Source organism: Tasmannia lanceolata, unplaced genomic scaffold (genome assembly GCF_043159265.1).
Source record: "Tasmannia lanceolata isolate RefF3 unplaced genomic scaffold, GAP_Taslan_0.1 ptg000015l, whole genome shotgun sequence".
In the NCBI taxonomy this organism is placed as follows: domain Eukaryota; kingdom Viridiplantae; phylum Streptophyta; class Magnoliopsida; order Canellales; family Winteraceae; genus Tasmannia; species Tasmannia lanceolata.
Genome location: NW_027518692.1, coordinates 41,880,855 through 42,023,694, shown reverse-complemented (window position 1 = coordinate 42,023,694; position 142,840 = coordinate 41,880,855). Strand labels below are relative to the sequence as shown.

Sequence of the window (142,840 nt, the reverse complement as noted above, 5' to 3'; positions counted from 1 at the left end):
GATTAGTTGTGATTGCCTTATAAAGTGACAGATCTAAAAGTATCTTTTGGGGAAGAATGTGTCTAGGTAAGATATTTTTTAAAAAAATGGAGAGAGAATGGTTGGCTTGACTCCTTAATAAGGTAAGAAAGGATTTTTTTATATTGATTTTAACATAAGAATAGTGTTGAGTTAAAAAAGGAAAGACCTTTGTAAACATAGGGTATACGTTCAACATATTTTTTTTATATGTTTAAAATTTGTACGCTAACGTCATGTTTGGCCACCGTACAAAATATCCCATGGAATATTTGTGGCGTCCGTTCTGAGAAATAGTTAGAAAAGGAGTTAACTGAGTTAATACCGGTAAGGAGAGGAAGAGCTGGAGCTGATGGCTTTCAGTCGAGTGTCGACGCGGTCGTTCGAAACCGGGAAGGATGCACCTCTGGTGTACCAGCTGTCGTGCCCACGGTAAACGCTGGGTAGCAAAGTGCGGAGAGTTGAGAAATGTGTGGGACATCTAGAGACTTGCCCTGCTTGGTTGCTTGAAGTTGTATGGGAGATTAGTAGATGAAGTGGTCAGAGGGCAGAAGACAAGTATGAAAGATTGGGAGAAGAAATGCGGAAGATTGGTATGGTGGTGTTTGGTTACACAGTAATCCGCGAGAAGATTAGCATAAGATGTAGGGTGCCATTACCAAAATGAAGGGTGGAAGAGAGAGAAAGGGAGAAAAGAAAATAAGACAATAACTTCTTTAGAAGTTGTCTAGTGGTCAAAGGTCTAAATGACAACCAAACATCTCCGGCACGTCCACCTAAGATAAATGCAATAATGATGTTTAGAAGTTGTCTAGTGGTCAAAAGTATAAATGACAACCAAATATGCTTTGGGAAGATCTTTGGAAGATCTCGAGCACTTGAAACTCCTATAATCCCCCCAGAATGAGCAACCAAACACAACATAAAAGGTGGGAGTGGGGAGAGCGTGAAAAGCTCCTAAAACGAGGAAAACATAAAAATATGATTATGAACCGACTCAATTATCTACGCACTTTCCACACAGTTGTGCCCTGAGTATTATCGGGAATAAATTTTCATGGTTGCCAAACATGGCCAAAATGTTTATATTTGCCTATCTTTGTTAATAGTTATACGTAAAATGTGGCAAAGATGTAAACACATGAATAAACGGAAGTCTCCATTTCAAATGAATAATGATATGGTAACCGATTTTGGGATCAAGAGTGGAACCGAACAAATAGTCTCTCAACACATTAGAAATCTTACCCTTGATTTTTGGTTTTTTCCCATGAAAATGGCAAACTACCCCTCCCATGCCATGTAAATTTTTTGTGGCTCTTTATCCTTGTATCTATCATTGCTCATGTAAATTTCTCTATAGCTACTAAAATACCGATGTAATTTTTTATGGCTAATTAAATACCTTACATTCTGAATCTCGACTCTAAATATTTTGTCATGAAAGCATGCATTTTTTGTATGAATGGTGTTCGCACATTGCCCTCGTTGTGTTGTCGTTGATTTATAATTAGAAAACTTCGGTGGCCCCAAGGTTATTTAAATCATTGTGAATTTAAAATTTTCTTTAAATGTGAAGTGCGTTTAAATGAATTTTTTCATGGCCATTCAATATTTGATATATTTAATTTTATCTTTAAATTAATGGCATAGTTAATGGCTTCCAAAAACATTCCATCTGCAAATAAAGATTAAATAAAGAAGAGAAGTGATATTTTCACCCCATTTTTTTCCTTGGGCCACGCCCCTTCTAATGTAAAAAGAGTAGTCCTAAATGCACTAGCAGGGGTGTGGCCAAGGACGAATTGGCGTGAAAATATCATTTCCCATTAAAAAAAAATGAGACCTAGTAGGGAACATGTTCTGTAAAAAAAGAAAAAAGAAAAAGGGTTTGTGTTATGGTAATGGAAATGCTTTTTTGGGTACAGCCTATTTATGTTGTTACCTGCCCAATGGACAATTTGGTTTGTCCTATGGAGTGGGCCGTACAGTACCATATGAAAGCAGAGGACTACCTCTCGGATCTCTACAGACTTCTATAGTGCCTCTTGAAAAGAGTTCCATAAGACCTGAACCCTCACTGATTTGTTAACCCGCTCCGCTGCTAATACTAGGATTTTCTCTCTGCGCCCCATCAACATGAAGTATGAGCTCACTAGCCTTTTACCCAGCATTTGTGAGACTTCTTAGAACGAACACAGGTATGACCAATATTAAAGACCAAGACGAAACATAGTACCATACTCGAATCTACATCTCCCCAATCTTAATGATTTTTCCGACTTGGTGGTGGAAAGGGGAATAAAGCATGACTGCGAACTACACTAAGGTTCATATAAACTTTGTTAGCAGGGAAAACAATTGATGAAAGCGCATGCATAAGGGAAGGAGAAAGAAAAAAAGGAAAAGGAAATGTTAACCTAGCCCTCCTCCTTGTAAACCTAGATCGGAGCCTCGGAGGGCTAGGTTCATCTCTCTCTCTCTCTCACTGTTTTTTCATTTTTTTTATGAGGAAGCTGGGTTACGCAAGACCCCACCAGATATATTAAAGGCTAGGTTCTACACAAGCACTCTTACTCCCTCCTTTTCATGTGCGTGTGGAAAGACAAATTCCCCAATTGATTCCCTCGCAATCCATCCTTTTGCTTTGCGTGTAAAAGGCATATTCGCTCCTTGGGAGCTGCTAGAAACCATAGTTCAGAACCCGATGGTGAAGCTTGGCAAAAAGTCAAAAACAAAAAAAAAAGAAGAGACCCGCGCCCTCTTTTTGTTTGATGCTTATGCTTTTGTGCCATCTGTGACCTCGATCGTTGTTTATGTGAGTGTGTTTGTTATCTCTTCTTAGTTAGCCCGGGTTTGGGCATGTATTTTGCAGCTTAATTGTATCACTCTTTTCTATCTATTTCTGGTTGGGGTCCGCCTAACCCCAAATTACCCATCAAAAAAAAAAAAAAAAAAAAAAAAAAAAAAAAAAGGCATATTCGCTCGCAAACACCCCCGCAGCCCTCCTATTTACTGCCACCGTAAAAGGCAAATTCCCAAAATCTCATCTGCGTGTAAAATACAAATTCTCAAATTCCTCCTCTCCGATCGCCCATAGAAAGCTTACAAAAAGGGGAAGGTTGTTCTCGAGTGAAGTGAGAGTCGCGTTTTTTGCAAAAAAATAAAATTTGATGATGGATTACGTAATGGAGGCAGCTTCGGGACCTCATTTCTCAGGCCTCCGTCTCGACTCCCTTCTCGCCTCCCACTCCCCCACTCCTTGGATGAACCACATCTCCGGGTCAGGCGCTGATGATTCTTCCTCTTCTCCCAACCCTCATCAAAACGAAGCCTCCAAACAACCTTTCGTCATCGGTATAACCCTAACCCTAACCCTACCCTCTCTTTTGTATTTTACATCATTGTAGATGTGGGTTTTTTTTTTTTGTTTAATCATCTACTCTTCCTAATGCGGGTCGGGGACTCGGGTGCTTAAGAGGGAAGAAGAAGACAAATAGGATTCAAGAACACAACAAGAGAGGAAGAACCAAAATGGGAGCAGTGCACAACCCAATTGATATTCCATCAATTACATAAGTTTATCAACATCCAAAATCCCCCCTAAAGATGGATTCTAACCCTTTAAATAAAAGAAAACTAAAGAAAATTTGTTCAACTTCTCCACTAGCTAACTTAGGGAACTCACTAACTTTGACTGTTTTGGGAACCCACAGACATAGTCCACTAAAACTGCCGTAACTTTCTAACCACTTGGCCAAATTTCGAGCACAAATACTTGTTGGAAAGATCTCAACGAGACCTACCACTTTGTAGTTTACCATTTTGCATGATTCTGCCATTTAATAGCCCAAAAACTTGGTTGAAAATCGGTCAGAAGCTTTAATGCTGGTATGCACCTTGGAATTCCACCAAAGCCACCTAAGCATGACGTGGCTGCCATGTTGGCACTGTGTCACTTCCCAACTATATGGGTTTCTCTCCTTTTTAATTGAGCAGATTTTTTTTTAAATTTTTGTTGTTTTTGTTAATGTTTATAGGAGTTTCGGGGGGTACTGCATCAGGGAAGACAACAGTATGCGACATGATCATTCAGCAACTTCACGATCACCGAGTCGTTCTTGTCAATCAGGTATATTATATTAATCTTTCCTTTTATTAAATAGTTAATATTAGACTAGTAAGTTTTTTCTTACGATGTTTCTTTGATGGGATCTGCTAGCAATTTTGCGGAAAGCCATTTCTTTTATATATTATTTTGGTAATATCCATATTTAAGTAGGTGTGTCAAAGAGATCTACACAAAATTACAAGTTTTTTGTTTCTTGCTTTTTGTTTCTTTTTTGGATTTTGCTTATCTATATAATGCGATGACATGAGGAAGGACAAAGATTTTTGGAATGTTATCTATGAAGAGAGCCTTGGCTCTTTCACTTGGTTCAAGGAGATTGACTCCTTCAGGTGTTATATTGGAGTTTTTCTTGTTTTAGTTGCTCTTTGTGTGATCTCCATCTTGTGTTACTGCTCGACGGCCCCTGCATCAATTATGGCGTTATCTTCATTTCTCAACTTTTAATTTGGTAATCTAATGGGCATGTTTTGTATTATCTTCTGAAAAAACTTAGAGAACAACTGAGCAGAGCATTTGATATTCTTCCTGGCAGATTGAGCGTGTCAGTTGGCTGTCTTGCACTAAATTTGGCAATTGTATCTGTTTTTTATGATTCTTGAATTTAACTTAATTATGGACTACAATTTTATTAAATTCTCATATTTGCGTATGGAAAAAAATCCTGTCAAATGTTTATGTACTGAAATAAATTAAATAATGGAAGCGTGTTTGGTAATTCTATGCATTGTCGTCGTTAGGGACATGAGTTTGTGCCTGTCTCTTCAGTTCATCTGTTTGGTATTAAGTCAGTTAATCTCTGTATTTCATGATTAAAAAGAATGCCGTTGGATGTAATTCAATGGTTTGCTTGGAAAACTTCATCTAGAGTTACTCGATTGCCTCTCACAAGTAGCGTTTTTTTTTTAAATGCTCACCCTAACAGGCTTATGGTCAACGAGGCCAAAAATGTCACACATCCCTAAGTTCTACATTTCCACCGATGTTTTGAAAATTAGAATCAAATTGTAAACCATATCAAGGGTTGACTCGTATCAGATTATAAATTGTACAATTCATTCATATATATATATATATATATCTAAAAATATAAAAGCTATAGAAATAAACTAAAGAATACTAAAATAACCAAGTATTTGACGGTGTGGCAAAATCGTCTTACTGGATATTTATCAAGATCATTGCAACGGTCATTTCTTGGGCTAGAAGCCTTCCTCTGTTTCATTTTGTCTCAGCGTATGATCTATGGGAAGGTTGGCAGATTATTTGCAAGGAGGGGGTTAGCAAAGTCAAAATTAATCAATCCTGGCTCCCTCCTCCAGATGGGATGTTAAAAATGAATTTCGATGGATCATCTCTTGGCAATCCTGGTGATGCAGGGATTGGGGGTTTATGCAGAGATTCCAAGGGGGATGTTCTCTGGGCTTTCTCGGGCCCCATTGGAGTGGCAGACTCTAATGAAGCGGAAGTGAGAGCAGTTCATTGTGGGATTAAGTTTTTGGATAATTCTGTGTTAGATAAGGTGATAGTGGAAGGGGACTCCTCTAATGTTGTTCACCGGCTTCTGGGTGCGGCTTCTCCTCCGTGGCGGTTTCTATCTTTCTTCGAGGAAATTGATGATATAGTTCTTGACTCGTCTATAATGTTTAAGCATGTGAGGAGATCTGCTCATTCAGATGCTGACTCCCTAGCAAGGTATGGTGTTTTTAGGTCTAGTCTGGAGCGGTTTGATTATCTCCCACCTTGATTTTGTATTTTCTTTTCTTTCTCTTTCTGTAATTTGTTTTGAACCATCTCGGTTCGCCTTTTAATATATTCTCATTTTATCGTCTAAAAAAAAAAGTATACTAAAATAGCCAATTATTCATTTTCCATCCAAATAGAACAATTTAACTAGAAACCACCATGATTAGCTATTCAATATCATAATACGAATTATTTGCTAATAAACTTGTCATATACCAATGATCTATTTCCCATCCAAACACATGCATCTTGTAAAAATAATAAAAGGCACAATATCATGTCAATTCTTAAAGTCTCAAACATCAAATGGCAACTGTCAATTATAAAAAAAATGGTAAGCCGTCGAGAGGGTTTTCAAAGGCTTTTAATGCCCTAAGGAGATGTGTTCATTTCGAAGAAACACCCATTTCCTTCTATACAAAACTTAATTAGGACAAATCTCATGAATCATACGATTTATGATCTAATAATAAGTTTCAATCTGTTAGAAATGGATTCTCCACTAGGGAGCTCCTCATGTATATGATGTATATATAGGCCCCAAACAGGGCAACAATGTACAAAGACTACAATACCCTCTAATATGGAGGTAATGCCTAAACTACCCTTGTTATTCAACATAAAATTGCATGATTCACACAAATTAAGATTCAATAATGGGTTTCATATAAAAATCCATTATATTTGATTTTAATAGTAAGATTTGAATCGTAAATCCTAAGATTTTCAAAACAATGTTTCCCACTATTTAAAAAAATGTTCTTCATTTGCCTGAGTCCGTCTTACTGACCTAGTTATCTTCCATATTCATAAGTGCCACCTCAACGATTGCATATAACGATCTAATCAAAAGAATTCGGGTTGCTCAAGCATTTCTAAGCGGGCGCGAGTGCAAAAGTGAGTGCTGGGCTCACCTGCATCATATATGGTAAATGATGCAAGGTGCTGCTGAAGGCATTTGAAGGGAAGTTATGTCATTTTTCCACCCAGTAAAACTCATTCACGTGGCTCATCAAATCCTGCTTAGAAAGTCCCGACGGAAGGGCATCAGATACACATCCATTCCTGGTTGCCTGGATGTTATTTTACGTTTTGTTCTATTTCTATTTTCAGTTGCCGTCATTGGTTTTGTGTTTTCTCTCATCACTTTAGTATCATTTTACATGTACAACTCTGCAATTGTCATTGTCAGCTTGCAACAATTTAATGATCTTGTATATATGATGTTTACATCTCATACCATTTTCTTTGCACATAATTCTGAAACTAATTTGATTCTAATTCTGATATATTTCTCCAAACCACTGAGGTTTGGGGGTTCAATGATTTGTGCACGGGCCATGTGCTCCAAATTTAACTTTGATGATAAATCGATAAATAAATAGAGCCCCTCTTTACTTCTGAATAAGTTATTCATTTCTATGATATCGTAAATCATGTTCTCCTAGTTATTAATTATTTAAGATTAAGTTTCTTCTTCCCCTTCAAATTCACCTTGTGATAAAGCTTCTCATACATATATTTTGTTACATGGTAATTTTATAGGATTCATTCTACCGTGGATTGACTGCCGACGAATCTGAACGTGTCCATGAGTACAATTTTGATCATCCAGGTAATTCATATTAGCATACACGAGTACTTTTAGTTTGCATTAGAATTATTTTATAACAGGGAAGAAAATATTGTTCATGTATTGAATAGATAATTAAATCATAAAAGAAGCTGGAAGGAGGTTAGTTTCACCATCAAAAAATGGTTCTTTTTCTTTTTTTCTATTAGCGTAGAATACATCCCCCCCCCCCTCTCTCAGTTTTAAGCCTGTTTCACAAGGATGATGAGGAGCTTCAAATTGATGAAAATTCCGCCACCACATTGGGGCACACCTTATTTTTGATGTCAACAGTTGTATGGATGATGTTGGCATCTTGACTCATGTATGACAATTTCCAAAATTATGTGGAGAGGAATGAGTTGTTTTTTCTTCTAAATGAAAAAACATAAAAAAAAACTCAATAATGGAATTGCTAGTAGTTTCAAATCTTGAATTTATGTTTGCAAGTGTTTATGTGGATGAAATGGAAAGTATTTGAGTTGTTTTTGGACCTTAGTTTGCCCCAGCTGATCTAAATTATTTGGAAGGAGTTACAATGGGGAAAATAGGAGATATTTCTCAAGAAAAAAAAAAGAAGGGGAAAATAGGAGATAATTAACATAGATGCACTAGTTCAAAGTGGAGTGTTTAAAATGTCATATTTAGTGTACACGGTAGTTTTGAAAAGTGGTAGTATTATTTCATGATTCAAGGGTAAATTTGTTATTTCTTATAATTTGTGTTGGAAAATTAAGACAATTATTATATAGGTTGGAATAAGTCTGTCACTTATCAAACCAATGTTTAAAACACTACAAGTCAATTGTCCATTTGCCCAAGTTGACTCCCTTTTTACCCTTTTTTTTTAATGGCTCCTTTGTACCTTAGATAAGTCCTCATCCGTGTTATTCCCTACCAAGTCTATCAAATTCAAAACTCCTTGACTTTCCCAATTTAATGAAAATTGGACTGAGTCAACCCTCCTTTACATTGGCCGAGTTCTCGGCCGAATTTTTAAACGTTGTATCAAACAATTCTTTTTCTTCTTTTATTCCATGGAGTATCAGTCAGAATTCTTTCTACTTGGTTTTTTTTACTTATTGCGATTTTAATTTTAGATTCTATTATAGAATTTCTTGAAGCTGTTATGTAAGAAACATATAGTGCTTGGGAGACAATACCCCCACACTCCATTGTTTTGATATTGACACTCCTCTGTTTATGTTAAGCTTCTCTAATTGGCTGTTGATAGCCTTTTGTGAATTGCAATAACCATTGAAAAAAGTGTAATAAAGAGAGAAATACCGATACCAAAATTAGGTGGATATAATCTACCATAATTTTTTTATTCTTAGTGATTGAACAATAGGCTCATAAACTATTTTATGTCCATTTTAATTTTATATATATATAGGGGAAAGTGATTGTGAGCGGCCCCTCATATAAGCTTATATGAGGTGACTGCTAAAAACATGGTGGGCCCACATTTTTGGGGTGATCCGAGCCGGTCATTTGATAGGCCCTGACGTAGATAGGGGGTGCCCAAAAATCAGCTCCATAGGATCATCCCAACCCTACTAACTGTGGGATTGAAAGAGGGGGAAATGGGTGGGTATAAATTTGCCCACTTACCCGTCCATTTTCCCCTCTTTCACCTTCACAGTACGAAGGGTTGGGATGATCCTATGGAGCTGATTTTTTGGGCACCCCTTATCTACGTCAGGGCCTATCAAATGACCGGTTCGGATCACCCCAAAAATGTGTGCCCACCATGTTTTTAGCGGTCACCTCATATGAGCTTATATGAGGGGCCGCTCACAATCACTTTCCCCATATATATATATATATATATATATATATATATATCAATTCATGACTTTACTTTTACATTGTATAAAGGCTTTTAAGATTGTTTCTCTTTCTACATATTTCTTACTCCTTAAAAATGCGGAAGTTCGAGCCATCCACCAAGGAATTTAATTTCTGCGAAGTGTACACATGAGTAAGGTGGTGGTAGAAGGGGACTCTCTCAATGTCATAAGGTGGCTAAGAGATTCTCATTTGGTACCTTGGAGATATGCAGCTCTATTCGATGAGATTCAGGACATGATTGGAACCTCTTCGATATCTTTCAATCATATCAGGCGGACAACAAACGGAGAGGCGGACAAGCTTTCTCGAGAGGGGGTACATAGGGAGAGAGTAGAGCTTTTCGATTTTCTCCCTCCATAGCTGCTAGCGTTTTTGTCTTTATTTCTTCTCTATTTTTTGGCTCTATTTGCCCTTTCCTTTGTATCCTTTCGGGACCTCCTCCATCTTCAATTTTTTAATGAATTGATCCTTACCATTCAAAATAAATAAATAAATGCTTTTAAGATTGTTTCTCTTTCTACATATTTCTTACTCAAAAAATGCTTTTAAGACACCTAGTAGTTTCTTTGCAGATGCATTTGACACCGAACAACTTCTAGAGTGTATTGAGAAGCTCAAATGCGGGCAATCTGTCAATGTTCCTATTTACGATTTTAAGAACCATAGACGATGTTCTGAAAGTTTTCGGAAGGTACAATTCTATGAATATGCATTTTTTTAATCAATCTGACCATGAAATAAATTTCATTGTGCTTCTGTGCCACACGAAAGGTTAAAAAAAGAATCTTGTTTGTCATTCTGGTTTATTCATCCGTTAATCATGTATTATTTGTATGTAGAATGTACTTTTTTTGAGGTCATGTAAAGGAAAGAATTCATATGTTGAATACTTGAGACGTAGAATTAATGAAACCATCTAGATCTGTTAATTACAGAAGACATGAAAACTTTCAATGAATAATGTTGAGAACAGATTTCTTGATGAAACTATGGAAGAACATTGAGATTAAATTCCTCTCTTTAAAATAAGTTGACTAATGTAGCGGGAGCATACACTTCTAGTTTTTAATGTTTTACATACTATGAACAAAAAATGACCCAGGTTTATCCATCAAGAGGTACCATACTAGGCCTTACAGATTAAGACAAGCATGAAACATCCAACTCTTCTCCTTATGGAGTGATCTTTGCTCTATGGTAATGTACACCTCTGCAAGTTCTAGTATCTTAAAGGGAGATTGCGTTTCGATGCCTTGGAGGAGGAGATTGCGTTTCTAGGCTTTTGATCTTTTGCAAAGACGACTCTTCTGGTAAGTCATTGAACCAGGCCTTACAGAGTAAGACATAAGCATGAAACATAAAATGAATTATCCATATGGAGAGATCTTTGCTCTACGGTATTGTAAACCAATGTTACTGGGGTCGCCCTCCCACCTTCTGACCGGTGATCCATGGTCGCATGACCCCAAACGTGGGTTGTTTGCAACCCGTATCGTCCAAAATGGCTACCCGTGTGACCCGCGGGAAAGGAGAGATGCATAGAGAGAGGTCAAACTTGAACCATCAAAGTTAAGTTTCAGCAGCCCAAGGCCGGAAGACCACCGGGTATAACTAGCTCGGTGAGACTCTGAGGGATCTCCGGCTTCAAATGTACATGTCAAAATTTGGGGCCAAGGTGGAGTCATCTCTATTTTTTTCGAGTAAGATCTCTGCTAGAGCACCATTGAATCATCTTGCGGACTGCGCGGAGAGTATCTAGCAGAGAAACCATGGGAAAAAAGGTAACATCGCTACAAGGCCATGAAGCAGAGAGAAAGTCAGTGCATCACTTATTCCAACATGCAATTATTCAATTAATTTGTCCTATGAAGCTTTGCCCAAACACAATGACTGTAATCAGAAGGAGCTGATGGCCGATGGGCAAGCTTGGGTTGAGAGGTTGCACTGGGCTACAAGGGCCCAGGGGAGGGCTCGCAAGGCTCGACCTTGGTCCAAGCATGTCGTCCCAGGCGGCAAAGAATCCAGCCCCAAGCCCAAGGTGTCCTTGTTAGGCCCAAGCCTAGGATGTCTTCATGCTGTAGCACTGAAAAGCTCCTCGATTTTCGGTTGTCTTGAACAACTAAAGTAGCTGAGAATCCTGTAAAAATATTTGGTGGCTCGGCAGTTTCTAGAGCTAAGAAGGAAAGAGAGGTCACGTCTTCTTGATTATCTCCCCAGGGCTCATCTCCGATGCTTCTGCTGACAACAGGTAGAAAGGGGTTTGAATTTGAAATAGGTCTGCATCGGGTCATCCCTGTACATTGCGCTTTGGTGATGCGATATCAACAACTCTGTTGCGATCATCCCTCTCACGAATCCTTGGTGGGCTCTCTAGGGTCAATTGGTCGTTTGAGGGGCAAATGACGACGGACCATGGGTGTACGACCTCCGGAGAAGGTACCCTCCTCAGCTCCTCCTAGCTGGGTTGACTGCTGATTGCTGAGGGTTGCCGTTGGCTCTGCCTTGGCTGGTTGGACCGGCCTTCGGCCTCCTAAGAGTCTCGACTCGACTCTCGAGGCTGTGACCGTGAGAGGAGCAAATCTTCCATGGAGGACGCTCGACTCGCAACCACCCAAAACGTCTCAGAAGCGACGGTCACTGGACTCGTTAGTGCAAATTCTAACAATGACCATGATAGCACTATTGATGTAAGGCAATGAACTACCGTCTACCCGAGCTGCCGAGCCTACTGCCGGCCTCCCTGAAACTGTTAGTGTGCAAGGCATGCGGCGAAACTCTTGTGAGTTCCTACCAATCAACCTGAAGCATCTTTGAGCATCTTTGATTCCAGAGGACAAGGTCATTGAAAGGGGATCTTGGTTTGTTCTTCCAAGTTTCAATCAACTCTTCCAGGTTTTACTCGTCTGGAGGGGTGATTAATACTTCAAAGTTATCCATATGACGAAGATTGATGATCTCGTCAATGGCACTAGTACAGGACAACCACACTTTAAGAATCTGGATCGTCCCAGTCCAGTGGTACGCCATCTTTCCCCATATTCCGTGATTGAAATCCGGGGTAGGTTGTAGACTAAGCGTTCATATTCCTTCATCCAGCAAGAGGAGTCGAGTAAGTGGCTGGTGTTGGTCCTATTTACTTTTGACAGGATCAACAATCTAATTTTGAGGCAAGGAACCAACCGGCCCGGACATGGTCTTCCGCTTGGAGTGGCCAGAAAGCAGAAGAGGTGCCATGGGAAGGTTTTCCGAATCTCCCCACATCTCCAACAAGCTGTGTGGTGTTTGAAGTTGATGTACTTGCATTTATGACACCGCCGATCTCCCAAGTTCATGTCCCTTTGTTCCTTCTCAGCCTTCTCATATCTCCATGCCTCCTTGATTTGAACAACGCCCCATCACCAATCTTCTTTATCTATAATCTCTTCCTCCCATTCAGACTCTCCCCCAAAACTTCCTCAACTGAGGTTGAGACTATCAGTGGAGCCTTCCGGATTGCTTTTCCTTCTCCCATCTCTCTCCACCGCCATCATAGTCCTAACCCAAATACAATGCGTTGTGGGATTTCTAAGCCTTTTGCTCATTTGAACTTGCCTCAACCCCTCTATCTTCCGTACACCTTAGCGTACTATTTGATTGATAACCAGTGCTTGTTAATTATCTACTGACTCATCCACTTATTCAGTGAGTCATTGGTTGCGACTCTTTAAGGTCACTATTTGATTGATAACTAGTGCTTATTAATTATCTACTGACTCATCCTCTTATTCAGTGAGTGATTGGTTGTGACTCTTTAAGTACCTTGCCCAATGTTACAAAGTTCTAGTAGAGAGTTACTAGATCTCATGAGTCAAACGCTCTCTCACACACACACACACACGCACACACACACACACACACACATATATATATATATATATATTTTTTAAATAATTATGAAGACTCACATGTTAATGCATGTAATCTTCATCTTTATCAAATAATGCCAAAAAACCTATGATTTGTGGACACTTAACACAAGTGTCACGTGTCGACACAGCAAACCCCCAAAATTTAGAAACGGGGACACTGCTAAAGTAGAAAGTACATATAATCATAATTTGTTGATATGGATTTGTGTGTCGAGTTTTGACATGGATATAAGTTATCTGACACGGCAACATCTTAAAATCTAGAAATGGTGACATGTATATACACATAGAATTATTGATTATTATACAAATACGTGTCCACACACCCACATTAATTCTAACACTCCAAGGAATTCACTTAAAAGTGTCCAAAGGAGTGTCGACATGTGTGGACATGTATGCCATGTCGGATACGGCAGGACATGTGTGCCATGTCGGATACGGCAGGACACGTGTGCCATGTCGGACACTGCAGGACGCGTGTGTCGGCAATAAATTCAAAGTGTCTGGTAAATCATAGCAAAAAACTTACGACGTTTTAATATATTGAAAAGAAATATCATATTGTTATTTTTCTTATCAACTAGGGCTTGCAAGGTCCCTCAAAACTTTACAGAACTCCAACATATCTGTAAGTTTTGGTTCATGTGATGCAATGATTTAACTCTGAGAATTGAGAACTGAGTTTTATTTTGCCCCTGCCTGAATGGAAGCTGCATTGACACAATTTTCTTCAAATTTTGTGTCTCCTTTTTTCTAAAGACTAAATTCATGCCAACAAATTGGGTAAAGTCTTTCAGATTCTAATTTTTTTGAACATCCAACGATGCTTGCATTTTTTTTTCTATGAACAATTATGCTTGCATAGTCTCTCAGGAGTCATGCATTTTGTTAATTTTCCCCGGACCAATGCATCTGGCCATTGACTTTGCTCTTAAATTTGATTTTAAAAGCAAATGGTGTAAAAATTAAACTTTGTATGATATTTGAAAAGTTATTGTTTTTTAGTTTAAACATTTATATTTTCTAGAAATCTTTGTATAAGGCAATGAAAAAGCTCTTTAATCTTACCCATGTACCCGTTGACAGGTTAATGCATCTGACGTCATTATTTTGGAGGGCATTCTAGTTTTCCATGACCATCGAATCCGAAATTTGATGAACATGAAGATCTTTGTTGACACAGGTCTTGTTCTTATCTTTATCTTGTTCATTCTAGACTGTAATCATCGTGGTTTCATATGAAAAATGTAACTTTGACATTATGGTTCATATAACTTGCATTTATTCAGTTATAAGTTATATGAACCATAATGCCAAAGTTACATTATGGTTCATATAACTTGCATGTTTTCTATGTTTGTGGTGTTTACAGGATGTAATATATGGCATCTCAATAGAAATCCATTTATGTCGACATATGTTCCTTAGTGTATGATCCTTTACTTATTCCCTGCTAATCGTTCCACGTTGTGGTGTTTGAGGGATCTAATATATGGCATCTGAGCCGAAATCCATTTATGTGGACTAAATGTTCTCCTATTGTAGGATCCTTTACTTATTACCCGCTAATCGCTCCATTTTGTGGCTCCTTTTCTCGGTATGAGGTTTTGTGAGTGCAGAGAGGAAAGCATTGATGTCATTCTTTTCTTGATGATACATGTGTACTAAGGCAGTATTTATGTTATTTACTGAGGTTTCATGAGCTCCACATCGGAAATCATGTGCATGATGGATATTTATTCTCTAACAAGTCTGAAGGGCTGCATTACTTTACAAGTATCTAGTTTGTTAATTCGGTATAATGTGAAGACTGTTTGGCAAAGGAAGTTGGTGGATCAAGATCTTGTTTTTACTGGTGCTCATGGGAGAATTGGGCGTGGGGTGGGGGGGCGTTCTTTGTATTTTGAATCTAATGTTATTTGGTGAGTGGTCCTATTAGTTTTCTAAATGGTGTATCTTTGGCTCTTTTGGAAAGGTAATAGTCATCAGGTCAGGTTTTTCTTTCTTCTGGCCTTAAGTTGGAGTAGCTCGTTGGGCCATCTCAATGATGGAGAGAGGAGTCAGTTTTCATTTAAAAAAAGATATTAGTCATTTAGGTTTGATTATCGATTGCTTCCTCTTAGTTGTACGGGAATACCTCTAGATATTTGACTGTCATTTCCAGCCCACTGATCTGACGGTTGAGATCGTTCAATTAGAGGGTCTTTTGACTGGAATGCACAAGATGTAAAAGAAAGTGAAGCTTTGTTGGGAATTTCAATTTTAATGGACATGCAATATAATTCTATTTGCCTTTCCTGTAAAGGTTATATTTTCCCTTTTTCCTCTAAAAACTTTTCACCTCCCACAAAAAATTGGAAGGATTGTGAATATGAACACTAATAGCCATTTTTTTTTAATGATAACACTAATAGCCAATTTTTTACAAAATACAGTGGATCATTTGCGCAACTGACATATGTTGATTATTGATCATTGTGCCCTTTGTATTGGGGCAAGTGAATCAATGAATCACATGTTTTATGTTTATCCGTTGCAGATTGGCCAGGAAAGTGTGGCGTAGAATCTTGGGTAGGTTTGGTCTGGCTTGGGTACTCTCAGCCTCACTCATAGACCTCTTGGAGTGTTGGTCTGTTGTCCACTTGTCCCCTGTAAAAAAAGGAAAGATCCTTTGGGAGGGAGCCTTGCTAGCCACGATATGGGTTTTATGGAAGGTGGGAAATGTTATTGTATTTAGAGGTCTGGTGAAAAATGTTCACTTATTATTTTTGAAAGTGATACCTTTCACTATTTCTTGGGTGAGGACCATACCTCGTTTTAGGTTTGTCTCCGCATTCAATCTTTGGAATGGGTGGAAGGAGATTTGATTCAGTTCAGAGTAGGGGATATTGATATCGCAGGAATGGGTTCTGCCTGATCCAGACTGGTTGAAGTTTACCTTTGATTGATCTAGTCTGGGGAATCGAAGGCTAGTAAGAATTGGCGGTTTGCTTTGAGATGAGAGCGGAGTAACGAGATGGGCTTTCTCGCCCCATAGGGATCACTGATTCCAATGAGGCTGAGATTAGAGCGGTTCATCGGGGTACTACACTATTGGAGAGAGGCATCGTGGATAAAGTGATTGTGGAAGGAGACTCCTTCAACGTTATAAGACTGCTCAAGGGGTCTCATGCCTTTCTCTAGAGATTTGCTCCTTTGATGAGTTGTAAGATGGAGTGGAAGGGTCCAATATTTCCTTCCATCATGTTATGCCGATAGGCTTGCTAGAGCAGAGGTATCAAGGAGAGCTTAGTGATGTTTGATTGTCTCCCTCATTGAGTTCTTTTGTTTTTTCTACCTTCTTGAAGATCTTCTCTATTGTTTGGTTATGTCACCTATTTATTTTCCTTTTCCTTCCTGTATTGACCATCTCGGTCGCCGGTTTTCCCCTCATCAATAAAATTTCATGCCATTCAAAAAAAGAAAAAGGAAAAACTAGTAGCCAATTATTATCCAGCAAATAGGATATCTGCCAGAAGCTTTGCATATGATAAACTTATTTTGTCGCTTTATCTTATTCAATTCTTTTATGCATGTGCCTTTTGTCCTTATTAGCTTCATTTCTTATTTTATCTAGATGCTGATGTGAGGCTTGCTAGAAGAATAAGGCGGGACACAGTTGAGAGGGGTAGAGATATAAACTCAGTCCTTGAACAAGTAAGTAGAGTGATGATAGAAGGTTGTTTTTTTTTAACTTATCCTGCAAATTGATTGATTATGATGCATTTTGATCAACCAAGTCACAAATTATTCTTTTTATGTTCCCTTTACCTTGGCAATTCTTGTATGCGTACAAGTCAATCCATCAATAGTGGGCGACATCAACCATTTGGATACTGACATCAGAACTATGGTCATATGGTAACTGCTAGGCCTGCAACTTGGGTCGGTTCGGGTTGAGTTTTTGCTAAAACATGGATTTGAATCAACCCTAACCCAACCCGATTTTACGGTAAAAACTCAACCCGAATTCCAAAAAATCAACCCGAGTTGCACCCTTAATAACTGCGAGGTGGTTTATGCTCAGTCTATTATTTTCTGCCCTATTTATGTTCTATAGGTAGTTTTGGGGACTATTTTATGCTATGATCTCCAATGATAGAGTATTTAAAATTGTTGTTGGATATGCTCCATTAATCATCTTGAACTGATTCTTGTTTTAGTAGATACCTGTATCCATGTCCGATTATCATAAGATTAGATCTATGGCTATGGTTTTGCATTGGTACCATCTTGAGATGAAGAGGGATTTTGTGCAAAGTAGGCATATTTCTTTTGCTCTTGATAACTAAAGAAATACCCAACATATGCAACGATTTACATACGTCCTTTTAAAAAGCTTTTTGACAATTAATATTTTAGTTATGCAAATTGGTTTGACTATTTTGAGAGAGAGAGAGAGAGAGAGAGAGAGAGAGAGAGAGAGAGAGAGAGTTTTAAATTTCCACCAAACCAACAAGAAACTCAACTCAACTAAGCCTTTGTCCCAAACTAGTTGGGGTCGGCTAATGAATCCTTTAGAAAATTTTCAAGAAGAAGGTGAAAGGATCTACCTGGTTCAAAATGACTAAATTACCAATATTGAAAGGATCTACCAAACCAACATGAAACGTATTTACTAAATTTTTAGACATGCGCAACAGCGCGTCACTAGGTGTTCGATGTTGTTAAACCATTACAGGTGGTATTTTACAAGATTTTCACTGAAATTTCCATTCGAACCCGAAATGTTTCTATTTCCATCATGACCAAAACACATACTGAAACGAGAGAGAGAGAGAGAGAGAGAGAGAGAGAGAGAGAGAGAGAGAGAGAGAGAGAGAGAGAGAGAGAGAGAGAGAGATCTATTTAGTGTATTTTTTTCCAGCGTTGTTGTTCCCCCATTGGTTAGCATCACTCGTAATAGGAAGACTGGGTATGTTTTTTCTTTGTGGAAGTTACCAAATAATCAAACGCTGGCAAGTTGTCTCCATATTTTAAGTTTGAAAAATATGTACATTGTTTAATGTACTAGAGGATTAATTTAAAATGTTTTGTGAGTATTCAAAAATGCAACTTCCAAGCGTCTTTAGCCTTTATTGGATACCGTACTTCGTAATTATTTTATTTACTTGCAGTATGCAAAGTTTGTGAAGCCTGCTTTTGATGATTTTGTTCTGCCATCAAAGAAATACGCCGATGTAATCATTCCGCGAGGAGGCGATAACCACGTTGCGATTGATTTAATTGTTCAACATATCCATACAAAACTTGGTCAGCATGACCTGTGCAAAATCTATCCCAATGTATATGTCATTCAATCAACATTCCAGGTATCCATTTTTGTCTTTTCTGAATCTCTTGTATGGTGACTTCATTTCTTAGTATATTTACTGCGTTAATTCTGGAACCTTTGTAAGCAGATACGGGGGATGCATACACTAATTCGCGACCGGGAAATAACAAAGCATGACTTTGTCTTTTATTCAGATCGGCTTATTCGACTGGTACGCTGCCATCCTACTCTCTTTTTTCCAAATTCAGGTGCAAAAGTTGATTGTATACTCACGTGTCTGGGAATATCTTGTTGGGAATATCACTGACACGATTGCTTGCATTGACACGTTTATCAACTTGACAGGTTGTGGAGCATGGCCTTGGCCATTTGCCATTCACCGAGAAGCAAGTGATCACTCCTACAGGTAGGATAAAGATTTTTTTTTTGAATGATGGACCCTAGCAAATCCCATTTAAGAAATATATTTTTTATGTCAAAAAAAATATTTTAAGTGCATTTCTGTGTATCTAGATTTATATTTAAATATCATATATTTTGGCATACAATTGTAACCTTTCTTGATTATGATATATGCTTTAGTTTATTTTTCATCTCCTGGAGTGGTTACAAGTTTGAAGGTTTTAACATTATTTATGTGGTACACACTCATCTGCGTGTCCCCACTTTAGAATAAATGTAAATCTCTCTTGTTTCTTCTTGTTTTTTTTTTAAAAGATTAATGTACGGAAAAATGATCTACAAATCTGTCATTATCTACACTCATGAGATTGCATTATGGCAACATTTGTAATTGCCAAATACTACTTTACTGATTTCTTCATAACAAGGAATCTAGGTTTAACGACTTGCGTTACTTGTTGCCATTATGTAAATTCCACAATTCCTTGAAATTGTGTTGTTTTTCTTGTCCAGGGTCAGTGTATACAGGAGTGGACTTCTGCAAGAAATTGTGTGGTGTATCCATTATTCGAAGGTAAGCCTCAAAGCGGGTATTGGAGTAGGATCTTAATTGTGGTTACATTTAATGTATGGAATTTAAAATTAGCTTTCTTTACTGATAATCGTAGCTTCTTTTTATTTTCTACCATTTCTATGTGACCTTTCTAATACTCATCAATTTCATTCTCATTAGTATTATTCTAACCTTAAGTTCTTAATGCTTTAGCTCCAATGTGATATTTCCTTAGGGTCTGTTCAGTTGACATCTTTGTCATGGAAATGAAATGGAAACACCTAGATTTTTCTGTCAAAGCACATTGACTGGGTGTTTTGTTGCCATCTCGAGAGTTTTTTTGTTTTTCGGAAATACTTAGATGGAATCCTTGTCGGCTAGGTTGGCCTTTTGATTCCGTCTCTTTTTTCCTTTGCCCAATGATGGAAAAAGTCATCTTTTTTTCGATTTCTCCTTTTCATCGGCCTAACCTCGATCTTGCCTATCTCCATTGCCTCCATCTCCCCCGCACCTCTCTCTCTCTCCGTTGCCACCTCTAACCTTAAGTTCTTAACGCTTTAGCTCCAATGTTTCTTGCCTTAGGCTTTGTTCTGCTGCCATCTTTGTCATGGAAAGGAAATGGAAATACCTAGATTTTTCTGTCAAAATGCATTGAAAAGGTATTTTTGTTGATATCCCGAGATTTTTTTTTTCCGGAAATGCTTAGCTGGAATCCTTGCAGACTGAGTTGGCAGACCGATTCCGTCTCTCTTTTCCTTTACTTAGCACAAAAAATATCATCCTTTTTTTTTTAATTTTTCCTTTTCGGCGACCTAATCCCAACCTCGTCTATCTCCATCGCCTCCATCTTGCACTCTCCTCTCTCGCCCAAGTTGTCAGCATATGGTGGACCCCCGTGCGTTCTCTCTCTCTCTCTCTCTCTCTCTCTCTCTCTCTCTCTCTCTCTCACACACACACACACACACACACACACACACACACACACACACACACATGCACGCACGCACTGCTGCCTCTCTATCTCTCTCTCCCGCTGTCGTTCTATCTCCTGTCTTCTCTCTCCTCTCTCCTTATTGTTCACTGCCACCGCCGCCTGCCCTCTCCTCTGTCTCCCCTCTCTTTGTTCCTTCCTCGTTTTTTTCTTCGTTCCATACAACAGAACACCCATTTGTGGTTTTCTTTTCTTTTCATTTCTTTTTTTCCATGTCATTTCTTCGAGGTTTCCACTCACATTGGGCATTTCCCTATGCAGCACAACTCTATACAACAGTGTATTTGTTGTGTCTGTATGTGCTGTTTTTAGTTTGTTTTCACATGTTTGGGCAAAACATTCCGAAACATAATGGTTTTTTGCTCATTGCTTCAGTTGCTTCCATATGTTTTGGTCAAAACATTCACATATGCATTTGGGAAGTTCATTTTATGCATGAAAATGAGTCCTAGGTTGGAAAACTCCTCTTCCACCATTTCTCTTCAGACCTACTTGTAGTCTAGCAATTGTAGTGCTGAAAATAATAAAAAGAAAAATAATCATGTGATTGAAGAAGGTGGTTCATGCATTGGAGCATGTATCAAGAAATCAAACTCTTTTTTAATGGTATCGATTTTATTAAAGAAAGCCTGAAGAGGTCGTAGATCGGAATCGAGATGGTCAATATAAAGCAAAGTTGAACATGATAAATAAGCAAGAGAAATACAGGTCAATAAGCTCCAACGAAAGTTGGTTGACCCCTGATCGGGTGAGCTTGGCTGACCCTTATTCAGGTGAGCTGGTCGTCCTCCCTTTTTTTGCCGATTTCTAAGCATGGTGAAATGATATTGGGCGGCCCTCAATTCTTTCAAAAAATTCTTCAATCACGTTTGCGCATCTCCAATGAAACAGCATTGCCTTTTTTATCCAATTAATGTTATTCTTTGAACCCCTTTCCACAATGATGCGATCAAGGTCGTTTGTCTGCAACAAGTAGATGCCTGCTAAAATGGCTTGTACCTCAACAAAAGTAGCATCCGAATGCCCATGTGGTCTCGAAAAGGCCCACTTGGTATTGCCACTAAGCTCGTGAAGAAGACCCACCCGAGCAAGGATTCCCCAAACTGGAACCATCAAAGTTTAGCCCGAGAGAGAGAGAGGGAGGGAGGTTCTTCTGATATCTTTAACTACAAATATCTTGAAGTTAAGGAGGACACTAGCTCATTGGATCATCAAGAATAGAATGTGATGCTAGCAGCTGTGAACCCCTTTGAAGATTCCTTCGAAGATTTGGTTGTTTCTTTATTTTCATACGCACCACAGGACTGGTAGTATCATAAAACTCCGGAGGGCTTGTCCCCTTCTTGACCAATGGGCCAAAAACCAACAATCGAAAAGGTCATTGAGATGCACTGGCACAGTCCATGAGATTGAACGTTTGGAACACAAAAGACCAAATCGCCCAAGTACACCTGCAATGGATAAACAAATGATCTACGGTTTCTCCCTCCCCTAAAAATCGAACTTTCCATTAGCGACCCGTTTTTTTGTCTTATTGACGGTATGCTTTTAGATTAGTAGGCATTGTACCTAGTAATTTTTGTGAATATCATATATCCATAGGTTTGGCACCAAATCACTGAATCTGTGATGTAATTAGTGGTCGATTAGTAAGAGATTAGAAGTTTTTAAATTTTTTAGTAATTTTTATGTTTTTTTTTATCATAGTATGTTTTTTGTTTTTTGCTTTTTTGAGTTGAGTTGAGTATGTTAGAACATCTATAGGCATGGGTTGGGCATTCAATCCATGCCTCTATGACATTGATTAGGGGCCTACTCGTAATATTCATTTTTTTCTTATAGTCATCTATAGGCATGGGTTTGACATTCAATCCATGCCTCTATGACATTGATTAGGGGCCTAATAGCAACGTTGATTCTTTTCTTATTGTGTATTTAATGTGTTTCTATTTTTTATTTTTAAATAATATGTAACATCATCCTAGAAATTTGCCTTATGTACTAAATCCATGTCTTTATTATCTCAATTATTTGCCCCTTAGCAATCCTTTAATTACTTTTAGTTGTTGTAAGTATTTTATTCCTCTTTCTTTAATTATATGTTAAAACCTCATTGATGCTTGAATTTGGCACTAGATCATAAGATACTCATCTCCCCGTTTAAAAAATAGTTGTGATTTATGATTCATGGGGATATTAGATTGATATCTTTTGGTCTTTAGATGGACTTCTATGATCATTTGTCATTGGGCAATGAGAACTGTTTTACCCCCTCCATTACATGAAGTGGTGCGACGTTTCCCTTTTTTTTATATCATGGCCGCTAATAAGTATTTCGTTCTCTTATATGTTTAGAAGGAAGCAGATCCCACGGCCATTCGATTGCCAAATTTTTTGGGCATCAATATATATGTGTATGTGTGTATGTATGTATTTATAGATATGGGATTGGGAGGGCATAGACCTTCAATCTTAGAAATGATAGATTCAGTGGTCATTAGCTTCTTTTTTCATCACGCTTTTCAAAACTGCTTTTCTCCATAAAGAGAAAATGTGCTTGCCGTAAACGTAAGTTGTTCCAAATTAAGTTTTTGATGTCATTATCTACACTATTCCCATTTCCTTGTTGCCTCCCTTAAGGAACAAAGTTTCCTACTATTTCCCACAACATTTCTTGTTTGTACTTCCCAGACATTGATCACCCACTCTACATGACCACTGATCTGACTCCCTCCTTCATACCAAAAATCAAAAGAAATGAGATCTGAAGTCTCAGAATGCAAGGCAGCGATCATGACTATCTCACCATTTAACACTATTACCGCCCATGGCTTTGAAGATGAAATGCATAAATTTTGGATCGCTCATTTTAAGGAAGAAGAAAACCTAAATGAGACGAAGAAAAGAACATCCTACGAGGGTTGAAACATGGGTTGGGTTTTATCCGACCCGCATCAACCTGACCCGAAAAAGATCATAGGCCGGGTCTAGGAATCTCGGGTTTTAAAAAAAAAATAAACTGACCCTACCTGACCCGAGTTGCAACTTCAGCTTTTTTGCTTTTCACTTGCATCTTACGAGCATCTGAATTAACCATTATCAGTCAATGCAACAACAATAATTTCCTGGGTCCTAGACTCCTAGCGCTTCTTAACGCAAGCAGATTTTATACTGAAGATTAAACATCATTTTAATGTGGGCATGGTGCATGTACTTACATGCCTTTATGAGTTTTGATTTTTTATCATATGTGGGAGTTCTTTGGAGAAAAAACCGTTTACCAAGATGTTTTCCAAATATATAAGTTTAACTATTGGATTGGAATAGATCATGCACCAAATTCGATCATTGGAACATAAAATATGGTTGCATGTATTGCGAATGTAGAAAAACTCGACCCGATCCAACCCGATAAACTATCTTGGGTGGTCGGGGTTAGGAATCTTGGGCTTTTTTTAAAGAACTAACCCGCCCGACCCGAGTTGCAATCCTACATCCTACAATGAAATCAAAGATCATCTAATTTCATGATCTCAAAATTATGAGCTTTGGAGAACATCTATAACCAACACTGTTGTTACTTTTCCAAAAAAAAAAAAAACCAACCCTGTTGAGTATCAGATGGTCTTGGTATGATTAAAACGTAAATCTATCTTTTGAAACTTGTACTGTTAAAATGCTAATCCAACTCTATGGAAGCAAAAATAGACTCACTAATCTTTTAAAGGAAAGTAGAAGAATGCTGGTCTGATTCTTCCTTTTCCATGGGTAGTTAGTTCCAAGAAATTTGTGAATCTAGAGGAGGAAAAAACTTCTTCAGTATGTTTGAAGTGCTCTAATGATCAAATCTCCATGTTTTGAAGTCTAATCTTCACCGAGATTTGAATTGAAGGTGGCTAAGAGGGTACATGGAGTGGTGGATGATTGGGATTTGGACTACTAGTCTCTGAAAAAAGCTCTTGACCCTTAGAGGTAGACTGAGCTAGCAGATATGGTGGGAACTGTAAACAACAATGTTTCCAAGTTGATTTAAAGTGGTAAGGCGTCAAGTGCAGGAATAATATAGACTGCACGTGAGAAGAACAAGAAATAAATGTTAAACTACCAGTGACTCGAAAAGCTTAAGCTGTTGGAGAAGGCGTTATTTATTATTTTATACTTTAACACTCCCCCTCACATGCGGCCTCTCCTTCTTTGGGTTGGCCTACATGTGGCACATGTGGCCCCCACTTTTGGGTTGACCATTGCATGTGGATTTTTAACATCAAGGAGGTTTGAACTCAGGACCTTTGCTCTGATACCATGTGAAACAACCAGTTACTCCAAAAGCGTAAGCTGTTGGAGAAGACATTATTTAATCTTTTGTATTTTAATACTTCCCCTCACATGCGGCCCCTCTTTCTCTGGGTTGGCCTGCACGTGGCACATGTGGGCCCCAATTTTCGGGTTGACCATTGCATGTGGATTTTTGTCATCAAGGATGTTTGAACTCAGGACCTTTTGCTCTTATACCATCTTAAACTACCAGTGACTCCAAAAGCTTAAGCTGTTGGAGAAGGCGTTATTTATTCTTTTGTACTTTAACAATAAAAAAGGAGCTCTCCCATTAAGCACTGGCATTCAACCTATCCCTGTGTCAGGAAGCTTGAAGATGAAGGGGAAAACAGATGGAGGTAAGAAGATTTCAAACTCAGGAAGCTGCAGGAGAGAAAAAGGTTTGGAATCAAGGAGGGGTGGTATGATAGGAGTGTGTGGAAAGCTCCAGAAGAGAGCAGATCACAATGTCCTACTGTTTTAGAGTTTTACCTTAGACTGTTGGTTGGGCCTTTTCCGGCTATAAGCCTATAAGCTGCTCTGTTACAATTTTCTGATTGTTATCGACGAAATCCCTGCCAGATTTTTAAATTATGTAGCTCTACCTGATTTTGACCTTTTCAAAGAAGTCGGGATTATCACTAATACACTATTTTAGACAAACTGATTAATTGCATGCTAGACTCCATCATAAGCATCATCTTTGAAGTTCACAGAATCACAAATATACATATTTTATCTTTTCTACACTAAGAGCATGTCTTTTTGATATGGTAAGAGAAGTAAAAATTATACCATTAAAAAAAAAAGGTAAAATTATCTTTTGTCCGTTACAGTGGTGAAAGCATGGAGAATGCATTACGTGCTTGTTGTAAAGGAATAAAAATTGGGAAAATCCTAATCCACCGTGATGGCGACAATGGGAAGCAGGTGAGCTCTCCATTAAGACTCTATGCTGTGGTTTCTTGAATAATTGAGGGGTGATTGCAATTAACGTATCATGTCAAATTTATGTGGTACTGCATACAGCTCATATACGAGAGATTGCCTCAAGATATTTCAGAAAGGCATGTCCTTCTTCTCGACCCAGTTCTTGCTACAGGTAACTGTTTCTTTTTCCTTTTCTTTTTAAATTTTTTTTTATGACATAGGGTATCCCCACGCCATTTTAGGGCAGGACTGATCCCTACAGGTAATTTTTTTTTTTTTTTCATGTCTTAAATTGGAGTGTGATGCAATAACATCACGATCATTGATTATGTAGCTATATCATTTCTAAAATTGTTTAAGCATATAAATTATGGGGTAATGAAAATGAACTGAAATTCTGTTTAATATACTTCCATATTGTAAAAATTGTAGGGATCTATAATATTTATAGAAGCAAATTATAGGAAGTCATTTTTCTTCATCATCGATAAGCATGTATGTACTAGTCCGGATTGATATTTGTTTATTTAATGGTATTTTATTATTTGTCTCGTACTTTGCAATCTCCAGACAGCGTTTTGGTGTCTCTAACTTGAATTTTCTTCTGAAAACACTTGTAGTAGGAAGTTTGTTTATTGAATATGGATTATAGTGATTGTTACTTCCGACCCTTGCAGAAAAAATAATATGAAATCTATCAATTTTAGTCATGATACGGGATAAAAGGCTACGTTTCTGCAGCCATTTTTTACATATTTGCCAAAATCATAGGAAATCCAATACGCTGAAACCTCCTGTTGATGGATGGAGGGTATTCTTCAAATAGGTAGGTAGAATGGAGCTTCAGAGTAAAATATAAGGCGGAAGTATGCTGGAAAAAAATGCTAGAGATTTAGATGCCTTCGTGTTAACATATTAATATCAGTAATGAGTTGACTTGATAAACAAAACTAATTCCCTAATCTAGACCCAAGATAAAATGTGGCTTCCAAACCGAATACAGTTGCCAGGATCAAACAGGGATAGTTTCAGGGGATCCCATTGCCTCTGCAAATATGAGCAAACAAGTTTGATTGCCACTACCCAAGCATAGTTTTAAATTTCGGCTGACATCCGAAATTTCGGCCGAAATATTTCGGTTTCAAAATTTCACCGAAATCCGACCGAATGTTTTCACCCTTATTTACAAAATTTCTACTGAAATGTTAAAGATTTCCACCAAAATTACTGAATTTTCCACCGAAATGGCCGAAAGCTTATACATTTCGATGGAAATTTTTGTCAAATTTTTACATGATTTCAGCCGAAATTGCCACCGAAAGTGTCCGAATCCGAATCCGACACCAAAACCGACATTTAAAACCTTGAACCCAAGTTGGCCATCTGCCTTTTTTCGTTGTCACCATGAGTATCTTTGGGCATCAGTTGAATAAACATTGAAACCTGTCTGTTGATGGAATTCTATATTTTATATCTAATGATGTTGAGCAAAAGTTGTCATGTTGTTAAAATAACACAAACACTATATGTATTGCTCCATTTGGGGGTTGAGCCATTGTTACCAGGGTGGGAAACAAATTCGGGAAGCAAAATATGAAACGGGAAAAACGAGGATAAAATAGAGGAGAAATAATAGAAAATCGTATGAGAAACGTCTTAGGAAACACATTAAAAATGTTTCAGTAACTATAGAGAAACGTCAATGAAAAATGCACATGAAACACAAAGAAAATATGAAATATATGGTTTTGTAGATTTAAAATTTGTTAATTTTAGATATCTATTTGAATATTTGTTCTTTTTATTTTTTATTACAGTATTTGCTATTGTTTTCTTTTTCTTTGTAACTATTCCACAATTTGTTGATGTGTTTTCTTTTTTGCAAAATGATTTTCACAAGTTTCCCACACGTTTCCCACTTGTGTCATATACATTTTCTACTAGTTTTCCATACGTTTCTCACTTTTTCTCACTCGTGCAGCACATGTTTCACATAAGTTTCTCATATGTTTCCCATGCATTTCGGAAATGTTTCCCCATTTTTCATCACATTTCGGAGACATTTCCGAAACGTGTTTTAGGGGAAACCAGTTTTCCACCTGCCACAGGAGTTTTCAGCTACTATGGTTGAGCCCCTGATGAAGCACAAACCCATAGCTTCTCTAAGCTAGAAATTGGAGAATTGTGGACCTTGAGGAAAGTAAAGCGAAAGGCTCTATTTTTAATTATTTTTTATTTGAATTTTTGGAATTCTAGAGAACCCCGATTTGAAAACAGTGGAGATTGTTTGAAAGTTCCAAAGTTCCTACTGGGAATTTGGAGGTCAGTACTCAATATGTAGTATAGCTTCCTTGATCAATGCATCGGAAAAGTGGTTTCCTTTTCCATTTTCTTCGAATAAGTGGATTTGGGTGAAGGTCCCTCATGGTTATTTGTAGTTAAATCTTGATTTCTAACTCCTCTTGCTTCTGACATCTTTATCTTTCCTTTAGCTAAGGTGGTGTGGTGGCCAAGTTCCTCATGTGGAAGTCTTTTGTTGATTTGCGCTTGCTCGGAAATTTAAAACTTGTCGCATGATTCAAAAAAGAATTTAGGGGGGAGGCGATTTACCACTTTTTTCTTCATTATACTGTGGCCTATTGAACTTTGTCAGCCATCCTCATTGATGTGTCAGCCATCATCAATTTCTTTGATGTGCCTTGCATGTTTCCAATTTATGGTTGTGAGCAATGTTTTGAAAATCGAATCGTATATCATAATAGAGTCGAATCACATCGGATTGTGAATTGTATCATAAATCATAAGATTCACTCACGCGCACTCGTGTGTGCATATATATTAAAAATATTAAAAAACAAATAAAATAATTAAATTACTTTTAGTCATTTTTCATCCAAATTCAATAATTTAAATAGAAACTACCATGATTAGTTATTTAATATCATAATACGAATTTAGTGAAGAAGAAAGTTGCAGCATGTTGCTTCTCTTTTCATCGTCAATAAATGTAATCGCATAGAAAGAAAGAGGGAAGTCCAAAGACAAATGCCATTGCTTCTCCTTTATATTTTAGTTTGTTCTGAAATGATTTATGTGCCGATATTTCATTCAAAGTTGTGCCTTTAAACACATGCTATAATAGAATTCATATAAACCCTGATCGATTTATCTAGGTAACTCTGCGAACCAAGCCATCGAACTTCTTATACAGAAAGGCGTTCCAGAAAGCCATATAATTTTCCTCAACCTCATCTCGGTGAGTAAAACTCGGCTATTAATTACACTCCATTGTTTGAATCTAAGTACCTCATTTGCTTCCCTTTTACTGATTTAGGCGCCGGAGGGAATTCAGTGTGTTTGCAAACGGCATCCATCCTTGAAAATTGTTACTTCAGAGATTGACATTGCATTAAACGCGGAGTACCGTGTGATACCTGGGATGGGAGAGTTTGGTGATCGCTACTTTGGCACAGATGACTGAGGAAGATGGACGGTGTGTGTGCATTCATGCTCTGGTTTACAGTTTCTTGATTGTGATTATGTAAACCACAAACGGAAACAGATTTGAGCCTAAATTTATAAGGCAAAATTTAGTAAGCAGTTTAGATGCAGTCTTCTCAAATGAAGAATGTGTTTTGAGAACAATTCTGAAATAGCCATTTTCTTTCTATTTCTTATAGGCCACTGTTATAAAGGGTTGAACAAAACAAAGGCCCTTTCTCCTCACAATTAGTGAATTTAGGCAAAAAGGAAGACTTTCCAAATGCAATGTGGAACCAGATGGCCCAATGTAAATGTGGCACACGTACGGTGAATGGGACTTTTGGCCTAAAGGGCTACCACCAGACTATAATGGGCCTTGTTCTCATGATGGAGTAAAAGGGTGAAGCCCTTTTTGTCGATGGTTGTCGCCAAAAGAAGTACCCACTGTAGTAGGAATTTCTAGTTAACAAGGGCCTAGTGGGTTTCCAGATCTTTTCCTAAACAGCTAAAACATTTTATCTAGTAGAATTTCTAGTTAAGTTACTCATGGAAGTCAAGTATTTGAAGGCACGGTTCAAATCTCAGAAGAGTGCCACTTTGTGCAATTTGAAAGCATTTGATTTTTCAGGGACATGTTCTGTCGATTGAAAAGAAGAAGAAGAGAAAATTAGGGAAAGGATGTAAGAGAACGGGGTTGGGTTTATATTTCCATGCATATATTTATTTAGGTGCTTCAATCCATATTAGCAGTAAGCTGACATAAGTGAAGTTCCTTATATAATGAATTATTTGGAAGGGAATGTGCTCGTGTGGAGCACCATTGGAAAGGATATTGACTCACTTTGGAACCTTTTGAAGCTTCACATATATGTTTCACTTAAATTTAGAGAAAAGGCAAATGAAATTATCCTCAAGCAGTGAACCTCTCTCTCTCTCTCTCTCTCTCTCTCTCTCTCTCTTAAAAATAAAATAAGGCTCCTGATATTGCTGCTACTATGTTTTGATAATTGCACTAACTCGTCTTGTCATATTTAAACAACTCATGAGAGCCTTTGGAAACTGTAATATTGCTAAATGTTTTTGTTGATGTTGATTTATAGATACGCCCTACGACTCTGCGAGGCGTATGAGAAGCCTCATGTAGGTTACCCCAAATCAATGACCTTGTAAAGTTTTCAATAAATGTGAAAAAGAGATGTCATGTAAAGTTTTCCTAATAAAGTTTTTTCTCATTTAGGGCCCACATATATTGTAACAAGTTATAGGGAAGTGATATGTCCACCCTTTTTTTCATGGGAACTTTTTTATAAAGAAAAGGGGCGCATTTATCATTTTCCTCATATAATTTAACATTTTGATTAAGGGTGTCAATTTTGGCTCGGGCTCGGAAGCTCGCTCTAGCTCGGCTCGAATCCTTAACGAGCCGAGCCAGAGTTAGGCCAGGCTCGGCTCGGCTCGTTAAGGATTTAATATATTTAAATATATATATTATATATTAATATATACACTAAAAGGGTTGTCCAGGGAGTGAAAGGGGGAGACAAAATATGTCACTTCTTTTTTGGGACCCCGTTTGTTACTTGGACCACCCCCGTTGTGTAAAAAGAGTAGTCAAATTACACTAGATAGGGCTGTCCAGGGAAGATAAGGGGTGTGAATATATCATTGCTCTTAATATAACCCGAGCTCGGCTCGGCTCGTTTACATCCCTAATATTATTGATGATGTGGAATGCTTTAATAGTTAAAATAAGCATTTGCCCTTTTTTTAAAAAAAATTTTGGGACAGTAAAGTAAGGGGCAAATATATCTGATGTTCCCGAACATTGGTGTAAAATGGTGGGCCTCTTCCTATGCATGGGCTTGTGGAGATCGTAGACTAGGGCTACAACAGGGTCGGGTTTTTCAAAACCCTAGCCCAACCCTGGCCCGCCCTACAGGGCTCAGTGCTGCCCCTGGCTCGTCCTGATTGGGCAAGGCCGGGCCGGGCCGAGCCGGACCAGCCCTAATTTACCCTAGTGCAAATACCTGTTAAGAGTGCCAAAAAATAAAGCAACCACTTATCATATAAAACAAAATGATCAATAAACAGAGAAAGGGAACACAATAGGACAATATGAATTCAACAACATGACGGGCAACAGAGACAATTAATAATAATAATCTAAAGAAACATCAATCCAAGATAATAGAAAACATTAGCAAAAGAAACATTCATAGATGGTTCAATTCTATAATAGAAAACTTAGGGTCGGGCTGAATAAGGGTACCCGAGGCATTAATCCAGAACCTGACCCAACCTGAGTCAGGGTCTACAAAAATGAACCCTGACCCGCCCTCAGGGTTGGAAAATCCAGCCCTGACCCTATTCGAGCTCAGGGCGGGTCAGGGCTAACAGGGCCAAACTTGCACTCCTATCCTAGACCTACCCATCAAAACATGAGGTAAAATGATGGACCCCACCCAATGCATGGATTTGACTGGAGTTAGTGCCACCCACCCCATAAGAACATTGAGTCCAAAACCTATGCATGATGTGGGCATCATTGTAAAATGGAGGCCCAACGTTTCCATGGCACTGCTTTGTTGGAAGTATTTACGTCGCAATTGAGCTGCCATTATTGAAACAAGAGAGTGCGGCTATTAGTCCCTATCCAGTATCCACCCGGTGAAATGTTTGTCAGCTGGGCCTACCGAAAATTCGATATATTATCATATATGCATATGGTAGACACCCCATTTTGACCGGACCCTTAAAACTCCCAAAATCGAATGAAGTCTCGAAATCGAATAAAGTTCCGAAACCAAATCCTGAAATTCCTAAAAAACCAAGCTCAAAGTACGAAATTAGCTAGAAAAATTCCAAGCCTTTGCCGAAAGTTTCAAAGCTCAGAAAAACCCCAAGTTCCCACTAGAACCCTTAATTTAGTTGCCTCGATCCTCTCCATAGAAAATTACAAAAATACCCATGAATTTTGGTACTGGCACTCCTCTATTGGAATCCCCAAGTCCCACTTACCCGAACACCATATTTACACTAACCCTCTTGTCTTTTGGTATTTTCTTCCTATACGAGACAAAATTGGAGAAAAGACAAGATGAGTTTGTGCCATACTGCCTTATCAAAACAACGTGTGTCAGTATCATTCCCTTTTTCCAAAAGAAAAGTGTGGAAAAGACAAGTTGAGTTTATGCCATTATCAAAACATAGTGGTACCAATATCATTTTTCTTTGAAAATGATAATAAAAAGACAAGCAGAATTTGTGCCAATATCAAAACATAAGCGGTGTCAATATCTTTTCCTTTGAAAAAAAAAAAAAAACAAACAAAACAAAACCATAAAAGAGTATTCACTCCTTTTATTTTTATCTGGATACACCCCTTATGGAAAAGAGTAGTCACGATCTCACGAATACCTTAAAAGGGGTTGCCCAAAAGAAGAGAAGAGCGGAATATATCATGTCTTTCTTAAAAAACTCATGTTGTTGCCTGGACCACCCCGTAATGTAAAGATGAGTGCAAAAGCCAAAAGGGGCTGTCCATAGAAGCAAAGGGACGAAATATATTGCTTTCCCTGTATAAGATGAGAAAAGGGGGTCGATTAGGACTTTATTTTGGCTAGGCAACAGAGAGAGATTTGTTGCCGCCGGCCACCTCCTCCTCGGCCACCATCTTCTCCGGCGAGTGTCGCCACCACCGTTCGCCATCACTATTCCCCGGCAACCTGGCTCAGATACGGCAACCACCCCATTCCTCCGCCACTACCTCCTACTTCCGACCACCTTCCCCTCCATTTTCAGATCTAGTACAAAAACCATCTATTCTCCGATCTGTTAGCACAGTCCACCATCTTCTCCGACCACAAATCCGACAATCTCTCCGGCAATCTACGTTCTCCATTTCCACCGACCTTCAATTCCCTCTAATCAATCATCAGCCACCTCTACCTCTATTTGGTCTCATGCCCTTCAAACCTTCTCTCTTAAAGGAATTGGGTTTGTGAAGTAGGGTTTGTTAAAGGAATTGGGTTTGTGAAGTAGGGATTGAGGGGAGATTGTAGTAGGGTTTTAGTTTCAAAGGAAATTTGAAGGCCTTCTTCATGGCTTCATCTCTAGGAAGAGAAGAAGATTTGTAGCCCCCACCTTCGGCCACAATCTTGACTACCTTCGGTTATTTTCCACGTCGCTGCCGCAGCCATTGTCTCAACCCCACTATGGCTTCGCCATTGTTCGCCATCATAGGTAAAGTTTGATATCTTCAATTTCGTGTTTCATTCTCCATTTTCTTACTACTAGCTCACTCTTTTTAATCTTGTGTCTTACTCTTAATTTCTATGCTGTTCTAGATTTCCTTCGCCAATTTTGTGGTGGTTTATTGTTTATTTTTTTATATTTTGTAATCATTTCAAATAGAAAATTGTTATGTGAGTAGAGGGTTTTTATTGAGATTTTCGTATGTCTTACTGTCCGTATTTTCTCGGATTTGTTTTCGAAGGTGAAGTGGTAAATCCGTGACAGATTTTGTATAATTTGGAGTATTTGCAAACCTACTGAGATTTCTTCTTTTATGTGTTTTGAGCATATGGCTTGGAGATCATTTCTTTCATGTCATATGTGAGTTCGAGTTGTTTGGGCATTTGCAAGGCAACTGAAATTTTCTCATTTATGTGTGGGTCCAAGCCAACGGCGCACCTCCAAAGTAACTGTGGCTTCCTTCTCTCTGTTATTTACATTTTCTTCCAAACTGCTTCTTTTTGGACATATTTGTGCCTTTTAGCATACTGTACATAGATGTTACAACTTCTCTTTTCAATCCAGACATCCTTTAGGTAATTTTAAAAGTTGTTTCCCATTTAACATAGTGATTCCCCTAACAAAATAAGGGTTTGACAGGCTAAATAGTACATAAGAAAATGCATTACTAAATTGCCTATCAAGAAAGTGCCTACACCAACAAAATAAGTGCTTGCCTATGTGTATTGATAGAGGGTCCCAAATAGAGCCAAATGGATTGCAAAATGGTCGAGTACAAGAGCCCAATAGCTTCATCCAAATGCTTATTTAATGTTCATAATAGCAGTTTTAGTTTTATGCTATTATAAGATGAGGAAAATGATTGTGAGCTTGAAGCTCATATAGCTTATATGAGCTTGAGGGCCCAAACACATGGGTCCCACATTTTTTGTGGTGATCCAAACCATTCATTTGCAAGGCCCCATCATATGATAGGGTGTGTACCAAAAATCAGCTCCATTGGATCATCCCGACCCCTCCAAAAGCGGAGGGCAAAAATGGGCAGAGTTGTGGCAAACGGTGTCTGCCCTCCACTTTTGGATGAGTTAGGATGATCCTATGGAGCTGAAATCATAGTGTTGTGGTACAGAGCTCCAAGCTTCAAGCACCGAATACACAGTGCTTTATCTGTTTCCGCACAAGTGGTATTCAAAAGAGAACTGAATAATAAATTGCCATATCCGATACCTAGAAGCCCCTTGGTGGGCAACTTTTGTACCATTATTTATTCTCAATTGTTGGGAATTCAATCAATCGTCTGAACTGAAGACAGCCAAAGTAAGCTAAAAGGAAAACAAAGAAAGATATTAAGGGGAGAATTGAAACCTTCTTTTTTTTTATGGGTGAGAATTGAAACTTGAAAGAGGTGAAAGTGTAGGACCCAATTCCCCTAAATTAATCGACAGGCAACTGATAAGAAAATTTAATTTCTCGGTAGGATTCAACAAACTAATGACAATAAAAAAGCTAAAATTTGATTTCTCAGTAGGATTCAATCAACTAGGGCAGAAATGAAACATAAAAGAAGTGAAAATGTAAACCCCAATTCTACTGAACTAATTGACAGGCAACTGAAACTAAAATTTAATTTCTAAGTAGGATTCAACCAAGTATACAAAGAGCCAAAAATTAAATTCTCAGTAGGTATCAACCAACTAATGACAATAAAAGGCTAAAATTTAATTTCTCAGTAGGATATAATCAACCTCTTTTTTAATTGAGAATTTCAAAAGCTTTTCTGTTGGTTGTAAGGGCGGAGAGAGAGAGAGAGAGAGAGAGAGAGAGAGAGAGAGAGAGAGAGAACTCCCCACACTTGATTTTAATCCAACAAAAAGTAAGAAAATGGGCTTTTGTAGGATAAAAAATCAAGGGTGGAGGGTTTTCTCTCTCCGACCTTTACATGTAAAGGTCGGCCACCGTATAAAATCTCTGTACCACAACACTGATTTCAGCAACTTTTACGAACTGCTCAAAACATTTGCCATTCATTTTTCTCATACACCAGGTATGCTGTGTTCTTTTTTCTTGGGCTGAAGTTATTTTTCCTTGTGAGCTCATATAAGCTTATATGAGCTAGAGCTCACAAACATAGGGGCCCACATTGTTTGGATGATCCAACGCTTTTGTTTGATAGTCCCTCAGTCATATAGATAGGGTGTGACCAAATAATCAGCTTCATAGGATCATCCAAACCCTTCCATTTGTGGAGATTAAAAATGGGCCGGTATAAACGTCCATAAATCTGCTAGCTCCACTGCTATGGGTGGATTGAAATGGGTTCCACTAGATCCCACCAGGTCCTTAAAGGTTAAAGCAAGTGTGGACACTTCCCACCATCTGATCTCATGATTGGATGTTGAGATGTGCCCATATTAAACTTCTCTTATAGATACCACTAGACCATAACATTCCCAAACATACTACCATCTAGTCAGTGTTGGTGTCACTGTTTCAACTAAACTTGGCTTATGGCTGAACATTAGACGTGAAATGGTAAGCCCCCACTCTATGCATGGGTTTTGTGGAGATCATGGGACCCACCCATCAAAAACTTTGAGATAAAATGATGAACCCACCCGATGCATGGATTTGAGTGATACCAACCCCATAAAAAAGATGGTTGTAAATGGAAGGCCCCACTTATGCATAGATGTGGGTGGAGATGGTGGTCCCACCCAAGGTTGTTAAAATGGTGGCCCACCATCTTCATGGCTCTGGTTGGTTGCAAGTATCGAGAAAACTGAGTTCGATCTATTCTCTAACACGTGTACGCTAGAGATTATACGTGACCCTCCTTTTTTTTGTCCTCATCTGAGGTGGCTCCACTCTCATGCAACATCCGACCCGCGATATGTCCTCTGCAATGGTCCTTAGCAAATTTCATTAAATAAAATAAAATTCTAAACTGACTCGAAGCCCTTCTTCCTCGTTTATCCTCTCCCTCCAAAATCCTAAAACCCATTTCCCTGTAAAAATCTCCCCTCCACCTTTTCCCCCCTTCCCAAATGCCGATTTCCACAATTTCCATTTTCCGTCACAAAACATTTTATCTCAACTCTCCTCTTTCCCGCAATTTCCTTCGCAATGTCTCATCTCGTCTCTCCAAAATCCGTCTCATCTCTATGGCCGCCCGACAAAACCCTAACCCTAACCTCTCAAGAAAACCCCAACCAAGCAAGAACCTACTCAGAGCAAAAGACTCCATCAAAGAATTCTCCACACTCTCTCGCGATTTCGCCTCTGAAGTTCTCCCAAATCTCTCTCCCGATGAAGCCATCGGATTAGTTGCCACTGCACAGGCGAATTTCATGCGAGTCATCGTTCAATCCACCGGTCCAAACACTTCAGAAAGCCCTAAAGATCCTCTTTTCCCCAACTCTGATTCGCGAATTGGAACGGATCTTTTATGTGTTGTTAGGGCTGTTTTGAAGAAGATTAAACGTAGGGTTTTGGTTGGGGATAGGGTTTTGGTTGGGTCAATTGATTGGGTGGATCGGAGAGGAAAGATTGAGAATGTTTTTGAGAGGAATTCTGAGATTACAGATCCGCCTGTTGCGAATGTGGATCATTTGCTGGTTCTTTTCTCGATGGATCAGCCGAAAATCGAGCCATTTTCACTTACTAGGTTTTTGGTGGAGGCCGAATCGACTGGGATTAGGCTCACGCTGGCGCTGAATAAAGTGGAACTAGTTGAGGAAGAGGTGATGAATTTCTTTCTCTGTCTGGTAATTCAGTTCTTGGTTTGGTAATTCAGTTCTTGAATTAGGTATTTTGTTTCTATTTTTTTGTGATGCTATGTTTTTCTACCAAATATGGTGAAACTTAGGTAGTAGATGTAATCCTTACATTGATGGTAGGGCTGCAACTCGGGTCGGGCGGGTCGGGTTTTGGAGAACCCAACCCTACCCGAGAAATATCTCGGGTCGGGTCGGGTAGGGTTTTTTTTCGGAAAACCCACGATTCCCAAACCCGGCCCTACCCATGATAAATCTCGGGTCGGTTCGGGTCGGGTCGGGTTTTTTCACGTTGACGCAAATTTTTAAGGAAAATTCTTGATTGGCAAGGCAACTCAACTCATAGAAGCAGAAATTACACTCACATTACACTTGAATCAAACAATGATGTAATTACACTCACATCACACTTGAATCAAACAATGCTATAATCAAACAATGTTGTAATTACAATCAAACAATGCTGAATCAAACACTTGAATCAACTCAACTCATAGAAGCAGAAATTACACTCACATACAGAAATTACACTCACATACAGTAACAGTGGGTGCGTGGGTTTTCACTTTTAACTTTGGGATAATTACATTTACACCCCCTCTAGTTTCTGACACATCCACTTCCACCCCTATAGTTTTGAAACGTGACAAATACACCCCTGTAGTTTCAATTTGTTTAAGGTTTGCCCCCCTCAGCTGAAGGTTCATCCATAGATTGAAGGGTTAGGATGATCTGATGGAGCTGATTTTAGACACACCATATCTATGTCAGGACCCATCAAATGAACGCTTTGGATCATCCAAATAATGTGGGCCCCTACTCGAATCCAAACACTACCAAAAAATCATCCAAATAATGTGGGCCCACATTGTTTGGATGATCCAAAGCGTTCATTTGATGGGTCCTGACATAGTTAGGGTGTGCCAAAAAAATCAGCTCCATCGGATCATCCTAACCCTTCAATCTATGGACGAACCTTCAGCTGAGGGGGCCTACCTTAAACAAATTGAAACTACAAGGGTGTATTTGTCACGTTTTAAACTATAGGGGTGGAAGTGGATGTGTCAGAAACTAGAGGGGGTGTAAATGTAATTATCCCTTTAACTTTTACTAACAATAGAAAAAAATGTACATGCTATAACTTATGTAACTCGGGTCGGGTCGGGTCGGGCCCCTTCAAACCCGGCTCGACCCGAGATTCATGCGGGCTTTTGAATGCTGAACCCGGCTCGACCCGAAACCCATGAAACCTGAACCCGACCCAGGCTATTTTCGGGTCGGGTCGATGCTGGTCGGGTTTTACCCGGCTCGAGTTGCAGCCCTAATTGATGGTTCAGTATCTTGGTAAAGGGAATGAATGCAGTGGTCTAGAGATTACTTTATGTATTTATTATAGTGCTTCTTATTACTTGACTCTTGACACAATCATTTACCCGGGCCAACTAACCTGATAAATCCACCTTGGATGGGCCATCTGATGAAAATTTGCAGTGATTGGGAAATCCTAAATGTCCATTCTGTTCTAAAACTTGACGGGTTTTAAACTGATCACGGACCTGACCTTAACAGGAGCTTCATGATTCAGCAAGGTTGTGTGATGGTTTTTTTTGCGGTTCTGATTGCCAACCAACGGCCCCTAATGTATCATGTAAAGATCCTTCCTTCTATCTATTTTTCTTAATCGGCAATAGTTGCCAACTAATAAAATCCTACCAAGATGATTGTTTCTCAGCAGAAACTAACAAAACAGCAACAGAAAATAAAAACCTTGCACATGCACTCGGCACTTGAAAAGGAAACAAAGCAACAGATTTAGATGGATATAGGGAATAGACTATAGAGTCCCTTTTCTTTCCATTTTTCCCTTTCATGAACTTTAAGGACGAGAGAATGCCCTTTACATCTGGTCGTCTCTGTGTTGCCTAAGATCACAATGCCTTTTTAAAAAGCAGAAAAAGCTAACTCATATTACCTCTCTACCACTGACTCCTAATACCACTCTACTTTGACTCCTAACACCACTCTTCTTCTAATTGAATTAAAAAACTATGCCATCTGGGTGCCTCTAGAAACTCTACTATTAGCGAAAAGAAAAACTAAAAGATCTAATCTTACCTAGTTGGCATCGATATAGGAGACTCAAAAAGAATTTGCCAATCCAACAGGTTTCAATCAGTGGCTTGAAAATGAATGTTTAAAGTAAAAGTGGGCAGCAATATGCATTGAACATCATAAAATCCATTGGTCAGATGTTACGATCATGAGATCATTCACAAAATCCATGGCGAGGCTTGTGGCTTGGATGTTCCCGATCATGTACACTGGTCATGCATACGGTAAGCAATGTCAGGACCATAGCATCAAAGCCCTCCTAATGTAGTGCAATTATGAGTAAGACACTCACTGCGATAAGATGCACTCGGATGATTCAAAGAGGATTATGCCATATGTTTGTAATTTCTTTCATATTTATGTTTGAAGAATGATCTTGTCTAGTCTCTTCAACGAATTGACCTTTTTCCAATTCTCAATCTTGACCTGGCTTTTTCACATTTGGAGATCATCACCTGGCATATTGGTGGGCCCCCACATGCGGCAATGGAAATGTTTTCAATAACCACTTGCATAATAAATTCGTTGTAAGCGATTGCATCGGATCATTCGTCATTCGGCATGGGTCCACGATCAAAGCCTGGTCATGGGGAAGTCATAGCTTTGATGGTTTTTTAAGGATTATTTCAACTGGCAGTAGTTTGTATTCTCTACATGTGGACCAGGAAGAGCTGCTTGAAATGTATCTTTCATTCTGATACTGCAGTAGATCAACAGAAGTCTTTTAGTCTTTAAAATGTAAGGAACTATTTAGGGAGATTTGCGTGCTTGTGAAGTCTTCCAAACCGATGAGAAGTTGTAAGATATTTGTATCCATTATTTAAATGGATTATGAAAAAACCTTTAGTAGACAGGATGGTGCAATAGAAGATTGCCATATTTATTTGATAATTTACATAAGATTTCTCAACAGGCTATGATTTGTTTAGTTTTGTTTCGTATAGCATACATTTCCTATCCTTCTTGTGACAGAGTATTCATTCCGGCAAATTATATATCAGGAAACTTGTCTGAGTGACAATATATTATTGTATAGGATTTTGTCCCTTTTTTCACTAATGGTATTGGCTATCTTTACCTTTCTAATGAAAATCGCTATCCGAATGCAGGCATTGTTGGCATGGAAAGCAAGGCTTCGTGCTTGGGGCTACAAACCACTCTTTTGCAGTGTCAATTCTGAATATGGGTTGTCTACTCTTCGGGACACCTTGAAAGAACAAACAACTGTGATAGTAGGTCCAAGTGGTGTTGGGAAGTCTAGCCTTATTAATGCATTGAGAAGCAATCAGCGTGTTCCTTTTGCTGCCTGGGACGGTTTGGATGATCATGTGTGTACAATCATTTCTATTTGTCGGGTCCACATTGTTTGGATGATCCAAAGCATTCATTTGATTGGCCCTGACATAGGTAGGGTAGGGTGTGACCAAAAAGTCAGCTCCATAGGATTATCCAACCCTTCGATTTGTGGAGGTAAAAATGGACAGATTTGTAGAGGTTTATACCCGTCCATTAAAACCTCCACAAATCGAAGGGTGAGGATGATCCTATGGAGCTGATTTTCTGGGCACACCCTATCTATGTCAAAGCCTATCAAATGAATGGTTTGCATCACTCAAACAATGTGGGCCCCCACTGTATTTCTGGCCGACCGCTATCCGCTATCTACTCGGCCGCTGCAGGTCATTGTTGCTTTTATTTTTGTTGATGTATAAGTATACTGGGAATTCCTGCGTAACTCGTAGGCTCAATAAATATTTTTTTGTAAGTGAAGATGGTAATAAGATAGCCTGATTCCCTGTGTGATCCATGCACCCACCTAGTGTCAGTGTCATGCCATCATCTGGATCCTTCGTATGTGGGCCACCACCACTTGATGTCAGCATCAGCCAGGTCCTTCATGTGAAAATGGCTATTCAAACATCTCTAACCATTAGATAATATAATTTGATTGTGGACGACAGTTTCAAAACTCCCCTACATCATCATGGACTCTCCCGAGTCAACTCCCTTCTACCTTGGCCGTGTTCGTGTCTGAGTCCGTGTTTTGCCCTAAAATTCAATCAAAACTCCTTGGCAATCCCAAGTTATGACCACATCAACTGAGTACTCAGCCACAATAGTACTCGACTGCTTCGTGCTGAGTCGACTAGGATTTGCTTTGGCTGTGTTTTGATCTGCATCTGCGTTTTGAAACTGTTGTGGACTGTTACTTTTGTTTTTCTTAACCGTCCATTTGCATGCCATTGATATATTAGTTTTTGTGCTCTTTCTTACTAGAATATATGTGCTCAAAGATGCATTCCCAATTGGCTAATAGATGTGCACCATTTTATGGTGCTCTGCCCATGTTGCATGTAAATTCCATGTAACACCATGTGATGTAGGACCAATAAGTGAAGCGGAAGTAATAGTTATTCTTGAAACTCTGATACCACCTGATGTAGGACAGGTTATGAAGACAACTAGGTAGGCTGATTTTAGTACATCTTGGAAATTAATGGTTATTGGGTAAAGTGTTTGGTAATTGGGTGGATTTTTTAGGATAATAAAAGAAGAAAGAAGACAATCATACATCCCCTATAACTTAAAAGGACTTCAATAATACTCTATAACTAAATAAAATGCCATTTTAACACTATTGATGGGCCTCATCTTCCTAACTGCTTGATTCTTGTGAAGGGCGATCCTCATCACCATGTGTCCAATATATGCATGTCATAAAGTTATTTTTCATAAAAAAATGACTAAAGTATCCCCAACACTCCGTGTTAGCTGTAACGAAATGATGCATAATTGAGATTTGTAGGTGTAATTTTAAACATTTTATAATAATATGAAAATATCATTTCCAACCATGGGTGTCTTTATATATCAATTGGTTCATGGCAAGAAATATAAGCCAGGAGCCATGAACTCTTGAATAGTTCTAAAATGTTTATGTTCAACTTCTGTAGATGGTCAGAAAACTTTTCTTTAATATTTGTGGAAGATTTCTTTTCTAACATTTTACTTGTGATTTTTTATTGAACAAAACAATTCCTATATCTAGGTATTACACTAGTCCTTTGGCAACTTTAAATAGATATCCATGTCTCCTATAAATATCTTTACTTCCATAGGATTAAGAAATAGTTCATCTATATAATGTTTGTATTACACCATGAAATTTATTTTGTTCTTGCATCATTTTCAGAGTGAAGGCACAGGCAGCAAGTGGTTTGAAGAACAACGTGTTGGCAAAGTTTCCATGAGAAGCGGCCGAGGAAAGCATACTACACGCCATGTTTCTTTACTTCCGATATCAGGAGGATATCTAGCTGATACTCCAGGATTTAACCAGCCCAGTCTTATGAAAGTAACAAAGATGTCTCTTGCACATTTGTTTCCAGAGGTCTGTGCTGTAATTTTGCATGTCATTTTGATCTATACTCCATTACCTTTTTTTTCTCAAATTCCTAATGCCTCAAATTCTTATCTTTTCATGGCTTTTGTTTCCAACTTGATGAGGCTCCTTTTGCCTGCTACCAATCCTCCTTTTTTTTTCTTCAGGTCCGGCAAATGCTCAGTGATAGTGAGCCTGCAAAGTGCTCATTCAATGATTGCTTACATCTTGGTGAACCAGGATGTGTAGTGAAGGGGGACTGGGAAAGATATCCATACTATCTTCAACTGCTTGACGAGATCAAAATCAGAGAAGAATTTCAGTTGCGGACCTTTGGAACCAAAAGAGAGAGTGATGTGAGGTATGTCTTTTTTCTATCCGCAACAACTAGATAAAATCTCATTCTTAAGAAGTAATGCTTTTCTTACTTGTGGAAGAAATTGCTCAGTGAAGTGCATGAATGTTGGGTTCTCGATTCTAGAAAATCTTAGTTAACTTATAAGTGGTTAAGTTAATAGAAGTAGAAGAAGATGCGAATGATATTCAGTCAAGTTAAATCTCAAATGATATTCGAGCGATGTTCAATCAAGTTAGTAGAACGATATACATCCTATTCAAGTCAATCAAAGAATATAAATCTCATTCTGATGAGTGATGAGTCCACATCATTTCCTTCCATTGATTGCCACAGTTTCTTCAAGGGTTCCCGAACCTCAGAATGATAGAAGGATGACACCCTTTTATTCAATAGAGCCGAGGAGGAGAAGATAAAGAATCTTTAGGCAGTCACCCGCTGCTATGAAGCTACCACGGCGCAACGGTTGAACTTCAATAGGTCTATGATAATGGGAATTCATCTGAACAAGGACGAGAACCTTTTTGCCAGAATTCTTGACTATGGAGTATCTACCTGGACCTTCCATTTAGTGGTAGGTGGCCTCGTAAAGCCCTTTGGGATACAATCATTGCAAAGATTGAGAAGCGCCTCAGGCCTCTCCATGTGGAAAAGAGTATACTTTCTGTCGGAGGCCTTAATTAAATGGTGCTTTCTAACCTACATCTGTATTGTATGTCTTTGTTCAGATGCCCGATCAACGTTGTCAATCACATTGAACAGATTTAGCAAACTTTCTTATGGGACTATTGGGAATCCAAGAGAATGTTACACTTGGTGCATTGGAAAGAGGTTTGCAGTGAATGACTGCCTTGAACAGCCCGGTATAGCTGTTTATTTTATTCGTTTGGGGATTAATTAGTATCACAGGGGTAGTATGAGGATTTCTTAGTTAGGCATAAAGGTTCTGTTTGGTTGCCACATTCTTGGCATCCTCATGGATGTCCCTGTTAGATAACTACATGGTGCAAAGAGAGAGAGAGAGAGAGAGAGAGAGAGAGAAGGGGGGGGGGGGGGGGAGAGAACAAATCGTATAGTTGAGAGTTGCGTTAAGCAATCTCTCCCATACGAACCATTATATATATATTATATATCTTTGGACAAGTATACCCCTCTAAGGGTATATTACATTTAACACTCCCCTTCAAGCTGGAATGTACATATCATACATTCCAAGCTTGTTACAAGAATCTTTCAATTTTGCACATCCTAATGGTTTGGTAAACATATCTGCAAGTTGATCTGCAGATCGAGTAAACACTGTGCAAATCTTACGACTCTGAATCCGATGATGAACGAAGTGACAATCAACTTCAATATGCTTGGTTCGCTCATGGAATACTGGATTCATTGCAATATGGATTGCTGCTCTATTGTCACAATACAATTGTGCTGGAGATGTCGATGTGAACCCAATCTCTGATAAGAATGAGCGAAGCCATATGAGCTCCCCACTGGTATATGACATAGCTCTATACTCGGCCTCTGCACTTGACTTAGATACGACATCTTGCTTTTTACTTCTCCACGACACCAAATTACCTCCGACAAACATGCAATACCCCGTCGTTGATCTCCTGTTAGCGGGAGAATCCTGCCCAATCTGCATCACTGAATCCTTCTACCTTTTCATGTCCATGTTTTCTGAAGCATAGACCTTTACTTGGTGTACCTTTCAAATATTTGATGATCTGGATGACAGCTGCCCAGTGGGAAGTACGTGGAGCACTCATAAAGCGACTAACCATTCCAACTGCAAATGATATGTTTGGACGGGTGACAGTCAAATAGATTAGTTTCCCAACCAATCTTTTATATCGACCAGGATCATCCAACAACTCTCATTGATCAGGAAAAAGTTTAACATTTGGATCCATCGGAATAGCAGCAGGTTTTACCCCCATTGAGCATGTCTCCTCTAAGATGTCCAACACATATTTCCTTTGGGACAAGGAGAGACCATGACGAGAGCGAGCAACCTCAATACCAAGGAAATATCTGAGTTAACCCAGATCTTTCGTAGAAAATTCTCCTTGGCGAAAAGACTCAGATTATGTATGCCAGGCTTGTCATCTCCTGTAATTACAATATCATCAACATATACAATGAGGAGAATATCCAGAACTAGATTTGTGACTAAACACAGAATGATTAACAGCACATTGCTTCAACCCAAAACGCAGAACCGCAACACTAAATCGTCCAAACCAAGACCTGGGTGATTGTTTGAGTCCATAAATGGCCTTTTGAAGACGGCATACTGATGAGCACATCTCCCCCTGAGCAACATACCCAGGAGGTTGCTCCATATACACTTACTCAGTCAGATCGCCGTGAAGAAAGGCATTCTTGACATCCAATTGATAAAGAGGCTAACCACGATTAACAGCCAACGAGATCAACACACGAACCGATGGAATCTTAGCAACCGGCGAGAACGTCTCCTGATAATCAACACCAAATGTTTGAGTGTACCCCTTAGCAACAAGGCGGGCTTTGAGACGCTCAACAGACCCATCTAGAAGGTACTTAATGGCAAACACCCAACAACAACCAACCGGTTGGGCACCGGAAGGGAGGGGAACCAACCGCCACGTTTTATTCGAGTGAAGAGCACCAGCTCAGCATTCATAACAGCTCGCCATCCCGGATGATGTAGGGCATCTGCAACAGACTTAGGCAAAGTAATCGAAGACATGCTAGACACAAAGGACCGAAAGGAAGGTAAGAGATGGTCATAAGAGACAAAATTCGATATAGGATGAGCAACAGTACGAGATCTAGTACTAGAGGCAATAGGTGAATCATGAGGTGTAGGACAAATACCTGAGGGCGGACAATCTGACTGTAGAATCGGTAGGCGGAGATGATGCATCTTTAGTCATAGAATGAACAACCTGGCGAGGTCCCCGAGTATAAGTCTTCAGTTCAGAATCCTTAGAAGTCATAGTGGTATCATTTTGAGGTTCAGTGGCAGCCACAGGGGCTGGTGTAGAAGGATCCATCATGATAGGCGCTAGCACAGGTTGACTCATCATGGTAGGGGCATCCACGCTAGGGATATCAACATGAAGCTGTGAACCTGAGATAGAGAAGTAAGGCTGGTCCTCAAAGAACGTGACATCAGCAGAAACATATGTCTTCCTAAGACGAGGACTATAACATTTATAACCTTTTTGGGTACGTGAGTAACCCAAGAAAAGGCACTTTTCTGCCCTAGGGTCCAACTTGTCAAGCCCTGGAGACAGGTGATGGACAAAGCATGTACAGCCAAAGACATGTGGTACTAATGGAAATGGATCACCTAGAGGATACAAAACCGAAAAAGGTGTTTTCCCAGATAAAACTGAAGAAGGAAGACGGTTACCGAGGAAGCATGCTGTGAGAGCAGCATCGCCCCAATGAACTTTGGGAACCTTCATTTGAAACATAAGTGTACGAGTCATATCCAACAAATACTGAATTTTTCTTTCAACCATACCATTATGTTGGGAAGTGTGTGCACAGGATGACTGATGAATAATACCAAGAGAGGATAGAAAATCATGAAAACCAATAGATACAGAGAAATATTCCTTAGCATTATCAGTACGTAAGCAATTAATAGAACATTGAAACTGGTTGGTTACCTCAAAATAAAAATGACGAAATGCATTAAACACTTGAGATCTATCTTTAAGTAAAAACAACAATGTGGCCCTCGAATAATCATCAACAAAGAGACTAAAATATCGATATCCATTTAATGAAGTAGTTCTTGCTGGACCCCAAACATCAGAATGAATAAGTTCAAATGGACGAGACACTCTACTACTAACTCGAGAAGGGAAGGACACACGATGGTGTTTCCCTGACTCACACGACTCGCAATGAAAAGACGGACAGGATCCGAAATAAAAGAAGACTGCCTAAGCATATCTGCAGGTGGATGTCCTAAACGACAATGCCATTGATAGGCATCCACAGAGGAACGAAGAGCTATACCAGCACTGGCCTGGTTAAGGTAATAAAGACCATCAATCTCACGGCCCACTCCAATCCTCGTCCCAGTCTTCATGTCCTGAAAAATACAATAGGAAGAAAAAAAGGAAACAGTACAATTCAGTGATTTCGTTAATTGGTGAATAGATAGTAAGTTAACAAGAAAGGACGAAACATAAAGAATAGAAGACAATTGAAGTTCCGTCGAGATGGAGACTGCACCCATGCCAGAAACAGGGGATGTAGTTCCATCTGCCAATGTAACAGTACGAGGTCCCATAAAGGAATAGACTGGAAAGAGGAAAGAATTGTAGGGTTGCCGGTCAATGAGAGAACAAATCGTATAGTTGAGAGTTGCGTTAAGCAATCTCTCCCATACGAACCATTATATATATATTATATATCTTTGGACAAGTATACCCCTCTAAGGGTATATTACATTTAACACTCCCCTTCAAGCTGGAATGTACATATCATACATTCCAAGCTTGTTACAAGAATCTTTCAATTTTGCACATCCTAATGGTTTGGTAAACATATCTGCAAGTTGATCTGCAGATCGAGTAAACACTGTGCAAATCTTACGACTCTGAATCCGATGATGAACGAAGTGACAATCAACTTCAATATGCTTGGTTCGCTCATGGAATACTGGATTCATTGCAATATGGATTGCTGCTCTATTGTCACAATACAATTGTGCTGGAGATGTCGATGTGAACCCAATCTCTGATAAGAATGAGCGAAGCCATATGAGCTCCCCACTGGTATATGACATAGCTCTATACTCGGCCTCTGCACTTGACTTAGATACGACATCTTGCTTTTTACTTCTCCACGACACCAAATTACCTCCGACAAACATGCAATACCCCGTCGTTGATCTCCTGTTAGCGGGAGAATCCTGCCCAATCTGCATCACTGAATCCTTCTACCTTTTCATGTCCATGTTTTCTGAAGCATAGACCTTTACTTGGTGTACCTTTCAAATATTTGATGATCTGGATGACAGCTGCCCAGTGGGAAGTACGTGGAGCACTCATAAAGCGACTAACCATTCCAACTGCAAATGATATGTTTGGACGGGTGACAGTCAAATAGATTAGTTTCCCAACCAATCTTTTATATCGACCAGGATCATCCAACAACTCTCATTGATCAGGAAAAAGTTTAACATTTGGATCCATCGGAATAGCAGCAGGTTTTACCCCCATTGAGCATGTCTCCTCTAAGATGTCCAACACATATTTCCTTTGGGACAAGGAGAGACCATGACGAGAGCGAGCAACCTCAATACCAAGGAAATATCTGAGTTAACCCAGATCTTTCGTAGAAAATTCTCCTTGGCGAAAAGACTCAGATTATGTATGCCAGGCTTGTCATCTCCTGTAATTACAATATCATCAACATATACAATGAGGAGAATATCCAGAACTAGATTTGTGACTAAACACAGAATGATTAACAGCACATTGCTTCAACCCAAAACGCAGAACCGCAACACTAAATCGTCCAAACCAAGACCTGGGTGATTGTTTGAGTCCATAAATGGCCTTTTGAAGACGGCATACTGATGAGCACATCTCCCCCTGAGCAACATACCCAGGAGGTTGCTCCATATACACTTACTCAGTCAGATCGCCGTGAAGAAAGGCATTCTTGACATCCAATTGATAAAGAGGCTAACCACGATTAACAGCCAACGAGATCAACACACGAACCGATGGAATCTTAGCAACCGGCGAGAACGTCTCCTGATAATCAACACCAAATGTTTGAGTGTACCCCTTAGCAACAAGGCGGGCTTTGAGACGCTCAACAGACCCATCTAGAAGGTACTTAATGGCAAACACCCAACAACAACCAACCGGTTGGGCACCGGAAGGGAGGGGAACCAACCGCCACGTTTTATTCGAGTGAAGAGCACCAGCTCAGCATTCATAACAGCTCGCCATCCCGGATGATGTAGGGCATCTGCAACAGACTTAGGCAAAGTAATCGAAGACATGCTAGACACAAAGGACCGAAAGGAAGGTAAGAGATGGTCATAAGAGACAAAATTCGATATAGGATGAGCAACAGTACGAGATCTAGTACTAGAGGCAATAGGTGAATCATGAGGTGTAGGACAAATACCTGAGGGCGGACAATCTGACTGTGGAATCGGTAGGCGGAGATGATGCATCTTTAGTCATAGAATGAACAACCTGGCGAGGTCCCCGAGTATAAGTCTTCAGTTCAGAATCCTTAGAAGTCATAGTGGTATCATTTTGAGGTTCAGTGGCAGCCACAGGGGCTGGTGTAGAAGGATCCATCATGATAGGCGCTAGCACAGGTTGACTCATCATGGTAGGGGCATCCACGCTAGGGATATCAACATGAAGCTGTGAACCTGAGATAGAGAAGTAAGGCTGGTCCTCAAAGAACGTGACATCAGCAGAAACATATGTCTTCCTAAGACGAGGACTATAACATTTATAACCTTTTTGGGTACGTGAGTAACCCAAGAAAAGGCACTTTTCTGCCCTAGGGTCCAACTTGTCAAGCCCTGGAGACAGGTGATGGACAAAGCATGTACAGCCAAAGACATGTGGTACTAATGGAAATGGATCACCTAGAGGATACAAAACCGAAAAAGGTGTTTTCCCAGATAAAACTGAAGAAGGAAGACGGTTACCGAGGAAGCATGCTGTGAGAGCAGCATCGCCCCAATGAACTTTGGGAACCTTCATTTGAAACATAAGTGTACGAGTCATATCCAACAAATACTGAATTTTTCTTTCAACCATACCATTATGTTGGGAAGTGTGTGCACAGGATGACTGATGAATAATACCAAGAGAGGATAGAAAATCATGAAAACCAATAGATACAGAGAAATATTCCTTAGCATTATCAGTACGTAAGCAATTAATAGAACATTGAAACTGGTTGGTTACCTCAAAATAAAAATGACGAAATGCATTAAACACTTGAGATCTATCTTTAAGTAAAAACAACAATGTGGCCCTCGAATAATCATCAACAAAGAGACTAAAATATCGATATCCATTTAATGAAGTAGTTCTTGCTGGACCCCAAACATCAGAATGAATAAGTTCAAATGGACGAGACACTCTACTACTAACTCGAGAAGGGAAGGACACACGATGGTGTTTCCCTGACTCACACGACTCGCAATGAAAAGACGGACAGGATCCGAAATAAAAGAAGACTGCCTAAGCATATCTGCAGGTGGATGTCCTAAACGACAATGCCATTGATAGGCATCCACAGAGGAGCGAAGAGCTATACCAGCACTGGCCTGGTTAAGGTAATAAAGACCATCAATCTCACGGCCCACTCCAATCCTCGTCCCAGTCTTCATGTCCTGAAAAATACAATAGGAAGAAAAAAAGGAAACAGTACAATTCAGTGATTTCGTTAATTGGTGAATAGATAGTAAGTTAACAAGAAAGGACGAAACATAAAGAATAGAAGACAATTGAAGTTCCGTCGAGATGGAGACTGCACCCATGCCAGAAACAGGGGATGTAGTTCCATCTGCCAATGTAACAGTACGAGGTCCCATAAAGGAATAGACTGGAAAGAGGAAAGAATTGTAGGGTTGCCGGTCATATGGTGAGATGCTCCTGAATCAATGAGTCATGTCCCAGAAGAAGTACCAGAGAGAAAACAGGAGGGACTACCTTTATGTGCAAACGTGGCAGCTGGCTCTTTTCCCTTGTCCCTCATACGGAGAAGCTCTCCATATTCAGCACGAGGGATAGTCAAGGTCTCGGATGTAGATGGAGCCACAGAAGAAGAAATACCATCAGAAGCAGCATCGGAAGCATTCGCAGGCCTGTGTGGACGAAGCTCAGGATGTAAGTCGTAGCAATAGTCAACAGTATGACCATCCAAACGACAATGTGTGCAATGACGGCCCCCACGGCCTCGTCCACCACCATCTCTACCTCCCCATGACTCATGACCACGACCACGCCAACACCATCATGGCCGCGTCCACTGTGACCACCACCCCGACCACGATCATCCCCACCATATGAGACATGAGCAGATCCATCAACAAGAGGTTCACCAAACTGAGGTCCTCGCATACGCTGGACACGGGAGAAGGCCTCTGCGAGTGTGGGAAGCGAACCAGAACTAACAATCTGCTGACCGATCTGAAGATAGTCAGGGCCCAAAGAATCAAGAAATCGAACCAACCTCATATCTTCCTGACGCTTTTCGAGAACCTCAGGATCAACAGTAAATGGCAACAACAAGTAAAGCTCCTGACAGAGGGCAAGATAATCATTGTAGTGGGATCCTACAGATTTGTCTCCTCGCACAAGACTAAACCAATATGAAAAACCGATCACAGATACGAGTCAAATTATCCACCCCTGAATACATCGTAGCCACATGCTCCCAGATTTCCTTCGAGGATTGGAGATACATCATGGATGTAGCGATATGGGAATCCATACAGCCCTATAGAAAGGAGCGAATCACAGCATCATCCTCACGCCACTGATCATATGTCGGATCAGTGTTACGCGGAGGAGAGCGCTCAAGAAAACTGATTTTCCTACGGCCAAGTAGATAAGTATAAACTGCCATCTTCCACGGGGGATAATTTGCGCCATCCAGTTTTATTGAAGTCATCTGAAGAGGAGGCTCAACATAGGAATAGCTAGACTGAGCAGGAGACGACGAAGAACGGCCCTCATCAATCTTGAGGGTAGAAAGTTGCCGGGCAGATGGCTCCACAGACTCCATGAACAACCACGAAGAATACCACAATCACCACTGAAAAATAAAATAGAAAATTTCACACGGCACTCAACAACCTATTGTAAAACCATGGTAGCACTAACAACAAAAACCACGAAGTAACACCTCCTCAGCCAACAAACGTAAGGAGATCACCACCCACAATAACCACCACAGCATCCCCAAGATGAAACGACCAAGGAGAGGCTATAACACATGTAGCCAACCATCCTCAAGTAAACCACTACGATACGAAGCACAAGTTTCGCAATAAGGGAAAACGAATTATTTAAATCATGGGTAAAAGGTATCGAAGAATTGGAATCACAATAGAGGAAGAAAGACAAGAAAAGATGGGTTTAGGGTATGGAGAAAGGGGACCGAAGGTGCTGATTTTTGAATAGGACAAAAACTAGGGTTTTGTGAATAAGACGAAAAATGAAAAAAAATTGGGAGGAAGAGTTGGGCGAAAATCAAGAGGATAGGGTATGGAAAATCAAAAACCCAAAAAAAAAAGAAAAGAAATAAGAGATTGTGTTCGTCTCGTCTCGTCGCGTCTTCAGGGTTAGGGTTTTAGAATGAGAAGGGATTGTGTTCGTCTCGTCTCGTCTTCAGGGTTAGGGTTTTAGAAGTTCTAGGTTTTGGGTTTCTTCAAGGATGGGTGGTCCGATCTTCAACCTTGAAGCTCTGATACCATGTTAGATAACTACATGGTGCAAAGAGAGAGAGAGAGAGAGAGAGAGAGAGAGAGAGAGAGAGACGGAGGGGAGAACAAGTCGTATAGTTGAGAGTTGCGTTAAGCAATCTCTCCCATACGAACCACTATATATATATTATATATCTTTGGACATGTATACCCCTCTAAGGGTATATTACATTTAATAGTCCCAAGTAGAAAAATGCTTTTTTTGGTGACTTTTATGGTGTTTGGTAGCCAATCTAGCACCACAATCCCTAGAGGCTATTCAGGCTAGAGATTACTAGACAAGATTCAAAGCTAATTAATGCTTGTCTGGTGACGTGGCACCCATGTTCCCTACGTATACCTTCCATGCCATCCTCCTCAAAAAAGGAAAAATTCCTCAAGTAGAATTTGCTTTTTCTCTCTCTTTCTTTATATTGGTAATGACACCCCCTCCCATTACTTTTGCTAGATTGGCAACCAAACACTACTTATTACTATTCTACCACATAAATCCTAGGTAGATCAAACATTATAAATGTTCGACTCCTCCCTATTGACTACTTATACCACTATTCTACAAGGTATAAGAGTGGTAGACCACTATTCCTCCCTATCTGCATCCAAACGGAGCTTAAAGGTTATTAAGAGTGGTAGACTGGTAGTGAGGATGCTTTGAAAGGCAGTTAGAATAAAGATTTGAAATGTTGTTCATGAAAACCTCTGCTAGTTTTATTTTCAGCATGCTTCGTGCCACCGAGGAGATTATTATTATTATTATTATTTGAATGGTGCCACCGAGGAAATAATATCTGACTGTTTTCTTCTACTGGGAACTTCTTCTGAGCTTAAAACCCCACTGCCTTACGGATTAAAGCTGTGTGAAATGCTTTTTAAGAATTTTTTCTTAGGGCAGCAGGTAAAGCATATTAATTTGATTTAAGTTATAATTGGGTCCATTTGATTATCTTTGGAGCTTATCGAGTCTATGCCAAAATGCTTTGATGTTTCCTTGAGACCTTCGTACAGATTGTCTGCTGGATCATGGCTACAATGTATTCTATTTCTAGTGGCACCTTGTAAGTTGATAAGGCTAATAAAGGGGACATCAACAATGATGAGAATCAAATGCTACTGAAAATTTTATGTAAATAACAACACTGAAAAGAAAAATTCGTGCTTGTTGCCCTCTATTAACTAGAATTTTGCAGGTACAAGGTTGGCGATATGGGTATCAAACAAGCGGAGCCACGACTAGAACTTAAAAAGCACCGAAGACAATCCCGGAAGCGTCTAAATCAGTCGATTATAGATGATTTGGAAGATCTGGACGACGTGGACTTGACGGATATTGAAGAAAGGAGTGGCTGAGGGGTGGGTGGCATAAGGACGATGACCCCAAGGATCAGTAGGAAGTCTGCTGCAAGGCAGAGATCATACCATACACTGTAAATAGTGAGTTCTCTCTACTCCAGTTGTAGTTACATGACCTAATGTGTTCATCAGTGTAGACGTCACCATCTTTCCTCATGAAATGAAATGAACATTACAATTGACATGCAATACAGATTTCTTTATCTGCTCCAACATGTTTACCTTGGGCTGTGTTCTTTTTCTTTTTTTCTTTTTTTATGGTAGAGATTTATTTACTTGAAAGAAAAGAAAGGAGGAGAGAAACCCACTACAACATAAAAGATAAACAACAATAAAGTGAAAAACAGGTATAGAATAGAGAACAAAGAAAAGGCGTCTGCAAGATCTAATAGCGGAAACGCTTGACCTTATAAGATCGTTGAACCCTAGGATCGAGCATTGAAGGAGATCAGCAAATGAGGAGGTGGATAGAGTAGCTAAAGCAGGAGTCTTGAGGGAGGAAATGTTAGTGATCAGTTCTTTGTAAAATGTAAACCCTTGAGAGTATGCTTATGGATCAATGATCCCTATCTTGTAATATGGAGGAGACAGCTTGTCCCAACCAATATTCAATAAAATGTCAATTTTCAAAAAAGAAGGAAGAAAGTCAAAAATCTCCAAGCGGGCCCTGTCAACTCCTGATCGAGCCAACCTGTCAGCATCACTATTGGCAAATCTTCGAATGTGCTGAAACTGGGTCGAGTGCCCTTCAACCAATCCTGAATCTCTTCAATAACATTGGCGAATTAGAATAGTTGCAGCATTGAGAATCTTTAAACTGAATTGTTAGAATGTAGTATTGGTGATATATGCTATATGTAGGATGATGCTACGGTAGGGCACAGCCTCATTGTAATGCCACCTCCACTGCTCCACAGTGGTCCCACCTTTGATTATTCCAAACCGTTGATTTTATAGTCTTTGCGTTGATTTCATATGGCCCAAAAATCACACTGATCAGTCACAACATGCAAATAACTGAACATTTGCTTATAAGTGTGTTGTTTGTAGTTGAATGTGAACATTTGCTTATATGTAGGGCTGGCAATTAAACCTGCAAAAACGGGGATCGGGATTCCCCGATTTAAGCTGGGATAGGGATTAAAAAACATTCTCCGAAGCGGGGATGGGATGGCTCTCGTCCCGCTCCGTAATCCTTGTCTATAAAATTACTTAAGTATCCCTATAAGTGGTTGTCTTTCCATAAAATGTTATATTTTGTTTGGAATCTTGGATTCTTATTGAATAATTGTTTGATTAGATTAAAAAAAAGTAGAAATTGTGATTATATCAGGGCGGGGTGGGAACGGGGATTCCCCGCCATCCCTGAAGCGGAGACAGGGACTTTTCCTTGAGGCAGGGACGGGGAATGCAACATCCGGCCCTGCCCGTTGCCTCCCCTACTTATATGTACTTTCAATGTTCTACAACAAAAAATTACATAGTATTGGATTGGGAAGTGATATATTCGCCTTTCTTTTCTTCCATGGGCCAATACCTTGAGGTTATTCATGACTACTCTTTATACACTACAAGGAGGTGGCCCGGGGAAGAAAAGAGGGCGAATATATCATTTCCATATTATTGGTCTTCTCGTTGAATGTGAACCATTGTTTATGGGAAGTGATATATTGGCCCTTTTTCTTCACTTGGGACAGCCGCCTCTAGTGTAAGAGTAGTTTCTGACCGTGTCCACGTTCGACAGCAAAAATTACATATTATTATTGAATGTTATATTTGTTCGACCGATGTGATTTTTGGGCCTTGGGTGATCCAAAGCAACGGGTATCAAATGAACGGTTTGGATCAATCATAGGTGGAATCCACAATGCTGTAGTGGAGGCCCCACATTGTATTACAATTAGGTCGCCCCCTTTACTGAGCATTTCTCTCTTAGTGGGGCCCACATTATTGGTTGATCCAAACTGTTCATTTATTAGCTCCAAATCCTCTGATCTGTAGTGGTTTAATAAGAACACCACTATAGATAAGAGAAGATTCATATGGGGGTTAGATCACCTTTTGGAGGTATTTTTGAGGCACGGCCTAATTAAATTGGGGCCCAGCAAATGAACGGTTTGTACCATCCTATATTATAGCTCCCTTAGTTTTTTTTGGAGAAGTGATAAATTCGACCCCTTTCTTCGCTGGGCCACCCCACTAGTATTTATATTTACACCTTCGCTTATAAACCACTGCTTCAGAGAGATTAGATATGAGGTTAATTATTTTAATAACCTGCAAGATGTCATGAAAGTCAGGATGGCCGAGTGGTCTAAGGCGCGGATGGCTCTACCCGCCTCGCCCCGATTCAATACCTTGCATTATGCCATTATTAGCATTTAATTTGTATTATCAAAAATTCCAAATCTGCCATTTGGCCTTTTGCATTTTAGTATGCGAGGATGGGAATTAGATATTGGCCTTTTGCATTTTAGTATGCGGGGTTGGGAATTAGATATTCCCCGTGGGGCGGGGGGTGGGGATTCCAAGCCATTCCCGAAGCGGGCCCCGGGATGAGGTGGGGACGGGGAATTTTCCTTGAGGCAGGCACGGGGAAGTGGAATGCAACATAATTGGGTCCTTTTGATTAGCTTTGGAGCTTATCGAGCCTATGCCAAAATGCTTTGATGTTTTCTTGAGACTTTAATACTGGTTGTCTACTAGATCATGGCTACAATGTGTTCTAGTGCCACCTTGTTAGAAGTTGATAAGGCTAATAAAGGGGACATCAACAATGACAAGAGAATCAAATGCTACTGAATATATTATGCAAATAACAACACTGAAAAGAAAATTTTGCGCTTGTTGCCCTCAATTAACAAGAATTTTGCAGGTACAAGGTTGGCGACATGGGTATCAAACAAGCGGAGCCACGACTAGAACTTAAAAAGCACAGAAGACAATCTCGGAAGCGGCTAAATCAGTCTATTATAGATGATTTGGATGACGCGGACTTGACGGATATTGAAGAAAGTAGTGGCTGAAGAGGGGGGGGGGGGGGGGGGGGCAAGGATCAGTAGGAAGTCTGCTGCAATGTAGAGATCATACCATACACTGTAACCAGTGAGTTCTCTCTCCTCCAGTTGTAGTTAAATGACCCAATGTGTTCACCAGTATAGTTGTCACCATCTTCCTCATGAAATGAAATGAACATTACAATTGACATGCGATACAGATTTCTTTATCTGCTCCAACATGTTTACTTTGGGCTGTCTTCTTTTTTGTCTTTTTCTTTTTTTCCCGAATGGTAAGAGATTTATTTACTTGAAAGAAAATAAATGGGGGGAGAAACCCACTACAACATAAAAGATAAACTGAATTTCGCCTTTCTGTTCTTCCCTGGGCAAATCCCTTGAGATTATTTATGACTAGTCTTTTTACACTACATCGGGGTGGCCCGGGGAAGAAAAGAGGGCGAATATATCATTTCCATATTATTCGTCTTCTCGTTGAATGTGAACCATTGTTTATGGGAAGTGATATATTGGCCCTTTTTCTTCACTTGAGACAGACCCCTCTAGTGTGAGAGTAGTTTCTGACCGTCCACGTTCGACAGCAAAAATTACATATTATTATTGAATGTTATAATTGTGTGATCAATGTGATTTCTAGGCCTTAGGTGATCCAAAGCAAGGGCTATCAAATGAACGGTTTGGATCAATCATAGGTGAGATCCACAATGAGGTAGAGGAGGCGCCGCATTGTATTACAGATTTACAATTAGGTCGCCACCTTTATTGAGCATTTCTCTCTTATATGTATACTAGTGAGAAAGCCCGTGCATTGAGAAAGGAAAAAATAATAAAAACCCATCTAAAATCACAAAATTAAAACTGAAAATAATCATAAAATTACCAACAATTCAACACCAAATCTAAAATAAATAATATTCTCGGGATTGTGTTTCCCCTTGACCTGTGGTTGATGTTTAATTTTGGCAACTTTTTTAAAGATTATCGTATTATAGAATGTTGCGAACCTTTCTAAAATCATTTCTATGACCAATAGTGAAGCTGGTTCCATTTCAATTAAGTGGTGTTTTTAACAAAGGAGAAGGTTCTAAAGGAAATCTAAGACCTTGTAAAAAATTGTGAAATGGTCAAAAACCAACAACATAAATGTCAGATCAGAACCAAACTCAAATAGGTCATAGCAAGAGAGGCCTTTATAAACAAAAATATTGGATGGAAATTGGAAAACACTATATTTTCTCAAAACATTAGCAATGCTGAAATTTGGGTATGACGTAAGTGCATGGACTATATTCTCTGAGGACATTAGTAATGCTGGAATTTGGGTATTTAGCGACATGGGTCATCCTAAGACTCTATAAACAAAAACTAAATTGCATACAGACCTGTTTTTTTGCTGTGCGGAATTTTTTCTCGATCTTCATCGCAAACTGTATTGCATACATGGTTCACCAAAACTAAATTGCCTCAAGATAGCTTGGCATTTGTATAATTAAGACTCCCTATGAATAAAACCACAAACATGAAGTTCAAGAGAAAAAAAAGAAGAAAATAAAATAAAATTCCGTAATCATATATCAGTTGAGAATGTTGAGAAAATCGGAGACCGAGAAGTAGCAGAAACCACCAGCACCAACAGCAGAGGAAGCAAGATAATTATATATACATGATGCTAACTAAAATCATGGAGGAAGCCAAAAAATAATAGCAAATAACCAAAACAGATATTAGGCATTAGGATGACAGAGTCCTTTTCCAATTCACACCATACTCCATCTAAAATTTAAACTGTGAATTTCGAAATGGAAAAACAGTTCACAGAAGAGCTGTTAAAATAAAAAGAAGATCTAGATTACGTCCTCTGGTTGGGTCACTTTCTACAAATAAACTGGAATCTGAATTGGTTGCTGCTTCTACTGGTGGGAAATAATGCACTGATAAAATTTCAACACCTTGAAGAATGCCCATGAAGATTTCAAAGAGCAGTTGCAATTCTGACTTTTCCATCTCCTTTAGAAAACAGCCCATCTATGAAGGAAAAAAGAGATCACTAAGTTGGGATAAGTGAGGAAAAATGTCATAGTGCATGATTGGGCATGCTTCTTTTTTTTCTAAAAAATATATTCCATGATGCAAATTGAATGTCAGAGCCACTTCATAACCCATTTTCAGGTACCGAATTTTTTACCATAAAAATTTTTAACCAGAGAACCACGAAAACAAGACATGTCATAGCATATTTTTTTCGCCTTGCTGAAAAAGATTTTCACTGAAAAGTTTTTCAAGGAAAAGAATTTCAACGAAGTCATATTACTATAGCTTTACCAGAAAGAGAGGAATTTGAGGCATTTTCATGTAAAACCTAGACTCTACTGACAAAGAATTGCAAACTGGATAGAGCCTTCAGAAAAGGAAATTTAATATATGAATGAGAAAAATAAAAGTATGCATAGAAATTAAGTTGCTCTTCCTAAGCATATGAAATAATAATAATTGGAAAACTGGCACAAGATAACAAATTCACTACCTTAGCCGGAGGTGAGCCAAGAGTATTTCAATTACAATTATTATATCAGTAGAGGGTGTTCCTCGTTCCCCATTTGCAGAAATCATGTTGGTATATCTAGATTCTTCGTTTTTCTGGGTTCTTCGTGGTATGGTGAGAGAGAGAGACGAAGAGGGTTTCGAGAGTGAGAAGTGGTGTAGCTGTGGAGAGAGAGAGAGATATAGATATATTATGTTAGTGAAGGGGTCTATCGTAAAAAAATCCAAAACGTTAGGAGAGAATCTTCCAGAAAATAAAGAAATCCCATCCTGTTCTCTTCTAACCCTTTCTCTTCTCTGTTCACTTCTTTTCCTCGGAAAGGAAAGGAAAGGATTTCGTTTTCCTTTCCTTTCTAGGTGACATGGCAGAAGGAAAAGGAATCCAAGGAAACTGTCAAGGAAATGGTTTCGTTTTCCTTGAAAAGCCTATTTTCGATATATTTAATCGGAAACCAAATCTCGAGTTACAGGGAAAAAGTCAATTTCCATGTCATTTTTAGCATTTAAATAAGAAAATCCACATCTGATAATATTTTTCCCTGGAAAAGAAGTGAACACAAAAATTCGTCTGGTTAAGGTCTTGTCAGGGAAAAAGAAGGGTTGTTTTTCAGGGAAAACAGCACCAGGGAAAAGAAGTGAACAGAGCCTTAGTAAACAAAAGAAAATCATAATTTGTTTTGTGGGTTTGACCTGAAAGAAGTGACCAAAAAAGCCTACAAAATTCCACGTAGGAAATTAAAAAATTAGAAAAAAGCCCGACTTTCATCCCGGCTTATTATAGTAGATAGTAGATGGAGTAGCAGTCGGTATTAGATGTCTCCATGAATGTACACCAAGAAACTTAGTAGGCCCATATTATTGGTTGATCCAAACTGTTCATTTATTAGCTCCAAATTTATATAGGCCTCGCCCTGAAAATCATCTACATAGTATGATCCTAACCCTCTGATCTGTAGTGGTTTAATAAGAACATCAAGGTTTAAAAACCTTCTACAGATACGAGAAGATTCATAGAGGGGTTAGATCACCTTTTGGAAGTATTTTTGGGGCATGGCCTAATTAAATTGGGGCCCAGCAAATGAACGGTCTGGAAAATATTACTTTTAGATAAATTACTTAAATAAACTAAGAAGTCATAAAAGTCAGGATGGCCGAGTGGTCTAAGGCGCCAGACTCAAGTTCTGGTCTTCGAGAGAGGGCGTGGGTTCAAATCCCACTTCTGACAATATAATTCGAGAATTTTTTTTTCCCTTGTCCGTCCGTGTAGTATTTAAGGGCTTTTAAGAGCTTGAGAAGCGTAATATTCCTCTGACACGACAGTTAAATACTACACGAAATCATTTCCCTTTTTTTTTAACAAATAAAAAAGAAAAAAATGAAAATGATATATTAACCCCTTTTTTTAGTTGGGACAGCCCCCTTCAAGTGTAAAAGAGTAGTCATATAAATAAAATAGAGTGAATGAGTGATGATATTTTCGCGCCCCTTTTGTAGGCATGCGCCTCCAGTTGACGTAAAAAAGCATTAAAGTTGCCCACTGTTCACGTCATATCACGTTGTCAGGGGGGCGCAGGCATACCATAGGGGGTGAAATTATCATCTCCTATAAAATAAACTAGAGGGCTGTCCCAAGAAAAGGGAGGAATATGTGACTTCCCAAAAAAAATTACATTAAGGAAGTTGTTCTTTTGGATTAGGCCCTTGATCTATCAATCCTAGATCTAACGAAGAAAAGCTATAACATTGTTTTTTGAACTGACAATATCAACGGTACGGGTCTCCGCCAAACCCCAGCTTACCCATCTAAAAAAAAGATCAACGGTCCTCTTGCAGGACCCCAAACTTGACCGTTTACCATTTATGGTAAAAGTGATTTTATGGATAGTCGTATTCGTTTTTGCATATAATCCTTTGTAGGAATGATTTCAATTATTTAAATTTCAATGTAGATAATCATTTCTAAGAGACTGTTGATCTTGTTTTTCGGCCAAATAATGATTGATTTTTTCCTTCTTTTTCAGGCACCTCGGCTCATCCGTGCCCTCTCAAATCTCTTTTCTCCCATCCCCTCTGCCCGTCTCTCACCACAAGAAACTAAAATTATCATGAAAAAAAGATGCTTGATTGCCAAACATAGCCTAAACAAATTGATTATTGTTGGATCTAATGGCGGTTAAAAGCAGTCATCTTGCTTGATCAACGAGGTGAATCATCTTCCAAATTACTCATACCATTTCCAATGAAGCCAACTCAAGATAAACTTGAGATTAGAGATCTTTATGCATGATGCTCTCTCTCTTTTTCTCTCTTACCTAGAAGTGCCAATGATTTGGCTAATTGCCTTGCTAAATTGCATTCCTTGTTAGCTAAAATGCATGTAAATTTTGTATGACACTAATAACAGAAATAATGCAATAACCAACATGTAATCTAATAACTAACCATAGAAAGAATCAATATTAAAGAATGAATGAACTTATCGGTTGACTAGTCAAGACATGGATCTAAGTCCGATCCGTTGTCCTTAAGGTAAATATCACCCCCACATTCGACGAATCCATGTTGCAGATGGTTCTCCAGCATCTGCCTCCACTCCAGAATACAATGACTTTGCTCTAAGGATGTGCGCTCAAACAGCCTGAAAGCCTCGCGAACATGCATATGTTTGCCTTGACCAGAGAGAGTGAAATCAAATTGGGAAAAGGAAAAACTTAAAAAAGTATACCTGAGTATGTATATTTATAGGAATTGAAGAAAAACATTGAAGAGACACTTTTCTTCAACACTAAAAAATATACATGATTTTTTATATAAAAAATAAATAAATTTTGACTTTTATTCTTAGAGAAAAAGAAAGCCAACATTCTCTGCCCTGAAGTGCAATTGTAATCATCTTTTATTTAATAAATGCTCTCTATTTTTTATTTTTTTAAAAAAAGAAAGGAACTCAAGATAAACCTGTTTGTAAATTCGAGATTTTATATGGGTGTAAGCCCTTACGGTCCCTATTTTTCAAAGTACTGTATGGACCGCATCATAGGATGATCCAAACCGTCCATGTGACGGGACACAACGAAAATAGGTTATGCCCCAAACTTCATTTCCACAGGATGATCCTAGCCCTCCGATCTATGAGGAACTGCAAATTATGGAAACCTCTATAGATTGGAGGGTAGGATCATCCTATGGAAATGATTTTTCGGGCACAACCTATTTTCGTTGTGCCCCATCACATGGACGGTTTGGATCATCCTATGATGTGGTATGTACAGTACTTTTTGAAAAATAAGAGACTACAAGGGCTTGCACCATATAAAATCTCTGTAAATCCACCAAAAATGGAAGTTTAACAATGAAAAGTGGGCAACTATCTCAGCCATCAGACAATTTTCAGATGGAAGAAATTTCGGAGGTGATGGAAGGTCATGGACTCAGTCATCGAGAGTTGTCATATTTGACATTGGGGACTTCTGTGTTTGCTTTGTTGTCTTAGACTTCCTTGGTTTGTCTTAGAATTCTTGATATGTACAGAAAGAAGATTAAGCCTGAAAAGACACATGTGGTTTCTAGAAAGTGGGTCTCAGAAAAGACCCTATCAATGGCCTTCTTTTTAGAATTTTTTGTTGTAACAAAAAATATAAAATGTAACAAAGATAAGAAGTTATATTCAAAGTCCTATATTTTGATAGGAAAATGCTAGAAAGAAAGTCACTTTTAGGTTCCTTCCTAAAAGACACTTTTCGACTCTACTTCTGTCTCATTTATAAGATCAGATCCGTTTATCCAAACAAAAACCTTAAGTCCAGGCAAATGCCATTGAGATCACCTTGATCAGATGATCCTAGGCTCATGATCTACTAGCTTCATTTTGGGTTCAGTCTATAATCAGTTTTGGACTCATAATCGATTCTCAAAATCCAAAACATAATGGGGAATAAACAGAATTTTGAGTGCAATAATCAGTTTGGTCTTTTTTTTTTCACTTTTTCGGGTTTTTAGCTTAACAGCCACCACTTTTTAGTATTTTTGGTTTTTTATTTTTAAATTAAATAGGTATTTCTGTTATGAAAGCAGTTATTGACAGGTGGCCCAATAGGGAAGACTGTTACGGATATTCCCAAAGTGGCCCGTCTTCTTAGCTGCTCTTAAATATAGTAATTAACAGAGGATACTTGTCCTTCATTAATACTGACAGAGACCCATTTTGGATATAAAGACACAGTTCAAAAAGTCTAAAATACCCTTATATTAGGGTTAAATTTTCGTATGTAATGTGGTCCTTCAAACCCCTTAACGATCCAAATTCAGTGTAAAACACGTCAATAAATCAACTCTCAATCCAACGGCTAGGATCATCCATCCAACATAAGATCAGTGAGATCTCTAAGTTTTGGTTCTCTATCCATCACACATGGGAGCGAGTAACATTAGCAAATCCCATAACTTTCCAGAAACACTTAACGACAAATTCAATATCTCTCGATATATTGACACGTCAGACGAGAAAACCATCTAAATATTGTTCGGCCCCTTAAATTGGTACATGCAGCCACATTAAACTTACTCATTGGCATTTAAACTCTCTTCAACTACAAAATAGTAAAAACCAGAGAGGAGACCTTTCTTCTTCCAAGTTTCTAGAATGATGCAGTCTTTGAAGAGATTTCCTTTGGCTTCTATCCCGTTTTTGTTGCTTTTTCTGTTCTTGTTCTTCATCCTCTCTGCAATTTCAACTCAAATGAGAGGAACACCATGGCATCTTTGGACCAAACCTGTAAGGACTCTATGGATTTTCATTCAAATATAAAGAAGAGATTACAGTTTTCTTGGTTTCTCTTTTTAAGTAATTTGTGTTAGCTTTAATGGTTTTTTTATTCTATTTAAGATTTTATTTTTCTTTAGCTAGTTTCTTTAATTTTGCTAGATCTTCCAAGCTTGTAGAAAGATGCTGGTTTTGAGTAATATTATGTTAGCTTTAATGGGTTTTTTTTAATCTGTTTAAGAGTTTATTTTTCTTTAATTTTGTTAGATTGAGAGTTGGGATTCTGTTATTTTTCGATGTTTTTCTTATCTAGGAACCTTTATTCATGGAGGGATTATCAGTGGGGAATTTTGGTACATGAAGAAGAGAGTTGGAACTTTATTGTTCTTTAATTTTCTTGAGTAGTTTTTTCTCCTAATGATTTCTTCCGATTAAGAATCCATGGTTAAGATTGATACACTAATTGAAAAGATTAAGATGTTCAAGTGTTCATAACAGAGTCCTAAATCTATAGAGTTTGTGCAGAAGAAAGCTGCAGCTTTTTTTTTCCTATGGTTTATTGAGATTAAGAATCCATGGTCAAGATTAACACGCTAATTGAAATGACTGAGATGTTCAAGTGTTCGTAACATTTGAAAATGAGATTGCAGTTTTCTTTGTTTCACTTTTGAGTGATATTATGCTAGCTTTAGTGGGTTTTTTGTACTCTATATTAAGATCTTATTTTCTTAATTTGTTCTTTAATTTTGCAAGAATGAGAGTTAGAATTCTGTTATTTTCATATTGTTTTTCTTAGAGTAAAAACCTTTCGCCATGGAGGAATTTTTCATACATGGTATCGACAATCAATAGGGATTTGTATTCATTTTCAGTTGAATAGTTTTTTTTTTTTTTCTAATGGGTTATTGAGATTAAGAATCCATAGGTAAGATTAACAGACTAATTGAAATGACTAAGATGTTCAAATGGTTGTCAGTTGAGAATTTTTTAAGCATGGTCTCCACAATCAATATGGATTTTTATTCATTTTCATTCGAATAGTTTTTTTTCTAATGGGTTATTGAGATAAAGAAATCATGGTTATGATTAACAAACTAATTGAAATAACTAAGATGTTCAAGTGTTTATGGCAGGGTCCTGGATCTCTAGAGTATGTGTTGAACAAAGCTTCAATGGCAGACAGAACAGTGATAATAACAACCCTGAATGAAGCATGGGCAGCTCCTAATTCCATGGTGGATCTCTTTCTCGAGAGTTTCCGAATCGGTGAACAGACCGCGAGTCTTCTTAACCATTTGGTAATTGTTGCTATGGATCAAAAGGCGTTTGACCGATGCAAATTGATACACACAAATTGTTTCTCCGTCACTACCGAAGGCGTAGATTTCTCCGCCGAGAAGAGATTCATGTCGCAGGACTACTTGAAAATGATGTGGAGGAGGATCCAATTCTTAAGACTTGTTCTAAAATTGGGCTACAATTTCGTTTTTACGGTACACATTTTGCAGGAACCAATGCTTTTAAATTGGTGAACTTGATTAGGCTTCGTTCTTTCGATGTAAATTGAGTTTTAAACAAATTTTAGGCCCATTTTTCCACTTATAAAATGGGTGTAAAATTCGCTTTATGCCCATTTTATGTCGAAAGAAACAGAGCAAAAAAAGTGGGCAACTAGCTATTTCAAACTGATGAACTTGATCAGGCTTTGTTCTTTCGAGGTAATATGGGCGTAAAACAAAATTTACTCATTTTTCCAATTAGAAAATGGGTGTAAAATTTGTTTTAGGCCCATTTTAGTCGACAGAAACAGAGCAAAAAATGGGGATCTGTCTAATGCCACTTGAACTGGAGGATGCTGATGTGATGTGGTTCAGAAACTCATTGTCTTTCAAATTGATGAACTTGATTAGCCTCCGTTCTTTCGATGTAAAATGGGCGTAAAACAAACTTTGTTTTACGCCCATTTTTCCATTTAGAAAATGGGTGGAAATTCGTTTTGCGCCCCATTTTAAGTTGAAAGAAACAGAGCAAAAAAAGCATCTCTCTAATGTAACTTCGATTGCAGGATGCAGATGTGATGTGGATCAGAAACCCATTTCCACATTTTATGACTACTGTGGATATTACAATGGCATGTGATGGTTTTATGGGAGACATTTCGGATCGAAAGAACAGAGTCAATGGAGGATTTAATTACGTGAGATCGAACAATGCCACTATTAAATTCTACAAATATTGGTACAATGCAAGAAAAGTCCACCCTCATTCTCATGATCAAGCAGTTTTTGACATTATCAAATTTGACAGTGCTGTTAAAGGAATGGGATTGGAAATGAGGTTCTTGGATACAGCTTATTTTAGTGGGTTTTGTCAGTCAAGAAAGGATTTTGACAAGGTCTGTACATTTCATGCTAATTGTTGTGTTGGACTTGAAAGCAAGCTTAATGATCTTAGGCTTGTTCTTGAGGATTGGAGAAATTTCTCAGCACTCTCAACAGAGGAGAAGAGAGTTAAGAGATATTCTTGGAGGGCTCCAAGGCAGTGCCATTTCTGAATTTGTGGGACATTCCATTCCCATTCTCCCATGTTCATCGAAGCCTAGTTTAGAATTGTTTATAGTTTTCTCTTGAAAGGTTTAATTAAAACTGGCTTGATTATAAGTTAAGATGGGTTATTGTTGATTTACCTGATTGTGCTTATGTGGGTTTTATTTTGTTAATCACAATAATGGAGTCAAAGCCTACTTAAGCTTTGCTCGAAAATTAAATAATATTCATAAAAAAAAATCCATAAATCATAGTGATCCAAATAATCCATTTTTATGGCTGGCGTAGTTCTATCCGTGGCAGTATTGATGTTAGTTGTGATGTACCTGTCGAGAGGTCAATGAATGCTAGCATTGTTTGTAATGACCTATGGTATTGTTTGCGTGATTGTTCGATTCTCTAAGTAAGTTCATTACTTTTGGCAGATTCCTAGAAAGGAGAGAGATTGAAGGTGATAGAGAGAATTTGAGAGGCCCCACATGATAACCAATGAAAAAAAATCAGCTGAAAGTCTAAGATAATAGGTACAAAAAATGGAGACATGTCAAACAAAGGTTTCGTGTGCAAATATTGACCTTATGATCTTATTGTATTAAGAATATCATAAGAAAGTATTTAGTCATTACTATATGTATGTATTGGGGTTGGGACATGGGAGCAACTTCAGATGTTTCTCGTGATAATTTTCTTATATTGATTTTAATCGTTTGTTGGTGGGTCGTGTACTTAGAATATGGGCTTTTATTATTTTATACGAGAAAACAAACGCACGCTGTGTGCGAACAATCACATTCGAGATATGATAATTCACAAGGATGGAGACTATAAATTTTATGGATTGACTATCCAAACAATCACATTCGAGATATGATCTTATGAGTTAAACCTTGGGTCCCTTACAACATATGATGTTTGACCCATTATCGGCGCTCTCTCGTGATTCATTCACTTAATAAAATATTATAAGAATGAAAAATAGACACATACTCTTAAGTATTATACAAACTCCCTACACAGAGAGAAGTGCAGAATAGTTTTTTCCTGGAGTTGTATCACACGTTGTTGATGTGATGTGCAATTCAATTGACTAATAAAATTAGGGAAATGATATCAGCACGGCCGTGTTTTGATATTTTCACTGACTCATCTTGGCTTTTATTATTTAAAGTGCTGTCAAAGGTTATTACAATTACCAAAAAGCTCTCACAAGCCAATTATCTGAGTTTGTGCAATTATTAAAACAGTGCTGTGCTGATATCATTTCCTGCAAAATTACTGTATCAACTAGTCAAAATAAACGGGAGTGATAAATCGACCCCCATATATCTTAAGTCGACTCCCCATGTGTCTTTCTCTCTCCTCTGGGTTATATTTAAGATATTTGGGAGAGGAAGAGGAGAATATCTGGGCTAGAGACAGAAAGACACATGGGGTCGATCGATTTAAAATATTTGGGAGTCGATTTATCACTGCCCAAAATAAAAACCTAGTTTTCTTTGAAAAAAATGATATATTCACCCTTCTTTTACTTGAGACAGCCCGTCTCCGGGGTAAAATAGTTGTCGGCAATTTTGACCCTCTGTGTCGGAAAATATTACAAGTAAAGCAAATTGACTAGTTTATCCTTCATCTAAGAATCTCATGTGAATTTCTTGATAGGCTCGCACCATCTTGGGCCCACCAATTCGAAATAAATTTGAAAAAGTTTCTTTTGCAAATAATAATTATATAGTTTAAACTTTAAAGTACTATTTAAAAATCAATTTGATAAGATAAGTATCAAAATTCAAAACCTACTGACCCTAGTTCAATAGGCGTCTCATATATGACCCAATACTCCTAGGCATAGTTCTCAATTATCAACTTAAAAATAAAATAAAGTAATTATTTAGTTTTTGTATGTTGATCATATCAAAATGATAATCTTGGAAATTAAAATTAAAATGACATTTATTTGTAAAGATAAACTCCTATAAATTTATAAGTTCAACAGCATTGGAATAATGAATTTCTTGTTATTTAAAAATAAAAACATGTGATTTCTCACATCCATGATGAAAGAATTATAGTAAACAAAACATAATTTTCTTTTAACGCAAAATAATTTTAGCAAATTAATAAACCCTAGGTTTATTTTCATATATTTTTATTGCATTTAATTCCCTTTAAATTCGATTTTAATCAAATATATATAATATTAAAATCAAAATTTGAGGTAAAATTCATCTATAATCTAAATTATGGAAAGATCAACTAGAACGCTCTAGAATTTGGCGGTTAATTGTGCATATTTTTCTCATTTTTGAAGTAATCTCATTTTTAATGTTAGGATTGAAGTTTTTACGTTAAATTTGTGCGGATTCAATTTAAAATTGTGAGAAAATGACAAAAAAGAGGGAACAAACAGCTCGAGGAGAGTTAGAGTCGGCGAGATCCATAGTGAAGGGTACAATAATCTTTTTTATTATTACGTTTTCAAGGCTAAATTTATGTCTGAACCATTTATAAATGTTACAATGGTCTACATGTGGTATCGGAGTGATCGTTGTGGTCATTAAAATGGAAATTATTTTTGTCAAAGACTAGCAATCGATGAAAAACAATCATTGGTGGCTATCTGTTGCCAGAGACGGCAATTGGATGGCGCGGCGTTGCGTTGATTGTCGGCCTCTGACAGTGACCCACTCATAGAGTCCACAAAAGAATTGGAGAATTTCCTTTGAGAAGTGAACCACTATTTCAAGGCAATGCGAACCCCGGATCATGAGAAAGATCTGCGACAAGGACATATGCCATTGATAGAACAGGTTTTCCATTGCCTATGAAGACAACCTTATACTAATAACAGAGCATGTGTCCTATGGCGGGCCACGAGGGAGTCAATAGCAGTTCCCATAACGCACGATGAAAAGGGGTCTTCTTAAACATAGATGTACCGTCCTTGATCTTCTCCGTGAGCTACGGTTCTCTCCTTTGAAATTATCCCTTTGAGGTTATGTTTGGCTGCATAAACTGTAATGCCGATTCTCTATTTGGTTGGCAAAATAGCAATGAAGCTCCACTCATCCCCAACATGTCTGGGACATCATTATTGATTTTTATCCCATCTTACACACATGTGCCCCCCATGTGGTACTAATGGCTCACCTACTCATCTTCCAATCAAATTCCACCAAAATTGTAAAATTTTGGTAGAATAATAGTGTAAAAGGTCTTGTCATATTCTCTCTTCCCTATCTCTCTCTTCACTCTCTACACCGGTGATTACATCCCTACTTTTTCCATTACTCGTCGAGATGACCGTTGCGCAACCATACACTGCTTATTTACTATTCCACTATTCTCTGAGTGGTAATTCTAGACATCTTCTATGCTTGTCTCCTCCCTTTTGACTTCTTGTTCTACTACTCTCCGAGCTACTCTTGCGCAATCAAACAAAGTTGAAGGTTTTTAAGCGTAGCTATAAAAAGTATGAAAAAAATCTTGGAAATCACGGGTTTGACGAGTTATAGTGTGTGTATCTTACTCCGAGGGTTAGGATCATCCTATGGAGATGATCTACAGGTACAACCTATTTGAGTTGAGGGCCAAGAAATGAAGGGCTTGGATCATCCTGTGAAACGGCCCCACTCTACCTTTTAAAAAATACTGGACTTCATGCGCACACATCATATGAAAACTCACTGAATGGTTTGGATCATCCAACCATATGGACCCCCCAATATTTTGAAAAAATACGGGAAATATGGGCCAGCACGGTATAAACTGTCGTTAAAACGAGGGAGTGCGGATACCATTTCCCAAAAGAGAAATAAATACCAGTGGCCCGAAATCTCTCTCTCTCTCTCTGAGAAGATGCCGAAGAGGACTACGCACACGTATTCGAGCGAGGATGCGAGGCCGGACGGTCCCGAATCCGAACTATTCGTCTATTATTGCAAGCACTGCGGATCCCACGTTCTCATTACAGGTTCTCTCTCTCTCTCTCTCTCTCCACCTTTGTTTCTAGGGTTTGTCTTTTTGCTTCTCTAAGATTTCTTTCTGCAATCCTCTTATAGTTTTTTCATGTTACATGAATTGCTAATTTTTGTTTCTGTTAGAGAATGGAAACAGGAAACTGAAATCAGTTTTTGCATTTTTAGTGTTCCTATTTGTTCCGATCATTCACTTTGGGGCTCTTTTAGGGTTTTTGTCTGGTACGTGTCTAATTTCTCAAAGATGAAATATATGATACTGTTGGCTAAATTCGAGGATAGCCAATTGCTCTTTTAGGGTTTTGATGAAGAAATCTCAAAACATGTGTATAAGTATGAAGACATGTGTAAAATGATTGTAAAAAATCTTTGCCAATGCACCTTAAGGGCACTCGTTAGAAGAACACTTCATTTAAATACTAAAAATGTAGTTACAAGTTACAATAATCACTTTCCTTTCAACCTCACAAGTAAGGCATGCTTGGATTCTCTTTCAAAATGCCATTATTATTAAGTAATTTGAAATTCGAAGTTGTACGTTTGAATGGATTTAATTGATTGAGTTGTTATTTAGTACGATTGGAATTTGTGCTGCTTTTGTAGTTTTCTGTATTGTTCTGCCTTTTGTATTTTATTTTGAGAACAATCTCATGAACTATGGTTACATGTTCTTTTACTTTAATTGTGCAATGTATATACCTTTTTTCTGTCAATGAAGCATTGCCGTGAGTAGGGTTCATTTTCGTACTGATGTTTTCGTTTTGAAGATACCCAATTGCAGAAAATGCCGAAAAGGAAGACTGACAAAGCATATGTTTTAGACAAGAACAAACATCTTGCGAGGCTGAACATTACTGAGGGTGGAAAGGTTCTCTTAAAACGGTATTCATATTGCTCTTTAATATTTCATTTGGATTGATCGTAGCTATTTTACTCCATTTTGAATTATTTTATTCTTGATTTGTGCTCTTTTTTATTTGAAATTCTTCTGGTCATAATAAGTGTAATTATGAAAAGGAAAAATGAAAGGCTAAAGTCAAGAAGTCGCCTTAGTCCATAAAAGATTCTGATCAGAATGATAGTAGGCATCGCTCAAGATAGAATATCCAAAACCTTAACCCAAACATAATTAAAATGTTACGGCCTCAAATTTTTCTCCAATTCTAAGGCTTGATAACGTTTGTGAGGGGCCCAAAAAATTAGTGAAGGGCACAAGAAAAGGTATATGCGGATTCGGTTTGTTACTTTTTTTACTTCTAATTGGTTTTATTGGATGGATTCATGTGTAGAGAATGGGTTTCGATCAATGATTACGCTCAACCCTAGGGTTTAGAGTTGTTTAGAGGAGTTTATACTTTATATCCTAATTTTGGCGGTTTCTAGAGGACTGTCATAGTTACGACTTATGAGTTTCCATTAATTTATAATTAAATTCATGTTTTTTCCCATGGTAGCAACAACTTCTGAAGTTCCTGGGATCTCTTTAGTGGCCCTCTTAGTTGGATTCTAGTGGTTTGTTTCTGTTTTGACTTCTAATTGGTTTTATTGGATGGATTCAGTTGTAGAGAATGGGTATCGATCAATGATTACGCATTGACGCTCAATCCTAGGGTCTAGAGTTGTTTAGAGGATCTTATATCCTAATTTTGAGGGTTTCTAGAGGACTGTCATAGTTATGAGTTTCCATTGATTTATAAGTAAATTCCTGCTTTTTTCCATTGTAGCAACAACTCTTGAACTTCTTGGGATCTCTTTAGTGGCCTTCTTAGTTGGATTCTAGTGTTGTTGTTTGTAGCTTCTTCAATTAGCAGCAATTTGGTAGTTTTTGTTAGATCTTAAGCAATTTCTACATATCCCACTTGATGCTGGAAAGTTAAAGAGATGGGGATTCTGGAAGGGAATTAACCAAATCTGTCATAGTACGTAATCTGGATCTCCGGCAATTAAGGCTTTATGTTTCGGTTTCGGTTTCAGTATACATTTCATTCATAATGGAAAATTGGAAATGGAAATTTCATCCAAAAAAAAAAAAAGGGAATGGAAATATCTTGGTTTTGGATGGAAATTGTGTTGAAAATCTGGTAAAATCACGGGAACTTATGGAAACATATGCAAATGATGAACAATTAAGATGAAACTTAAATGAAACTTCAGATAGTGTATTTTTTACCTCTTTGGTTGTTTTTGACCACCTCTGCCCAGGTCTTTTGGCCATTTCGTTTGAATGAATTATTACCTTAAAAAAAAAAGAAAAAGAAAAAGAAGAACCCTTCAGGAAGTGCTAGTATAAGCACAAATACACATTGAAATACGACCAAATAATAAAAAAGCCCACCACAATTGTTTAACATCCAGTGACATGCGCTGTCTCACATGTTTGATAATTCGATACATACCACAGTTCACTTAATATTTCTTATAAGTTATAACTATTTATAACTATAACCATGTAACACATAATGGTATACTATACCACTAATACACTTACGGTTTTGGTTTCGTTATGCGTATCTGTTGGATGGAAACGGAAACATTTTGGTTGTTTCGTTTCAATCTCAGTGGAAATTTAAGACCATGCCGATAATAACAAAATGAGATCAACACAATCAAAAAGAGAAGAAGAAGAAGAAGAAGAATAAGGAAATAATTTTCCCTAGGGTTTGCAAAACCTTGTAAGACGAAATAGAAAGAATTATGACAAATCATGCCTCCCAAAGTAAGTCACAATTTCATTAATCAAAAGTCCATTACGTATCCTTTTCAAAATGGCATAAATACTACTTTTAAAATATGAATGGTTACATGAATAGTAATATGAGGTCATGAACAGTATGTGAATGAGAAATATAATACAAATATCTATTAAAATTGAAGCCACCCCTGCAAGCAATTACACAACACAAAACGAAAGTACCATATATTTTAAGTGCTCTTTTAATGGGAAATATAATGAAAATTTCTAAAGCTAAAAGTCAAATAATCAAAGCTTCAGAAAATGTATTTTAGACCTATATATATATATATGTATATATATCTCCCTCCAGAAACAATCTAATTTCTGTTATAGACTCTTGCTACCGATTGAACTATCCCAGGGATCTTTACTAAGTTAATTATGTTTCAAAGTGAAATTAGAAAGTTTTGGCCTAGAAGTTTCATAAGGATTTCTAAATTGAGACTGTCTGAAACTGTTGTAAAAGATAATAAAAAATCACACTACATTCAAGATGATAAAGATTAGCTTTTCTAAAATTTTTAGGCCCAACTGAACCCTCTTCTGGTCTCAGCATGATGTCACCAATAAGGACTTTTCTGGCCTTTTTCAACTGCCTTTTTAGTGCTTATTTGTTTGCAATATATTTTCAATGTTTGCTGCATTACCATACAATTTGGCTTATATCCTGATATATCAGATGAACTGCATAAAACTACTATTCCTCCAGAGCCATCTTGCTTTTGCTACATCAATGAGCTATCTTTATATAGGCTAAACCATAAGGATTTCTTACTTCATCATGCTTTTATACCTGAAGTATCAGAATCACTTTACATTGTATGATGGCAATCTGAATGGGACAGTATTTTATATTTTGGAATTTCTTCTCAACCATCAAGCGGTTCTGGTTTCTGTGTTAATGGTTCTGTATTTTGTTATCCCATTGATTCAAGAATTTGAACATTTTTCCTGGCCTAAATTTTGCTTAGATTTTATCTTTCTAAAGCCAAATACACAGTGAGTTGGAATTTGTGACTTGCCTGGTTTATTGTTCTTCCATCTCATTTCTTTTCTTCCTCTGTTGGTTGTATTTTGAGTGTCTAGAAAAATTTAATCAATGTGAAGACTTAAATCTTTCTGGCTGAGGCATCATTTGCATTTGGTAATCAGGGTTTCAAGCTGTAAGTAAATTATAGCGTTGGAGCTCATGTGTACAAACTATGGATCTTTCTTATCCAGCGGCGAAGGAAAAATGGAAAAACAATTTCGTATGACCTGTATGGGCTGCGGGCTTTTTGTTTGTTATCGGTCAGAAGAAGAACTGGAGCCTGCTACTCTCATTTATGTTGTTGATGGTGCTTTAAGTTCGGTTGCTGCAGAAACACACCCTCAGGTATAGATAAATTGCCTGCTACACGTACTTTATTTATCGTATTCATATGTCTTGTGCTTGTTAATCACCCCACCTTCGTCCTCTTTCTCGATTGTGTCTTAAACTCGTTTAACTAATTGGGCGGTGTAATTGATTCATGTCTTACCTGGTTTGTAGTTTTGCCTGGTTCAAGTTTTCATTAACATGATATATAAGGATTAGACTTATATAATTTATTCCTTAGGTCCACTTAAGTTCGCTTGGTCAGTTCGTCTGATCAATTTGCTGTATTCCCTGAACTGTGGGACTTTTTTATGTGGTATGGATCTTTTTGTGTGGTTGAGGAATACATAATCTATTAACTCATTGTTGATCAGTTGTTTCTCTATTCAGTTGGGATTATGTAATGATTAGTTGCAGTGCAACTCTTTCACAGGACAAGTAGATGGTTGTCCTGTCCACCTAGACCATTCATCAACTTAATGGGCATGCAAAAATCATATTGCTGGACAACCCCAACCATTTGATCACTGGCCTGCAATTTTCCTGTTTTAAATGTCCTTTTGCGGGCCATCAGTCAGATGGCTAGGAGCATTCGATTGGTAAAAGTTTGTTGTCATTGGGAATCCATTTGGGACCCTACGCAAATGATTTACAATATAGATGGACTTCTCTCCTTCCATATGTTGTGTGCCAAGTTTCACACCAAAATGTGTTGAAAATGTGCGGCACGAACTTTCATTATTTCTCAAGATGAACATGGCAACGGTGAGAGTTTTGCGTCTTGAAATGGAAAAAAAAGGAAAAATGTGAAATTTCATAGTTAGAAAGATCTTCAAATTGTCGATGGAATCTCCACTTAGTCTTTGAAGGATGCTATAACATACAGCAGCAAACAATTTTTCTGCCTTGCCGACCAACTACTTGAAGTGTTGGTTTGTTGAGATATCAGAATTCAGAAGTGCCTGTGAAAAACACGATTGCCTGCCAGTGGAAGGCTTTATACATATCTGTTTTTTATCTATCCAGTCTGTATGGAATCCATTATCAATGCCCCTGGAAGACAATAGGAGTGGGTTCGTTTTCAGCATGCTCGGATATTGGCAAATACAGAGGCAGATAGGCTTCCAGACTGGTGTTGATCGCCCAGCGTTGGAGATTTTTGACTTATTGCCTCCTTGTCATTGGTTGATTTATTTGTTATTTCTCTTTGTATGTTCTCATCTCTCTCACAACCTCCTTGGTTGTGAGTTTTTTGCATTAATAAATCTCCACCATTTCAAAAAAAAGAAGAAATATGAAGAAGAAAGAGGGTATCTTCCTCCAGAGAAGAAGCTAATATCAAGATAGGAGCAACCAAGTTCGCATGTTCCTCATATCCGCCACCTTGCTTCCTTTGATACTAACATCCATATTTTATAGTCTTCTGGTGTTATAAATAGCCCAAGAAGACTGAGATGGTGAATAACTCAAGAATATACATCCGACATGCCGATGATCAAACTTGTTTCTAGCAAGTTCAAGATACCCAAATACTTGGGGACTATGAAAATTGAAGTTTTTCTTTGCTGGAATTAGGTAAGAGGAGTTTTAGCATTTAGGAAATTGACGACAGAGAACTATTTCTTTTCCGATTATTGTGAGGCAAGGCTTCCAATTCTAGTTTCTTAGGGAAATTTTGGTCACCAATTTTTATAACCTGTCACCATGAGTAAACTTGCCTATTTGATGAAATCACTGACTATTCCCGAGTAAACTTGCCTATTATATGGCATTTTTAAGGCTATTTTAACCACAATTTTAGGCTATTTTAAGTTTTTAAGCGTAACACATAACATGTGGTCAAAAAGTAGCAAATCGAGTAGCGAACGATCCCAGCGGTCTTCTGTCCATGTTCCATCCTTCTTGGCCAATACATCACATATCCTGGATCAAGTAAAGACTCTGGGTTTACAACAAGCTACAGAAGAACCCGACTATAATGTTTACATTATAGTCCTGGTGCCCAGCCCCTACCTTACTTATCGAGAAGGAGTACTGGGACTGAGTAGACTTCTTGTAGTTCTCCGGTTGCAAGGTTTCGAGCTAACTACAGGATTTGCTAAATAAGCTATGTTTATTTCATTTTCTTATCATCCATACATGTACTGACTTATGTTTTCATTTATGAGTCAGATGATCAACTTCTCAGTTTACTGGTTCCATTTCCAAAACAATAAAATAAATAAAAAAATCTCAGTTTAATGGTATTCTAAATTATGTTGCAGGATGCCCCTGTACCACCATGCATATCACAATTAGAAGGTGGACTTGTTCAAGTGGCAATAGAAGTAGAAGACCGTGCTCAACGTTCAGCAATTACAAGTAACTGTTTATGGCATGATTACTTTGTTGCATTATTATGTCTTACTAGATTTTTAGCTTTTTGAAATGGATGTTCTTGCGAAGAAAATACCATTGTTGATCTTCAATGATTCTGTTGTCAACTAGCCCAATCACATTGATGAGATGGGTTATGAAGACATTGTGTGTGCATCCTCATAACAACATTTTTTTTTATTTTCCATATTTTTATTAGGTTTAGAAGCACGCGGTCCAACTTAAAAACCTACTGCCCTAACTTAAATTGTGCATCAATCACGGGTAGGCTTGATCTAGGCTTTGAGAAAACTACCCTCAACTTAAAATGAAATCAGGACTTCATAATGGAGGTAAACTACTCTATTTCCACTGTAAATGTGATGGAGGTAGAACTACCCTATTTCTATGGTAAATTGCACGCAAAAGTTTCTTTATCTGAAGAGTGTGGCTAAATTATTTTCCACAATTTTCTTAGAATTGAACATTTCTCCTTGTTTTCTAAGAAAATCTCAAACCGTGCCTGACCATGATTTTTTCTGCATGGATCTTCTCCATAATTTTTTTATCCTATATTCAAATGCGCCGTAAGAGTTTGATGATTTAATCATGATGAGTATCCGCTTGGTGACAACCATATACTGTTGATTCAGAAAGATAGAAAGCATGCTTACGATGAAGAGGCATGCAATGAGGAGAATTCAGATGATGGACTTTTTGTGCAAGAGAAAGATCCTTATTATTGTTCGCTTTGCCTTGAGGCCGAGGAGTCTGTGGATCATCTCCTCATCCATTGTAAAATGGCTCGGGAGATTTGGAGTAGAGTGCTTAGTAGGTTTGGCATTAGTTGGGTCTTTCCTGCTAAACTCTTGGACCTCTTTCTTGGATGGTTTGTGACGTCGTGGAAGAGAAAAGGAAAAATTCTATGGAATATTTGCTTCCTAGCTACAATTTGGGTGATCTGGAAAGAAAGAAATGCAAGAGGATTTCAAAAACTCAGCTTTCCTCTTCATCAAAATTATTGCTTTATTGATCTCCTGGGTCAAATCCCTTCCTTGTTTTAGGTTTGTTTCTGCCTATGACCTGTGGGAAAGGTGGAGTGAAGTTTGTGGTAGTGTAGAGACCAACAGAAAATTATTCAAGTCTGGATCCCCCTTGCTTCTGGCTTTGTGAAATTGAACTTTGATGGATCTAGGTTCGGGAATCCGGGTCCTGGGATTTGGGGAGTTGTGAGAAATGAGTTGGGGGAGGTTACGTTAACATTAATGCGAATAATATAGTGAAGCCAAATCCGATTTCATAGATTGCTTTAAAAAATAATGCTCTTGATATGGAAACTGTTTCCAAGTCAAGAATGATTTCTAAAAGAGAGGTTTTGATAAAGGTAATGCAGTCTTGTTATGAGTCTTGATATTTCAAGAGTGGGTGTTCCCCATTCTCAGAAACTTCCTCCAGTAAATCAAACTTAAACAATTAGAGTCTCTTTTCAAGAATGATGATAAATATTTCATATGATTGAAAAGAAGTGGAAAATGGAATTGACTCTTATCATTTGCGTGGCAAAGTGAAGATTCTAGGGAAATTCAAGATCGATAATTTCATAATTGTTTATCATTCTAAAAAAAGTTCATAATTATTCATGGTTGATATAACCTTGATAGGTTGGTTAGTCATTGCTTGAATTTTGGAAAAAATGGTTGACTATCATGAATTAGAAGTTGAAACATGGAAGAACGACCTTAATTTGGTATCGGAGCTACAATATCTAGTTTTCTTCCTTTCTTCTTTCTTTCTTTCTTCTTTTTCTTTCTTCTTTTTCTTTCTTTCTTCTTTTTTTTTCTTTTTCTTTTCTTTCTTTCTTCTTTTTTCTCTTTCTTTCTTTTGCGTGCATCCATAGGGATTAGTTCCGCCCTAAGATGGGGTGGGATACCCTATGTCATAAAAAATATATATCTAGTTTTCTTCCCTTTTGGTCTTGCATCAAGCCTACAATCGGAGGTATGCGGTTTTCAGAAGAATTCTGAAAGTTGGGTAGGTAGAAGATGTTTGCACTTGAAGATGCAAACTTGGGGCGAGTTTCCTCTAACCCATTGGGAACTAGTGAAGCAAAGTTCACCAATAAACCCATTATTTGGCAAACATTTTTTGAGATATGAATATATGATCAGTGTTTCAAAATGCAGATGCAAAGCAAATCCTAGCCAAAGAAAATCTTAGTCGATGCGGCGCGATCGAGTACTTGGCTGGCGCGACCATAAGTCGAGAGACTCATAGGAGTTTTGATTGACATCACATGGGCACCGACTCAGACAAGAACTAGACCAAGTAAAAAGGGGGTCAACTCAGACGAGGCATCAATGATGTGGCCGAGTTTTGAAATTATGAATATGATGGTTGATTGAGAAGCAAAGAAGGCCCTAAGGATACCAAAAACATAATCAAACATCAATGGTGGAACGTTAAATGGCTTTATTTGTCACAGGAATTGGCATTGTATGTCGTTATGGTTTATGATGATTTTTAGTGTTTCTTTTTTAGTTTTTAAGGTGAAGGTTAAAGTCTTAGTGGGCTTGTGTGAGAAAAGTGTGATAGTATTTTTCGAGAAAAACTTCGATTCATTCTCTTGAGAATCTGATAGTGCACAAATAAATGGAAAGATAAAACAAGAAAACAAGCTTCAAGATGAACACCAAGATTTTACGTGGTTCGGCCTAGATGCCTACATCCATGGCTGAGAACACGATCTTCCACTATAAGAAAAGCAAAATACAAGGATTACAATGGGACTGACCCGCAAAATGCAACCGTTTCCCTTGTCCTCTCAACCAAGACTGTTGACTAGAGAAACCCGAGAAAACCCCAAAAGAAAAACCCAAGAAGAAGCACTCTCTCTCTCTTATAAACCTAGGTTTTTAGAAAACCTAGAAAAACTTGCTTCTTTTGTTTTCCACAACAACTAGGTTATATAGTTAAATTAGGAAATAAGGCAACTTACGCAACCCATTCCAATATGGAAGTCTCTATGATTTGAAATTGGTGTCTTTCAGTTTTATTTGGTAACATAAGATAGATAGGCTTGAAGTTTAGGAAATTTAGAATTTTAATCTAGAGATATTTTTGTACTTTATATTTCCTATTAAAGAGAGTGCATTTAGTCTTGGCAGCAACATTTAATCCACTACCCATCTCTATCTTGGGTTGCTCTAAAATAGAAATTACAGTTTATTTACGTGGATCTATGGGTTGAAGTTGATCCAAAGGTAATGTTTACTAAGGTTTTAAAGTGTTTTGGGCCTGTATATGTGAGCTTTTGTGTACTTTTTTTTTTTTTTGGGGGGGGGTTAAGTAATAGTTACTCGTTTGTCTTTTCGCTTTTGGTTTTGCCGTACTTTGAGCATGTTTTGATCAACTGTATTGTTGTTTTATCTTTCTCTAGAATTGTTTATGAAGGTCTATTGCATTTTGTTTTTGCTATTGCAAGTTTCTACTTTTGGTGGATTTTTTGTAGTTTGCTAGCATCATTTTCATTTTTTTATTTTTTTTGCAAAGTCACACCATCTGTCATTGTGCAGTCTCAAATTTCATGTTGACATTTTCAGTATATGTATCTAATTTTTTTATTTTTTTTTGCAAAGTCACACCATCTGTCATCATGTAGTCTCAAATTTCAAGTTGACATTTTGAGTATATGTATCTAAATTTTCTAGCTAAGCACATCCATATAACTAGTAAGCTTACTCCAAGTGTTATTAATATCAGGAGTAAATGCTGATGATGTTCGAGTGACTGTAGCTGCACCTGCAGCTCGTGGCGAAGCTAATAATGAGTTGTTGGAATTCATGGGCAAGGTATAACATTCTCTTTATTATCCTTTTTTATTTTTGATACTGCAAGCTGGGGACACATCGTAGTGAGTGCAAATGACTTTAAAAAAAATGGAGTACTTTTTGCCATTAAAAAAAATAAAATTACAACAATTTTGCTTAAGAAGGTCAAATCAGATGGATTTAGCTGCTGTTGTTGATACAGGTTTTGGGTTTAAGGTTGAGTCAGATGACACTTCAGAGAGGATGGAATAACAAATCGAAGCTCCTTGTGGTGAGTTAGCCCATCACGAATTTGTGTTAATTTTGCCTTTTGTATTTGTACGTGGACTAATGTGTTATTTTGTGCAAACCCATAAAACCAACTACAAGTAGAACAGAAGAGGAAATGCATTGCCATTGTATAGGCCAAATTTTCTTTTACGTATTTTTGCTATTATATGGGGAACGTCCTATAAGATGTTCATATTTACACGGGCCCAACCCTGAATATGCCATGGACCAGACATTACTATGTAGACAACTCTAAACATCCGATCTAAAGTCTCTTTCGTGTTGGATTTTTGCTCTATTTGTTTTCTAATCGTCATTTTTTCAAAGCCCCAATTGGCCAATTGAATAATTAGATTTGTCCATTCTGATTGGATTTTAGGTTATGACATCTTCATGATGGGGCCCAAAGGATGACTAGTCTGTATAATAGTGGTATCATGGAAGTAAGCCAGATCACTGCATCTCATACAACCTCTTATAAAATTGATCAACATTTCTGCCTCGTTAGCTGTTATATTAGTTGGCATGTAGGAATGAATGTGTAGTTTAGGGGTGCAAGTGGGTCGTCAGAGTGGGTGAGGTTGGGATTTCACAACTGAACCCATAAACCAGGACCCATGTGCCAACCCAAACCGATTATTGACTGGACTAACTCGTTTGGTTGCATATGATCTCAACTCTCATAGTTTGCATTATGCGATAGCAGCATGAATAATGCTGTTTGCAAGGTGGGCTGTGTGAGAAGGAAATGGGAGAAATGAAAATGCATGTTACTGAATCGGAAGAACAAGAAAGGGAAACACTCTCTAGAAGGGAAGTTTGTCCTTTTAGGCTCGTAAAGGGAGGAGGTTACAAGAGAAATTGAAGTAACCTAGGGAAAGGTTTCATATGTGTCTGTGATGGATAAGTAATTAAATTGGTAATGTACTATACAGTATATAGGGCACTGATAAGTTTGCCCCCAGAATTTCCCGTTCGCCTCCTTTACTGGTTGTTAAGGCCACTCTCTATCTCTCAATCTATTTATCTCCTCGATCCTCCCGCATCCCGTTTTTCTTCTCCCCCAATAAGCATAACTCCTGTCTCCCCTTCCAATTCTCTACTACCTCTCGCCAGTCGTTTACTGTCGAGAAGCCCATCTCATTGCTACTTTACTTGGCCTCAATTCCATCTCCTTTAAAATCTCCTTCGGTTGAATGCCTCTCCCCTGCCCCATGTACCACTGAAACACCCACCTCTTATCCTTGAATTCTTTTGTAGAGGGGATGAGGGTGTCCTTGAATTCTTGATTTTTATCTTTGTTTTAGATTTTTCCGTGATAAGATGATAAGAAAATTCTGCTCTATTAGATTTTAATGTTGCAAAGTATAGTTTCTGGATTTCTTAAGTTGCAGACTGTTTGTGTCTGGATGCCCCCTTTTATAAGAAACCCATCTTAATAGTCATAATCATGGGATTTTGAGAATTTTTTTTGTTCACGTGATTTATCTTTTCAAATTGGTTCCTTTCTTTTCAGTTTTGCACTCATGATGAATTGATGTCGGAATGGAATGAAGTGTATGAATAATCTGTCTTTCTTGAAACCCCACTACAACTCCAAAACGTAATCATCTTGAAACCAAACCCACTACAACCCAACAAAATTAAAGTCCTCCCAAAAGTACACCAATCTGTTTAGTTTGTTTATCCTTGTCCCTTTTTAGGGAAAGAATTTCGTTAGCTGGGTTTTGGGTAGATTGAAGAGAAAGGGGGACGGAACTTCCATTTCCTATGCTCTCCACCACGTCCCAGGGATCAAATTAGGGATAAGCCCAATGAGCTCTACACACACATATACACTACTGATATTCGCAATACCATTTTTGATAATGGGGTGAAATCACCTTGTCTTTTATTATTGTTATTATTATCAGTATTGAATGGCTTGTCTTTTGTTTTTTAATCAGCTGTCAAATATAATTCCAAAAATGCTCTCAGAAGCCATTTAAAAAATAAAAGACAGGGTGTGTTCGCCCCTTTATTAAAACATGGTAGTGCCAATATCAGCAGCACCCACACATATATATCATTTATGATATTTATCCAGCCCATCGACTTGAGTTTGGTTTTGAGTGGATTTAGGTCAGTCGGGACAACTTGCACACATAAGAAAACATGATTAGTTGTTTTTTCTCTGTTTGATTCAGGTGGAAGACTTGTCTGCTAGAGAGGTTTATGAGAAGCTTTTAGAAGCTGTGCAACCTTGATTCTTCGCACACGCAATGGGATCATTTGATGTTTGATTGACACATACAAGATTTGTGTCCACGAATCTGCAATTGCCTATCCGTCAAGGTTATGTTCAGGTGAAAACAAACACTTGCATGGTGCTTCTATTTTTTCAGTATAATTGGAACACTTAATAGCGAATAATTGTAGCAGTGTCGAGCCTTTTTTCCCAAGCATTGAAGCTTTAACAAGACGAAGCATCCTGCAAACGAAATGTAGGTTTCCCAATGAACTAATATTTTAAGATTAGGAGCCCAACATTTTATGCCTCTTTCTTTGAACTGTTCTATGGTGAGTGTGCATGTAATTCCTGTATTATTTAGCTGAAGTTCATGTGAAGGCCACTTGTTTGATGATCTAAGCCTCTGGTTTTGTGCCTTTTCTGATTCTTTGGTTAGACATAACTTTAATTTTCCTGATTTGCACAATATAGTGATTCCCCTGCTTTAAAAAAAATGCTTGACAAATTAGGTGTATGATTTGGGAATTTTAAGATTGTTAGATGACATGAAGAATGTAATAGGAAATAAATTTCCTCTTGCTTTGCCAGGGGAAAAAAAGACGGCGTTACTGCTTGAAATAGGCCAACAATCTACACACAAAATGGCCTTAGTAAGTCCTATTTTCTTTTTAACTGAGTGAAGTTACTGCTTGAAATAGGCCAACAATCTACACACAAAATGGCCTTCGTAAGTCCTATTTTTCTTTTTAACTGAGTGAAGTTGAAGTGGGAATACCTTTTGCTTGGTTTCTGTTTTGTAAGCTGCCTCAGGAAGCCTGATTATTTCATTTTGTTTTATCAGAAATTGGAGATTTTTGCAAGTAATCTTTTTACCTGGTTTGTATATGTGAAAATGGTTTCAGCTTGTAGATCTAGGTTTATCACCCCCTCCCCTCAAAATTGCGAAATGCACTCATATTCTAACCTTTTGTAGGGGGTTAAACCATACTCCTTTTGGATTAAAAATGACGTTTGGGTATTTTCTCCACACCCGCTATCATCACTTTCAAGAGCAACATGTATTTTCCAAATCAAACAAGTGGTCATGATCTCGTGAGCCGTGAGGCATTAGGCCATCATGAGAACTAAGGGTACGATTTGGGTCGGGTCTGGTTGAATTTCTTCTTACAAATGAATTGGAATCAACCCAAACCGGATTTTATGGTAATAGTTCAACCAAAAGTCCCAAAAATCGACCAGAGCTGCTTCCCTTCTGAGAAACTTACACTTGCTGTGGTCGGTTTACATCATGAGTATTAGTGATTAAGAGAATACTAAACTGAGGGGTGCCCTTGCAAAAAACAGCCCCAAGGGTACCCCAATTGAATCCACTCACCAGAGTGCATTTGTTTATAATAGCACCGGAAAATGCAAGGGCACCCTTCAGTTTAGCATTCTCCTAATTGAGGAATTCTAAATAGAAGGCACTCTTACTAAAAATCAGCTACCAGGGCGTCCCTATTGGACCTTTTTTTTGGATGAATCAGCAGGGGTTACACAGGACCTATTTTTTTCTCGTAATCTAAATAGGCTCATCAGATCAACGGTCCTGATCACGCAAGTATATCCCATGTGGGATCGAAGTTACAATCCAGATTGATAGTCCTTATGTGTAGTAAGACTCCTGATTAGATCCGATTAGTGTTATTCTTGGTGATGAAAGGCGGGTTGAATTGCAATTGGCATCCTATTCCAATTCTTATTTCTATTCCCCATTAAATAGAATGGGACAAAAGTAAATTAAAAAAAAATATATAATTTGAAAAATTCCAATAAATTTTCATTCTAACCAGCCCGGAATTAGATGGGAAGCAGAATCCGCAACCCAAATCTTCTCTGATTCCATTCAATTTATTTTTAACTAAACGCAGGAATCAAACAGAATCAGAATAGGATGCCTATTCCTGCACCTGATTCCAGCAATCAAAATCCACCCCCAAACGGCCAAACCCTCCCGGAATAAAATGCCTATTCCTCCACCCGATTCCATCAATATAAACGAACCCTAAAACCCTCGTCCTTATTCCTTAACCCCTTAACCCCCTTAAAAATTAAAATATTTCATCTTTCTTCCAATCCTCCGCTCTCCCTCCACCTTTTCCCTCTCCATTATTTCTAATCTCTCTCTCTCTCTCTCTCTCTCTCTCTCTCTCTTTCTAAAACCCTAAACAATGTTTGGAACTCCAACATCTTCACCTGGATTTGGAACCCCGTCAACTCCCTCATTCGCCCCCGCCTTTGGCTCATCTTTCTTCTCATCTCCCCAAAATGCAACTCCTTCTCCCTTCTCTCAACAAACCCTACAAACCCAATCTCCCTTCTCCTCCCCTTCTTTCTCCTTCCAAACTCCTCAAGCTGCTCCTCAGTCGTCCCCCTTCGGCGCGCCCATCGCTCAATTGACGACCCAGATGGCGCCCGTTGCCCCTCTTCCCTTCTCCCTCGCAGATCGTGACATTCAGGTTTGTTTTCACTGAAACCCTAGTTTTTTTTTGGAACCCTATAATTTATCTAGGAACCCTAAATTTTATTAATAAGGAAAATAGTAATTACAAGAGGAGGACATAATACCTTGCCTCTAAACAACTACAGTACAAGAAGATAATCAAAAACAGAAAAACCCCTCCTTTACAAGAAAAAGAACCGAAACCCTACTTTTTTTTAACCAGAAATTTTATTAATGAGAAAATAGAGAAACCCTAGTTTTTATTAATCCGGAATTTATCTAGGAACCCTTAATTTTATTAATAAGAAAAATAGAGAAACCCTAGTGTTTTTTTAACCCTAATTTTTATGAATAAGAAAATAGTAATTACAAGCGGAGGACATAAAACCTTGCTTCTAAACCATTATGATTCAAGAAGTGAATCATAAAAGAAAAACCCTTCAAAAAAGCCATTGAAACCCTTCTTTTTCTCCTTTTCACCTCCTTTTGATTCAATTTTTGAGGTTTTGAGAACTAAACCCTTGTCGGTTGTTTTTTGTTGAAGTATAAATGGTTAAATAACATCAACTCTAACAGTAAGCTTTTGGAGTAATTGGTTGTTTTACATGGTATCAGAGCTATTGCCTCTGGGCTGGTCCTGGGTTCAAAACAAAACAACTCCTTGATACAGTTGGAGCTCTCATAATTAATGCTCCATAAATTTATAATCTCTTATATCAATGCTCAAGCCAGGAACCGACATTGTTCCTACGTTGGCAATCTATAATCTCTTATTTCTAATAATTAATAGAAAAATCTCGTGATATAAGATATAAGATAGAAGAGAGTATCTTGTTAGAGAATGTTGTTCAAAGTATATATACTTTACAATATTATATGTAGGTATAACATAGGGGAAGTAAGAGAAAAAATGGAAATGGAAAAGAAAACAGGTGTTAAAATTCACAGTTCCTTATTCCATTTTATATGACTAACATTATGACAGGATTTGAGCGTGTCTATATACTATCTTTCTAACCGAAAGTCTCGGATGTCCTTATATATCAATCAGATTTCATACCACTAAAACAACTTTGATCATAGCATGTCTCAATAACCTTCTGTACAACATAGTTTGTGAAATGATACTTCATCATGGCTTATAACAGTTCATTTTCATCTGTGGAACCAATCATCTCATTTACCAAAAGTTAACGTTCACCCAGTTGAAGTTGATATATTGGCCTGATGACTGGGGTTTGAACTGTTAAAATAGTTTCAATTTTGCTCATCAGAATCATATATCCAAGCCTGGTTGAGTATAGACAATCTTCTTTCCGAGTCAAGCCCTTGCCATTGTCACAGGCATAAGCATTGAGGCGAATTAACTCTAACTTTCTGCTTTCTTATTTGTAGAGAATTTAAGATGATGGGAACTTTCATAACCAAGAAAATTTTGGTTAAATCCATCCGTCACTTGGCCTAGGTTACTTGAAATACAGATAAAATGAAATTTCCATTCATACGTAATCAAACGGGAAACTAAGGGCATGCTCAGCAAGGCTTTTCATTCTCGCCAACAGAACGGGCAGAAACAGACTGATGAGAATCTGCGGAAGCGACTCTGAGTTACTCCACAGAATCTCATCATTAAGTCACGCAAAGAGAAGCCATGGAAACGAGCTTTGCGGGTACTGGCATCCAAACAATATTTTTGGGATTCTTTTCCTTTTCTCATTTCTGTACCTAAGAAAACAGTGGAAATATAAAATATAAGAGCCCCAATTGTATTAAAAATCCATGTGTAACGGCTAACCTAAAAAAGGGGCACATGTGCCACATGTATTGCCAACCCAAAAAAGAGGGGGCCGCACGTGAGGGGGAGTGTTGAAGTATAAATTATTAAATAACACCAACAGCTCAAGCTTTTGGAGTAATTGGTTGTTTCACATTTTTCATTTTTTTATGTCGTTAGGCGATTGTCGACGCGTACAAGGATGAGACAGGAAACCCCAAGTATGCTTTCAAGGTTTGTTTCCCACTTTTTCTCCCATGATGGAAAATTTTGAATGGGAGGGTTTCCTGACTTTTTCTTATGCTTTTGGATTTATGGTATTGTTTTATTTTTTCAGCATTTGTTGTTCAGTGTGACTGATCCGGCAGCTAGAGTAAAGCCTGTTGGTATATCAGACGTGAGAGTTCTTTTCTTTTCTTTGAATTTTATTCGAACCTGTTTGGGTGTTGAAATTTCCAGGTTTTTGATTTTGGTCTGTAGTTTGTTTCTGTTGCCAGATAATGTGGGCAGAGGCGATGGGGAAGCTAGAGGGGATGGAGAGTGCCGACCGTGAAAGGCTTTGGCCTCAGCTTGTTCAAGGTTTTAAGGATCTTTCTCATCGGCTTAAGGTAATTATACTTCTATTGGCAAAAGGTGTTTGCTATGCCTAAGTTTTTTTTTATTCATGGACATGTAAGATTTTGTTGAAATTGCATCTCATTTGTTCGGAAGATTGATTGATGAAGGGATTGAGCCTGTAACTCAATGGTCAAGGCTTTGGTCTTCAACCTTGAGGTCTGAGGCTCGATCCCAGATTACCTGGACATTTAAGATTTTGTTGAAATTGCATCTCATTTGTTCGGAAGATTGATTGTTGAAGGGATTGAGCCTTTAGGTAATGGTCAAGCCTTTGGTCTTCAACCTTGAGGTCGGAGGTTCGATCCCAGATTACCTACCAAAAAAAAGATTGATTTTAGAATGTCTTGATGTTGATATGTGCTTCTTGATTTTAGAATGTGTCTGGAAGTTGATTTGTTTTCCTTGATGAGTTTTTCTGTAATGCCTAGAAGCCCTCCTCTCTGTCCTTCTTTGATGGCAACCCATTTAGAAGAGTTTGGAGTTTAAATGAGAAAATTCATGTTGGTTGATAGGTGGTCTATCGGTCTGTTACATTATGATCGCTAGCATAAGAATGCCCCCAGGCATTTACATCCATCATCCATTAGGTAATGCCATTACTTGCAACTTCTTTGAAGAAAGAAATTCAGACTGGCTTAGCAGGTGAGGTATGTTGGAATGATATTGAATCTGCAACTCACATGTTTATCCACTGTAGAACTTCTCGTGTGATCTGTTGTGCCATTAGTGCTTCAGCACAATATGACTATTTTTGGAATCAATTGAAGACCTCATTTCCAGCTTGCGGATCAATAAGCTCGGTAAAAGAGGCAAAATGCTACAGCATTTGGTTCCTTGTGTTGTTATTTTGGGAATTTGGAAGGAGCGGAACTTATTTTAAACATCCAAACTCTCTATTTTCATTTTGGAAAAAGCTCATGACCTCAAATGGCCATTTCAGGCATGTTCTTTAACAATTCTCATTTCCCAATTCTTGGAGCAGGCAAATTGAGTGGAACAGAATTCACGGAAGCAACTACGCTTCGCTTTGAGAATTCTGCCTTTTTTTTGCTGCTCAATATGTTTGGAACTCCAACATCTTCACCTGGATTTGTCAAACACAAATCTGTGATTCTCTCTTCCCCTTCCCTCAGAGTGGCAAAAGATTATTTTATGGAGCATTAAAGAACACGGCCTTTTTGTCTCCGATTCTCTTTGAAAATGTATAGTAGTAGCCTGGGACAGATGGAGTCTTTCTATGAAGAATGTGAGTTGGATGCCTCCTCCCTCCAACGGCTTCTCTCACAGCTACAATCGGCGTACTGCTCTAAATCTATAGATGACGAGCAAATATGGGCACCACAGCCGAATGGTGTATTCACGGCTAGGTCTTTCTTTGCGGAACTAAATGCAGGTCAGCAATCGGACAAGAGGCGTATCTGGAAATCGCTGGCTCCACCAAGAGTGGTGGCCTTCGGGTGGACTTCAGTGCATAGCAAAATATATACTTGTGATCGCCTCAAACAAAGACATTTCAGCCTTGCAAGTATTTGTGTCCTCTGTCACCAAGATGAAGGACCTTTGGATCATCTGATGCTGCACTGTCCCTTCTCGTATCAATTATGGCTGAGGGCAATTGGCCCTTTTGGGATGAAATGGGTCTGTCCAAGTTCAATTAGCTCGCTCCTAAACTATTGGTGAGGCGGGCCATTTGGGGAAATAGGTAAATTATTATGGGCCACTTTCCCCTATGCTATTGTCTGGAACATATGGAAGGAGAAACATGCACATCTTTCAAGATCAATGTAGGTCTTTGGGGCGATTGGCGACGGATATCAAGGTAGAACTTATTGCATGGGCCAAGAATAAAAAGAAATTGTCTTATGGGGTGGGGGACCTGATAAGAAATTGGTGTGCTATCATTTGGGATAGAGCGATCCGAATTAAACTTGAACCAAAATGGATGGTGCCACCAAGTGGGTGGTTCAAACTCAACTTCGACGGAAGCTCGATAGGGAACCAGGGGAGGGCAGGAATTGGGGGCTTAATCAAGGACGATAAGCAAACTACTATTATGTCTTTCTCGGGCCCAGCCGGGATTTGTGATGTGAATGAGGCTGAAATCAAGGTTCTTCTTTATGGTTTGCGATGGGCATATGAGAATAATCTGGGACCTTTAAAAGTAGAAGGGGACACGACAAATGTGGTGGGCTGGGCCTCTGTTTCTTCAAAAGGGCCCTGGCGCCTTCAGGACGTGATAGCCGAAACTCTAGATCTTATAAGGTTGTTGAACCCTAGAATTGAGCACCAGCGGAGATCGGCAAATGAGGAGGCGGATGGATTAGCTAAAGAAGGGAGGAAATGTTAGTTGTTAGGTCTTTGTAACTCCTTATAGGAATGTTCTTGGATCTTGGATCCCTTTTTGTAACATGGAGGGGACAACTTGTCCCAGCCAATATTTAATAAAATTGTCAACTTAAAAAAAAAGAAGAGAGGGAACAAGGGTCTGCCTGGTATCGAGGGGTGTTCTTAGAAACGATGAAGGTGACATTATCATACCCTTCTCTGACCCATCTACAAAATAGATTCTAACGAGGCTAAAGTGAAGGCCCTTTTTGAAGGTTTAAGGTTTAAAGAAAAACTATGTCAATCCGGGATTCTTTATTTGGATTGAGTGCAATTCAGCCAAGTGTATCCTGGACCACAGGAAAAAGTGGCAACACATGGTGATTTGGCAACTGTATTATGCCGATTAGATATGTATTAGCCATGCTGGATTCTAATCTCTCTCTCATTCTTCTTCTAGCTTATGATATGTCTGATGATCTTGCGAAAAGTGGGTTTTATAGGGGAAATTTGATAGTTCCCAACATGTACCTTATACCATATACCATTAGGCATTTGGCATTCCCCTTTTCTGTTTGTGAGCCACACTTTTCTTCTTGTAGATTAGAACTCCTCGTCCTTACATTTCTTCTCTTTTACTATATTTGCTTTATTTTAAAAAAGATTGAGTTTACCCCCAAAAAAAATCCCATTGGCCAACTCAACTCAACTAACACATAAATCCCCCAGACAGAAGACACACAGGGCAACTAACAAAGGAAGCTACACTATGGGGGAGCTCTTGATCAATATGCAATGTAGTCCTATCAATTCCTTCCTTGTTAGTGAGGTTGCCACTTCATTAGTGAATCTCAAGATGTGTTTGAGAAGGGGCATTAACAAGATCCCATATTCCAGTATTGTTTTTTCTAGCAGCCAATGACTAGGTTTAACTTCTTCTTTTTTTGAAAGGTAACGAGATAATATTATTAAGAAAGTCAAATCGAATGGACGAGGCGTCCCCAGGTACATCAATGGAAGTGCAAACCAACAAAGCCCCATAGAGACAGAACCCGAAAAGAGAAAAAATATTAGGGAGAGGGGGAACAAACTACAGCCACTGAAAGAAGATCCACCCCTCCCTTAGCGAGCACATCAGCTTGATCGTTGGCCGATCTAAGCTTATGCTGAAGCACAGGTCGAATGGACGCCACCAAATCCCGAACCTCTTGGATTTTGAATGCAAGCTGTCAAGGCCCACCAACCTTAGCCAAAGCCCACACAATGACATTGGAAGAATCGCCTTCAACAATAAAAGGTCCAAGGTCGTTCTGAGCATACCAACGTAATCTAAAAGAAGAGCCGATACCTCTGCCTCGTTCGCGTCTCAAATACCCGCGGGTCCAGAGAAAGACATGAGAGTGTTGCCATTATGATCTCGAATGAGACCACCTATACGCACCCTTCCCGGCTTACCCCGTGAACTCCCGTCAAAATTCAGTTTCACCCAGCCCTCCGGTGGGGGATTCCACCGTGGTAGTATCGTCCTTTCCGGCTTATGCTCCGAGATCACCACAAACCAGTTTCGGAGAATGTCACCAACCGAATAATGGTTGCCACCTCTAGCTTTGATCCACTTTATGATTGGCAATTTTATGTCAAGAGTGATATTAACTTTGATCCTTCCCACGGAAAATCCGATTGTTGCGCTCATTCCAAATATGCCAAATAGTTGCATACGGAATTGCCTTCCACATAGGTTCACCAAGGCACCCAGCAAAGGCCCCACACAAATTGATAATAACCTGAGATATTTCCTTTTGTAGCACCTAGGAAAAGCCAAAGGATTTCATAATGCCCATCCATACTTGGAAGGAGAAAGGACAATGAAGGAATAATGGTCAAGGTTCTCCTCCGCATTCTTGCAAAGGATGCACCAATTTGCCAATGGGAAACCCTGTGCCTTTAGCCTTTCATAAGTGTTCACCTCGTTGAGCAACATGGTCCACATGAAAGCGGAAACACGAGGAGGAGCAACAGAGCGCCAGATACCAGCCAGCGAGGAAGGAGCACCATCGTTTTCGTTCAACTTCCGGAAAAATGAATTCACCGAGAACTGACCTTGAGAATCCGGGGTCCATACCCACTAATCTCGCGCCTCAGATGAGAGATAGGACCCGGACAATTTTTTGAGAAGAGTGCCATAATTTTCAATCTCAGAATCTTTTATGTTGCGCCTCAATCTGATATCCCATACCTGGTTGCCTCGGCCCGAATTTCGAACCAGATTTTGGGATATAGTAGATTCAGGTTCGCGAGCTAAACGAAAAAGGTCAGGGTGCGCCTCAGCGAGGGGACAATTACCAATCCACATATCAATCCAGAGAGTTCCGAATACTCGGCTTAAAACGAACCAAAGGGAGGAAATCATCCCTTGATGATGACATAGATTGCCAGATTCCAGATCCCTTTCGGCATGTAACACTATTACAGATTCATTCGCCCCAGCCGCTTCCGTATTTCTCGCCCACTACATTTTGCCATAGAGCTTCTCTTTCTGTTCCAAAACGCCAGAACCATTTCCCCATAAGGGCTTTGTTTCGGAGTCAAATTTTTCCCAGACCCAAACCCCCATTTCATTTAGATCAACATACCTTGTTCCAGCCGATAAGATGTTCAAGTCTCTTCCCTTTCTCCTTCCCTTCCCAAAGAAAGTCCCTCTGCATTTTTTCAATTCTAGCGGCGACCGCCGCAGGTATCTTAAAGACCGACATAAAGTAGACGGGCATATTTGCGAGTGCAACCTTAATTAGAGTAATACGACCTCCAAAAGATAGGTAGTTCTTCTTCCAAGAGGACAGCTTTCTTTCAATCCTCACAAGCACCGGGTCCCATTGAGCTGCTTTTGGAATACTGCAACCCAATGGCAGCCCCGAGTATCTAATAGGTAGCAAATCAACTTGACAACCAAGGACAGAAGCATATCTATTCGTGACGGATGTCTCCAGATTTGTACCCGTGACCACACTTTTAGACAAACCCCTAAAAAAAGGACTTGAGTTTATAAATTTTGTCTAAATAGAAAGAAACAACATGTAAATTTTCAGTATATCAAAACTAATAGAAGAAAAAGAACAAAAAAGGATTTCAAGCAACAAAAGTTTAGTGCCTGTAACCATACAAAACTTATCGAAAGAGGAAGTTGTGTAAAATTATGTTTAATCTATTCGATAAAATGTCACTGGGATCAAAACAAACAATTTTATATAATAGTGTGCATTAATTCCAACATCTGCAATTCAGAAAATTTACAATGTTCGAAAACCATATAGAAATCTAAAGACTCTTTTGCCATGTTGCCTCTGCCTTATAGTTATGGTTATGGTTGGGATAAGTGTTGTGGTGAAGGTGGTGGCGGTGGTGTGGTGAGATTGAGATAGTCGGACAGGCAAGCAATATATTGTGAACGAATTTGTGAGAGAGAGTGTAGGGATTCAATGGAGAAAGAGAAAGTGGTATGCCATATACAATCTTTAGGCCTTTTATCTTAGGGTTTTAGAAGACAAATTCACCTTAGCAACACAACCTAATATATGGGAATTTAACCGGCCCCCCAAAAGAAGCCAATTCCTTATCTTTAATCACAGATTTTCTGATTAACTATTTGGACAGAGCATGCACGGATTTATCCTTTCACCATTAAAGAAAGATAAATAAAAGTAAGAAACTGATCTTTAAAAAAAGGCAAAACAGTCCTAGATTTTATTTCGAGAAATCAGCTTGATGGATCCATGAAACCCAAATTAATCCCCTAATTGAAACAGAGAGAAGAATAACAAAACTAAGAAAAAGGCACAAATAAGAAAAAGAAAAGTGAGGCGTATACGCAGAGAGAACGGATCCAAACCCTTGCAAGCTGAACACAACGGCTCAAGTAAATACCTCAACAATGGTAGGGCTTGCACAAATATAGAAATGAAGATGACCACACGCTCCACAAAACAGGAACAAAAAACCCCAATCTAGGGTTAGCAGTAAATTTGAAGTAGGGGTTTCCAAAGAAACCCAGAGAGAGAGAGAGAGAGAGAGAGAGAGAGAGAGAGAGAGAGAGAGAGAGAGCAGGGGAGAGTTTTTTGTTAGATGAAAAAATTTGACAGATGAGATTTTTTTCAGTTTAAGGGGTCGGCGGTTGCGGTGGAGGTTGAGGTGGCGGTGGAGAAATCGGTGCGAGAACTCCATGTACTCTTCTCAAGGGCAGCGTGGGATGAGAGAGTGCAAACAGGTGGTGGGGAGAGAGAAAGACAGGGACGTGTGGGAGATACCAGATAGGAACCGATGTACATGCGTCACAGATTTGTAGCCTTCGACCCAAAGCGGACATAAATGAGATTTTGGATTTTAAAGGGACTGCAATGGTCCAGCTTCACGCGAAAGTACACGTGTCCAGTTAATAGAATTTTCAAAAGAAAATGTAAAAAATTCCTTAGTATATGTTCCTCTCTTATATATATATGTACATATATGTATGTATATGCATATATATTCATGAAAAATTTGAGGGTAGAGGGTTGAGGCGAGTTTTGTATTAAGAGAGTTGGAGGAAGGGGGTTGATGTTCAAGGGCGTTTGGGTTTTTATTAAAGGTGTACGGGTTGTGCTTTCATATAAAAAAAAGGTTAAGAAAATACATTTATAGTGAAAATATACAGGATTCACATTTCAAATGCGACAACGATGAATCGGATTCGCCCGAAGAAAACGGGATTCGTGCGGGGCACAGCTACGACAAGAATCCGGGTGTGTCCCATGTTAATCCATGGCCGATTCGGATGCGGAGACATGTTGACACGGATTCGGCATAGGGGGGCAAAGAATCCATGCAACATAGTTCTCCTTAGACTTGCTGCTGGAAGGTGGCTTCTGCTTCTTGTTCCTCTCTTCGATCACCAAGTACATATTCCGGGTTGCCGGGACATTCTCCTCGTACTGTATACCAAGATTCTCCCCCATCGCAGTCATTTCCCCAAAGTCATCATTTTTGACACCCTCACCCGTGGTAATTTCCCCAACCCCCCGATGCAGACACTCCTGAATTTTTCCGGGAGTTCACACTCCAAAGAATCACTCCTAGATTCAAGATTACCGATCTCAGAGGAATTATCTGCCATAACCTGACCAGAATTGCCTTGTGAGGTACCCCAAGGTTTAAATTTTCGGTTTCGGTACCGGTTTCAGACCCTGAAATTTCGACCGAAATTTCGGTCGAAATCCGGTAAAGTAAACAAAATAATATTTTATTCAATCCGGTACAGTAAACTAAATTTCAGTCGAAATAATATTTAGTTTGCCGAAAATCCGGTACAGCAAACAAAATAATATTTCGGTTGAAATTTCGGTGGAATATTAAATTAATTTTAAAAAAATCAGGTTTTTTGGGTGAAATTTAGGAAAAATCGAAATTTCGACCAAAATTCCGAAATTTCGGCTGAAATAAAAGACCGTTTTGGTTTTTGGCGATGTTGGTGTCAGTCTCCACCGAAATCCGAAATTTCGAATTTTGGTCTAAATTTAAAACCATGGAGGTACCTTGCTGCGTTTCAGCAGTAAGGTTCATGCAAACAGAACCCACGTATTGATTTTCGCAGGCACCCAACATAGGCATCGGGTCACCCTTAATTGGTTCTGAATCAGCACAATCAGAGGAGCTACCGCTTTCGTTTGACCTCCATTTTAGGGAGAGATACTCCCGAATCACTTCCTCACGATTCGGTCCGTCCTTCAGCACCCTCCGACTCATTTCAGCTTTCGGGTGGCGGATTTTTGCTACCCTGTGATTCCGACGTTTCATCCAGCGAGAAGAAAGGTAACCTCTAAAAGAAGAAACCTTTGATATTTTAATCGGGAGTAATTTACACCGTTCATTTGTATATTGGCCTTCCGCCACGAAGAAGGATACGTGTTAGGTCTTTTTTTAAGTTGGGGCCAGCTGTCACCGCCACCCATTGCATGACTAAGATTAGGACGCGTGGGGCAATCTGAGCCACGAGAGAAGCCGCGTGATAATCCAGGCTCTGATGTAGCCCACAACGTGTTGCCCATGCATGTCACCCACAAACCGGCCAGTTGCCGTATTCAGCAAGGAAGTCCCAGCTTTATCCCTATCCATCTAGATGTCAGCCCTGTCTGTGGAGGACGCGTGTCCAAAACCATCGTGCTGACGCAGCAACGTAACATTTTCCCGCCTCGATCCGTCCGAATTTGAATGGACGATATTGATCGTCACATTTTTATCGTACGATTCACATGACACCGGATCCTTGCCTTTTCTCCTCCTTTCAGCGATCCAATCCAGATCGTCGGATCTTCGTCTTTCCCCCAAAGATGTATCCAACGGCACCCCTGCCGTCTTCTCAGGCAAACCAGAAGCGACATTCCGGCGAGTTGCTGCAGATGATACACGATCATTCATGCAACCAGCGTCCCCCCTATCGTCAAAATTCCTTAGGTACCCGCCATCATCCGCTGGAATTGTGACACCCACGCCAAGCTCGCCAGCCACCCCAATAGAATAGGTCCGATTTTCAATCTTCAAGGATACCACCGACCTCAAGAACTGCCATTCAGTAGTGAATACTTTAGCTTTCGCATAACAAAGGTTTTGAGGATCATCCGCATCCGCACGCACCTCCATTACAGACCCAAACAAGCTTCCCAAGGCTTCAACGGTGGAGTTAGCCCATGCATGCATCGGAATGCCATAAAAGCGGATCCAAACCGCCTTGGCCCCAGTTTTATATGTTGGATTCCAGGGATATAGGGAGAGTAGAAACTCACCCAAAGCACCACCCCATGGCCGAAGATACTATCGGCTTGCTTTTCATTATCAAAGCCAAATAGGACTTCATTTCTACTCAAGATGAATGGTTGTGGTAATTCCGGTAGCCCCCAAAACCATCGAACCCATTGCGAGAGCTCACCTAACTCCCACACAGGCTTCTTAATCCTTCCGATTAGACACGTTTTCAACAACTTGGTACAAGAACTTCATTAGCAGATATAATAATCGTTCTCAAGTTGCCATCAGAAACCGCCTCCGTTGTGCCCCCCTCCGGCCAATGATAATTATAATCCTTATCCTTTGCCGGGGATGCCATGTGTTTCTTCGTCTCACGGTTAGCTACCTCAGAGTTGACACATCTTGTTGTTTCCGCATCTCCGGCCGGTAGTTATGGTAATCACATTCGTTACAAAACCAATCACCTGGTAGCACACGAATATCGAGAACACCCCCATTTCGAGAATATTCCTTTTTACTTCTTTCCGAGGTAAAACCATAGTTCTTATGTTCCTGATAAGCGGAGTCCCGCCATCATCCAGGTTCCGTCCCTGGAACTGTCCATTGTCGAAAGCACGCCGGCCGTCCTTCCTACGCACGTCAACCCGACGCCCACCGTATCATTGCCATTCATTCGTATCTTTGCTACGCGTAGTTACCATTTTCCAAGTGGGAATTTGAAGGGCTTGGGCCCTAACACCGCCAGAGAAGTACCGTCGGAGAAACACCGCCGGAGAAAACACTTCTTTTTTCTTCAGACCGCCGGAGAAAACAGTGCAGCGTTTAGTATTTCCATTTGTGTTTGAAACTTAGACTAGGTTTAACTTAAATGCTGAGAATATAACATTTGAAGAGTCAAGTATACTGATAATGAACCTTTCAACTTGCTCTTGAAGATATGATGGTCGCATAGTGAAGCCTCACTTCTGCTTCATTGGTATCTTTTTTAGCTATCAATCCATTTTTTTGTTAGGTAGGCTGGGGTTTGGCGGTGAACCCCACTGGTTTATTAAATGAAAAGAAAGATGATACATTTAAGTATGAAAACCATCCCTAATTAGCTATCAGTCCTTAATGCACCTTGCAAATTCTTTGCCATTACTTCTAAAAGCCCCAACTATCTCATAGGCTCGCTGTCTGGGGACAGGTTAGGGCAAGGCCTGCTGGGCTTGCTTCTCATGAGATTGGGTGAGGGAATTGGAAAGGGGCTCAACAACTGGGCGGGCAGACTTTTGGGCACACGGAATGCTTACGATGAGAGCTCAGCTCTCATCAATGTTTAACTTGATAGTGCCTTTTGGACGCGAGGTCCATTCGGCCACCATGGCATCCTTTCTTGGGCATCTCAAGAAATATATTTCTAATTTGATAGTATTTCTTCCACGAATAATACCATTCAAAAAAAATAAAATGTTCCATCAATAATCCTCGAAATTCCTGCCTATCCACGGTCCAATATGTGATTGATGATAAAAAATAAAAATAAAAAATAGATGTGATTGATGACGTGGTTTGCCAATCACTTTTTCTCATCAAGGAAAAACAGATGTAAAAAATTCTCTCTTTCCACTAATTCCTAATGCCCCAAGTTAATGCAATGGGGGCAATTCTCTAAACTGAATCCTGAGTTGATCATCTTGTAAAAAGATCTATGACCTTAGTCAAAAAACACCCAAGCAATGCAAAAAACACCTCAGTATGACTGCCCAAACGTTGCCGCTTCTTTGAAATGTAGTAAAGTTGTATGGGAAAGGATAGTGAAAGTACTTAAGATTGACAAGGGGCAGCTATAGGTGGCGGTTGTGGCTAGGCTGGGATGTGGGTGGTGAAGGTAAGGTTCTGGTGGAGGGGGCAGAGCGAGGGTGTTGGCTGGCCTGAGGGTTATGAGGACTAAGGTGAAGGGGCATTAAGGCCAAAGGGTGGTCGGTTTTGGAAATTCAGCCAAGCTGAACTGGTTAGGAAGGGGGGCTGTAGGTTTGGGCTTCAAGAAGACCAGGGTAGACACTATCGGCTCAGTTTAATTTCACGATAAAACAACCCAGAAGCAAGCAGCTCTTGGTTAAGGTTGCTTTGCTGTTAAAATTTCAGGGATTGCAAAGCAATTTGCGTTAAAATAGAAATGCTATTTGCAGCTAAATATTGAGATCTTTCAAAGCAGGTTTTGGTTAATCGGGAAGGAGGCAGATTGCGGCTAATAATCAGGAAGTTTGCTGGATTTGGTTAAACGACAAAACAATCCAGAAATCACCTTCGGCTGGACTGGTTTTGCCGCAATTCAAACCAATCCTGGGTGTGGTTTTCTGGGTGTTAACTGTGCCTTCGATCAACAGCCAATCAGTTTCTGTTATGGAACCCACAATCGAACTTGCATGCGTCAAGTTAACAAAACTAGAAGCAAACAGCCCAGAACTTCTTTTAGATTTCTTTAGTTCTTAACCTTTGATCCACAAGAGGAAGAACTCCACACATTTAAACTGAAACACACTATATTCATAAAACTGAACTTTTCATCGTTACAACTCTTGTATTTAATAGAGTTTGGGGCAAACTACCCCTACCCAAATTCAAATACTTGTTTGACTAAAACTTGTAAAGAACAAACGAAAATTTCGTTTAATGTCCATCTAAAACAAGGTGACCACATAGTTTTCCTAAAACAATTCTAAACATCCTAAATCTTCTCTTCCCTACAACAATCTTAACATAAATTCCTCCTTAAAAAAGCTCTAAACATCCTAAAACTTCTCTTCCCTACGGCCACCTCAACACTAACTCCTCCCTAAACTTTTGACTTCTACGTTAACTTTCTAAACAAAATAAAAACTAAGGACTTTAATCAACCGACCAATCAAAACCAGCAACTTTTATTAAAAAAAAAAAAAACTTTTACGAAAATACTCCTCTTAATTTGATTAATTGGTACTTGAGGCGAGCTGTCGATCCTGCAGGCTCTTTGATCTCCTAGCAATCATTGGGTGCTCGTTCTTCTGGTAATATTCATCGGTCGTAATCACAGTCCGATCGTCGATCCAATGGTCGGAAACTGTCTGATTGTCAGGTAGGTCCTCTTGAGCCGATGCTCCTGCATCACCATCCTCCCTTGATCTAATGGCCATGAGATAAACTCACTGGATTGTCATTTTCAAGGGTCGAGAATAAAGAGGATGATATGTATGTACAAATCTACCTTCTTCTTTCCCCAAATTTCCATCCCCCCCATGACAAAATCTAGAAGTATTGGTCGACATGGTCACATGCCTTCTCCAAGTCAACTTCAACTTTACAAAGTTCTTGGTCTACCTTCTTTATTTCTTGAGTTTATGTATTATTTGCTAAAGGTACGTCATCAGTCATCTACTATTTGTCTCCTCTTAGTGAATGCACCCTGGAATGGTGATAGTGATACGACTTCCAATATCACCTTGTTCAGCCTTGGCACAAGTTGCTTCTCCAAAATTATGTACAAAGTACAAACAATGTACCAAACTAATAGACTGTTAGTCCATGACTTCTACCACACAACCTTTCTTGGGGACGTGGTCAGTGAATGTCAGTATGTCACATTGGCACTCGTATTTATTCTACCCTTCTCATGAAATTTGTTATGTTATTCCTCTAACTCATTTTCTTTGTCAATACTTCCATCAAATTACCCTTGAGAAGATCCCAAAAACTCACGAAAAAGATGATGTGGGAAAGCCATCTAGTCCTGACGCTCATCTCTGTTCTTGCTTAAGATTGCCTTACATCAAATTTAGTACTGAGATTTCAACAAATCACTCTCTTTTTTAATGGTAGGTCTGCCTCAGTTCGTAGTTTCTGTATTTGATGTCTTCATTTCCCATCATGTCCTTAGGGAGGGCAAAATTCTCTTATTTTAAACCACCACATCCAACGGCTAAAATTTCTGGGAAGTATTTTTGTTGGTCCAGGCCCAAAATTCTTGGAAAATCCCATACACGCATTCAATGTTCTCTTTACCCTTAATTGTGTATTGCACGGTGTTTTACTCAGATGAGAGATAAGCGTTAACATTTATAATTTTCTGTCAGTAGTTCTTTGATTGAACTGACATTGATCGGCATCTTATTGTTGCTTAACGCAGCTTCAAGATGAAGCCATAGTTTCTGATGCCGAGAGACTGCGAATGACACAAACCAATGTGAAAATGGTATGTCTCCTTAACTATCTATTATTTCAGGCATATTAACTTAGCAATGCTCTTGACTGTTTAAATTATATTAATCGCAGCTTCAGAGGCATTTTCAAGCAGACACTATTCCATGGATTCAAAGGATGAGACAGAAAGAGCAAGGGCTTCAAAGGCGCCTTCTGAGAGTGAGATGACATTTCTGCCTCTATAGTTATATAAATATTTAATCAAGTTCGAAAATAGTGCCAAATTTATACATAAAATTTGAAATTCTTCCTTTCCTGTGATGGGAGAAGGTTATGAGAATAGTGGAGGCATTGGAAAGCAAGGGTTTCAGAATGCCATTGATGAAAGGTGAGGTTGAGTTGGCTGAGAAATTGGCTACTTTAGCAAAGCAGGTCAGTCCCTTCATTTCCCTTTCTCCTCTCTTCCTTCAATCCCTTATACTTGTTTAGCCTGTAACGAAAATTGGAAAATAGTGCCAATTACTCATTACTAATTGCACATTCCAGCTGAAAGGACCAGGAGCAGAATTAGCTAGAAGGGTTCATACTCTGCTATCTATTTCTCGTGTGCATTCAAACATTGGCTGTGTTAATGGTTCTATTTACCTTCCTGGGTCGACCAAAATACACGAGCAGAGTCTGGCTGATATGCAGGAGGTAAGATCCTAACTAGGCGTGGTTGCCCTTATACTGTGAATAGGATCATACGTTTTAGAGATTTAATCCTTTTCTCCTTTGAATATCCTCTTTCAGGTCTTACAGCAGCAAACAGAAGCAATTGCGAGGCTGGGGAACGTGTTGAAGAGAGATACTAGGGATATGGAGATAATAATGTCCGAAGATTCGGAATTCGCAGACAATGGTATGCGAACTTAGAGCGCTGACAAACTGCATCTATGATGCGAGGTTCCATTGACTGTTAGAATATGTGAGATCTCACCGTTGGATTGAGTTGGGATTCACCATTGGATCATCCTGGTGGTAGATTAAGTTGGTTAGATGAGGCAACTAGATAGATTAGGCAAGTGGATTGGAAGAGGTAACCAGGAGAGATTAGGAAGAGTACATTCAGCAGATTGAACTGACACCCCTTGTTCTTTCTGCATCTCAATATGGGTTCATTTTTTCAAGTCAGGGGTGCCAACCCAGCTCAAAACTAGAGCAGCCCTACTATATCTTAGTAGGCACACGACTTTGAATTACAATGAGGAGGTCCATTACTCTTGCTTTAAATGTAATGTAATATTTGCTTTAATTTAAATCCGGATTGAATGCTGAGAGAGAAGTTACTAAGAACAGCTTTGGTGAGGCATCTGATTCCGTAATTTCTAGAGTGATTCCATTCCTTTTGTCCAAAAATGAAATCGCTAATTAAAGAAGCGGCTGAACAAATTTGCTGGAAGTGATTTTTCTGCTCCAGTTCTTCATTGGAGCAGAAAAAACCTAACACACCCATAGTTGCCAAATATTTAGGAGTCAAACTAGGGTTACCCTAGCCTCAACCTGGGCCGAGTTAATTCGGATCCATTTGAGAATTGAAATTCTGGGTGTTTTGTATATTGGGCGAGATTTTATACTCTCTGCATCTTATGTCCAGTATTTTTCATAAACTAACGGGAGGCCCACTTAATAGGATGATCGAAACTGTTCATTTGATGGGCCACAAAATAAATAAGCCTTAGCCATAAAATTTATGGAATGCTTCAAATAGTGAGGCCCACTTCTTAGGATTATCCAAGTCGTTCATTTGATGGGCCATAATATAAATAGGCAGTAGCCCATAAATCATCTAAATGGAATGATCATTATCCTCGAATGTGTAGAGGTTTTTATAATGTGCAGTACCTTTCAGATCGGAGGGTTACGATCATCCTATGGAGATTATTTATGGGGTACATCCAATTCAACGGTTTGGATAAGTGGCCCCTAGAAGTTTCTAAAAAATACTGGAATGCACGCTCATGCATCATATAAAACCTCCCAAGAGAGAGAGAGAGAGAGAGAGAGAGAGAGAGAGATGTTTCTTTTGCAGAGCAGCACCACTATCTTCGCTCCTCTCTCACTCACTCCCCACCCCACCACTCGCAAAACCACTACTCGCAATTTCCTCCTCTTCAAAAAACCCACCCCCTCTTTCTCCCTTTTCACCCCCCAACACCACCACCACCAAAAATCTCCCCCTCTCTCCGCCGTCCAACACTTAGTAGAACCCCAAGACGAGAAATCCGACGAACCCCAACCAATTGACGATGACCCATTTCCAATTTCCTCCATAGAAGAAGACTCTTCATCCAGTGATTTGAGGTCTCTTCCTTCTTCACCTCTCTGCCAGGTGATTCAACTCGAAGACCTTCCTGAACAGTGGAGGAGGTCTAGACTGGCTTGGCTCTGTAAGGAGCTTCCTTCACATAATTCCTCTACTCTTGTCAGAATTCTCAATGGACAGAGAAAGTGGATTACTCAGGAGGATTCTACTTATCTTGCTGTCCACTGTATGCGAATTCGCGAGAACGAAACCAGTTTCAGGGTTTGTTTTAGTTAGCTGTTTTTTTTTTTTATGGATTATGCACTCTATCTGTTTGTGTTTATGCCTCACTGACTGACTGAGCTTGGGAAATCTGTTCTATTTAAGCAAGATGCTTGTCGTTTTTTTACCTTGTAAAATGAAAAGACTTATTGTTAAGATACCCGACAAATCTTGCACAACTTAAACAAAAAAGTAGAAATAGAAGCAAACCACAAGATGATCGGCAAGTCGGCAAGGACCGCTTTAATAAGCATGATCCTTCCCCCTTTTGAGACCAAATTCCTCTTCCAAGTACCCAATCTTTTCTCCACTCTCTGAATTTTTTCGCCCTACCAACTCCTAGAGGAAGTCTAAGATATGAAGAGGGAAAAGAGTCAACTGTACAACCCATAATTCCTGCCAAACCTTGGATAATCTCATCTTCAATATTAGTGCCAAAAAACCTGAATTTGTGGAGATTTGATCTTTGCCCCGTAATAGCTTTATATCATCACAGAATAGCTTTCATTATCAAAACTTTAACCATATCAGCAGAGCTAAAAGGCAGAGTATACCCTATGTCATAAAAAAAAGTATTTATTCACATTCATGCATTGTAAGAAAATACCCCCAAATTTTCTTTATCTTGTGAAACATTAATGATTTGGGTGATGTTTTAATGTGTTGTTATTGTTATCTTCTTCTTTTTTTTTAATTATGGAGTTCATTGCTTTTCATTATAAGAAAAAATCAGTGTTTTTCTCAGTTATTGAATTTTTTTACCTCCTGGGTATTTTTGCTTGAGTTTGCTTTTGCTCAAAAGAATTTTCTTTATTTAATTTCAGGTGTATAAATGGATGGTCCAACAGCATTGGTTTCGATTTGATTTTGCTCTTGCTACTAAACTAGCTGAATATCTGGGCAAAGACCGAAAATTCTCAAAATGCCGAGAGATATTTGACCAAATAATAAACCAGGGTCAAGTGCCTAGCGAGTCTACATTCCATATTCTCATTGTTGCTTATCTCAGTGCACCTGTTCAAGGTTGCCTGGAGGAAGCCTGTGTCATTTACAATCGTATGATACAGTTAGGAGGTTACAGACCTCGCCTTAGCTTACATAATTCTCTCTTCAGAGCTATTGTAAGTAAGCCAGGCGGTTCATCAAAATACTATCTCAAGCAAGCAGAGTTCATTTTCCATAATCTGGTGACTTGTGAACTTGAGATACACAGAGATGTTTTTGCTGGCCTAATTTGGCTTCATAGCTATCAAGATATCATAGATAAAGAAAGAATTGATGGTTTGAGAGAAGAGATGCGGCGAGTGGGAATAGAGGAGGGAAAAGATGTGCTTGTTTCCATCATTAGAGCTTGCGCCAAGGAAGGGGATGTGGAGGAATCAGAAAGAATTTGGGCTAAACTCCTTGAGACTGGTTCTAAGCTTCCATCTCAAGTGTTTGCTTATAGGATGGAAGTGTATGCAAAGGCAGGAGAACATATGAAATCATTAGGGGTATTCAAGGGGATGCAAGAACAGGCAGTATCGATTAGTGTTGTTGCTTACCATAAAATCATCAAGGTAATGTCAGAAGCAAAGGAGGCGGAAATTGCCGAAACTATAATGAACGAGTTTATAGAAAGTGGTTTGAAGCCTCTTATGCCGGCCTTTGTTGATATGATGGACATGTATCTCTCTTTGGGCTTGCATGATAAACTCGAATTAGTGTTCTCTCAATGCATCTCGAAATGTCGTCCAAATCGAACTATTTACACTATTTATTTGGACTCTATATTAAGAATCGGTAACCTCAAGAAGGCTGAGGAGATCTTTAATGAAATGTACACAAATGGAGCAGTCGGTGTTAATGGCCGATCATGCAACATAGTTTTAGGAGGATATCTTGCTTCTGGAGAGTATGCGAAGGCGGAAAAGATTTATGATATGATGTGCCAAAAGAAATATGACATTGAAACTCCATTAATGGAAAAAGTTGAGTATGTTTTGAGCTTGAACACGAAGGTAGACAAGAAGGTGATAACCCCGAAACTTGACAAAGAACAACGTGAGATCTTGATTGGTTTGCTGTTAGGTGGTCTCCGAATAGATTCAGATGAAGAGAGAAATCATGCAATCAATTTTGAGTTCAGAGAGAACTCTGATGTTCATTTTATTTTGAAAACACATATACACGAAAAGTACTATGAATGGTTAAATTCTGCTAGTAGGTTGGGTGATGGAAATGATGAGATACCATATCGATTTTCAACTATCACACACTTCTCTTTTGATTTCTTTGCCGACCAATTCTGGCCGAAGGGTCGACATATGATTCCGAAGCTTATCCATCGGTGGCTATCTGCACGTGTTTTAGCCTACTGGTATATGTATGGTGGCCTCAGAACCGCCTCTGGGGATATTGTGCTCAAGTTAAACTGTTCGAGGCGTGAAGATATTGAGAGGATTGTCAAGATATTGAAGACAAAATCTTTAGATTGCAGGGTTAGGAGGAAGGGGAGAGTATTTTGGATAGGTTTCCAGGGAAGCAATGCTGTGTGGTTTTGGAAACTGACAGAACCTTTCATTTTGGAGGAACTAAAAGATCTTCTAAACCCAGATTGTCAAACCTTAATAAATGATGAGGCAGAAGACCAACACATTAGATTTGACACTGCGATCGGTTCTGATGAGGGGCCTTCTGATTACATTGGATATGACAATCTTGATGATAGTTTTCAGAGTGACATTGTATTGGGCATCCATGACTGAGCATAGATGCCATCACAAGGCTACACTTTGTAACATGGATTTGATTTTCAACTCCTCCTTTTGATTTCTCAAAAGCTAAAGTTGAAATGAAGGTGTTGAATCTGCAAGCATATATCTCCCCTAATTTAAATATGCTTTCAAGGCCAGGCTTTTCATGGTCATGGGTTTCAAGCAATGAGACAAATTGATTTATCCTAGTACATGTAATTCTTCTATTCAAGGGATATATGAAGTGTGTGTATGTATATCATGTTAGACTGACATATCAGAAAGGGAGATAAAAATAAAAGCATCTTGTTAGTTTTGGTTGCAAATGATTTCTTTGATGCAATTTCTAGTATGATTAATGCTCATAATCCTGGCCTTAATCTGGAAATTGCTGTTTATTTGAGTTTGTCTTGGCTGGGTAAGTGAAGAAGGCTGTGGTTTTATAAAAATATGGATGGGTCAATCACTGGCGTGATTGGGGCTTTAGGTTTACTTGGATGGTTTGATCAGCAACCAGGAGTGGGTTTTGCTTCATTCGTTTTCAATTCTCCCATGAGAAAATCCAACTTTTCTTACTATCGCTACATTGTACTCACTCTAAAAACTCTCCAAATCAACCATTGACTCACCTGGGCCAACTCACTACCAAGTTTTGCCTTACAAAGTCAATAAAACGAACTCTTTTGGGTCGCCCAGTTAATGAAAAGTTGACCGTCACCCAAGTCAACTCCCTTTCACCTTGATCGATGTCGAATTTTGAAACACTGATTCTATTGTTATTACTAATATTCATTTATTCTACAACAACTGCAGTTCAGTTTCCTTGCTTAAAGTTTTTCCATCTCCACGTTTTTAATTTTTCAGTAATTGTAGGAAACCTTGGAAGGGGAGGGAGTGTTGTATACGTTGGAAGGGGAGGGTCTGTTTGACATTTTCCGAAATATGTTGGCAATCCCATTCTTAATCATGGGGTGGTGGCTCAATGAGCAACTCTGGGTCATCGGCTGCACAAGCGCTCACCTCACCCCTGTTATCCAGGGCCTTCTTAGGCATAGAGACCTCCTTCACATTGATGTCAAAGTCCACGGCCGCAGACAAGGATACTATCTACACATAACTCTACCAAGTGAAGTGGATGATCAACTCAGTTTATACCGCCATTAACGAGAATTGTGGTGAATGTTGTAGCTGTTGTTATTGGGTTTTCAAAGACCATCTACAGTGGAGTAAATTGATGGGAGGAGCCTTCTTCAGTTTCTGGATGCTAGGGTAATACGTATCTACTCTGCAAGGGATTGATGGTGAAGGGAGAGATGAAGCCGATGATGAACTCCTCTCGCCCGACGAAAGGGCTGAGACCTCCGGTGGGACTGTGCTGATATGAAGTAAATAGATGAAGAGGTACATCAATGATGGGCTTTTTGGATAAGCTACGAATTTTTCCAGCACAGTTCCTATTCCTCCTCAGCCATCAATAAGGCAAAAATATTCTGAATCCAAGAGAGGTGCCAGGGCTAATTTTGGTAGTATGCAAGTTGAAATGGCTCCAGAGTATTCTTCCAATCTCTTGCCTGGCTCCCAACAATAGTTGAGATGGCCATGCTCCATGCTCTGCAACTTGAATACCACAAAATTTGGTCTTTACACCACTTGATCATTGTCCTAAATAGACACTCCCTGAGCCCCAAACCAACCGTCCAACCTCGCTACCGTGAGTCCAACCAAATGCCTTCAGAGAATAGCTTGAACCAATGATCCCAAGTCCTTGATGCATGCCTTGAGAATACCTCCGCGGTTTAATTTTTGTACTTCTTTACCTTTGGGCATAAAATGTATGGGTCCCCTCCTCATGACATTGTACAAGATCAACTGTCTTGATTTGATTGAGAACACTCATCTGCCTAGTCGTTCTCTAATCTTACACACAAATAATAGATGGGATTTGCTGAGGAAAATGTTCCCCCTCATAATTTGCATTCCCCAACCATTCATAGAAAGGGTTTAAGTGGATCTCGGTGAGGAAAATGAAAAATATCGAAATGATGCAGTGCCCAGACCAGCCTAGTTTCTCAAAAAATCAAGAATATGAGATGATTTTCCCATTACCGCAGCATGAAAGGCCAACAAATGCAGAAAAATGAGATTCTCATTATCCCGTTTCCTCCCTCCTGGTTTTTTGGTACAGAATGAGAAGACTCGCCGAACACACCCTCAGGGCCCGTTTGGATGCCTCATATATTATATTTTTGGATTTAGATTTCAGTTTTGAATACAAAATGAATAGATCCGGCAGCTCATGCTGAGGGAGAGACAGAGAGGGAAGGGGGTACTATTTCCAATTTCTTATTAGCATATTTGGCAATTTGATATTTTTTACTGTCAGATGCTGAATTGGAAATGCAAGAATTTGATCCGGATCTGGATCCAAATTACAGTGCAAATGTGAGAAATCAAAATCAAAATCTTCTCTGTATCAATACAGGCCCTAACTCAAGGGGGCCGTTTGGATACGCGGATTTTAGAATCCGGCATTTCTTCAAAATTATAACTAAGAGACAAGAGAAGATGCGGACCAGCAGTCGTGTTTTATTTCTCACCCTTCTTTCCATCAGCAAGAGAGTCGCAGATCCTCTCATATTTCTAAGTTCTAGAAATCTAAGGACTTTTGAGAGATTTTTAAAAACTGAATTTCTCACTTTATATCCAAGAAACACTGTCAGGACAGCATACATCAGCTTGATCATGAACCCTCTTTTACACTGTTTTCAAACTAAAAACCTGGATTCGAAAATCTGCCTGTCCAAATGTCCCCTTAGTTTCCAAGCAAATTTTCCCTTGAAGCAGTGAGAATACACAGTATCTGACGATATCAGAAATGTACAACCAATAACAAGAAATGAAATGGATTGGGTGTTCAAAGACACTCCCAAAACCCAATCAGTACTGTGATGAAATTAGGGGTGCAACTCAGGTTGGGTTAGGTCGGGTTGAGGCCAACTCAACCCGAACTCAACCAGGGTTAGGAAAACCCGACACGAACCCAAACCCAACCTGACTTTTTTTCAGGTTGAACCCGACCCGAGTTGCACCCCTAGATGAAATTCAAGCTGAAGAAAGTTTTTAGCTTAAATGCACCCTCTAGCATAGGAGAGACAGAACCCATTTGTTATCGCTAGAAATATATTCCAAATTCTAGTCTTAAAATATCATATATAAACTCAAAATGTTGGTTGTTCCAAAGTAGTGAAAAACTCTAGCTGATGACAAGCACATGTAGCCTAAAAGCAAATTACTGTTCCATGAAAGGGGAGATAATAAAAATCAGAAACAAAACCAACAGTGCAAAACTCAACCTAAGAGACTGCTTAAGACGAAGTGCCGCTGCGCAGAGCTTGAGTTTTCTTGGGTTTCCTCTGAGCCAACTGCGTCTCAGGCTGCAAATCATCAAACTCAAATTGGTTACTTTCATTGCAGACTGACTCATAGCTCAGTCTCAAAATAAAACAACAGACAAATCAGAGGATTACCTCTTTCTTCACAGGTGCTTCCTTTTCCGACAGAATCAACTCAATGTGACAGGGAGAAGACATATAAGCTGGCATGGCAAATAAGAAATCGCTTTTAGCAGATCTTGTTCACAAGCTGAGCTAATGAAAATGAGAAATTATATGGTGCAAGGCTATGCATGCAATTGCAACCTCAAAAACCAGTGGGGCCCACATTTTTGGGGTGATCTAAACCATTCATTTATTGGGTCCTGATGTAGATAGGGTGTGCCCTGAAAATGTTCTCCATAGGATGTTCCTAAACCTTCGATCTGTGGAGGTTTAAAATGGATGGCACAGTATAAATATAATCTCCACAGATCAGAGGGTTAGGATCATCCTATGGAGAAAAATTTATGGGCACACCCTATCTACACCAGGGCACAACAAATGAACGGTTTAGATCATATTTTTTTGGGCTGCAGGTGCATGCACGGTCAGCCACCATATAAATTCTCCATGAAGAAATTTAAATTTACTGATATAAGGCAGACTCACGGTTGATTCTTCCGTGGGCACGGTATGTTCGGCGCCTTTGCTTCTGAGCTTGATTTACCTGGACGTGAGATATATATAGTGTATCAACATCCAAACCCTTTACCTGCAAAATAAGAAGATAGGTTTTTAGAAAACAAAGTTGGGGCTGTTAACAACTAAATAATATGCAGCAGTTAAACATACGTCAGCATTGCTCTCGGCATTCTTAAGCAAGTCAAGGATGAACTTTGCGGATTTCATAGGCCACCGCCCTTGTCCATTTGAATGGCGGTTCTTTGCTTGGGCAGTACGGCCAACACCCCTACAAAATCGGCGGAAGGGGATGGCTTGTTTGTGAGCAATAACGTCTTCGAGATACCTTTTAGCCTTGCCTAAAGGCAGCTTACGGATGGCAAATGCTGTCTCCCTAGTATTCTGAGAACAGAAACACAAGACATAAGGTGGGTGATAGCAAGAGTTAAGGCAATATCATCAAGTCAAGTCGATGTGAAAAGACTCAACTCAAAACCTAATATGCAATAATGGTATGAACTCCAAAAGATAGCAAGAGAAAATTTTATGTTTTGGAAATAGCAAGCCGGGTTTATTTTATCCTTGTATAGACTTGCTTATTTCGTTAAACTTGGTAGATATATAGCCTGCTCATTGATTAACAGGTCCTACTTTTATACGAAGTGAAAGCAATACAGAGAATAATACAAGTGAATTACATCCAACACTAATATGCAAATGGCACTTGGAAATGGAGCACTGGCATAATATCTACGAAGTTTATTGTAATTAGCAAAGCTTACAAAGGTTCACCCAATAACAATGGACTCAATTTCCCTAAAGGTTACGAGAGACCCATTCGTAGAGAAAACAGGACACTGCTTTTTTCAGGTTTGGTAATGCAACTGCTTATGTTATCAATAGGACACAGCATAATATCTACGAGTTTATAATGTACCACCATTTACGAACCTTTTGTCATTAGCAAGCTTACAAAGGTTCACCCAATAACAATGGACTCAATTTCCCTAAAGTTTATGAGAGACCCATTCGTGGAGACAACAGGACCCTGCTTTTTTTTTCACGTTTAGTAATGCAACTGCTTATGTTATCAGTAGGACAAGGCATAATATCTACCGAGTTTATAATGTACCACCATTTACTGAACCTTTTATCATTAGCAAGCTTACAAAGGTTCACCCAATAACAATGGAATGGACTCGATTTCCCTAAATTTTACGAGAAACCCATCCGTGGAGACAACAAGACCCTGCTTTTTTTTTCAGGTTTAGTAATGCAACTGCTTATGTTGTCAATGGGACTCTTGAAGCAACATAGCTGCTTAAAGAACCAATGGTTTTAGGATGATGCACAAAGGTTGAAACAGTAGTTCCAGCAAAAAACCTATAGAGATTCACGCAATTAAATGACAGCAATCTCCCAGAGGAATGGACTCAATTTCCCTAAAGTTTACGAGAGACTTATTTGTAGAGACAACAGGACCCTGCTTTTTCAGGTTTGGTAATGCAACTGCTTATGTTATCAATAGGACACGGCATAATATCTATGAGTTTATAATGTACCACCATTTACTGAACCTTTTGTCATTAGCAAGCTTACAAAGGTTCACCCAATAACAATGGATCAATTTCCCTGAAGTTTACGAGAGACCCATTTGCATAGACAATAGGACCCTGTTTTTTTCTTCAGGTGTAGCAATACAACTGCTTATGTTACCCAAGGACATAAGCACCGTAGTTGCTGAGGAGAGTAAATAGTCCTCCATGATGTCAATCTAATTATGCCTTCAAGTTCGTAATGTGCCATCATTTACTGAACCTTCTGTCATTAACAATGTTTACAGAGGTTCACCCAATAACAATGGATCAATTTCCCTGAAGTTTACGAGAGACCTATTCGCATAGACAATAGGACCCTGCTTTTTCTCTTCAGGTGTAGCAATACAACTGCTTATGTTACCCAAGAAGATCACCCCAAGGACTTATTCGGCATCCAGGGGTCACAGACCTAAGCACCGTAGTTGATGAGGAGTGTAAATAGTCCCCCATGATGTCAATCTAATTATGCCTTCAAGTTCGTAATGTGCCATCATTTACTGAACCTTCTGTCATTAACAATGTTTACAGAGGTTCACCCAATAACAATGGATCAATTTCCCTGAAGTTTACGAGAGACCTATTCGCATAGACAATAGGACCCTGCTTTTTCTCTTCAGGTGTAGCAATACAACTGCTTATGTTACCCAAGGAGATCACCCCAAGGACTTATTCGGCATTCAGGGGTCACAGACCTAAGCACCGTAGTTGCTGAGGAGTGTAAATAGTCCCCCATGATGTCAATCTAATTATGCCTTCAAGTTCGTAATGTGCCATCATTTACTGAACCTTCTGTCATTAACAATGTTTACATAGGTTCACCCAATAACAATGGATCAATTTCCCTGAAGTTTACGAGAGACCCATTCGCATAGACAATAGGACCCTGCTTTTTTTCTTCAGGTGTAGCAATACAACTGCTTAAATTACCCAAGGACATAAGCACCGTAGTTGCTGAGGAGAGTAAATAGTCCTACATTCGTTAAAACAATAGCACTTAGCAGTCTATGGTAGTTCACCCAAAAGCAACATGACAGCAATTTCCCAGACGCTTAGGGAAGATTTGCTCATAGATCAACAGGCCCCACTCTTATACTCCAAAGTGCAGTAGGAGCACTAAAGAGAAAGATCCACTAAATAGTATCCAAAGAGTAACATACAAACGAAAGCAATATATGTACATACAACCACCATTTACTGAACCTTGTCACTGGAATAAGCACAAATATAAACTAAAAAACGCCACATACGCAAAAACCACCCCCCACCCCACCAAAAGAATAAATATTTAACATCAAATACCAAGTGACATGCACAACAGCACAAATATAAACTACAAAACCATCACATAGGGTCCATTTGTATGCAAGGACTAAAATGAAAAGTGTAAGGAATGATGTGGCCGAAAGGGAAACAGTGTAAAAGGGAAAAAATTGGACTATCATTTTCAAATTGCGTTGGCTGTTTGGTTTTCAGGGTTGGAGAGGGAAAAGGGGTGTTCTCTATTTTCCAGTTCTAGGCGATTCAGTGCTTGTTGCAAATGAGCAGGATGGTTTCTGGTTTTAAAGCAGAGAGGCTTGATTTAGTGCCCGTAAATTGAGCTGCCCTTCCCTCAAAATCCATGGAGCAAAAACCATCCAAAAACGAGTTGGAAAAATTGCGTTGGCTGTTTGGTTTTCAGGGTTGGAGAGGGAAAAGGGGTGTTCTCTATTTTCCAGTTCTAGGCGATTCAGTGCTTGTTGCAAATGAGCAGGATGGTTTCTGGTTTTAAAGCAGAGAGGCTTGATTTAGTGCCCGTAAATTGAGCTGCCCTTTCCTCAAAATCCATGGAGCAAAAACCATCCAAAAACGAGTTGGAAGCAGAGATCCCATACCCTGAGCCACCATCTGATCATTAGTCTTAAATGGCCAGTCAAAACAAATAAGACTTTTGTTCTGGTCATTGATTTTCAGCTACAAATCTGATGGATAGGATTTTCTACCTTACAATTCTACAAACCAGAATGATTTTCAGACAGTTCACAAATCCAATTCATGAGCTTACACCATAATATGGCGAAAACAAGTTGGACATGAACATTTCTCCTATAAGTTTGCCTCGCTAAGTGTCATACTTACTTTAACATTTGAAAGAGCAAAATCACAATCACTAAAAGCATTTCTTTGTATTTCCAGACAAGAATTTATAATGAAATAATTCAAGGGAGATGATTTTTTCAACCCCCCCCCCCCCCCCAACAACCCCTGTAGGATTATTCCTCCCCCCACCCCCTAACATGAATTGTGGGCAGAAACGTTTTTTGACGTCAAATCGTGTTAAAAGGGGGGCGCATAATCCAACATTGGGGGGGGGGGGGGGGGGCGAAAAAATTATCACCCTAATTCAATAGTAATCCCTAATCGGAAGTTCAAACTTCAACAACACTAATCTTGGCATTCAAACTGAGAAATTTGAGTGGTACAAATTGATACTAACTACTAAATGCAAGTTCACATGAAAAGTTGGAACATAACCAATTAGATCTACAAGATACCAACTGGCTGCAACAGGAAAATTCCTACAAAATGTTCAACAGAGAGATCCCAACGTACCTTAAAGTGAACCCTCAGATCTGAGCCCCTAGCCTTGCAGGCTGAGAAATAAGCACAAAAGAACGCAAGATCAGAAAACAAATATCCATGGAAACATAATCTTCAACTTGAAGAGTACAGTCTTCCAACTCAAATTAAACGGAAATATTCAACAACAAAAATATAAGAGACTTTGCAGATCCACAAAATCAGAAGCTAAATTTACATCAAAGAATCAGATTTTCAAGTCCAGAGAATAGGAGACTAACTGTAAAGTGAAAAGAGATGAAGGAACCCTAGACTTTATTGTGCAGATAAAAAGGAAACCAAATGAAAAGGTTATAATAAATGAAGAAACCCTAGATTTCCTGTACAGAGCAGAGACCAACTATATTTGTAAAAGAGAAGAAAAAACATTAGATCTCATGTGCAGGGCAGTCGAGACCAGCTACAACAGTAAAAGACATGGAAAAAAAAAACCCTCGATTTCAATCCAGGAGCAGAGGAGACCAAGTATAAAAGTAAAAAAGATGAAGAAACCCTAGATCTCATGTGTAGAGCAATGAAGACAAGCTATAACAGTAAAAGATATTAAAAAAAAAAACCCTAGATTTCAAGTCAAGAGCAAAGGAGACCAAGTAGAACTGTAAAAGAGATGAACAAACCCTAGATTTCATATCCAGAGAATAGAAGAGCAACTGTAATGGCAAAAGAGATGAAAAAACCCTAATTATCCATGTGCAACATAAAGGGGGCTAAATGTAAGAGATGAAGAAACCCTAGATTACCCCATATTTGATATGGAGAGAACTAGAGGTGATAAAACGCAAGGAAAAAGGGATCGATTGAGAGAGAAAGATGAAGAAACTTACACTTAGTGGGGTTTTCAGGCTCCCTAGAATACTTCACCATGGCTGAAATGCCTGTCTTACCTTGAAGGCGAGGAGAAACTGCAATGATGGAAAGGTCGAGCTTTATAGGCCAAACCCTAGGTTTTTAGCATGTTGTAAACCCTAACGAGTATTGAGTGTGAAAAGACTAAACTACCCAATCTTCTTCTTTTTCCTGGGGGCCGTTTTGATACATGGATTTTATAATCCAGGATTGTAGAGAATCCTAGATTTTACAATCTTGTATCCAAATGGCCCCTTTGGCACTATTTGGATTATAAGAATTTTCAGGGAAGTTTGGAAAGAATTTTTTTCTTAAATTTCCTACTTTTTTTACACAGAAAAAAGAAGCTAACTTGAACCAACCTTGTCCAATTTTTACTTAGAGGGCATTCAATTAATGATAATATCACCTTCTCTAAATCATGAAAAAAAAAATTCTAAAAAAAATCCATAAAAAATGTTTTTCTTTCAATCCAAACACGGCCTTGGTTTCTTTTTTCCCCTCGATTTTTAGTAGGGGTGCAACTTAGGCTGGGCTCAACCCAAACCCAAAAAAGTTCAATCCTACTTCATATTTGGCTGGGTTAGCATTTCTTCGAGTTGGATTGGGTTAGGATAGAAAAATGCCAACCCAATTTTATTTAGGCCTTGGTCAGAGGTCAGGCATTGGGCAACCCAAACCCGACTCTTGTCCTCATAATTTTATTTTGATTTTCAAAATGTAGTGGTTATGATTTTTCCATAATGAGCATTCGCTCTGTAGATCAGAGGGTTAGGATAATCACATGGAAATGATAGACATTCATGGCAATTTGCGTTTAGGGATGTCATAGGATCCACTTCCCCCCCTCTTTGTGAGATGTCTACTCTTGATTCAAGACAAAAAAATCCTTGGTTTCTCTGTTAGTATGTGAGTTGTGGAGGTCGCACGATGATGTCTGGAAAGGTAGTTTCAGAGATCGGAGATGCATGGTTGACGATTACAAGTCTTTGTGAAGGAATTCTGGTGTTTGAAAGTATCCTGCGAAGTGGATGGTAGAAGCATATGTGAAGTTTTTATTTTCTTTTATGTTTTTGAATTCAGCAATATGCTCCTGAATCATCATACTATATTACTATGTAATCACTACTGGGACTACCGGTCCCCATGTACATTTCATGGTATGAATATAACAAGTCACTTTATCAAAAAAATGGATCCATTTCAGATCGGATCCACATAGGACTTAGTCACCATCTATTCATGCTCGGAGTGTTATTCGGAATCTACTTCTTATATCTCGGTCACGATCGTCCATCAAAGTATCCTAGTAGGTCCTACTTACATTTTACACAATTAAAATTCTAAGAAAAGGGTGACAGAGGGGGCAGGGTGAGCCGAAGCAGCAGTGACGGAATGAGTTAGGGACTTAGGGTCAATGGTGAGAAGGATGAGAAGAGTTTGAGTCAATATTTGAGAGATGAATGAAAACGTAAGGATTCGTTTGGAAAAAATGCATGAATATTTTACTTAAATACTTCTGAAATAATACTTTTAAGTTATAAAAAAATTAGAGGGAAACGATATCAGCACAACCATTTTTTATATATGCACTAACCCAACCTGTCTTTTATTATTTAAAGATCTGTCCCAGGGGCTTTTGTTAGTTGTCTGGATCCGATTGGCAATAATTTTAGTTCATACTATAACAGGGTTCTAAAATGTGTCCAAGGAGGCAAGGATCCTTGTAATGTGTCTGTTTAAGTTGAGTTGGGATTTGGAAGGTCCAATGGACTGTCTGGGTCCATTGACAGAGGAGGAGGGTAGGCTTCCGCTTGGCCTTCGCCGAATCACAAAAACTAAAAATTAATGCCATAGTGGACGGTTTAGATCAACCTTAGGTGGGACCCACTATTTTTAAAACTGGAAAGTTATAAACAGAGTAATGACAAAAGAGTGGGGGTCGTTCTATAATCTCTCTTTACCACTTCATCTTAACCGTCGATTTCAGATCTCACTTCTTCTCCTCTCTCTCTCCCTCTCTCCAAGTGGATTGTTTTTTTCTTTTTTACTTTACGTATTTCTGTAATTGACAATGTTGTCTCTTTGCTGGAAGAAATTCTGCCTGTAGGAAAGGTCTAATTTAATGTTTTATTGAAAAAGTAGTTCAGTGTTAGGAACCCAAATCGGTTTGCAGCCTGATTGATATTCGAAGATCAGCCTCTTAACCCACAGAAACATAATTTTGAGTTTGGAATTCTTCATTAATTTGAAATAGACTACTAAATGTTAATTATAGAAAACCCACTTGACCACTTCCTCTGAAACTCTACCCAAGTGGGACCCATCTAGTGAAAATCATTTAATTGGGCTAGGTAGCCTATTTTAAATTTGGATCGTTTACTGGTTTTGAGTTTAGGAGGATATGGAGTTAGAAATTTATTGATATTTAGAGCTCCTATGGTTGGGTATGATATGACAATTTTGATTGGTCTGTCATACCAGGTTTTGGAAATGAGGTAAGTATAAACAGATAAATTCTGACATGATTCCACTGAGTCTCTAGAAAAGTTCCATGTAGGGTTCTGCTATGCATTCATTTGGAAGATCATATTTTGTGGGATGTAAGGTAATGCGCCAGAAATGTTTCAAGTGGGCTACAGTAGAGTGTGCTTTTCTAAAGGTTGTTTTCAGATGTCAGAGTGATGGGGAATATGAAATCTGTTTAGGGGTGCAACTCGGGCGGGTTAAATCTGAAAAAAAGTCGAGGCGGGTTGGTTATCCTTCGCATCGGGTTCGGGTTAGGGCTGAGTTTTCCCAACCTGGGATTAGTGTGGGTCGGGTTCAGGTTGAGGGCTTGGGTAACCTGAGTAAAACCCAAGATTTTTATCGTTTTTTTATTAAGCTTTAAAGCTCGGGTTGTGTCTGGTTGAACTCGGGTCGCGTTGGGTTCGGGTTAGCCTCAACCCGACCCAACCTGAACTGAATTGCTTCCCTTAATCTGTGACCTTTTTTTATCAAGGCCATGGCAATTGATCTGTAGGTTTGGAATTATTCAAGCAATTGAAAATTTGGTTACTGAAACCAGAAAAAGGAAGGTGCATGTTATCATTTGTACTATATGTTTTCTGTTGTCTAATTTGGTGAATGTAGGTTTCTCAAAGTGGATTCTACTGTCCCTGTGTTAATTTTCTTTCAGCATCTCAACTACAAATGAAGTCAGAATCAAAGCTTTTCTATAATGTCTTTGTGATTCATCTGTTGGGTGACCCTTCAATTATTTGATTGCATGGTATGTTATTTCCTTAATGCATTTTGAAGACACCAAAGATAATTTGTCTCCAAATGCCATTTCATGGATTCATTTCACTGATTATTACATTTAAATGCCTGTTATTTATGTATGTTATGTACTGCTCGATGTCAGGTTGACATACTGGAGTTTCTGCTGAATTCGAAGTATGGGCACATGTTCAGAGTTCGTGACCATGTAATTCCCCTGCATCACACAGATGTGTTCAGATTCCTTCAGGGTCAGGTGAATGCATATATTCTTGTTGTTGCAGATTTTGGGCGCTAGCCAAAAAAACATGTCCTTTCTGAGTAAAGAAGTGGTAGCACCATATGTACATGTCTTGGATTCATACATCGAGGATGATCCCCTAGATCCGTTTGAATCTCCATCCACACTTCTCTGTTTCCATGAAAGGACTGTCAGGAAAGATGTATGTTTAGTAGGGTATGTTAAAGTTAGCACGGTATTCATCTGAGCTTCTTCTTTTTCAGAGCCAGAAGTAATTGGTGGGGTCTGCCATGATGCAGGAAGGGGTCGTTCGTGCAAAACTGGCCAATATTTTAGTTGGCCATTGTGAAACAACCAATTACTCCAAAAGCTTAAGCCATTGGAGATGGCGTCATTTAATCTTTTATACTTTTACGCTCCCCCTCACGTGTGGCCCCCCTTTTAGGGTTGGCCTACATGTGGCATATGTGGCCCCTCTTTTGGGTTGGCCGTTACATGTGGATTTTTAATATCAATGAGTTTTGAACTCATGACCTTTTCTCTGATACGATGTAAAAACTACCAATAACTCCAAAAGCTTAAGCCGTTCGAGATGGTGTCATTTAATCTTTTATTCTTCAACAGCCATGAAGATGTCTACTTCGAAGATGGCATAAAAGCAGTAATTCACAGTTGCATATGCATTTTATTCTTTATGGTATGTTTGCTCCTGCTGATTCTCCATATCTATTTGTGACTATTGACTGCCATGTACATATGAAATGGATAGTAGTGTGACTTTTTTGTAACCATGTTCACATTATGTCCTTGCCATATTTGTTGTTGAGAAATCCTGCATATGAACTAGACACTGAAATTTGGTGTAAAACCATCTCTACCATCTGATTGGCCAATCTAAAATATAAGTGTGGGGCCATAGCCACCAATCTGGTTTCCTTGACCATCGGACCAATGATCTGCTTTCTCATAGTCACAGGCAGCTAAATTTATGAAAAATTGTACACAAAACTACCATTGATCATTAGTTAAGGAACATCCTATTGGTCTAATTTTTCAGGCTTCATCTCATCCAAGGTATATTTCCTTGATTAGGTAGTCCAGATTGACTGGCATGTGATATGCAGTTCTTGTTGTGTAGTTTATATACTCTGAATCATCTTCATCTCCTCTTTGTTCTCGATCATTCTCATGCAGTTTTTATTTATCTGCTGACTGCTGTGTATAATATATCATCTTATTCTCTCATTCTCATGACATTTTGTTCGAACCCTGCAGGAGACACCCCTTTCTCTTGTCGACTCTTTGATGTCATTGTCAGCCACTGTGTGCCCATCATTATGAGTGACCGAATAGAGCTCCCTTTTGAGGAAGAGATTGACTATTGTGATTTCTCTGTCCAAGAGGCACTGGAACACAACTACATAGTTGGGTAGCTTAGGCAAATCCCAAAGAAGAGATGGACTGTGATGTGGAAGGCTAAAGGACGTCTCTCACCATAACGAGTTCCAATATCCCCCCAAGAAGGACTTTGCTGTCTACATGATCTGGAAACAGGTGCGGCACAAGCTACTTGCTGCCAAACTCGCCATACATAGGAGCAGGAGCCTGAAAATTCCAGATTGGTGGAGCCGGAGATGTTCTTGGCCGTACATTCATCATTCATAACCCTTGCTCAACTCAACTCAACTCAACTCAACTAAGCCTTTGTCCCAAACTAGTTGGGGTCAGCTAATGAATCCTTTAGAAATTTTTCATGAAGAAGGTGCAAGGATCTACCCGGCTCAAATTGACTAAGTCTAATCATGAAACTAGTTGGATTTGTCTACATGGATCATTTTCTTCCATTCTCTCCTATCCAAGGCCATGTTCTCTGTTATGTTCCTAGCTCTCAAGTCTTTCCTCACTGTTTCTAACCAAGTTGTTTTTGGTCTGCCCCTCCCTCTTTTTACTCCCTCAACTTGGCACGAGTCACTTCTTCTCACAAGACCATCCAAAGGCCTACGTTGGATATGCCCAAACCTTCTTAAGCGGTGCTCTCTCATCTTCTCCTCAATTGGTGCCACCACCTTTTTACATATGTCTTCATTTTTAATTCAATTGGTACATTCATCATTCATTTCAGGAACCCTTCCAAGGGGAATAATTGCATTCATATGTATCAACCTCGAGCACTGGGTGAGTACATGTTTTCATTGTAACAAAATGAGTTGGTATATTTTCCCTTTGAGAATCAAATAAGGCCACGTTTGGATACCAACAAGATTTAGATTTGGATTTAGTTGATATTTTGAATTGGATCAGATCCTTGGATTTCCAAATCAGCTACAACAGTGCAAAAAATTCTGATTTTCAAATCTGTTCTGCGAGACATTATCTGAAAATCAATATTTGTGGCAACTCCCTTCACCATCACTGCTCCTCGACGTTGCTCCGGCTGCAGAGAGACATCCCTCCCTCCCTCCCTCCCTCCCTCCCTTTCTCTCTCTCTCTCTCTCTCTCTTAAAACATGATCATGAAGATGATTGATGTGTTTTTGTATCCAAAACTCAAATCCAAATCAAAATACAAATGCATGAGGTATCCAAACGGGCCCTAATCTTATTTCATCTTCCTTTGATTGTAATCCATTGTTTGATTTTCCTTTTGAGAATCAAATAATCTTAGTTCATCTTAGTGTCATTTGACTGTAATCCACTGTTCTTTTTTCTTTCTACTGATGATGATTGACAGTGCTCCAGTAGGAGAAACACAAAATAAATTGTTGGAAACCGGTTTATGGAGTTACTATAAGATTAAAGACCATAAATTAAAAAACAGATCAAGGAATTGGGGCAAGGAAATTCAATAAAGGCTCTATCTTAAAAACTTATTTTCCCATTATTGTAGTTGGCTCTGCAGAATAAAAATTGCGCAGGATAAAATGCCTACACACTTTCTACCAAGGGCTGTACCCAAGATAAATATTGAACCATTGATGCCCAAGACTTCTAAAACTTCTCGTAAATGAGATCCCTAAGCCTCTCTTTCATAAGTGACATTTTGAATAAAAGAAATCAATTTTTCATGCTTTTTGTTTGTTCTTTGATAGATTCTATGGTGATCACCTCTGTCCTTTGGGGTCCCCCCACTTCCCCTGTTTTTTTTAAAAAATTTCCATTAATAATATCCTTGCCAAATAAAATAAACTAATTTTGATAACTTTTAAAGATACTAATGTTTTGAAACAACCGAATACATTGCAGTTTTCTCAATTACATCAGTCCATAAAAATTCAAATTTGCCAAGTCATCGTTGGCATTACTGGCAGCTACCACCAAACTTAAAAACCTTCTTTTCCAGTTGTGACATCTTGGTTATATTATATTGGCATGTTGGTCATTCTCAAGTTTCATCTTAGTTCCCCTTCAACCTATTCATGACTCCGTATGTATACTTACAAACTAGGTCATTAATTGAGTTCATCAGCAATTAATCCATTCACAACGAATGATTGCCATTCCCTTTGATAGTATGGTATAAAATAGCCTACTTATCATGCTTGACAGGGTCCAATTAAAGGAAGATATTGTTATTAGTATTTTTTAACAAAGGCATGTCCTTCTGCGGTTTCTTAATGACAAAGATTTCATGGTGGTCCAGTTAAAGGATTATCCACATATCAAAGGTATTCTATTCAGATTCATGTGTTGGATTCCTGCTTTCAAAGCAAGACTGGAACCCTCTATCATCCCAATTGATATGGAAAAGATTTCTCTTCAAGAGAATCCCATTGGGCTTCTAAGCAATATTAGCAGCTCCATCGCCCTATAGCTAATGAAGGCAATTAATCAAGTATAGGTTTTTGAAATTCAGAAGAGTTCACCCAAGATAAAGAGTAACATGATCATAGTGATGAAGCTAGACATAAAAAGGTCCCTACTAGTCCTGGCATAGATGCAGTTCAGGGGCTAATCGATCTTAGCCAAGACCAAGAGAAAAAGAGATTAACAAGAAATAGCTAGCTAAGTGCCTAAACTTAGTCTGAAAATCAATGAAATCTCTAATAGAACCTTTGAATTATGAGTGTGGCCTTGTGAAATGAGATGTTACTGGCTGTAATGCCTGAGCTGCACTTTAAGGAATGAGTGGAAAATCAATCGAAGAATAAATAAAAGCAGATGCTTTAAATAACCAACAAAGGGGTAAAAAATAACTCCAAAATAGATGATCCTAACCATCTAATTAATTAGACTATGGCTTGCAAACAGATGATTAAAAGACCACTGACTCTGTTTGGATACACGGACTTTATAATTCAGGATTCTAAAATCCAGGATTTTACAAGCTAAAATTTGGTTGCTTTTTTTCTCCAGTTAAAAACCTGGATTTTATAAGCAAAAACCTCGATTGTACGTTTTCAGAATTGTAAAATCCAGGTTTTAGCTTGTAAAACCCAGAATTTTTGGTGGTTTTTTTTTCTCCAGTTAAAAACCTGAATTTTATTAGCAAAAACCTCGATTGTACACTTTCAGAATTGTGAAATCCAGGTTTTAGCTTGTAAAATCCTGGATTTTGCAATCCTGAATTATAAAATCCTTGTATCCAAATGGCCCGGACCTGTGCATGCAATTTGTGCACTACGCGTGGAATCTCTATTTCCATCACACTAATTGCATGGACAGATATGAGAGGAAGAGAAGAAAACATAAAAAATCCTTTTCTACATACTTTAAACGAGAAATTATATGGTGCCCGACCGTGAAGCAGCGTCAAGGTGGTACTTCAAAAGTACCACCCTTGATATTTGATCCTACAGCAGCCTCTTAAAAAGTGTGCTGCTGTTAGATCAAATATCAAGGGTGGTAGCTTTTTGACGCTACTTGACGGTCGGGCATCATATAAAAACTCCTTTAAATCAAAGCAAAAGCCAAGTCCATGATGTCAAAGAAAATAATGAGGGTGCGGAAAATTGAAGAGGTGTTTGTTTGGCCTCTCTTTTGGAAAGTGTCAAAGGACGGTGTGGAGTTGAAGATTGTTTTGGCCAAAACCACGAGATGGATGGGTTCGCTATCCTTTACTTCTAACGTAATTAAAAAACGAGGACAACTGTGTGTAGTGGTGGTGGTGGTGGTGGTGGTGGTGGGGGGGGGGGGATATCATTTCCCTTTAAAGGAAATGATATGATTATGGTTAATTTAGAGGGTGGGTTGAAGTCATTTTCTTGTGTGTAAAATAGTAAGAAAAGTGTAAAATATCTTCCTTTCCAAACTTTTCCAGGAACTCCTTGTAATCCAAGTAAGGCCCAACGAAAAAAAGGTACTAAGGGCTGCGGAGAGACTTGAGTCACTTTTTGGGCTTTCTTTAGTCACGTGGGCATGATATGGCCATTGACAAAGTCTTATATGTGCCCCCTCGTGGGTTTGAATCTTTTGTAAAATTGTTCGCTCTACGTATTGAGTACTATGTATCACATACAACATAAAGGGCAGCTTACTACATAAGAAGATGATATTCAAACCCCTTCTTTATTTTTATACATTTGAGGATTTGATACTAATGTGTTGGGACCTGAGTATAAGCCCTTCCACATACATTCAGTTTTTTATATGGGATTCCTGAGGGATTTTCTCCATCCTCAAGGGTACAAAGGGCTATCGTGATCTTCCTCGAGGAGTGATATTCTCCATCCTCGAGGATACAACGGGTTACCTGCACCGCACTGGCTCTAATATCACTTGTTGGGACCTGAGTAGAACTCAACCTCAAAACTAGCCATTAAGCAGTGGGAGCCCAAGTACTTATAAGCCCTTCCACACCCATTAACTTTTCTGATGTGGGATATTTGCTTTCACATGGAACCCCAACACAATGTTCTTCACTTTTTTTTGTTTTGGTTTTTTGTTCATGTGATATTGTTACATGATACAAAAAAACTATCTGTTTGGTTGATCCGGACCCACTAATATGTATACAAACTACACCATATAGAAATCTCCATTGATCGAATGGTTAGGATCATCTTATGGGGATGATTTTCAGGGTATGGCCTATTTACGTGGGGTCCCAACAATTGAATGTTTTGGATTTTTGATCTAGGTGGGCCCTACTCTGTTTTTTTTTAAATACTTACACGGCTATGTACGAACACCATACAACGCTTATTTATTAGGCAATTCAATGAAGCTCAACTTTGTTTGAAGATCCAAATCATTCATTTGTCAGGCTCCAACGTAAATAGGACTTTCCCCAGAAATGATCTCCATAGGATGATCCTAACCTTATGATCTGTAGATGTCTGCACGAAGGTGCATTGTTGAAAGATCTAAACTATTCAATGTTTAAGTTAATTAGAAAAGTAAAAAGGAATGGAGTGCATTTTTGAAACCAAGCATGGCCAATATAATTTTCCAAATTAAAATTGTCTACATTGAGATTTAATGGCCAAATAGCAGTGGGAACGGGCTCCATCAAATGACCAGTGTAAGGTGAGAAAAACGGAAAGGGTTAAGGTTGTATGCATGTAGGTGTCAAACAAGTTGGTAGACCAAGACGACATGCAAGTAGCCTAATATTGCGATAAATACTTTGATAAATATGGGCATCTTGAGAGTGTCCTACATATCTAGATACATTGGGAGATATCCGGGAATATTTCAAAATATGCACCATAGATCGAGCAACCGACCATATCGGAAGGGTTTGGACCTTCAAACATTGGGGCTAGCCACCTTCTAGAGTTGTATGTGCATGACCCATGTATGTCATATCTTTTTCCACCACACTAATTGCATGGAAAAATATCAGATGGTGTTCTCAATTCTTATAAAATAAAAAGACAAAAACATTTCCTTCCATTTATGACCCACAACGATGTGGTTAGAGGGTGTTTTTAGTGGTGTCAAAGGACGGTGGAGGTGTTGAAGAAGTGATTCTTTTGGCCAAAACCATGGGAAGGACGGGGACGTGAGTGGGTCGGAGAAGGTGAGGATTGCTCTCTTCTCTTTCTTTCACATTCAGTTCATTATCAGTTAGTTTCAAAGAAAAGGACGCTGGGCATGACACATACAAAAAATAGATACTATGTTCATAAAAAGTAAAATCGAAGCCTTAATGCTAGGTTTTGTTGGAAATTTTTCATAAAACTCCTTCTAAATCTCCTAAATTCTACTAGTCTCTGATATATAAAGAAGTTACATTGTATTACGGGTGTGAATTCAGATTCGTGTCTCTGACTCGATAAGTCACTTCTTCTCCTTTTTTATTGCTTTCAGTTCATCATGCAAATCTACTACGACTACAATTAGTTTTCTGTATATTTGGAAACCCTAGTTCGTTACTTTCACGACAACATTAAGAATCTTCTTGTAAATCTCCTATGCTCAACTAGAGTCCCTTGTATTACAAAAGGGGAAAAATATATATACACCCCTTCTAGTTTCTGACACATTCAACTCTAACCCTGACTTTCAAAACGTGACAAGTACACCTCCTGAAGTTCTTTTAACGTGAAGGAGTAGACGACTGGGCGGAAATGACTAAAATGCCCTCGTCTTCCCCAACTGAAAATTAGGGTTTGATTCAAACCCTTATTTATTTATCAACATAAACTCTCGATTTATGAGTTTTATTTGTCTTCATTCACACCATTATCATGATTTGCACATAAACCCTAATAATTTTTAAGCTTTTTTTTTGTTTTTATTAATGTTTTTTTCTTGAAATGTGGGTTTTATGTAGCCATGGAACGGGGTTTCATTGTCTGTGGTGGAGGTGACGGCGGTGCTGTGAGAAATGGCGTAACCTTAATCCCTCTGCAAATGAGGGTATTTCTGTCATCAAAATATTAACCATGGTTAGTTTCAGTCTTTTCGTCAGGTTAAACTGATGGACCGTTGACGGAGGGGGTGTACTTGTTACGTTTTGAAACCTCAAGGAGTGTACTTGTCATTTTTTGAAAGTCAGGGTTAGAGTTGAATGTGTCAGAAACTAGAGGAGGTGTAAATGTAATTTTCGAATAAAAAAAAGTTACTCTCGTATTAAGCATGGTTGTGGAACTTAATACCTTGTGGTATGATGTGATCATTTTTTTATACTTACCACTGTATCCTTTCTTTGTATATCTTTTTTTATCTGCCAAAAAAAGAAACACAAAGAAAGGATAGAATGGTGAGAAATTATAGAATACACACCTATTAGGGAGGGTGAATATGCAAAAGATTAGGATGAGAATACATGAGATTGTGTCGACCCTTTCCTTAACATGCCTTCATAAGCAAAACTTGTAGGGCCAAATTGGTATAGTGCTTGATCAAATTGTGGAGATACAAAGGGTTGACGTAACAAACAAAAGACGAAATTGTAATGAAAGTATATAAGTAGGAAGTAGGCAAGGCAAGGCAGGTAGGCTTTCTTTTAAATATTTTTATACCCCCACTCATGTAGGTGGCTCCTGGGAAATAAAGTCATGAGGATACAATGCCTACAACTATGATCAAGGGATGCACCCGAAGTTCAATAGCAACCAGTATGCCCGCACTTATATGGAACGGAAAGGAAAAAGTAACAACATAATTTTAGAGACTATTAGAGAATGAAATCAAATCAAAATCAAATATTCTGAGATTAGAAGATTTGATATATATAAAAAGTAACAACATAATTTTAGAGACTATTAGAGAATGAAATCAAATCAAAATCAAATATTCTGAGATTAGAAGATTTGATATATATATATATATATATATATATATATATATATATATATATATATATATGAGAAAACGGTTCCTACACATATGTGTAGAGAGTTCTCTACACACTAGCTTAAAATACAGTGGGGGCCCACATTGTTTGGGTGATCCAAGCCATCCATTTGAAAGGCCATCACATAGATAGGGTGTCTACAAAAAATCAGATCCATAGGATCATCCCAACCCTACGATTTGTGGAGGTAAAATGGATGTCTTTAAACCTTTACAAATTAGTCCATTTTTTGCCTCCACAGTTCGAATGGTTAGGATGATCCTATGGATCTGATTTTTTGTGGACACCCTATCTATGTGAGGGCCTTAAAAATGAATGGTTTGGATCACCCAAATAATGTGGCCCCCACTGTATTTTAAGCTAGTGTGTAGATAACTTATCTACACATATGTGTAGGAACCGTATATATATATATATATATATATATATATATATATATATATATATATATATATATATATGAGAAAACTGTTGGTGACCTTAAGCACACCATTTTTTTGGTGCGCTTAAGTTGTTATAACGCCTCCCATTGGTGCGCTTAAGCGGGACCCGCTCATATAAACGAATGGAAGGTGTTATAACAGCTTAACCGCACCAAAAAAATGGTGAGCTTAAGCGCACCTACAGTTCTCTCTCTCTCTCTCTCTATATATATATATATATATATATATTAATCTTCTCACCACAGCCATGGCCAAAATACTAGCGGGCGGAGAGAGTTGCGAAAAAACAACGATTTTGATGGTTGTGATCGCGATGCACGTGATGCACAATGATATTGATGAAATCACGATGCTGATGAAGGGCAAGTGTAGACACTCCATTTTGACCGGACCCAGGTTCGCTGTGCTCGGGCGAAACCCCATCCAATCACCAAGCTAGGATCCCGGATTGCATCATAAGATAGATTGGGGTCTCACCAAGACCCCCGCCAAATTTCATCAAATTTCGAGCTAATTTGGCAAATAGGACGAGCCGAGAGAGGGTGTGTAGTACAAATCATAGGGGGGTGAATCATCTTAAAGGGGGTTGTCCAAGTGAGAAAGAGGGCAAATTTATTCAAATAGAACGTGATCTGTTGCGCGACCATCAATAATCGCACAACCGCGCGCTCATCAAAAGGGGTGCAGATATCAACATTTCTACTTTGATATAAAAAAAAATCAACAGAGGGCACTGTTCATTTTCTCTTAGAAATTTAGAAAATGCAGAGAGAGGGAGAGAGCGAGAGATTTGGGGGTTTTTCTCTTCGTCTTCTTCCTCCGTCGATCGATTCCTCCGATCATTCGTCGGAAACCTTACTTCCGATCGGGAGTTGTGAGAGAGAAAGAGGGAGAGAGGAGGATCTGGATCTTGTCTCCTTCATCTTCTCCGGGGATATTCAACCGGAATCGAGCCGGATTCCGGCAGATCTATCTTCAACAAGATTTGTTGAACCCCCTTTCTATTGAAGTCGTCGCCATCTCCAGCTAGAGAATTCATTTTTGTTAGAAAATATGAGAGAGGGAGAGATTTCAGATTTTCTTCCTCGGTGTGTTCGATTGGAGCTCCGGCCACCTTCCGATTCCAAGCCCTAGATTTCATTTCCTCATAGAGAAATCTCAGATCTGAGATCTCAGATCTCAAATCAGAGGAAGAGAAATAGCAGAGGGAGAGAGAGATTTTACAAAACACAGTAGAGAGGAGAGATTAGCAGAGAGAGGAGAGAGCCATGGCTATCATCGTCGTCCATCTTCTTCTCCGGTAGAATCTCCTCTTCTCCGGCCATTTTTCAGATAGATCTCCGGCCGGTTCGTCATTTTCGGCAGATTAGAGCTCCGGCTAGCACCCATCCACCATAATCTCGTCTATCTCTCTCTCTCTGTAGAAAAACCAGAAGAAAAGGTATGTTTAAGACATGGCCCCGGCAGCAGCAGCAACAGATAAATTAAATCCTGGAGATGTCTGTGTTGTTGGTGTTGCCTGTACACCAATGGGAGGATTTCTTGGTTCCCTTTCATCTTTATCTGCTTCAAAGCTAGGGTCTATTGCTATTGAGTATGCTCTTAAAAGGGCGAATGTTGATCCTAATCTTGTACAAGAGGTTTTCTTTGGAATTGTTTTAAGCACAAATTTGGGGCAGGCTCCAGCTAGACAGGCTGCATTAGGTGCAGGGATACCAAATACAGTGGTTTGCACCACCATTAATAAAGTCTGTGCCTCAGGAATGAAGGCAACAATGCTTGCTGCACAGAGTGTCCAGTTGGGTATTAATGATGTTGTGGTGGCTGGTGGTATGGAAAGCATGTCAAATGCTCCTAAGTATTTGGCAGAGGCAAGGAAGGAATCTCGATTTGGACATGATACTATAATTGATGGGATGCTCAAGGATGGACTTTGGGATGTTTACAATGATTATGCCAGGGGTTCATGGGCTGAACTGTGTGCAGATCAGCATGCAATGACAAGAGATGAGCAGGTAATAGGGGCTGAGGATCTTGGACTCCGGCTTTCGCCCACCAAAGCCGCATCCCAACTCTAGCCGAGGAATATCAGCCCCCACTACATCAACGTCGCGATGACCCAGTGTCATTATTGCTGTCAGTTTTGGTAACCTCCCTACTTCTCTTTCATTTTTTATCCGGATGAAAATCAAGTTTACCATGCTAATCAAGGGTTTATTGTTTACCATTTTAGTCTTGTGAGAACATCTAAAAAGTAAGATAATTGTTACAGAAATCTATGTGCAAAGAAGAGTTTAGCTCATTCTGATATTTCGATATGGATTTAATTTTCTGAGTAGGCATCTTTTTGCAAAAGTCTTGGATATTGTTAAAATTTTTGGATCCAAATCTTGTTGGAAATATGTGGATCCGATAATTGTCCAGGTTGGTTTTATTGCTCTTCCTTTTGAAGCATAGGATTTTCTTGGTAGAACTGCCTATTAGTTTTTTGAAGTAGTTCGATTCAGCAGTTTGTGGGTTCACTGATTTCAATCCCCTGATTCTTCTTTGTATGCTCGACTACTAGCGCTGCTATCGTGATAATAATTTCTTCTTTTAATGAGTCTCGAGTTCAGTTTCTATATTTGTTTTCCACGAATGGGAATTGCGGTCATATATATATATATAATATTTGATAAGAGTTGAGCAGGTTCAATGTTATCCAAATGGCAAGTGAAAATAAATTATTTTGTCAAGAACTGAGGGATATCATGATAGATTTTGCTGGAATTCAGTCATTTTGATTTGTTCCCAATGAATGGGTAGTATCTTGTCCTATTATTTGTTGTCTTGAATATGTCTTGATATTCTTGCACTTTTGCTCTAATATCTCATCTGTCGCTTTATGATTTTGAAACCTCGATATTCCATCGCTCTATTATTGAATATATTGAGAATCTAATGCTCTTCTTATACTAAGCTTTGAGTTAGGTTTTGAAGATGGTGATGAATGGATTATTCAGGTGAGACTATCTTGAAACCTTATCATACTTTCTTTTATTTCATTAGGCTACCCAGCGGCTGGTCTGGGCTAATTAATTTTATAAATTGTTTAATTGAAGAAGGAAATCAGATGATTTGCACTATTCGATGTCCTTGACACGAATATCGTCTGATTTCAAGGCGGTTTGTAGAAATATTATTGTGTAGGAAATCAGATGATTACTTTGGCATCATCTGATTTCATTGGAGTCCCCGTATTGGGGTTTGTGGTTGGCTTAGAAGTGTTTAATGTTGTTTCTTGCTTTATTAGGCTATCCAGCGGCTGGTCTGGACTAATTAATGTTGTTTATCATTGTATGATTGCTATTATTACAGATTGTGCACTCTTTAGTTGTAGATCATATTTTGCTGATATTTGATTTGTTTTTATAATAATTGATTGGAATTTGTGATTATCTGGTAGTATTTTCCTCTCTCTTTGATTAGACTAGCACAGTCTTTTAGATTTCTGTTAGATTTCTTTAGATACTATAACCTGTGCTAGGAGACATACTCTGTCTCGTTAGGCAATCCTCCTTTGGAGGCAAGCCTCAGTTGTAGAATCCTCTCTGAGATTGCACCTCAGTTTGTTCTTTTGTTAATTAGAGACCAATTTGGTCAATTAGTTGTCTTAGCCTCCTCTTTGTGCGCCGTTTGGTTTTGGAAGAACACCCTACTCGGCTTGGCTTCATACCCCTACCCTTATGGGTATTGGGTTGCACATTTGTTGCACCCTGAGGGCTAGGTAGCTGTCCGGCCTGGCTGGATATTTTTACCTTTGCCAAATATGCACAAGGTCTCTTATTCTTTTTGCTTGTGAGTCTCTCCTTATTCGGTAGTCCTTTCGCATAGGAGTCAGCCTTTGATTAGAGAGTCTTTGACTCATTCGCCTTTTAGGTGGTGTTATTAGGAGAGTCTTTGACTCATTTGTCTTTAATGTAGTGTTATTAGAGAGTCTTTGACTCATTTATCCTTTAATTAGCATTAGTGGAGTCTTTGACTCGTGTTTCCATCTCTTAGAGAGTCTTTGAATCGTGTTTCCATTTCTTTTAGAGAATCTTTGGTTCATTTATTCCTTTGGTGTTGTTATTAGAGAGTCTTTGACTCATTTATCTCTTTCGCAGTTTTTCTAGAGAGTCTTCGACTCATTTGTTCTTTCAGTTGGATTTATTGGAGAGTCTTTGACTCGCCTTTCCTTTTGCAGTATCTTTAGAGAGTTTTTGACTCTTTCGGGCTAGTCTTTGACTCATTCGTCTTTGACGCTTTCATCTCCTAGTTGGTGTTATTAGAGAGTCTTTGACTCGTTTGTTCTTGATAAGGAGTCTTTGACTCATTTGTTCTTGTTAGGGAGTCTTTAACTCATTTGTCTTCTTCGGAGAGCTGTGCTCGCTTGTGATCTTAGATCATTCCTTCGCCTTTGGCGTTAGTTTACTTGGTTTAGGGGTTTCCCCTGTTGGCTCTAGGGTTTGGCCCTAGGGTTTTTCTTTGTATTTTCCCTTAGGTCTTTGACCAAAAGGGTGAAAAAACACTTTAAAACTTCAAAAGCATTGGAAAAAGTTTTAAAAATCCCAAAACATTAAATATTTTTAAAACTAAAAAACATTCGAAAAATCTTAAAAAAGCTTGAAGTGTTGAGTGTTTTAGAAGTATTAGTTAGGAGAGTTCGTTTCGAACTACGTTGGCTTGATCCTCTTCCGAGGTACGTAGCGCAGCTTGGGATTCACATCCCAAGTCCAGCCAAACTTTTGTAGATAGCATTTTAAATCTTTTCGAATAAGCAACCTTTAAAACCTTCATTTTCAAAAGATCTTCCTCTAGAGTTAGGAGTTTCTCCTAGATAGAGGGTTTTAGAGTTAGGTTGTGTCTTTTGATATGTTGTTTGTGTGTTTGTGCTTGTTTTAGAGTTAGGGGTCTGTCCTAGAGTTATAGGAGCGCCTCCGTCCGGTCAGTCGGCGATCCACATCGCCGAATGATGACTAGAGTAGGATACGGTAGTCCACCTTTGGTTTTCCTTAGGAAATACAGCCTAGTTGCACATAGGTTGTAGGAACCGCCTGCATTAGCCTAGGGCTAGCATGCATTTAGTTAGGGCATATAGGATGTCCTAAAAATTCACAATTCACTGGAATTTAAATAATCGTACAATAAACTTTAATAATTGGTCCGGTCTTTTAGATCGAGTCTAGGATAAAGGTCTAGGTGTCTTAGGCATCCTAGTTTAGAATAGGCGCGAAGAACTACGTTGCCTTGATTCTCGTGGAGGCGGGGATACGTAGGCTTCTTTGGATGAATACCAGACCATCCGAGGACTCGGGCTAATAATTTAGAGTCTTAGGATTTATTATGTTGTTATTATATGTTTTGATGTGTTTTCTTACTTTCTCGTACTGATCCTATACCTTTTGCTGTAGCTTGCATGTGTTTGCACATCAGAACTTAGACACCCATTAGGTTTGTCACTCATAACCTAGCTATGCTTAGGTGGCACATCTCTCATTTTATTTTATATGTGTTTATTATCTTTATCCTCAGGAAATGCATGCTTAGGTAGACGATTCTTGAGGATTGTTCCCATTTCAGACGATTTTTACCCAAACTTCTTTGGAGTTAATAATAAATGGCATAAGAGACCAAGTGCTTGCACTCGGACGAATCGGGGGTGCTCTCAGACCTTCCCCATTCGTAACCAGGCACGAACCCATATATATTTCTGGTTATCCATTGCACAGAGGATTTGATTTTAGGGTTCCATGGCATATCCATGGATGGCGACTCTGAGTTTATTTCAGGTATGTCTCGGTTTCGAACCTCGGTTCCGGATCGAGACATATCTCTTTCTTTTATATCGCCACTCGTGCTATGCTATGAGGGTGGCATCCATTTTGAGAGTTCCTTGGTAGAGCTCTCCTTCACACGTGGATGATCCGGATGGTGTTAGGGACCCGTTCCCTCGCCGCCTATCTCGGATCGGGGTCCACAGCAAGGAACAGTAAGCACTATCAAATGGCAACACGAACACCCTAGATTAGAAAAACATCTAAGGAGGTGAGGAAGGAGAGATGGTGGATGTGTCTTTGTATTGATGCGGGTCGTATCTTAGAGAAAAGATATTTTTGAAGATAAGAAAGGAAACTAGGGCCGGGCGGACGGCTAGATCGGCCGTCCACCGGAGAACAAAAATGATGATCTTGTAGTCAAGCTGAGGTAGGATCAAAGCATCCTACCTCGGCTTGTAGTCATTCCGGCATCGGTTACGATGGACCAATGCCGGAATGGGCAACAAAGATTAAAAATAAAAATAAAATAAAATTAGAGAATGAAATCAAATCAAAATCAAATCTTATAATCTCAGAATATTTGATCTTGATTTGATTTCATTCTCTAATATAAAAAAAATTAGAGAATGAAATCAAATCAAGATCAAATATTCTAAGATTAGAAGATTTGATTTGATTAGGCTATATTGGTTGGTTGGGTTAGATTAGGCAAGTGAATTAGATTAGGATAGTGTCTTTCCATAATTATCTTATTCTCTTGCTATGCTTATCATTTGAGTGTTCTATAAAAACACTCATTGTGCTTAATGTAAATCATCCAATAGGGTTGCAACAGGGTCGGGTTGGGTCGTGTTTTTCAAAACCCTAGTCCAACCATGGATCCTAATTCCTTGGCCCTGACCTGCCCTGACCCTGATCAGGGCCTAAGAATCCTCAACCCAATGCCCGCCCTGTAGGGCTTGGCGCAGCCCTGCCCGCCCTGATTGGGCCGGGTCGGGCCTGATTGACCCTAGTGCAAAACCCATTTGAGCTCATGTACAGTACATGTTTGGGAGTTTCCATTTGATGTCTTTGTTCTATCATCAAATGCAGTGGCTTTGCAAGGTCAAGTTTTTTTCCCCTCAAAGTGATTCATCATGTTTTTCTCATAGCGGTGTTCAATATTCATTTCCCAGATCATCAAATATTAATTTCTGGGTCAGGGGTAAAGTTTAAATTGGGTAGGGTCGGGTCGGGTTGGCCCGGGGTATCAACCCTGAGCCTGACCCAACCCTGAGTCAGGGCCTAAAAAATGCACCCCAACCTGCCCTCAGGGTTAGATTTTCCAACCTTGACCCTGTTCGGGCTCAGGGCGGGTTAGGGTACACAGGGCCAAACTTGCACCCCTATCATCCAAGATTAATATAATTTTCTATTATTTAAAAAAAAATTAAAAAAAATTAGAGAATGAAATCAAATCAAGATCAAATATTCTGAGATTAGAAGATTTGATTTGATTAGGCTATATTGGTTGGTTTGGTTAGATTAGGCAAGTGAATTAGATTAGGATAGTGTCTTTCCATAATTATCTTATTCTCTTGCTATGTTTATCATTTGAGTGTTCTATAAAACACTCCTTGTGCTTAATGTAAATCATTCACGGTCAATAGAATCTTTTATTATTTATTATGGTATCAGAGCGTTAGATTCTACTAGGGCCAGAGCACAACACACGAGAGTCCCCATCCTCCGGCGGACGGGCGATCTAGCCGTCCCGTCCGCCGGCGGCCTTCTTTTCCGCCACGATCAGCGTTGCTTCTTCTTCCTCGTCGTCTTCATCTCCGCCTGGCCTGTTAGATCTCTTTAGTTCTTTTTTTTTAATGTCTTTCTTTGATTTATCTAGAAGTTGCTTTGGGCTTCATATTCCATTTCATTGTTGATCCAGCCATTGCTCTTATCAGATCCATCAAGACTTTTTTCTATTCCGCCCAATCTATTGTCCAAGAGCTGACTGTGATGTTCATGCTATCTATTTTTCCAAAATGGTCAAAAGAAGTTTTTAGACACCCCCTCCTCCGTCTTAAATTGATATTCACATTTCTCTTGCATATAGTACTGTCCCTCATCCCATGGAGGTCGCCCTTCATATTTGCCATTTGCACCCTCTTTTTAATGCCCTGTCCATTTTATTTCTTTTGCCGTTATCGTTTTTGCCGTTAATTGCCGCCCATCTCTTTGTTTTTTTTTTCTCATCTTTGTTGCCCATTCCAGCATTGGTCCATCGTGATCCATTTTTTGCCCATTCCGGCATTGGTCTGTAGACACCCCATTTTGACAAGGCCCTAAAGTCCCCAAAATTGAATATCCAATAAAATTCCCAAATTTCGAGTCCCAAGACATCCCAAAATTAATCTCCGCAAATTCCTGGGGACTGAGCCCAAAATGAGAAGAAGGTTTGAGTCTTGGAGCATCTTATTGTGCGTATTTGTGAGTACAAACTCCCCAAGAGGTTGTTAGTATTCTCGAGAGTCCCCCGGCAAAATTTCAGGGCAATCGGGCGAAAAATGAAGAAAAAGACAGGCAAAGTATGTGCGATAATCAAAGAAACAGCGAAGATGCCAAAGCCATCATCATCACTGTCCCCACCTCTCCTCATTTTTCTTTATTTCCTCCTCATTTTCTTTTACATATATAAATATATATATATATATATATAATATTAAAAAAAAAAAACGAAGACAGACGAGAGACAGAGAAGATGCCAAAATCATCATCGTCACTGTCCCCACCTCTCCTCATGTTTCTTCGTTTCCTCCTCATTTTCTTTACATATATAAATATATATATATATATATAATATAAAAAAAACGAAGACAGACGAGAGACAGAGAAGATGCCAAAATCGTCATCGTCACTGTCCCCACCTCTCCTCGTTTTTCTTCATTTCCTCCGCATTTGTCTTCGTCGGCCAGGCCTTCTTTCATAAAGTCCAACCACGAAACAATAAAAAAATAAAAAAATCAACCCAAAACCCCCCAATAAAAAAAACCATTCAAGCACCTTCTTCTGGTCGCCAACCCTCTGGAGACAGAAAAAAAAAAAGAAAGAAGAAACGACAGTAGAAGAAAAACCAGAGGGGAGAGAGAGATCTGCAGAGAAAGAGAGAGAAAGGGAGAGAGAGAGAGAGAGATCTGTAGAGAGAGAGGTAGAGAGATAGAGAGGGAGAGAGAGAGGGAGATCTGCAGAGAGAGGGAGAGAGAGACAGAGATCTGCAGAGAGAGAGAGGAAGGGTTTTCTCCTCCGGCAACCCAACCGGATTCCGGCCACCTTCTCCGGCATCCTCCCAGCCAACCACCGGAGCTCCACCGGCATCCCATCTCCTCCACCCCACCTCCAGCGGGTCCTACATCAGCGGGTCCCACACCAGCGGGCCCCACACAAGCACACCGACTCTGTCAACACCTTCCTGGATCTCTTGTTCCTCCTATAGCTGGCGTAAGTTCAGTTTTTATTTTAGAATTATTCATTCTTTGCACTACACGGGTCCCACATCAGCGGGTCCCACAACAGCGGGTCCGCAGCGGGTCCCATAACAGCAGGGCCCAGCGGATCCCACATTAGCGGGCCCCACATCAGCGGGTCCCGCAGCGGGGTCCCACAGCAGGTCCCGTAGCGGGTCCCACATCAGCGGGTCCCACAACAGTGGGTCCCACAGTGGGTCCCACATCAACGGGTCCCACATCAGCGGGTCCCGCAGCGGGTCCCACAACCGCGGGTCCCACAGCGGGTCCCACAACAGCGGGTCCCACAGCGGATCCCACACAGCAGTCCCAGCGGGTCCCACAGCAGCGGGTCCCACAGCGGGTCCCACAGCAGCGGGTCCCACAGCGGGTCCCACAGCGGGTCCCACATCGGCGGGTTCCACAGCAGGTCCCACATCAGCGGGTCCCACAACAGCGGGTCCCACATCAGCGGGTCCTACTATGAATAGTAGTTTTGAATAGTACTTATAAATAGTAATTATGAATAGTAGTTTTGAATAGTACTTATAAATAGTAATTATGAATAGTAGTTTTGAATAGTACCTATAAATAGTAATTATGAATAGTATTTTTGAATAGTAATCTTGTATAGTAATTATAAATAGTAATTATAACAGTCTTCAGCACAGGAGTCAGTCCTTCAGTCAGTCCAGGAGTTTTTCCTATCATCATAGGGGTTAGGATTCTGTCCATCCTCTCATCAAGTCGTGATCTTTACCCGCTCCTGCAAGGTATAGGATGCTGTCCAACCCTTGCCGAGTTATTTTCCTGTTCGTTCCCCCGCAAAGCATAGGATGCTGTCCAACCTTTGCGGGATTCCAGAAGTCTCCCTACCCTTATGATGATAGGATTTTATTCTCTGGTGTCAAAAAAAAAAACAACAACAAAAACATTCCAAAAACACTTGAAAACAACAAAAACATTCCCAAAAACACTTAAAAATTCAAAAACATCTCAAAAACAATTCAAAATCCAAAAACATCTGAAAAAATCAAAAATCTCAAAAATCTCGAGTCATTAGAGTGTAGTTAGGAATTCTGTCCGAACTACGTTGGCTTGATCCCTTTCAACAGGGTACGTAGTGCAGCTTGGGGTTCACATCCCAGGTCCAGCCAAACCTTTAAAAATAAACATTTCAAATATTTCCAAAAATACAAAAAACTTCAAAACCTTTTCAAAAAGATCTTCCCCTAGAGTTAGGAGTCTGTCCAAGATATTTAGGGTGTTTTAGAGTTAGGAGTCGGTCCTGATTTGTATTGATATGGTGTGTCCTGTCGTGTGAGTGTCCCTAGAGTTAGGAGGCCTCAAGTCGATCGGTTAGACATTTAGTCGAACCGATGGCTAGACTAGGAAGCATATAGTCAACCCATGGTTTTCCTTAGAATGCACAGCCTAGATACACATAGGATATAGGGCCCACCTGCATTAGCTTAAGGCTAATCAACTTGCATTAGTTAGGGCATATAGAGTCCTAAAAATTACAATCCACTTGAATTTAAGCAATCGCACAAAAAGCTTTAAACATCAGTCGAGTCTAGTGGATCGAGTCTAGGATAGCGGTCCTAGAGTTTTAGGCATCGTAGTTTAGAATAGGGCACCGAACTACGTTGGCTCTGATTCTTCCCGAGGCCGGGATACGTAGTGCAGCTAGGATGGATGGCCATCCTGGTCCGAGTCAAGTATTGCATTAGAGTCTAGGGCTTGTCGTGTCGGGTCATGTGTCGAGTTGTGTTGTGTTGTGTGTTTTGCTGTGTTTTCTTATTTTTATGTACAGATCCTATACCTTTAGCTGTAGCATGCATGTGCTTGTCCACCAGAACTTAGACACCAATTAGGCATGGCACTCATAACCTAGCTATTCTTAGGCGACATATCTTTCATTTCTTTTGTGTGTGCTTCTTATTCATCTCCGAGACATGCATGATTAGCTAGACGTTATCTCGGAGATATTCGTTCTCATTTCGCATGATTTTCGCCCAAAACTCTTCAAAATTAATAATAAATGGCATAAGAGACCAGGTGCTAGCACTTGGGCGAATTGGGGGCGCCTAATCCCTTCCCCATTCGTCATCAGGCACGAACCCTATTTTATATCTCTGGTTATCCGTTGCAATAGAGCACAGCATGGGATCCAGGGCCCACTTCCTTGGATGGCGACTCTTCTTTGTTTAAGATACGCCTCGAATCTGGGCTAGTCCCCGAATCGAGAGGTATCTCACTTTACATCGCCGCTCATGCTGTGAGGGGCACTCTTTCGAGAGTTCCTTGGTGGGGCTCTCCTTCACGTGGACGATCTAGAGAGACTCGCGCGGGGGCCCGTCCCCTCACGCCCGTCCCGGATCTGGTTCCACAGACTGGCGACTCTGCTGGGGAACTCTTGAAACATTGCCTAACTCTGTAAAAATGCCATTGTTACTAATTTTGAGGAAATTTGGGCCAAAATCGAGTTAAATGGGAACTTTATCGTTAGAAATCCAGGGGCACCAAGTAGGTGCGTAAATAAAACAAGGGATTCACACACTGCACATCATGCATTGTCATATTCTTTATTTCTTTCATTTTCCTTATTGGCCTCAGGGAATAGATAGGACGCGCACCAGATGGGAGCCGTTGTATCTATTTCCTAGCTATGCGCCGGAGCTGCAGCCGTAGACACTGGGTGTGCTGGTGTTCTACAGCAGCCGATGAGCAATGAACATACTCTGTATAATGCTGGGTGTGCTGGCGTTATACATCAAGGGTATGGTCATAGGCATAGTACCCTGCAGAAATGCCTGGGCCCTACTTTCATTTCATTATATTATGTATATATATTAGTTGCTCCCTTTAGAACCAAAATTAGGGAACCCTTGCTAGGACACTATATATATGTACTCATATAGGACGAACATATGTTGCTTACACATGTGAAGCCTAGAGTTAGGAGCCTTGTCCGATTTGTAGACTAGGGTAGCTCACCTTGTGTGGCTACAGCGCGGTCCTAGTACACTCATCAGTCTGTCACGAGTCGAGACCTCTTTGGCTCCGCTAGATCAGGTTAGGGCCGGTGCCCCTGGTTAGGATATGTATGTATATATGTACGTGTACGTGTTATATTTATTCTCAGATTAGGACTTGTCTCCTAGATTAGGTTTCTATGTCTGTCGCAGTCGTGCATTCCTTCAGATCTGATCGATGACCCTTACTCTTGCTTGGCAGTCAGCCAAATCAATGATTTACCCCGTAATCTCTTATCATATGGTCCCCCGGTGTGTTGGGTTCATGTGTTCGAATTGTTCTGATCCATTATCATCAGGTGGAGTCTATTCCTTCTTTCAGTTTGGGTCTGGCCGACGGTTTTGTTCACCACCTTTCATGGTCATGGTCCAGTCCTTGATTCCTTATTTTCCTGTTCGGTCTGTGTGCTAACCTGTTAGACCGGGGTCTGTCTATCAATAGAATTTTCTGGTCTAACTATCAGCTACATAGTTTCATTCCCTAGTCTTCAAAATGGTTAATCATTTTCTCTGGTCTTTATCCTGATCATGGTCTATGTTTTGTCTCCAGAGTTTATGGTGGTGTTGTTTCTTTGTACATGTATTACTCGCTGAGTCGATGTACAGTTTTGCCATCGTCTTGTACGTACCCTATTTGTTGAGTCAGTCGCTCAGATCAGGCCACCTTTTGCAGTAGGCGTTCCAAGTCTGATCCATCCTATTTGCACTCCTTCGATGCAGTCGATAGTATTTCTTTTACCTTGTTGAGATTATGTCTGTCGTTTTGTCTTCAGATTGTACGAGTCTTTTCTGTATATTCAGTGTTGTCGGTTGTTTAGGTTAGGACCCTCTTTTCCAGTGAGGGATTCCTGGTTTAATCAATCATATGTACATTCTTTCAGAGTCACCTGATTAGTGGTCTGTACTCGTCACTCTCGTGACCATGACCTATTCATTGCCTTTTTTATCATGAGTTCATTCATGTTGTGTACACAGATCCATGACATATATGTATATTACCCTTCGACTGTGTACCCTTTCTTTGGATGTGTCATAGATCCGTACTGTGTGTAGATATTACTCATTGGGTTAGATTTTTGCTATTTGCATGTTCTGTCTTAGATGTGGTCGACGGCTTGTCCGCTGTCTCTGTGACCATGATCTATCATTATCGATCCTCTTGATCATACAGTTGTCAATGTCCATCATCATATTTGAGACCCAGTCTATGACCTACTTCTGTCATTTTGTGGCCGTGGTCTACCTTTCTGATCTATTCGAAAGTCCACGTTTATTGATGAACAAAATTTGTGTCACCAGTTGTATCCTTCCCATGATCGGTCAAATTTATCCCTATTATTTCATTATTCAGGGTTATCTTCACTCTCTTCTGATCTTATCCTATCTGTGATTAGGTTAAATCATGTCGAACAAAGTGATGAGGGTTTGGATAAGTGAGTCAATTCGAGCTCTCCCGCGCGAGCGTGCACAGTGGAGTACGGCCGACAGGTTCATCAGCACGTTTAATAATTTGAGCGCATCCGGTGTGAATTGGCAATTTCTTCAAGCAGCTGCAAGACTCTGGGATCCTATTCTTCATGTTTTTCAATTTGGTCCCTTTGAAATCTGTCCTATATTCGAGGATTGGTGCGCCCTGTTAGAACTCCCACCCGAGGGACTCTGGATCCAACCTTCGAGTATAGCGTCTCCTCGTTCCATTTTCTGTAAG

General features: G+C 39.2%; 7 protein-coding genes, 8 non-coding genes and 3 pseudogenes across 18 annotated transcripts; 9 read left to right on the top strand and 9 right to left on the bottom strand.

Annotated features, from left to right (window-relative positions):
• The first annotated feature begins 2,529 nt into the window (after positions 1-2,529).
• LOC143847333 (uridine/cytidine kinase UKL1, chloroplastic-like) lies at positions 2,530-29,451 on the top strand. Of its 2 annotated transcripts, none has more exons than XM_077356129.1 (15): positions 2,530-2,678; positions 2,994-3,375; positions 4,059-4,150; positions 7,439-7,508; positions 9,932-10,050; positions 14,357-14,453; positions 16,887-16,966; positions 18,478-18,621; positions 18,712-18,795; positions 18,930-18,990; positions 19,500-19,560; positions 25,681-25,774; positions 25,874-25,946; positions 28,948-29,030; positions 29,109-29,451. In XM_077356129.1, the coding sequence occupies exons 2-15, from the start codon at positions 3,192-3,194 to the stop codon at positions 29,253-29,255; spliced, it is 1,389 nt and encodes a 462-aa protein (XP_077212244.1). In that variant the 5' UTR covers positions 2,530-2,678; positions 2,994-3,191; the 3' UTR covers positions 29,256-29,451. The 2 variants fall into 2 exon arrangements, with proteins under 2 accessions (XP_077212244.1, XP_077212243.1); XM_077356128.1 differs by having other exon boundaries at positions 2,531-2,678; positions 18,427-18,621.
• A 7,007-nt stretch (positions 29,452-36,458) lies between these two features.
• On the top strand, positions 36,459-54,183 carry EMB1688 (Minichromosome maintenance (MCM2/3/5) family protein). Its single transcript, XM_077356127.1, has 5 exons — positions 36,459-37,251; positions 40,506-40,724; positions 42,590-42,787; positions 42,946-43,139; positions 53,808-54,183. Exons 1-5 carry the CDS (start codon positions 36,556-36,558, stop codon positions 53,965-53,967), a joined length of 1,467 nt encoding a protein of 488 aa, XP_077212242.1. The 5' UTR covers positions 36,459-36,555; the 3' UTR covers positions 53,968-54,183.
• Positions 54,184-60,669: 6,486 nt separating this feature from the next.
• On the top strand, positions 60,670-60,753 carry TRNAL-CAA (transfer RNA leucine (anticodon CAA)). Its single transcript has one exon. It is a non-coding gene; the product is annotated as a tRNA-Leu (tRNA).
• Positions 60,754-64,082: 3,329 nt separating this feature from the next.
• On the top strand, positions 64,083-66,975 carry LOC143847331 (uncharacterized protein At4g15970-like). The gene is made up of 3 exons (XM_077356126.1): positions 64,083-64,302; positions 65,424-65,783; positions 66,356-66,975. Exons 1-3 carry the CDS (start codon positions 64,171-64,173, stop codon positions 66,842-66,844), a joined length of 981 nt encoding a protein of 326 aa, XP_077212241.1. The 5' UTR covers positions 64,083-64,170; the 3' UTR covers positions 66,845-66,975.
• Positions 66,976-70,623: 3,648 nt separating this feature from the next.
• LOC143847330 (UPF0235 protein At5g63440) lies at positions 70,624-84,383 on the top strand. 3 transcript variants are annotated; one of them, XR_013235012.1, is made up of 8 exons: positions 70,625-70,806; positions 71,578-71,692; positions 74,766-74,919; positions 77,166-77,262; positions 81,016-81,104; positions 81,286-81,354; positions 83,540-83,698; positions 84,172-84,383. XR_013235012.1 is itself a non-coding variant. In XM_077356125.1 (7 exons), exons 1-7 carry the CDS (start codon positions 70,729-70,731, stop codon positions 83,597-83,599), a joined length of 648 nt encoding a protein of 215 aa, XP_077212240.1. In that variant the 5' UTR covers positions 70,624-70,728; the 3' UTR covers positions 83,600-84,000. The 3 variants fall into 3 exon arrangements, 2 of the variants coding, with proteins under 2 accessions (XP_077212240.1, XP_077212239.1); XM_077356125.1 differs by lacking the exon at positions 84,172-84,383 and having other exon boundaries at positions 70,624-70,806; positions 71,592-71,692; positions 83,540-84,000; XM_077356124.1 differs by lacking the exon at positions 84,172-84,383 and having other exon boundaries at positions 83,540-84,000.
• A 1,368-nt stretch (positions 84,384-85,751) lies between these two features.
• On the top strand, positions 85,752-103,097 carry LOC143845528 (nuclear pore complex protein). The gene is made up of 9 exons (XM_077353904.1): positions 85,752-86,081; positions 88,020-88,073; positions 88,177-88,236; positions 88,337-88,447; positions 101,701-101,766; positions 101,847-101,933; positions 102,045-102,146; positions 102,261-102,410; positions 102,507-103,097. Exons 1-9 carry the CDS (start codon positions 85,794-85,796, stop codon positions 102,627-102,629), a joined length of 1,041 nt encoding a protein of 346 aa, XP_077210019.1. The 5' UTR covers positions 85,752-85,793; the 3' UTR covers positions 102,630-103,097.
• Positions 103,098-103,740: 643 nt separating this feature from the next.
• Positions 103,741-107,341, top strand: OTP51 (endonuclease). Its single transcript, XM_077356121.1, has 2 exons — positions 103,741-104,280; positions 105,105-107,341. The coding sequence occupies exons 1-2, from the start codon at positions 103,771-103,773 to the stop codon at positions 107,025-107,027; spliced, it is 2,433 nt and encodes an 810-aa protein (XP_077212236.1). The 5' UTR covers positions 103,741-103,770; the 3' UTR covers positions 107,028-107,341.
• Positions 107,342-110,196: 2,855 nt separating this feature from the next.
• Positions 110,197-116,227, bottom strand: LOC143847321 (large ribosomal subunit protein uL22y-like). Its single transcript, XM_077356120.1, has 6 exons — positions 116,109-116,227; positions 115,258-115,298; positions 111,242-111,472; positions 111,059-111,161; positions 110,543-110,610; positions 110,197-110,449 (listed from the first exon to the last, which is right to left on the bottom strand). The coding sequence occupies exons 1-6, from the start codon at positions 116,146-116,148 to the stop codon at positions 110,381-110,383; spliced, it is 552 nt and encodes a 183-aa protein (XP_077212235.1). The 5' UTR covers positions 116,149-116,227; the 3' UTR covers positions 110,197-110,380.
• Positions 111,807-111,937, bottom strand: LOC143847656 (small nucleolar RNA snoR74). The gene has a single exon (XR_013235180.1). It is a non-coding gene; the product is annotated as a small nucleolar RNA snoR74 (small nucleolar RNA).
• On the bottom strand, positions 112,000-112,128 carry LOC143847654 (small nucleolar RNA snoR74). The gene has a single exon (XR_013235177.1). It is a non-coding gene; the product is annotated as a small nucleolar RNA snoR74 (small nucleolar RNA).
• On the bottom strand, positions 112,195-112,329 carry LOC143847655 (small nucleolar RNA snoR74). The gene has a single exon (XR_013235178.1). It is a non-coding gene; the product is annotated as a small nucleolar RNA snoR74 (small nucleolar RNA).
• LOC143847657 (small nucleolar RNA snoR74) lies at positions 112,483-112,563 on the bottom strand (annotated as a pseudogene).
• On the bottom strand, positions 112,625-112,753 carry LOC143847653 (small nucleolar RNA snoR74). Its single transcript, XR_013235176.1, has one exon. It is a non-coding gene; the product is annotated as a small nucleolar RNA snoR74 (small nucleolar RNA).
• LOC143847649 (small nucleolar RNA snoR74) lies at positions 112,866-112,995 on the bottom strand. The gene has a single exon (XR_013235174.1). It is a non-coding gene; the product is annotated as a small nucleolar RNA snoR74 (small nucleolar RNA).
• Positions 113,149-113,278, bottom strand: LOC143847648 (small nucleolar RNA snoR74). Its single transcript, XR_013235173.1, has one exon. It is a non-coding gene; the product is annotated as a small nucleolar RNA snoR74 (small nucleolar RNA).
• On the bottom strand, positions 113,432-113,561 carry LOC143847652 (small nucleolar RNA snoR74). The gene has a single exon (XR_013235175.1). It is a non-coding gene; the product is annotated as a small nucleolar RNA snoR74 (small nucleolar RNA).
• Positions 116,228-118,569: 2,342 nt separating the features above from the next.
• LOC143892002 (putative arabinosyltransferase ARAD1) lies at positions 118,570-121,297 on the top strand (annotated as a pseudogene).
• An 8,974-nt stretch (positions 121,298-130,271) lies between these two features.
• LOC143892001 (acetyl-CoA acetyltransferase 2 pseudogene) lies at positions 130,272-130,895 on the top strand (annotated as a pseudogene).
• Positions 130,896-142,840: the final 11,945 nt, after the last annotated feature.

What these genes read in the sequence shown, in the direction of transcription:
- LOC143847333 (XM_077356128.1), top strand. Translation starts at nt 3,192, where the DNA reads ATGATGGATTACGTAATGGAGGCAGCTTCGGGACCTCATTTCTCAGGC. An exon ending in GTTCTGAAAGTTTTCGGAAG is followed by an intron (nt 10,051 to 14,356) that starts GTACAATTCTAT and finishes ACCCGTTGACAG; the next exon opens with GTTAATGCATCTGACGTCAT. An exon ending in TTTTCCTCAACCTCATCTCG is followed by an intron (nt 29,031 to 29,108) that starts GTGAGTAAAACT and finishes TTACTGATTTAG; the next exon opens with GCGCCGGAGGGAATTCAGTG.
- EMB1688 (XM_077356127.1), top strand. Translation starts at nt 36,556, where the DNA reads ATGCCGATTTCCACAATTTCCATTTTCCGTCACAAAACATTTTATCTC. An exon ending in TTGCACATTTGTTTCCAGAG is followed by an intron (nt 42,788 to 42,945) that starts GTCTGTGCTGTA and finishes TTTTTTCTTCAG; the next exon opens with GTCCGGCAAATGCTCAGTGA. An exon ending in AAAAGAGAGAGTGATGTGAG is followed by an intron (nt 43,140 to 53,807) that starts GTATGTCTTTTT and finishes AGAATTTTGCAG; the next exon opens with GTACAAGGTTGGCGATATGG.
- LOC143847331 (XM_077356126.1), top strand. Translation starts at nt 64,171, where the DNA reads ATGATGCAGTCTTTGAAGAGATTTCCTTTGGCTTCTATCCCGTTTTTG. An exon ending in GGCATCTTTGGACCAAACCT is followed by an intron (nt 64,303 to 65,423) that starts GTAAGGACTCTA and finishes TGTTTATGGCAG; the next exon opens with GGTCCTGGATCTCTAGAGTA. An exon ending in GCTACAATTTCGTTTTTACG is followed by an intron (nt 65,784 to 66,355) that starts GTACACATTTTG and finishes CTTCGATTGCAG; the next exon opens with GATGCAGATGTGATGTGGAT.
- LOC143847330 (XM_077356124.1), top strand. Translation starts at nt 70,692, where the DNA reads ATGCCGAAGAGGACTACGCACACGTATTCGAGCGAGGATGCGAGGCCG. An exon ending in ATCCCACGTTCTCATTACAG is followed by an intron (nt 70,807 to 71,577) that starts GTTCTCTCTCTC and finishes TTCGTTTTGAAG; the next exon opens with ATACCCAATTGCAGAAAATG. An exon ending in TGTTGGAATTCATGGGCAAG is followed by an intron (nt 81,105 to 81,285) that starts GTATAACATTCT and finishes TTGTTGATACAG; the next exon opens with GTTTTGGGTTTAAGGTTGAG.
- LOC143845528 (XM_077353904.1), top strand. Translation starts at nt 85,794, where the DNA reads ATGTTTGGAACTCCAACATCTTCACCTGGATTTGGAACCCCGTCAACT. An exon ending in TCGCAGATCGTGACATTCAG is followed by an intron (nt 86,082 to 88,019) that starts GTTTGTTTTCAC and finishes TTATGTCGTTAG; the next exon opens with GCGATTGTCGACGCGTACAA. An exon ending in TGGCTACTTTAGCAAAGCAG is followed by an intron (nt 102,147 to 102,260) that starts GTCAGTCCCTTC and finishes TGCACATTCCAG; the next exon opens with CTGAAAGGACCAGGAGCAGA.
- OTP51 (XM_077356121.1), top strand. Translation starts at nt 103,771, where the DNA reads ATGTTTCTTTTGCAGAGCAGCACCACTATCTTCGCTCCTCTCTCACTC. An exon ending in AGAACGAAACCAGTTTCAGG is followed by an intron (nt 104,281 to 105,104) that starts GTTTGTTTTAGT and finishes ATTTAATTTCAG; the next exon opens with GTGTATAAATGGATGGTCCA.
- LOC143847321 (XM_077356120.1), bottom strand. Translation starts at nt 116,148, where the DNA reads ATGGTGAAGTATTCTAGGGAGCCTGAAAACCCCACTAAGT. An exon ending in ATGCCGAGAGCAATGCTGAC is followed by an intron (nt 111,162 to 111,241) that starts GTATGTTTAACT and finishes CTTATTTTGCAG; the next exon opens with GTAAAGGGTTTGGATGTTGA. An exon ending in TGCCCACGGAAGAATCAACC is followed by an intron (nt 110,611 to 111,058) that starts GTGAGTCTGCCT and finishes TTGCCATGCCAG; the next exon opens with CTTATATGTCTTCTCCCTGT.